This window comes from Malania oleifera, chromosome 6 (genome assembly GCF_029873635.1).
Source record: "Malania oleifera isolate guangnan ecotype guangnan chromosome 6, ASM2987363v1, whole genome shotgun sequence".
NCBI classification, from domain to species: Eukaryota; Viridiplantae; Streptophyta; class Magnoliopsida; order Santalales; family Ximeniaceae; genus Malania; species Malania oleifera.
The window spans coordinates 95,986,574-96,130,752 of NC_080422.1; the positions used below are offsets into that span (position 1 = coordinate 95,986,574).

Genomic DNA, 144,179 nt, shown 5'->3' on the forward strand with positions numbered 1-144,179 from the left:
TACATTCATTTACCATGATTGAGGTGTTTCGTACCGCCGTCCCTCAATCAACCATTCATACTATACCCTTGCTGAGTTTAAGGCATTTCGTACTGCCGTCCCCCAAACCGGCCATTCATACCATCACTCTAACAAACACCTATATGTTTCGGTGAACATTTTCGTCGTGTGGTTTTATTCACAAGTTTTGGTTATCCTAAGCGTACTTTGTGTGTTATCGTTATTATTAAATATATGTTTCATGGTTTAAGATTATATGTTTCATGTTTTATAATTTGTTTGATTTATGTTATACAATTTGCGTACAAGGTGAGGGAATCTAAATATATTCGTAAGTGGTAATGGTACAGTGTCAAATCATTCACATGAATACAACATATTATCATACTTCTAACTCTGTATAAACTATTGCCATTCCATAGTTCTGCATAGAATAATATCATGTCGTAACTCTTTCACACAACTACTCTATGTTAACCACTATTAAATCATCATTCTACATCCAAAACTATCATATCATTATGTTGTATTAGACACTATCAAATCATTATTCTACATTAAACATTGTCATATCATATCAAGCTACCATATATACCATACTCCCTGCGTTCCTTGAGTTCGATATAAAACATACTTTGCCCTGTATCATCATAAAATGACATAACAAGCTTACTTATGCAGTAACTCAATTATTTCTCATGCCACACAAAATAGATGATTATTCATATTATAATTTATGCACTACCATATTTATATTTTGTGTTAATCTCATTGCCATACAATATGGGTATTACTTCACAATATAATATTTTGTCTTGTAAAAACATATTTTATTTACTTATTAATTAAATTCCATTATATCCCAAAAAATTAATATAATCAATTCCCTATAGTTTAACTTAATTTCAAAATATTTCCAAAAGTCTAATTTAATCAAATCCTTGCAGTTTAACTTAATTCTAAAATATTCCCAAAAATCTAATTTAATCAAATATATGCAGTTTAACTTAATTATAAAATATTCCCAAAAATATAATTTAATCAAATACCTGCAGTTTAACTTAATTCAAAAATATTCCCAAAAATCTAATTTAATCAAATTCACAATTTAATAATCAAATACTACAATTTAATCAATTAATTTTTCTGAAAATAACTGATATAATCTATTTCTCTCATCTTATCCATGAAGTGGTGCCTATGATGTCTAAATGACGAATCCACTATGGTTGAAATGTCAATGGTCGAATTTGAAACCGACGGATATTTCCCGTTCTTCAATTGGTGGAGGATTCACCGAAAAAATTGAGGGGAGAAAAAGAGTTTGAGGAGAGAGAGAGAGAGAAAGAGAGAGAGAGAGAGAGAAACGTTAACCGGGGGGAAGTTCACAATTCCAATTTCAAATTGGAATCCTTGGTTCAATATATATATATATATATATATATATATTATAATATTATATTATTTAATTTTAATTTTAATTTTAATTTAATTTTTAATTTTTTTTAGGATCATAATTCTAATCAAGTATAACTATTTTTTGAATCGTTACAAATCCAACTAATCTCATTAATCATATTCTCTTATATGTGTCCACATTTTCCTTCTCCATCCTTATTAATGGATTTACATTTGAGATTTCCTTCCTTTCTAAGAGCATCTAACAACGAGACCCCTTCCCCTTGCCTTTTCTTCCTTTGTTTAGATTACCTCCGTATTACATGATCACTCCTATACATGAAATGGAGCCAAAGCCTCGAGAAAATGGTCTTTTCTCTCATTAATTATTTAGAATTACTAATGATCGTTTCCATTTTACTTGGGTATACACACAAATTGCATCATCATATCTAACATTTCTAATATATTTTGTCAACTCTTGGACCAAAAGGCGAATTAGAGTAAATTTGAGCTTTTTTTTTTTTTTTTTATAACACATAAAAAAAAAGTAACAAAATAGAATGGTTAAACACTGAGGCATTCCCATCACATGTGTAAATGGCGGATATTTAGGGCTAGTTTAGCTATGGAAATTGATTTTTTTATTTTTCATTTTAATTCTCCAAAAATATCACAAAAAAATTAACTAAACTTTTATTTTTACAATATTTGTATGAATAAATGAATAACAATAAACATTTTGGCACTATTTGCTTGTAGAAATAGTTTTAGTCTTTCATTTATAACTTTTTAAATAACTACAGAAATGCAAACTTTTTCCAATTTTCAAATTTATGTAGGAAAATTGGAAAAATATTTTCATTATTATTTTTTTAGATTTCTAACTCTTACTTTACATATGAAAGTATGAAATTTAAATGTTGAACTTTTAATTTGTATAGATTGTCTTCTAAATGCATACAAATTTAAATTCAAACCCTTACATAAAGTTTGGAAAATCAAAAACAAGTTGTTTTTGTGATTATATTTAAATATTAAAAATAAAATTGGAAAATATGTTTTGATTATTTATTTTATATATTTTTATTTTGAATCTTGAAATTTTAAAATAACTTCAAAATTTTTTTTTTATTTTGAAAAAATAAAAAATAAGAAAAATATTTCTGATAACTAAATAGACGTATCCAATCTATAAAAGATGCACCTTATAACTTTCAAACCAATTTCATACAAAATCAATAAAGTATTTGCTAGCCAGAAGTAGACTCCCTCCTACTTGTAACTTGTAAGATCGGAATTATTGTGCAGGCTGGGTCTACCACACAAGTTATAAGCTAAACTTATTGAAAACAATGCATTCTTAATTAAGAAAAAAGTTTTCAATGAACTCTATGAAATAGAGATTGAAAAAATATTGTACTTGAAAAAAAATCATTCTTCCACTTATCAAACTTCTTCATGGTGATCAACATGAAATAATCCTCATTTTGTAAAAACTTGCAAAATATTATGAATTTTTTTAAGGAAAACCACAAACCTAACTTGAAATTTCTATTAATGACTTGAAGAACACCTAAAAGTCAAATTATGGATCTATGATCTCAAGTTTTCATGAAAACCTTTAAGAAACCTATGAAAGCTTTGAAGAAAACATGAGTGTATGTTAATCTTATGAAAAATTGACTTTCTATTGAAAAAATCACAAAAAAATTATAGAATCTCATCATAAGACACATTAAATTACACATAGGAAAGCGTAAAAATAAAAAATAAGACAAAATCCCAAAGAAAAGTTTAAAAAAGGTGCAAAATTTGCACCTCTCTAGATTTTACGATTGACCGCCTACTAAAATTTTAAAGGGTCGGATGACCAAGTACAGCCTCAACAACTTTTCCAAACCAGCACAGGTCGATCGACCACCTGCACTAAAATTGCCCAATTCATGTCGTTTTTGACACTTTCTCCATTCATACCTATACACATCTTGAAAAATAGGAAAAAAATACTATAAAATTACATATAAAAGATCACAAATATCAGAGAGAAATGGAAGAGATTATATGCGAATCCTATAATATGATCATAAGGATCATAGCATATCATGCATGAAAAATGCAAGAAAATTACATTAGAAGAAGGGAAGGGTATTGACCTTTAAATGCTATATCCCTTTCATAGACAAGTAAAGGGCACTTAATGAAGAATCACTCTCCCAAATGCCCTTTTGAACAATAAATGATTGAAATTTCATTCTTTTCTCCCATTTACAATTTCCTTCTTGCAAACCCCTTTTTGTGTTACAAACAATTCTCACCTTGCCCTTACTTCAAGCTGTCCTAAACTCTAACCCAAGCAAACCCCTTTTTGTTTGTGTGTTGTAAAATGTAAAGAGACTCACCAGTGAAGAGTGAAGTGAGGGAAGTGAGCTTTTGGGTTAAGTTGGTGTTCACTCATGTGTATCAAGCCATCTATGGCCTCCACGGGGTTAACACATGCTGGGTTTGTAGAAATTTATTGTAGGGTTTATGGAAGTAATTTAGAAGGTGAATACATTGGGAGCAGATTTTGTGAAATGATTTAGGCTAAGATAAAGAAGCAGGTTGACTGAAAGATTGATTTTTAGACAAATAATGAAAGAGAGGGGTTTAAAGTATGTTCTTTGAGATACATTTGGAAGATAGAGAATGTCAAAAGAGGAAATAATAGTCTCAAATTCTTTATTAATTTTTTAAAACACAATTTAATAATATTTGGCCAATAAAGCTCAAGAACATTAAAAAAAATCAATATTTAATTTAAAATTTTAAAAATTTTTAAAAATCTTAAAATTGAGGATTGACATTTTGGCGCCTCCTCATACTTCCATCGTATTGTGTTTGTGTGTGTGTGTATTCCCTTCACCTTGTGCATCCCCTTTCTATAAGTTTGATCATTTAGGCGTAATAATGCCCCAACAAATAGGGGTTATTTTTTCTTTATAAGAAGATTATATCCCTTCACTCTTCTCCTTGATGTCTTAGGGAGTACACCCCTATTCCAAAAGATCTTCTTGGTAAATGATTAATAAGCGTTTGAAAAGTACAACTCATTTTGCTTTCATTACAATTAAAAAAAAAAAAAATCCATAATATCAAGTTTCATCCAAACAAATGGCATTTTGAAATGTGATGACACTTAAATGAAAATTGTGAGATAGATTCTCTTGTGCCACCAAAGCTCCTTCTAGTCAGACAACTAGCTCGAGATTAGTTTGATCAGGAGTCTCATCAAAGGATGCTTACCTTAAGTCACATTAAAAAATATAATTACTTCTTTACTCTAGATGAAATTTGGAATTTAAACTCTCTTATCAATCTAGTCTACTCCCAACAACTTGTTTTTTTTATGAATGTTGAGCACATTGTTTTTATTACAACTAAAATAGCTAAATTCTCAAAACCCTCTTACAAAATACATCAAAAATTCCTTAGAACAAACCTTTTTTTTTTTTTTCTTCTATTGCTCGAAATAAGAATTTGACTCCAATAATTAACATTTTTAGAAATCTAATTACAGAGAATGGAGCATACACAAACACACATAATTTGGAACTCCAAACAAGCCCTTCAGATGATGTGAGTAGCATAAGGTAAACATGTAAAGCAAAAACTACACAATTCAAACCTATGACCTCCATATTACTAGGAGATCCAACATTGTTGAGATATGTGCTCTCACCGCCTTGCCCAACCCTTGAGCGAATGAAATGCCTACCTTCTGATAATATTTTTATTTGGTTTGCTTGTAATATTTCGATAAGTGTATATAGGATTCTCACACCATGTTTGGCTAAAAAATTGAATTTTGGTTATAAAAGATGGTCATTAATCATTATATATTGACAAGCGTATAAACAATGCGTGAATAATAATTATACTTTCAACACAAAACCTACTAAGAATAAATACTTATTTTGATTTGTGTCCTAAATTTTTCAACAACCATAAATTTTAAAAATTCAACACTTAAGTATTCTAAGGCTTATATTGCTTCCCCTATAACTTTAAAAATGAACTTATGAAAAGGATTTGATTAAAATTGTTGTAAAAACTATTTGGTCCCCTTATCATAAAAGAATTGTAATAATGAAAAAATTTGCTTTTAATGTTTGGTAAAAAAAGTTGTAATGTATCTAAATTTTTTTACAATGATTAAATGAATATGTATTTATAGGAAATGTAATTAATACTTTAATAATTTTCTAACACCTGTAAAAGAAAAGTAAGGATAATAATGAAATATAATATTTTGTTGGAGAAAAGTTTCCTTTTAACTTTTAAAACATTCAAATCCGAAACTTTCAAAAGCACAAAAAAAAAAAAAAAAAAAACAAAAACAAAAATTTGACTTTTAAAAATTGGAAAATCTGTTTACCAAACATTATACCCATATTTTGTTTTTGAAAATGACAAGTTAAAGTAAAAAATGAGGGTTAAATTATAGGTAAATACACTAATGGAATCAGCGGAACCTGTGGATGGTGAGAGTTTACTCTATGAGCCAGCGGAGACCGTGAATGGTGAGAGTTCGCTCTGTGAGTCAGTAGAAACCGTGGATGGCGAGAGTTCTCTGTGAGTCAGTAAGGACCGTGGATGGTAATGGAGATATGTCCTGAGAGTTAGGTTGACCGAACATCCAACTGATGCATAGAAGCCATGTCTGCATCTGGACTTTATCCTGATCAGCGAAACCTGGGGGCGAAGGACGCTGATCCGTAGGTTTGATATCGCACCAAGACTTCAAAGGGCTCATTGGTGGCTAAAGTTCCTATGTAAATACAAAAAAAACACACACACACACACACACACACACAATAATAATACATTACTCTCATTTTATCGACTATTTTTAATATAATATAAGGACATTAACTGACCAATATAAAGAGGGTAATTAAGATTTCAATGAGAATAGGGTCTTACTTATGGGGGAGGGTAGGGATGAGATGCCCATATTTTGTAGATTATTTATTTATTTATTTACAAGAATGTTATGATGTTCTTTGTGTATAATTTTATCGTTAAAAAAAAAAAAACGTGGAAATGTGATGCCATTTTGAGAATGTTTAAAGATGCCACAATCCAAATGGTTCCTTGGGTGTTTTTATTACACTTTTTTTATATCTATTTTGATTAACATCTAAAGTATGTTAAAATGACTGCCTACGCTTTATATTAATGTTACTGTGTATTAAACTATAATTTTACTAATTCACTCCTCACTTTGTAAGTGAAAAGGCAAAAAGAGGATGCATTAATTACTTAATTTTGAAATCAAGAAATAACAATTGTCATTTAATATGCTGTTAATTAAAGGAATTTTAAAATAATTATCCATTATTTTTTTTTAAACTCAACATTGTTCTTAAAATGTCCTTAATTTACAAGTTATTTTTTAACTCAAATATTTAGAAATAATAGGTGAATAAATAATTTAATAAATTAAAATCTATTTTAAAATCTAAAAAAATATTTTTAACTTTTATGATTTTGTTATCTTCTTATTATTCCTAGATGATTTTTTTTTTTAAAAATTATCTTTTCGTCAATGCCCCACAAATATTATAAATTTTTATTTTTTAAAACAATACCTAATTTTATAATTTATTAAATAATTTTTTAAATTCAAACAATCAATCTCCCTAATTTTTAGGAGAATATTAAAATCTTATAATCTGTTAAATTTTAAATTTATTATTATTCAAATCAAGGTATTTCACCTGAAGGACAAACAAGAAAAAAAGAAAAAGAAAAAGAAAAAGGAAAAGAATTAAGCATCAAGTGCACTGTGCGCACCCTTCACATGGACAAGGGTTCCTGCTGACCCAGAAGAACACAGGAGAAGGGAGAAGTTGAAGAACATTGCACCGATCAATTCTCTCTCTCTCTCTCTCTCATGTCTGAACTTTCCCGCCAAATCATCAAATTCTCAAGAACGCCATTAGAGACTCTGCCATGATCACTTCTCGAAGCTCCCTCCTCATCGTCCTTATCTCCATAGCTCTCCTCCGCCTGACACCCTCCCCTCACCAACCCCAACCCCACTTACCCTTCAACCAAACCGAAACCGAAACCCTAACCCTAACCCTAACCCTAACAAAATCAAGATCCCAAGACCACGCAGTCACTCAACAGCAAACGCTACCGGCTCGCAGCAACTACATTGTGAGATTCGTTGACTACAAGAGGGCCGAAGATCACCGAACCTATCTCGAAGAGAATGTTCGATCGGGCGGCTGGGAATGGATGGAGCGGCGGAACCCGGCGGCCAAGTACCCGACGGACTTCGGTCTCGTGTCGATCGATGACTCGGTTGGGACGTCGTTGATCGAGGAGTTCAGGAAATTGAGGGTCGTTAAGGATGTTTATGCTGATACGAGATATTCGAGGAGTGTGCTCGCGGAGAAAACTGGTGCGTTTGTGGATGGGAAAAAGCGGCCAGGGAAAATGTTCACGTCGATGTCGTTTAACGAGGAGGAGCATCATGCAGCACCGACTAGTAATTCTACGGTTAGCTGGAGACGTCAACTCATGATGCAGGCAAGTTTCATCTTTGTATTTTTTTCTGGTTTATTGTTTTTATTCTGTTGGGTTGTTGAGAGAATGTTGGGAATGAACTAGTGTTTTGAATCTTATATGGATTTCATTACCCTGATGAAAACGAAAGCAACCACTCAACTGAGATCTTAATAACTCAACACAGAGCATAAGTTTAGCGTTGTACTTTCTTTTCCTTTCCTTTGTTTCCCCAGCTGTCAAATTGTGTTGAGTGAAATTTGGTTCATTATGTGGTTTGGATTTATTTATTTATTTGTTTTGGGAAATTCTTTTAATTGTTCATTTTCTAGGTTTATTCGAATGGTTTGATATATATTGCTCATTTGTAGAGATCCCAAATTACATCCTTGTTTGGTGCTGACGCCCTTTGGATCAAAGGTTATACTGGTGCAAAAGTTAAAATGGCCATATTCGACACTGGTATTCGAGCTAATCACCCACATTTTCGTAATATTAAGGTATTCCTTATTGCTCATTGATTGTTTTTATATTTAGGGCTTCATTCTCATGTTGGATGAATGGGTAACCCAACAAAGAGAAAAATAAGAGCATAGATATTATTCTTCTCCCAGTATGAGCCTTTTATCCGAGCTATCTTTCAGGAGCGAACAAATTGGACTAATGAAGACACACTGAATGACAATCTTGGACATGGTACATTTGTTGCTGGAGTTATTGCTGGTCAAGACGCAGAGTGTCTGGGTTTTGCACCAGACACTGAGATTTATGCTTTTCGTGTCTTCACAGATGCACAGGTAATGCCTATTGTATGGTAGGAATATTATTCATGTTTTTAGTGTAAGTGTGCAACTATTAATAGTTTCTACATTCTGCACTCCTTCCCCTATGCATGGTAAGGATACCTCTTTTCGTTATTTTCCAATCTGATGAAGAGTGTGTTAACCTATCGTTAGGCCTCTTTTTAGATATTTATTATTTGCAAATATTTATTCATCAGAATTCAAAACTGGCAGTTTCTTTTTTTCGTTGGATTTATTTATAGTACTCTCTCTCTCTCTCTCTCTCCTCTAGTGTGAATTTTATGTTTTCTGCGCTGTATTTACTATTATCAATTGAAAATTTCTGGTTAGCTGTCATCTGCAATTCAATGGTCTGAAATTTAAGGTGTAGAACCAGTTCTGTGCTCTTCTTGAATTTTGTTATTCTTTGGGAGATTAATAGTCAAACTTCCACAAGATAGAATAACCTTTAAATATAATTACATTATAATATCATTCCCTTATTATTTTTTGACCATAAATGGAAATTTTAAAAATATTTCCAAGGAAAAGCTTTGAATCTGAAATTTGGCAAAAACTAGTGAAAATCTGGGAAATTTCTCTAGTTCCAAGTAATATATGGAAAGACTCTGCTGTTTGATGCTAATATACGAATCCAGTGTTAATGATCCTCCCTATGTGAGCTAATGCCCATCCTTGAACATTTTCCCTTGCGTATGACAATTCAAACTCTCAAACCCTTAGCTACAATTTGCAAGGCCTGAAACAACCCTAATTACTACAATCTCCTTTTTCATTATAGGAACTAAAATCAATTGATTCAATTTGCTAGTGGTGGCTAGAAAATGAGAAAAAAGGAAGAGACAAAAGAGAAAAAAGTGTTGGACTCTTTATCCTGGGATAATTGAAAGCCTAAGTTTGTGTTTCTATATTTTTTTTTCTCCATTTCATGTGTAATTCATTATTTATTTAGTTTTTTTGTGTATACATGTGTATGAGCATATTTTATGCACTGAAGTATAATTTATTTATCTAAAAAATGCTAGTTAACCACCTGTTTTTAAAACTGAGATGTTCACTGGATGCCTGAGGCAGTGCCTTGTGTGGATTGCTGAAGGATCAACACGGCAACACCACTCTCTTGGTTGAACAATCTGTACAAGTCTGATGCAGAATGTGGTGTTATGTTTAAATTTTGTTTAAATGTATGTTCTAGTATAGATCTGGGCACAATTCTGCTTGGTGTTTAATCTGTCAAAATACCAAATATTCATTAATTCGTAGAAGTTGATTTTGACTTATGAAGATCCACAGCAGGGGTGGATCTTATGGAGACAAGGGTTTCTCAAAAATTTTGAAAATTTCATGTACCTTTATGGTGAAAATTCATATGAGCCAAAACTGTTTTGAGTGAATAATTTTTTTTTGGCCTAGACTTGATACCAGTATTCACTTTGGCCAGAGGGGTACCTAGCTGTAATCGCTACTTTTGGCTGCCCAGTATGATCACTTAATATGCATCTGTAACCCCCCCCCAAACGGCCTTTAAACTTTTAAGTGCCTGTAGCATGGCCTTTTAACTTTTTCTTTCCATGCGATAATATTGTTCTGAAATATTTATTTGAATAAAAATTGTTATGTTCACAACATGTTGCAATTAAGCTTATGTATGTCAAGCAAAGTCATTTTTTAACCATGTGAAGAAGAGTCATGTATTGAGAAGTTCAGATCTGTCTACTTTATATGTGTTAAGCCCGATTATTGAATGTATTTTGCCTTCCTTAATACTAAATATGGAAAAAATATATTTTTTGCAAGGTTATGAGAAGTTTGTATTCAGCCTAATGCAGGTATCATACACGTCATGGTTCCTTGATGCGTTCAACTATGCTATCGCAACCAATATGGATGTTCTAAATTTGAGCATAGGTGGACCAGATTACCTAGATCTCCCATTTGTAGAGAAGGTAACACTTTGATATTATTTCATTATTTCACACATTGGTTTTTTGTGGTTCTCTAGATTATAGAGATTAATGCAAAAAGACATTGGAGAATTCTTTGGAGCTGCCTGTTTGCTGCATTATCTTTTATCTAGTGTTTGGGTTACCTACTTCTATGACTTCAGCACACTTCTTCAGAATCCCGAAATCATTAACCTCATTTTCACTAATTCATTAAATTTTAGTTCATCTACTGATTATTCCATTTCACTTGGGCACTGTTTGGAACTTGGAAAATAATAGGAAAAAGAAAGGAAAATATGAAGGAATCAATAACTTTTAACTTTTTGGTTATCAAGGAATGTGCAAAGGAAAATAAAATATATAACAAATCAATAAACAAAAAATTAATTTTACACATGAAACATTTAATTTTTCTTAATTTTTAATTGCATTATAACAGTTTCTTTGATAATATTTAAAATATAGAGAAAATAAAATGGAAATTAATTTCCTTCTTATTTTCCTTTCCTTTGTTTTTGCCAAACAAAATCCTTGATCCTAACGGACGCTTAATGTTATCCTATGGGTTTACTTGCTTAACTGCACAATCAGGTCTAATTTCAAATTTCACATTATTGCTTCATGGTGGCTTTATACTGAATGATGGGACGTATACTATGAAATAAACAAATGGAGAGACTAAATATTATACCATGAGTTAACCTTTTAAAGAATAACTTCCAAATGAGTAAGGAATTAATTTGCTTTGTTGCATGGCTTGTACCGGAACATTCATCATTTCTATGCCATGCTTTAACATTTGTGAGCATTTCTCTGAAAATTTATTGCTGTGAGGCCAGGAAGTACTATTTAATTAATTTCCATCTGGATTTTGGATTAAATATTCACCAGGTTTGGGAACTGACAGCAAATAATATTATCATGGTTTCGGCAATTGGAAATGATGGACCATTATATGGAACTTTAAATAATCCGGCAGATCAAAGTGATGTTATTGGAGTTGGTGGTATTGACTATAGTGATCACATTGCATCATTCTCCTCCCGTGGCATGAGTACTTGGGAGATTCCTCATGGGTAGTGTATCATCATTTGTTTTTTATGCCCACCTTCATTCTCTATTGGTACAACTTACATATTTCTTCATACAAAACACACACTAACATATGCATACATATGTTTTCATTTTTCCTGTATTGTAGCCTACTTAAATTATATGATGAGGTGCTCCTTTTGGTAAAATCATGTGCTTTGTACCCATGCTAATATATAGAGTGCCTATGTTGGACGCAACAAATGTAAATATTTTGATGCTTTTTGCACATGAACTCTCTTGGGGTCCTTATAGTTTTTCTTTCAATTTCAATACAATACTTTTAATCCAAGAAAAGGTGAATAGTATGAGCACATAATATGATAATACGCGCCTTCGGTAAACAAGTATGTTAGATAGAGTGAAAGTAGAATAGGTTTCTTGTTTGACAAAAGTTCCCTATGCATTCCTAATATGATACATGCCCGCTCCCAAAGATTCTCAAATCAATAATAGCTCTTTTTGTGTTGAACTCGCATGAAGGTTATGTTGAGCTTATTGCACTCGTTTGGTTGAGAAGTGGAGAAAGAGAAGAAATTGATTTCTCTTAACTCTCTTGTTTGGATCACATAGAGCGGCAAGGAGAGAAGGGGTGAGTAAAGAAGTGCCAAGGAAAAAGGAAAGAAAGAAGCATTATTTTTGTGTCTAATCAAGAAGAAATGGAGAGAAACTACCTAGAAAAGGTGGAAGTATTATTGTATGATAGAGTAACTAATGCTAGGATTGAAGGAGGAGAGTAGAGAATTTCCAATCACAATAGGAGGTACATCAAATTTCTACTTTGAGTCCTTATCTTTTCACTTTAGTGATTGATGAACTCATTAAGAATATCCAAAACGAGATCCCATGGTGTATGTTTGTGGATGATATTGTTCTAATTGATGAAAGTAGGAGTGGAGGAGAAAATAAGTTAGAACTATGGAGAACAATTTTAGAGTCTAGAGGCTTTAGGATAAGTAGAAATAAGATAGAATATATAAAATGTAACTTCAGCCACGTAAGTGGGAATTTTGGAGATAACATTATACTTGATAATCAAGAAATTAATATCACTAGTGGATTTCAATACATTGTATCTATTATGCAAGCGGAGGGAGATGTTGAAGAGGTTGTAATGCATAGAGTTAAAGTAGGTTGGGTGAAATGTAGGAGTGCTTTTGATATGCTATGTGACCGTAGAATGTCCTTACATTTAAAAGCAAAGTTCTATAGAACGATTATTAGATCAATGATGCTATATGGATCAGAATCTTGAGTAACTAAGAAACAAAATATCCAAAAAGTAAAAGTTTCCAAATGTGAATGCTATGATGGGCGAGTGGTATAACTTTAAAGGATAAATTGAGGAACATATATATTCGCAACAAGTTAGGCATAACACCAGTAGAAGATAAGACAAGAGAGGAGTGACTTAGATGGTTTGGGCATTTGAAACATTGGCCAAGTAGTGCTACAGTGAGGAGTGAGTTCGTTATTATTACTGATAGTATAAAGGGTAGTGGTAGACCTAAAATAAAGTGGAATGAGATAGTGAGAAAGGATCGAATAGCTCTTCATTAGTTGGGAAAATGCCCTTGATCAAGTGAATTGGCGAAAAAGGATTTGTATAGCCGACCCCCACCTTGTGAAACCTAAAACTTGTTGTTGTCGTTGTATAGTGAACTTTTGTATTATTTTGTTAGGTCTTCTCCTATTTTTAAGAGTGGAGATAAACTATTTTCTCTTCTCGTCTCCTTTAGAACTTAGAAGTTTCTTTTTCTCTTCATTTCTCTCGAACGAAATGGAGTGTTAGGGTGAGGAATGTAGGAGGACATTTTAGGATTTTTTGGGCCTCCTCTAGGGTTCAAATTAACGGACAAAAGGGATTTTCATTTAGAATAGATGGATCCAAGATTTAAAATACAAAAGAATAAAAAAGAAGCTTTCTTTCTAATTGAGGGAGGGAAGTGGAAAAAGAACTTTCTTATCTATTTCATGTCTTTCTTCCCTATGGATTTGGTGGCTAGGAGTTTGGATGATGGGGATTGATGAGGGAAGTAAGACAAAGGGAAGATGGAAAGAGAAGTATAGGGAAAAAAAACACACTCAAGTCATATTCATTGATCCTACGTCTACCAAACCCTAGCATGTTACAAAAATTTATAGAAAATATAAAACATGATAAGTATGACTAGACCCTGACACTGAAATCCCTAAGACTAATTAAAATTAATACCAAAGATAAAATAATTAGTTCAATGCTATAAAAAAATTAGTTCTAGAATATAAGATAATTAGTACCAAAAGATAAAATAATTAAGCATCTAATTCTTGAAGTGAACTAGATTGTATTTCTTGCCCTTAGGATGGGGCCTGCAAATAGGCAACCTTTCTAACCAAGTTTTGGTCATCTTTTCTCGCTCATTGAGAAAAACTAGACCTTGTGGAGTTGGGAACGGGACAAGGAAAATTGTTGCTAGAATAAGAGCTAATATGCTTCACAAGGAAAGCACCGATGGTGGGTTTCAACTTCGCCATGGAAGATCTTGAGATGACATTAATTTGTATTTCTTCTCGTTGATGGAGGGAGAAAAAAAAGGAATTTCTTAAGCACTATAAGAGATGTGTCTATTTTACTACGATAGGCACTCTAAAAGAATGTGAAAAATCTTGAGAGAGAGGGAGAGAGAGATTGTCACACTGCACTATTTGCACCAAGAACCCTATCTTCAAGGTGAGCAAAGGAATGATGGTTGACCTTCAGATTGTTATTAATGACCTAAGTGATTTTGTAAGGGTGAGGACGGGTTACTCAATCTTCAAGTGCAATGCCATGAGGTAGCACCAAGGCCACAATGAACCACATTGCCTTAATCTGTCTTAGATTGATGGAGTCACGTGCTTGGGAGAACAAGACCGCCAAATCCTGTTGAACCATACTCATCCTCATACATGGAAATCCTCCTGTCTCCATTTGAGTGGTCAAGTCTCATGGCATGGCAACCCCTCTTCCGTATTGTCACTATGGATCCATGACTTGAATGGGGTGTTAAACTCACATTACATTAGCATTGAGGTAACTCCCATCCCCACAACACGATCCTCGTGTAATTGCTGCTTACCATCGACAAATTGGAGCTAAGCGAAGTGACGTCATATGCTACTTGAGATAGACATGCAAAAGATCAACATGATAATCTAGGATATAAGACGATTTCACCTAAGTGTATATCGAAGGGCCAACACAGGTGCACGTCCCAACTTCTGGATTAAGAGTGATGCACAACCTCAACCTTGTTCGTCATTGGGGCTCTCAATCCCACAAAGAAGCCCAAGACTCCTCGAGGAGTTTAAGTGCTTGCTCCCAAGTAGTCTTTGTGCGCTCACTCCCCATAGAAGAAGTAACTTTTTGTCACATTCTTGCTTTAGCATGAGTGACTACCCACGGTTTGAAGAAGCATATATCCTAGCTTGAGAATGCCACCTTAATAACAATTCATATGCACCACAAGATTATAGCAACATTCACAATTTGTCCCATGACACCACATAATCAAATCCATGTTGACAAAATATAGGAAAAAATTTAGTATATTTTTTCAATCTGCTTTGTACAAGAGTGAATGGGTATATATAACCGATAATCTTTAATCCGTAAATCAAGCCTTAATCAATGACTATCCCCATAATTGAGGCTTGACCTTCCCTCCTACAATCACGCCAACACTCTCTCTCAAGTTGGTGCATATATATCTCTAATGCCCAACTTGTCAAGTGAGTTGTAGAAGCTCTTGCTGCATACAACTTTTGTAAATATATCTGCCAACTGGTCTTTGGACTTAACGGATGGAAATCGAATTGTCTTGGCCTCAAGACTTTGTTTGATGAAGTGTCGATCTACTTCTACATGTTTGGTTCTTTTATGCTGGACTGGATTATAAGAAATGTCAATAGCAACCTTGTTATCATAGAATTACTCCATCTCGTAGCTTGGGGCAAAGTCAATTTTGGTTAATAGTTTTCATAGCCAGAGAAGCTCACACAGACCTTTAGCCATTCCACGAGACTCAGCTTTGGCACTCGATAATGCTACCACCTTTTGCTTCTTACTTTTCCATGTAACTAGGTTCCCCCCAACAAAAGGGAAATAGCCTGAGGTGGATTTTCTATCTGAAATATTCCATGCCCAGTCAACATCTGTATAACCTTTCACTCTTAAGTGGTTGTTTCTTGAGAACATAAGTCCTTTTTTAGGGGAGGACTTTAGGTATCAGAGAATCTGAATCAACGCATTCATATGATCTTCACTTGGACAATGCATGAATTGGCTTACTACACCCACTGCATAGGCGATGTCAAGTTGTGTGTGGGAGAGATAAATAAGTTTCCCAACCAATCTCTAGTACCTTACTTTGTCTGTTGGCACTTGATCTGGGTATTCTCCAAGCTCGTGGTTTTGGATTATTGGTGTATTTACAGGCTTAAAATCCAGTAATCCAACTTCTGATAATAAATCTAGGATATATTTTTGTTGGGAAAGGAATATGCCTTACTCAGACCTAGCAACTTCAATTCCCAAAAAATACTTGAGTCCTCCTAGATTTTTCATCTCAAATTCTGCCGCCAATTGCTCTTGAAGTCTTGCTATTTCTTCCAGATCATCCCCTGTAATGATCATATCGTCTACATAGATTATCAAAGCTGTTATCTTACCCTGTTGATGTTTTAAGAATAGTGTATGATCTGAATTGCTTTGTTGAAAACCATAATTCTTCATTGCCACGCTCAATCGCCCAAATCATGCTTTAGGAGATTGCTTCAAGCCATACAAAGTTCGCTATAGCTTGCGCGCAATTTTAGTTTCAGAGTTTGCCATATATCCTAGAGGAACATCCATGTATATTTCTTCTTCAAGATCTCCATGGGGAAAGGTGTTTTTAACATCAAACTGGTGCAATGGCCACTCAAAGTTTGCTGCAAGAGATAGCAAAACCCTGACAGTACTCAACTTTGCCACCAGTGAGAATGTCTCTTGATAGTCTATGGCATATGTCTACGTATAGCCCTTCGCTACTAGTCTTGCTTTGAACCGTTCAACTGATCCATCGAATTTTTACTTGATGGAGAATACCCATTTACACCCCACTTTTTTTTTTTTCCTTTAGGTAGGGGAACAAGAATCCACGTCTCATTTTTCAGTAATGCCTCCATTTCTTCCTTCATAGCTTGAACCCAACTAGGATCTTTAAGAGCCTCATCAACACTTGTGGGAATATGGTATGAGGAGAGTTTATTCACAAAGTTATTGAGGGGTTCAGATAGCTCCTTTGTAGAGACATAATTGGCAATCAGATATTTCGATCTTTGTTCCTCCACTTACGGAGAATATCTGTTCAGTGGTTTGCTCTGATTGTGCCTGAAAGGTAATTTGTAGCCAACAGGAGTATCCTCCTCAGTAGACATTTGAGGTGTGACAAGAGAGCTTACCTCGATGATATTCTCAGGAGATAGGTCGTTGGATACTGAGGAGTGGGGGGATATTGCTACTTCAGCTTTCGGAGATGTGGGCTCTAGATTAGGCTCCTCAATGATCGATTGAGGGGCATTAAGCGCCATATCAGTGTCCTTGAACCAATCGAATGTTAGCCAATTCAGCTCTTCTTCTCGTGTCTCCCCCTGAAGAAGAATTGGATGCAGCAGGAGAATAGAAAGTGTCAGATTCAAGGAACATGGCATCCATAGTCACATAGGTGCGCCGAGTAGTTGGATCGTAGCAGCGGTACCTTTTTTGATGTATAGTGTATCCCAAAAAGAGACATCAAATGGCACAAGGATCAAGTTTTGTGCGTTGGTTCTTGTGAGGGTGAACAAACGCAACACAGCCAAAGATCTGAGGTGGAAGTATTAACATTGTGGGCAATGAAACCTAGGTTGACAAGGCCTGTAGCGGAGTTTTAAACCCAAGGACTTTGGAGGGCATACAGTTAATAAGATAGACGGCTGTGGCAATAGCAACATCCCGGTGGTAGTTATGCACACGAGCTCCATGTAAAAGAGCTTGAGCAGTTTCAAGGATGTGGTGATTTTTGCGTTCCGCAATACCATTTTGCTGAGGGGTCTAGGGGCTTGAGGTCTCATGAATCAGGCCATGGTGTTGGAAATATTCACTGAACGATTGATTAACATATTCTCTACCATTATCAGAACGAAGGATTCGAATCGTAGCGCAGAACTGATTTTGAATCATTTAATGAAAGGATTGAAATGCATGAAGGACTTCGTCATTCGAGTGCAATCATCAACGAATATCATAAATCAGTGGAAAACAGACATAGTAGATTTCGGGGAAGGACCTCATACATCAGAGTGAATCAAAGCAAAAGGAATGCCATTCTTATTCATATTTAACGGATACGTAACTCGATGAATTTTAGTTAAAATGCAAGCCTCACATTTAAAGTCAAAAATTGACAAATCCGAAAATAGATCAGGAAATACATGCTGTAGATAACCAAACGAAGGATGGCCTAACTGACAGTGCCAGAGCCAACTCAGTTCTACTCTGAGGTTACTTGAGCGGTGCACATGATGTGTTCAGCCTACGCTGAAATTTATTATGTAATAGAGCCCCCCCTCTTAGTACCACGCCCAGTGATTTCCTTGGTGAGAATATCCTGGATAAGTCAATAATGTAGGATAAATGATACAACACAATTCAAGTCTTTAGTAACTTGACTCGTAGTCACAGATAGTAACTTGTGAGAAAGAGAAGACACGAGTAAAGTATTAGATAGTGATAGGGCCGGTGACAACATTACAATTCTAGCCTTGTTTATCGAAGAGATAAGTCCATTAGCATTGGCGATGCTAGTTCGCCAAGGAAGGGAGAGCTGTGACAAATCATTTGCATCAAATGCCATATGGTCTGTTGCTCTGGAATCAAGTATCCAAGTACTGCAATTAGCTTCTTTAGTAGAACCGAGGAGAGCATTACCTGGGTTAGAGTTTGATTTATCGACTGGAATGAGAGAAAGATGTGGTTCAGCTATAGTAACGCAACTTTGCCCGTGCCTTCATCATTCCCAATTGCATCATGACGCTTCCGAGCCTGGAGGTCGTGCCACCAATCAGGATACTCGTGTAGCTTGAAGCATGTCTCATAGGTTTGCTTTGTATTCCCACAGTGAGAGCACTTAGCTCCATTGAGGGTGGCCCGGGATTTGGAATCGGATTTGCCATCATGCAAAGAGAGAGACCTGGAGGGTGTTGGAGGATGCAAGCCATGTTTGAAGCTTTTGGACGCCAAAACCGCTCCTGGTGTATTATCGGGACTACCAGTCATCACTGCTTGACGAAGAGCTTCCCTACGGACGTGTGCTTAAGCTCGCTCCACTGTTGGGAACGGTTTTATTTGCAGGAAATCACTTCGAATATGGTCTAGGCGGTCATCGAGACGATCCAAGAACACATATACTCGATCTTCTTGAACTAGAGTATTGTAGTGTTGAACATCAGTTGGGCATTCCATCGGGTTTGGTCGACGAAAGTCTATTTCACGCCAGAGGCCTTGGAGATCATTGTAGAATTTTTCAAGAGAGCCTCCAGCTCGTTTGAGGCGAGTCACGCGTCGCCAGAGATCGTACACCTGGGAGGTGTCACTACCATCGAAATATGTAGCAGCAATTGCATCCCAGACCATTTTGGCTGTCGGAAATCGAATGAAGTTGCTAATAAGGGAGGAATCCATGGAATTAATCAACCAACCTTTAACAATAGCGTTGTTTGTGCGCCATCGTCTAAAGGTAGAGTCCGTCGGAGGAGGTTGAGGGAGATCGCCGTTTATATACTCCAGTTTGTATTTGCCTAAGAATCTGAGATATACATCTCGACAACTTAGGACCAAAGCGCATAGTTGGTGCCATCCAACTTGATACCAATCGTCGCAGTAGTAGTATCGATGGTTTGAGTCGGGACTAAAGCTTTGCTCAAAACTTCGGTCATTTTTGTTGTCAATTCGGTTAGGGTAAAGGAAGATGGAGATTCATCAATATGGTAGTCTGTATCAGCCATGGAGGGAGGGGGTGCGTTGTTGAAAAAATGTGGGTCAGGGAGTAGGAAAAAAAAAAAAAACAAGAGGGGTATAAATCTAGCTTTGTGGAAGGAGTGCTTTTCCTTTTTTCTTTTTTTTAGAATTAAATGATTGAGGCTATAAGTGGGCACCATCTGCATTTCTTAGTTCCTCACTCCCACTTCTCATAGAATTAAAAAAAAAAATTCTGCTGCCTAATTCAAAGATTTTGGTGAACGGCATGTGCTCTGGTCTTCTGAAGGTAGCCTACGACCCTAAGCTGCAATTGCAGCTGGAATGATTTTGAAAACTATCTTTGCCTTCTAGTCTGCGAGTTTGATTTTCGAAGAGAACGTAGTTCCAAAGGGATTTTGGTGGCTTATTGGTTTAGTGCGAGGATGATCGCAGCTGGTTCAATGAGGATGATTGCAGCTGGGGAAAGAGTCGTCGTTGCTATCGGCAGAGTACTCACTGCTGCTGCTGCTGCTGAAGGAAAATGATTACGGGACGTCTTTGCCATTGAGGTGAGCCTTGGCCTTGTCGTTGAGTGGGAAAGAATGGGTGCCTGGGCGTGTCGCCGCCGTCGTAGTCTGGGCGAGAGATGCCTGTAAAAAATTGTAATTAGCAGAGGTCCTACGACCTTACTCTGATACCATGACAAAATATAGGAAAAAATTCCGTATATTTTTTCAATCTGCTTTGTCCAAGAGTGAATGGGTATATATAACCGATAATCTTTCCTACAATTAATTTGTAAATCAAGCCTTAATCGACGGCTGTCCCTATAATTGAGGCTTGACTTTCCCTCCTATAATCACGCCATAATTGAGGCTTGACTTTCCCTCTTACGATCACGCCAACACTCCCCCTTAAGTTGGTGCATATATATCTCTAATGCCCAACTTGCCAAGTGAGTTGTAGAAGCTCTTCGTCAAGCAGTGAATCAGTGATGACTAGGAGTCCCGATGATACACTAGGAGCGGTTCTGGTGTCCAAAAGCTTCAAACATGGCTTGCATCCTCCAGCATCCTTCAGGTCTCTCTCTCTGCATGGTGGCAAATCCGGTTCCGAATCCCAAGTCACCCCCAATGGAGCTAAGTGTTCTCACTGTGGGAATACAAAGCATACCCGTGAGACATGCTTCAAGCTACACAGGTATCCTGATTGGTGTGATTATAGGAGGGAAAGTCAAGCCTCAATTATAAGGACACCCGTCGATTAAGGCTTGATTTACGGATTAATTGTAGGAAAGATTTACCCATTCACTCGTGTACAAAGCAGATTAAAATATATTGAATTTTTTCCTATATTTTGTCATGGTATCAGAGCAAGGTCGTAGGATCTCTGCTGATTAAAATTTTTTACGAGCATCTCTCGCCCAGAAGACGACGATAGTGACATGCCCAGACACCCATTCATTACCAACTTGCTCGACGATAAGGCCAAGGCTCACCTCATCGGCAAAGACATCCTGCAATCATTTTCGTCAGTTGCAGTAGCAGTGAGTACTCTGCCGACGGCGACGATGACGCTTTCCCCAGCTACAATCATCCTCATCGAACTAGTTGCGATCATTCACGATCAACTTCACGTCTGTTAGCTGCGATCATCCTTGCACTGAACCAATATGCCGTTGAAATCTCTCTAGAACTATGTTCTCTTTGAAAATCAAACTCGTAGACTTGAAGGCAGAGAGAGTTTTCAAAACCAATCAAACTGCAATTGCAGCTTAGGGGCATAGGCTACCTTCAGAAGGCCAGAGCACGTGCCGTTCACCAGCATTTTGAATTGGGCAGCAGAATTATTATTATTATTTAATTTTTTGAGAAGTGGGAGCGAGGAATTAAGCAATGGAGATGGTGCTCACTTATAGCCTCAATTATTCAATTCTAAAAAAGAAAAAAAGAAAAAAGAAAAGAAAAGGAAAAACACCCCATCCACAAAGTTAGATTTATACCCCTCTTGTTTTTTGTTTTTTTCCTGCTCCCTGACCCACATTTTTTCAACAACGCACCCCCTCCCTCCATGGCTGATACAGACTACCATATTGATGAATCTTCATCTTCCTTTATCCTAGCCGAATTGACAACAAAAATGACCGAAGTTTTGAGCAAAGCTTTAGTCCCGACTCAAACCATCGATACTACTACTGCGACGATTGATATCAAGTTGGATGGCACCAACTATGCGCTTTGGTCCTAGGTTGTCGAGATGTATATCTCAGATTCTTAGGCAAATACAAACTGGGGTATATAAACGGCGATCTCCCTCAACCTCCTCCGACGGACTCTACCTTTAGACGATGGCGCACAGACAACGCTATTGTTAAAGGTTGGTTGATTAATTCCATGGACTCCTCCCTTATTAGTAACTTCATTCGATTTTTGACAGCCAAAATGGTTTGGGATGCAATTGCTGCTATGTATTTCGATGGTAGTGACACCTCCTAGGTGTATGATCTCCGGCGACGCGTGACTTGCCTCAAACGGGCCGGAGGCTCTCTTGCATGTGTCACAGATATAAAAATGTAGGACATGACATCTCCCCATACACAATTTTATCTACGTCCTTGTTGGTTAAAATGCTAATTTGTCTAACTTCCAAAACGCCAACTAGGAACCCTTGGAATGATTGAGTTTTCCAACCAATCTATCCACAACACATTGGCTGGTCTCCATTTCTATGGTAGACTTGAACCCATTATGGCTGGAAGTTCCTTGCAGAACATGCATTCTTGAACACAAAGTCATCTCCAAAATGAGACCCAAACTTACACTTGGTTCTGTAATAACCCCATTTTGATTTCTAATTCCTCAATGAAGTTGCAACAACCAAAGAACAATCCACTCACTTATCTGCCGACAACAATCCTTAATACAACACGTTTGGATGATAGAAAACAGTCACCACAAAACTCTATCTCTCTAATCTTTGAGATGGATTCATATTTCGTCCTTGTTGCTCAGAAACACAAAATTGCCTCACAAAGTGAGCAGAAGAACAATCCTCTGTCTCATTAAGGCAAACTCCTTCCCAAATTCAATCTCAAATCTTGAAATTGAGACTTATACCAATTTTGACCCAAAGAAACTTCATTCCCGGAATTCCATTCTTGTTGTGACTCCTTTCTCAATATCTACCTCTAAGACCCTTATTTGATACCATTACTTGGGAGTTACTACCAATTCTCTTTAACTATGAAGATGTCATTTGGAATCTCCTCTTCCTAAAAGATCTTTATACGGAAAGCTTCCTTTTTTATTTTTCTACATTCTAATTCATGGTTGGTAGGGCTCCCTACCATGTACAATGACTAAGCTCATTTCCCCCAGTATTCCAAAGGTAAATCCACTTCCTGAAGTCTTTCGAGATATAACCGATCTTATAAATCTTGGGGTCCATGTCCCCAAATTTATCGAAGCACACCCGATGCTCTTATGAATCATGAGATTCAATCATTCAATCTCCATATCCACCAAATCCTTGCTCAAATTCTAGCTTTGAATCCCCAAGGCTCTTTTGTTCAATTCACACCTCAAGCACTAACATTCACTACTAATTCAAACCTTGTTTGTCCTTTGAGATTCAAGCCTTGAACTCAAGTAGTTTCTAAAGATTTGAATCTCGGTTGCCTTCTTACAATCTCCTAACCACAATGACCAACCACAATCCATTGTGGTTGACTTCCTAATCCCACTATCCTCTAGCTTCCCTAATCTCCAACTAGGTTCTCTTGACAACTTTGAAAGGCCCATTCTTTAGCCAAGTTCTTGCACAAAAAGATGCTACTTGCACAAGATCACAAAGGCCCTTTTGGCCAACATGATGCATGTGCCCTCTGGCAAACATTGCTTTAATGCTTGCCAGCTACCAAATCCCATGTCTCTGGTAGGGTAGGGTAAATATAAAGGCTTGTAGATGAATGGTTTGCGGTTCAATCCCACAAGTTTTGGTCACCAACAATGTCCCCATGGAAACTCAAATCTCAAGGACCTCTTAGTGTTCCAACAAAGTCCTCTGAGCAACATTCACGGTTTCCTTCATGTCTACACCTATCTACTTTTAGTCTTTGCTGTGGGCTTATGTTGGCATAGAGTCACACTTATGTTGCTTTGGGATTAACTGCACCAAGGCTATCACAACTCTTTACTTTACCATAAATCCAAGACTATCGCCTCCCTCTTTATGGAATTCAAACATTCTATGTTCAATGAAAAAAACCTTTGTCAAAACTATCACAAACATCCATTTCCATAGATCTAAGAATATCAACTTTGTCTATGGGCCTAGGACACCATAGAAATCTTTGCGAATCATCATTTGAACTCAAATACCAACCAAAATAGAAGAAATCCTATAGTTTGGCCTCAATACTTGCCTCAAGGGCACATAGTATTCTCAATCATCTTAGTTCCCACAAAACAAACCCTTTCCCTGCATCCATGGTAATTAATATAGGGTTCAATCAAGCATTCTGATTTTCACAAGATAGTCTACTAAGGCCAACCTCACCAATCCGCATAACGAGCCACTCAACAAGAGGAGAGAGAGTGACCAATACTCACTTGAGGGTAGATTAATCCTTCCCAATTCCCACAAGAGAGTTGATGCCCACATTATTAGATCTTGTTTCAGCTCTTAAAGAAGAGAATCACTTTGATACCAATTGTCATGGTGCGGTAGATTTCCAAGTCCTCATCCTTGCCTTAATTTGCCTTAGATGGGATGGAGTCGCACACTTGTGGCGACAAGACTACACTAAGTATTGTCCTACCGCCCTACTCATTCTTATGTATGGAAATACTCCTGTGTCCAATTTATTGATCAAGTCTCATGGCATAAGAGCCTTTGTCCTTGTTATAATTGTTAATTTTGTTGTTAATCAGTTAGTTAGTTTAGTTGTTAATTTGTTAGTTATTATTTCAGTTGTATTTTTCATTTCTTATACTAGTATAAATATCATTGTAAAGATAACATTTTGTAATTCAATTCCGGAATATACAATATTTTTTATTTTAACATGGTATCAAAAAATTCTTCTCCCTGCTCACGCTCTCCTCTGATTCTCCCTCGTTGAGATCTCCCCTTTGATGAACTCGCCCTCACCAGCGATCGGTAGCGGTCTCATTCTTCTAGTGAGGTGCGATCATTTCTCGCATGGATTCTCCGCTCGAATTGTCCCCAGTCTGAGATCACTCCTCTTCCTCCTCCTCAAAGATCTCTGCTCTATTAATCCCTCCTTCGGCCATCGCCGTTGCAAAGCCTTCTGTCGATTGATCTCGGCGCTATTCAGATGGCGCGGAAGAAGATCAGAGAGTATGATTCCAAGCGGCTTCTTAAGGAGCACCTTAAGAGACTCACCGCGATCGATCTTTGCATCTGCTCTGCTCAGATCTTTTTCGTTTCTGATGACACTCTTCAGCTCATCCTTGTCTTCATTTCCTTCGGTCATTGCTGTTCGGAGTTTCGACGGAGTTCTCATAGCCACCACCACTACCGGTTAGCCCCCTCGTGTTCAAATATGTTGCAATCACCAAGAACTGCGGACTTTATGGTGACCGGCTCGTCACTCCATTTCGGCGTTACTTGCGAGTCAGATCGGAATCGTACCCCTTGCGAGCTCGTCTCGGCTCACAATGCAGATCGAGATCTTTCTTTGCCTCGTCCGATCCTCTAGTGGCCTTGCCTCTCTGAGCACTGCTCACTGGGCTTTGTTGATTGTTCCAGTCTCTTTCAAAGATTTATCCTTCTTTTTCTTCTTTTTGGAAATTTTGCTCTCCCTAGGGCCATTCTCCTTCTTCTTTGCTCCTCCATTAGGATTCTCTGCATTTTTATCTTGTGCAGCACCACGAGATTGATCTTGACCACTAGCTTCCTTCTTAGCATATCCTAATTTAGCAAGAACAGCAGCAAGTTCTAGTCTCGCGATTCGCTTGCATATCCCTGCCGTTTTTCCGCGAAACAGGAAAAAAAAGAAAAAAGAAAAAATTTAAACAGGATGGATCTTTAAACCTCCCTAAGGTTTCTGCAACTGGAGCTCTGTTTACTCATCGTGTCAGTAGTTCAGAGTCTCCAGTGCGCATTTTCCGCTCTCTCTCTGTTTCAAGAAGTGTTTTTTTTAACTTGTTGAGGAAGCCAACTCATAGAGCCTTCAAGTATCTTTGCCTTCGCCACTCATCTTGGGTCTTCTCGCGACCTTGGGTTTTCCGGCCACTTCTCCAGCTCCGGTGTCCTTATTCCGGCACTCGTGTTAGAATGTGGCTTGGCATATCTGTTTTCTTTGATTTGTTTTTAGTTGCAGTGATTTTTGGTTAGGACCTTCACACTTCAGATAGTCCGTGTCGTCGTCTTCGTCTCGTCTTTGGCTCACTCGTATTGGGTCTGATCTGCTGGTTAGCCATTCTTGCTCTGGCTATGCCGTGTTTTGTCATTCTTTGTTAGAGACAGTTGATCTTTATAGGATTTACCTTCGTTTTTGGCCATATTTTTGGTCTTCACTTTGCAGGAATTTTTTTCTTCGTCGGCACGTCTCACTTGCTCTATGCATCGACATCGTCTCTTACGGATCATCTTCGTTGGCGTTGCCTTCTCTGCTGTTGTCATGCTTCACATTAATGAAATTTTTTTTTATATATTTTTTCATCACCTTTTTACCGCAAGATGGCGATGTGAAATCTTTATTCACCATCTCCATCTTGAGGGGGCGTATTAGAATTGTTAATTTTGTTGTTAATCTGTTAGTTAGTTTAGTTGTTAATTTGTTAGTTATTATTTCAGTTGTATTTTTCATTTCACATACTAGTATAAATATCACTGTAAAGATAACATTTTGTAATTCAATTCCGGAATATACAATATTATTTATTTTAACAGTCCTAACTGAGATTGTTATTGAACAACCGTGACTCAAATGGTAAGTGTTGAACTCACATTTCACAAGGTAACTCTCATTCCCACATCATACTTCCATTCTCACAGTATGATCCTAGTGTAGAAGCATATGCCACTTACCACTGATAAGCCAAAGCTAAGGAAAGGGACACCATATACTATTTAAAACAAACATCAACATCCCTCGATAGTCCAATTGGGTATAAGATGACATTGTCCAAGAGTATACCCAAGGGCCAACACGAATGCATGTCCCAACTTCCAGATCAAGAGTGACATGTCGCTTCATTTTCCATGGGGCTCCTAATTCCATATGGAAGCCCAAGACACCCCTCGAGGATGTCAAGAGCCCGCTCCGAATTCGTCCTTGGGGTGCTCACTTAGTGCCCAAAAGGACTCTGGAGGTGGTAGCAAGCTCGCCTTTTGTTCCCTTTAGAGATAATAGCTTTAGCATGAGCAAATATTTATGATATGAAAAATCATACACCCTAGCCCAAGAATGCCACCTTAATTACTGTCTGGATCCACCACAACATCATAGCAACATTCATTATTCATCCTATGCAATTCTATAATTGAATCCATATTTTACCATAGTTCCTTCAATAACCTATATGATATGACAAATGTGCTCTTCCATGGTTGCCCATCTAGCCATCGTGCATGTGTCACGCATACAAAAATGTAGGATAGGACACACAACATCCCAGCCACCTTTCTTTGAACTACATGAATGTAGCTATCGAGATCCGTAATTAAAGAACATAACTTCTTTTAACCAATGACTTGAGATCGGAAAATGTTGTGTGCTTCCAATTTTGTTGAATAATTGGGTAAAATGGAAGACTTAAACTCATTGATAGGTCTCTCTTTATTTATAATATATGTGAAGTACAATGGGAATGGCCATAATACACTTACTAACTCACACTTATTACTAACAAAACTAACACATGATAATAATGCCTATGACTAAATAACCATTAACACTCCCCCTCAAGTTGAAGTATCACACTTATTACTAACAAAAGTCTTAACACAAAATAATAATGCTAATGACTAAATAACCATTAACACTCCCCCTCAACTTGGAGGATATATATCATATGCTTCTAGCTTGTCACAAATGAATTTCACACGAGCACCTCCCAAGGCTTTAGTGAACAAATCATAAAGCTGAAACTTAGATTTCACATCAATGGTTGTAATGAGCTTCTCTTCAAGTTTTTCCTAAATAAAGTGGCACTCAACTTCAGTGTGCTTTGTCAGCTCATGGAAGATCGGGTTGGAGGCAATATGAATAGTAGCTTGATTATCACACATCAACTCCATAGGTTGAGAATGTGGAAAACCTAGTTCTTTCAACATATTTTTCAACCAAACAAGTTCACATGTAGTGTGTGCCATAGCCCTATACTCTTGACTCAGCACTTGGCCACCATAGTTTGTTCTTAGTTTTCCAAGACACCAAATTATCACCAACAAAGATACAATACACGGTTGTGGATATCCTTGAATATGAGTGTGACCTCGATCTTGATATAAGAGACCTCTCCCTAGTGCACCTTTGAGATATCTCATAATGCGAGTTACTGCATCCTTGTGACTTGTTCTCGGGGAATCGAGAAACTAACTCACAACAATTGTTGCGACGGATATATTTGGTCAAGTTATTGTGAGATAATCCAACTGTCTAACAAGTCTTCGATTCGACCTGGGTTGGGCAACAAATCACCTATATCTGGCCCTTACTTACCATTGGGATCCATGGGTGTATCAACAAGTTTGGATCCCAATAATCCCGTCTCGTCTAAGATTAAGAACATACTTCCTCTGTGACAAGACAGTTCTCGTACGAGATCTTGATACTTCTATACCCAAGAAGTACTTCAATGGTCCCAAGTCCTTGGTCTAAAACTCACTCCATAGGAAAAATTTAGGTCCTGTATGCCTCGATCATCATCACCAGTGATCACAATGTCATCTACATACACAATAAGCAAAACCCTGCCAGATGGAGTATGATGGTGAAATACAGAGTGATCTATTGCACACTGATTGAGCCCAAACTTAGGTACTACAACACTAAAACAACCAAACCATGTTCTTGGAGATTGTTTTAATCCATATAATGATTTTTTAAATCGACATATTGATCCTAACTCCCCCTGAGCAATTGCTCCATATATACCTCTTCATGAAGATCACCATGTAGAAAAGCATTCTTCGCACCCAACTGATGTAGAGACCAATGACAAGTGGTGACTAAAGAGATGAAATAAACACACTGAGACAAGTTTAGCCAACGGAGAGAATGTATCTGAATAATCCAAACCACACACCTGAATATACCCCTTAGCAACAAGGTGGACCTTCAAATGAGCCACAAAACCATTAGGATTGACTTTCACATTGTACACTAAGTGAAAACCAACCACATGTTTATCAGGAGGAAGAGATGCCAAATCCCAAGTATCATTATCATGCAGTGCACGCATCTCTTCAACCATTGCCATCGTCCCCCTAGAATGGGATAGGGCTTCATAAATATATTTTGGAAGAGCAACAGAAGATAGTGTACTAACAAAACAATTATAAGACGGTAACACGAAATCATAACAAAAAAAATTAGAGATCGTATGTTGAGTACAAGTGCGTTTACCTTTTCGATCAGCTATAGGAGGATCAACATCATGGGAAATAAGATAGGAGGATCAACATCATGGGAAATAAGATCATCCGGCGAGGGAACTAGAGGCACAGTAGTGGAAGCTAGAGGAGGCACTTCCTCCTTGAGTCACCGTGTGTATACCTGCAAATTACGATGATTTAGGCGAATGAGAAGGACTCAAACTGGATGAAGATGTAGGAGGATTAGGCATAGATAAAAGGTTTGGATTTGGAAGACAAGACAGAGGAAGGGACTCATGAAGGTCAACAAAACTCAAGGAATTAGAGTAGTATGGTGTAGACTCAAAAAAGGTGACACCAGAAGAGGCAAAGAGTTGATGTAAAGTAGGACTATAACATCAATATCCCTTTTGAGTATAGGAAGAGGCCAAAAAAATACATTTGGATAGCGTGAGGATCCAACTTCTCCATTCCTGAAGTTAATTGATAGGCAAAGGATACATAGATGAATATGAGAGGAGGAAAGGAGAACAAAGGGGCTGGAGGAATATAACTAAATATGGAATTCTACCACTAAGGACAAAGGATGACATTTTTATTGATGAGGGAGCAAGCTGCATCACTCCAAAAAAATTTTGGGGACATTCATTTGATACAATAGGGTACTAGTGACTTCAAGAATAAGTTTGTTTTTTCGCTTTGCAACTCTGTTTTGTTGTAGAGTGTGGGCACAAGAGGATTGATGGATCATACCAGAGTTAGTCATATAAGTACTGAATTGGGTACTGAAGTACTTCTTAGCATGATCACTACGAAGTATCTTGACTAGTATATCAAATTGAGTCTTTATTTGGGAATAATAAGGCACAAAAGATATCAAACAACTCGGAATGATCTTTCATTAGATATAACCAAGTCATCTTTGAGTAGTTATCAACAAATGAAACAAAGTACCGAACTTTGATGTGACACTATTAGGACCCCAAATATCGGAATGGATTGCATGAAAGGACTAATCAACCATTTGTTGACCCGGGAAGCAAAGGGAACAAAATGTTTGCCCAATTGACATGACTCGGTCAAGATTAGACACAGAACTCCGTGTAGGAACTAGCTATTTCAACTTGTCCATGGATGAATGACCAAGGTGACAATGGATTTGAAGTGGTGTAGCTGCGACTGTGTGGGCAATGGGTGGAGAAGGTGACTCAAAGTAGTAAAGTCCACAAGCCTCACGTCCTGTGCCAATTGTCTTTTTCGTCTTTAGATCCTAAATAGCCATAGAATTGGGAAAGAATGAGACAAAACAATTTAGCGAATTTGTAAGCTTACTAACTGACATGAGATTGAAAGGAAATTTAGGAATATATAAAGCAGAAGAAAAAGAGATGGAAGGAATAGGATTTACTGTTCCTATTCCCTTAACAGCAATAGTGGACCCATCAGCAAGGGTAACTTGAGGTAGATTTTTAGGATACTGGGGTTAGAAAATAAGTTGGTTGCACCTGTCATATGGTCAATGGCAGCAGAATCGATAACTCAAGGACTAGTTGGAAGGATACCAAATGACATACAGACTGAAGGATTATCTTCGTGGGCAAAAATGCAATATGATAAGATGCTTGTTGAGATGATTGATACCTTTGATATAGTCACAGTATGCCGTAGGGAACCATACTTTTGGGATTTGCATACTCCACCCCAACATTCACAAACTCAGACCAATGATCACAAAATTATTTGCTAGAACAATCAGAACAACCATGAACAAGGTGACCCACCATGAACAAGTCACAAATAAATCAGTACAAGGTTGCCACAGCACCAAGAAACTCAGATGCAGCCCCAAGAAAGCAACAAACAGCACTGGAACAAAATGGAGAGGTGAACCACCGAAACTATCATGGACAAATCACCAACAAACTTATATAACACTGCCACAGCCTCACAGAAAACAGCTTATGAGCACTGCCACTGCTCCAAGAGAGTCACCAATGACTGTTACTAACACCAAACAACAACTAACGAATTACCACGAGTGCATGGTCACAACAAAAATTGGATCTTTGGGCAGAATACATGCCCACCATCTTGATATTTTGGTATATGGAAGGAATTGGAACATTGAATCAAAAAACACAGCAAATCCCACTGTTTCAGACCCAATAAACTCAATAACCATTGATAAATAGTTTCATGAAGCATCAAACAACGATTTCTTGGGTGCCGCACATTGGTACATAAGCAATTAAAAAAGGTGATATCTTTGGACAAAAAACATCACAAAAAACTCCAATAACATGTTAATAGAGGGATTAGATTGCTGCTGGATGATTTCAGGTAAAAAACATGCCTGAAAGTAGCTTCATGCCCTGGCACATGGGGCTGGCCCTGGCAGACTTTGACTGGCACGTGAGGGTGTGTGGAACACTGCCTGGAGATGGAATTTCAGTGGGGCGCAGATTGGCAGTGTCTGTGGGTGACTATGGTGTTGTTTTTTTGCAAAATCTATAGTAGATTTGGTATTCTTGAACTGGCAGAGTCGCCCAGAAAATTTCCTGCGACTGGTCTGACATTCGGCTGCTGCTGGCTATTTTCTAGGGCTATAGCGTTGCTGGAAATTCTTCTATGATGGTAGAAATGCAGCATATTTTGGGTTTTAGGCTTCGGTTTTTTGATGGTGGTGGTAACAATTAGGGTTTAGGTTTCAGAATCATGCTCTGATACCATGTTGAATAATTGGGTAAATGGAAGACCTAAATTCAATGATAGGTCTCTCCTTCTATTTATAATATATGTCAAGTACAATTGGAATGACCATAATACCCTTACTAACTTGTACTTACTACTAACAAAACTCTAACACAATAATAATTAAATGACTAAATAACCATTAACACTAGTCAATATCAATTTAAAGGGAAGACAACACATGGTGAAGCACTATACATGTGGAATAGGTAGAACCGTAGAAATATCATTTTCATTACTAATGACATATGTTTCAGCTTCAATATTATAGTGTTTGTTCATCTGGCAAGTGCCATGACACGAGTGCAACAATGAATGGTGCGGTGACTGACTTGAAGTAATGAATTCAACCTTAGAAACCCGTATAATTAGGATTCTGGCGAAACAACCATACCTGATTGCTCAAAGTTGTTTTTCACGCACAGTGGCCTCTTAGACAGAGGTAGAGCTCTAGGAACATGATGCTGCATGCCCTCTTTCACCTGAGTCACAACCTTAATTGCATCCTCAACCTTAATGAATTGACATGCTGCAAATTTGAAGGCAGTTGCAAGCTTTAACCCTTTTTGACGTAAGACAGCCATAATGTCTTCTTTCCATTTCATATGTGCTCTGGTGGCTAAGTAATAAAATTTGTTGTCGTCAGAGACAGTCATGTGACCATCTTGCTTAACTCTAAAATGCTGTAAAAGTCATAGTAGTTAAAGGAGCAAGATGCAGGTGCAATTGGGCGCAAGGCTCTAGGTGCAATGGAAGGCAATAGGCATGCATCTCAAGAAGGTGAGACACACATTTATTAAAGTTATGTGTGTAATGGCCTTAAGTAACAGATACTTGATATATGAACACACTGGCAGTAATATTTGAATTGAAAAATACCAAGATATTCAATACCAAAACTTTTGCCTTGCAGCTCATGAAGGTGAGGTACATATATTAAAATTTGTATGTACAATGCCTGTGTAAATGGATACTTGATCTATTAACATACTAACAGTATTACTTAAATCTAAAAAATATTCAATGCCAAAACATAAATACATAGAAATTATGATTGCCAAGTACCAAGTACCAGTTAATTCCAGAAGTATGCAGTGTTCATCCAGATACCAGCCTCTAGAAATAACTAAATGTGCAGAAATGAGCATTGTCCATTATGTTCATGCTGTAAATTCCAGAAAATTACAGCAGAAATAAACAGCAGCCAGCAGGAAACCAGAAAAAACCTGGCATCCAGGAAAAATAAATGCATCAGCATTCAGCAGTTCTAGAAGTCAGGAAAATGTATTTCCAACAAACAGAAAAAAGAAAAAGAAAAAAAAAAAAGACTCAGACTTGGAGGCAGAGGTACATGGCTGCTCTAGTCTGGCTGAGAGCAGGCACTAGGCTGATTGGTCTGCATGTCTGATTCGGTGTAAATAGCAAACACTCCTCTGTACTCAATCACTCACCAGGTAGAAGAAGAAGAGAGGACAACAAGAATAAGAAAAAGCGAAAAAGAAGAAAGAGCCTGGTCTGAAATCTGAATGTCTGATTTGGTCAAGAACTGAAGAAGAAGAAAAGAAAGTCACAGGTCGAGAACTGTAGCTTCGAGTCTTCAACTATTCAACCTGGTCGAGACTGTAGAAGAAAGGAGGAGAAGAAGTATGAGGAGGAGGAGGAGGAGAATTGAAGAGTTAAGGAGAAAGCCAACAATATGACCTGGTTGAGACTAGAAGAAGAAGAAGAAGAAGAAGAAGAAGAAAAACAGAGCTCAGTAGCTCACTGTTGAATGATTATTTCTTGAAGCATTTCGAAAAGCAAATATGTTGTTGAGAGGGCTGAAGTGTTTGACAGAAAGAAGAGGACTGAGGAGTGGAATGACAACTGGTCTTTTGTTGAACACCAAAGAGCTATCGAGCTGCTCGAGCACTGAAGAGCCGCTGATCTAGTGGTGATTGAACATCAAAGGAAGGGTGCTGCTGATTGAACAGGAGTAGAGGACTGATTGAACACCAAAGGATGCTGCTGAGTGCTAATTGAACACCAAATGAAGGGTTGCTGCTGTTTGAACACCAAACTCCAAAAGGCTGTCTGGTTGTTGAACAAAAGTCAGCTGCTGGGAGCTATTTTGCCCTAGATTTGAAGATTTTGGGCCAAACTAAAACACTTTGGGCCCTTTGTGTCAGAAAAAAGACATATTGTGCCTTATCATTAAAGCCCAGAAAGGGGAAAAACCCAATCTAGACAGCAGTGCAGGATTGGTACAATCATACATGCAATTCTGATTCTATGATTCTCAAACGATTTTTTACTTGAGTTCAATTTTTCTTAAGAGTTTGTTGGGGTGAAACTGGATCGTGGAATTGTATGATTTTACGTTCCAGATTGCGATTTTAACAACCATGGTCAAGACGTGTTGGGAAGTGTCTCAGCCGTGTCCAAAAATTATTTAAAAAATAAAATTTTGACACTTGTCGGACATGTGCAGGGCAGGTGCCAGGGTCCGACATGTGTTGGAGATGAACACTTTAAGCTTCCAACAATGTTGATGTTTACTAGGTGGCACCATGGCAGCCTTTGAGGAGAAGTTTAAGTGTCATTGATGATGCTGTGATGGTGCAGTGGGAAGTGATGAAACAGCCCTCCGAAAGAAGGGTCTAGGAGTCGGAGCTGGTTTTTTTTGGATAGAAAAAGAAAATTTTATTTATAGAAGAAAGAATAAGCAAGAAGATAATAAATCCTTCAGGGAAAAAAGCACAAAAACCAAAGAAAACAAAATAGACACAATAAATCAAGCTGACATTGCCATTCTCAATCTTGCTGAAGATTGAGTAAACAAAGCACAAAACATTCAGAAAAGAATACTCATATTGATGCAGAAGAAGGGAACTTGTCCTACATCGAATCAGTAGTCATAATGATCATGGAAAATGTGAGTATTTCTCTCAAGCCAAATCACCCATAAGATAGCCCAAACTGCACAACACCATGATCTCTTTGCTTCCTTTTTCCTCATCAGACTTCTAAAAGCAGTCAACCAAAAAGTTTTTAGATAGTTAGGATTTACTCAGTGCACATAAAATAAATCAAAGAGCCTATTCCATAGACTTTGAGTGCTAGCACGGTGAAGAAACTTACAAACATGAGTCTCACCACTAGCAAAGCACGTTACATGGACACATGAGGCAAAGCTTAGTGGAGCTTTCTAGTCTGCAACAGATTGTTAGTGTTAACTCTATTAAGAATGGTGTCCACACACAAGGCCTAATCTTAACGGCAGCCTTAGCTTTCCACAAAAAATTAGTGAGTGGGAAGGAATTTGAAGACTGAAGCAAGAGCTAATCATAGTAGGGTTTTGTTGAGGAATTGAATTTGAAGATTCATAATGGGAAAGGAAGATGTTTTGAGGATGGTTTTTAATGGTGAAGTTCTGAATGTTACATAAAAGGGTGGATTACTAAAGAGAGGAGTCTACGTGGGGGATGTGGAAAAATTTAAGTAAAGATTTGGACTTCTCCTTTGACGGAGTTGGAGACAATTCTACTTTGGCATGACAGCTGGGGTGGTAATTCTCCTTTGAAGAGTTGGTTTCCCAAGCTGTTCAAGTTGGCTAGAAAAAGGGATTCTTTGATAAGCTTCTGCACGCATGTGGTGGGTTGGAGTGTTTCCTTTGTTGAGAGGGGCCCACACTGAGGAGCTGTGCCCACACTGATGAGCTGGTACTATTTTAGCGTCGCATTTGGAAAAGTGAATTTGGTATTATATGAATTTTAACAAATTTTAATACAATATTTATAACGCCTTATCCAAATTCACAAAATTTCAAATTCACTTCCCCAAATTCATGTTCCCGAACACAATATTTAAGTATTTTGAATGATTGCATGGGAAACTCTTTAACACTGTGGGGGAGGATCAGCTGATGGAGTGAAATGGAAAAACTCGAAAAAAGGCTGTTTTTCAAATTCTTTCAGATCATTTAAAGATGGAACCGGAATGAAGGATGGAGTGCTTTTCTTTAGGAGGCCATTGGGAAGACATAAACCCCCACTAAAATTGCTTCTCTTTTGCTAGAAAAGCCTCTTGGGAAAGGACTTAAGACACTTGATGGCTTGCAGAGGAGAGGTATAATAGTGGTGAAGAGACATTTTCTTTGAAAAACTGAGATTGGAACACTGCATCATCTTCTTGTTTGCTGCAAATAATCTGGAAACCTTTGGGATGGCGCTTTGTCAATTATGGGGATCGACTGGGTGGCAGCGGGTTCTGTTTGGGAGAATTGTTGGCCTGGAGGGCATGAAGACAGCCAGGAAAAGAAGATTTTAGAATTTATTCCCCTAGCTATTTTTTTGAATGGTTTGGAGGGTAAGAAATCATGGTGCTTTTCAGGAAATGGAAACATCTCTTATTGTTGTAGAGGATAGATGGCTTACAGCTATGTATTGTAAAGGATTGATCCCTCCAGCTGTTTTTATTTTTGTATCATACTGCACTCCTTTGGTGCCCATAGTGCGGTTTTTCCTTTCGCCTTTAAAAAAAAAAAATACTAGGATCAAAGAATTGGTTCCTAATGTTCCGTCTACACAAATGAACATAAAATGCTATGAATTTGTTGGATTATCTTGCTAGTATGGTTCTCTTGGTGATGTTTCCATGTAAGGAGCATTTTTGGCGGCACATAAATTCTGTCCTTGGTTGGTTATGAAAACTATGCATTGCATATGGTGTTTGCTTTGTTTATAACCTGAAAAATGATTACTTTTACTATATTTGACTTGCCACTCTGTCTGTGGTATATATCACAACAAGGCTTCCAAGTGTGCCCATTTTCTTGGGTGTTACTTCTAACTCCCCCCCCCCCCCCCCCAAAAAAAAAAATACAAGTGTTAATTTTTAATCATGAATATGTTGCCTCTGCAGTTATGGTCGTGTGAAGCCTGATGTTGTGGCATATGGACGGGAAATCATGGGGTCTAAAATCAGTACAGGTTGCAAAAGTTTATCAGGCACTAGTGTTGCAAGTCCTGTGGTTGCTGGTGTCGTATGCCTGCTTGTAAGTGTTATCTCTGAGCACAAACGAAAGGATGTGTTAAATCCAGCGAGTATGAAGCAAGCTCTGGTTGAGGGGGCTGCAAGGCTTTCTGGTCCCAATATGTATGAGCAAGGTGCAGGAAGGGTTGATCTGTGAGTTTTCATAGTTATCAAGCATCTTGCTTTTACAAAGATTTTATTCTGTCATTCTTGTGAATTTGGCGCTTGTTACATCTGTGCTAGTGCTCTTTGTTATAATTATCTTTGTTTGTTTGTTTTTTTTTTTTTAATTTTTAATTTTTTATTGTTGATTATAATCTTTGAATTGTATGTCAGATTAGAATCATATGAAATTTTGAAGAGCTACAAACCTCGGGCTAGCATCTTCCCCAGTGTTCTTGATTATACAGATTGCCCTTATTCCTGGCCTTTCTGTCGTCAACCACTATATGCTGGTGCCATGCCTGTTATCTTTAATGCTACCATTTTGAATGGGATGGGTGTAATTGGTTACCTTGATGGTCCGCCAACATGGCATCCTTTAAATGAGGAAGGTAATCTCCTCAGTATTCATTTTACTTACTCTGAGGTTGTCTGGCCTTGGACTGGTTATGTAGCCTTGCACATGCAAATTAAGGAAGAAGGTTCCCAGTTTTCTGGAAAGATTGAAGGAAACGTAACTGTTAAGGTATACAGCCCACCGGCTCGAGGAGAGAAGGCCATTCGAATTTGTACCTGTGTGCTTCATTTAAAATTAAAAGTGGTTCCAACTCCTCCACGATCACAACGGATTCTGTGGGATCAATTTCATAGTATCAAGTACCCACCTGGATATATTCCTAGGGATTCTTTGGATGTTCGCAATGACATTCTTGATTGGCATGGTGATCACCTGCATACAAATTTCCATATCATGTTCAACATGTTACGAGATGCTGGATACTATATTGAAACACTAGGTTCACCTCTTACATGCTTTGATGCTCATCAGTATGGGACCCTTATGCTGGTGGATCTCGAAGATGAGTTCTTCCAAGAAGAGATTGAGAAGCTTAGAGGTGATGTCATTAATACTGGATTGGGTCTGGCTGTGTTTGCTGAGTGGTACAATGTGGACACTATGGTGAAGATGAGATTTTTTGATGATAACACACGGAGCTGGTGGACCCCAGTGACTGGGGGTGCTAATATTCCGGCTTTAAATGATCTTTTGGCACCATTTGGAATTGCTTTTGGGGATAAGATTCTGAATGGTGATTTTTCTATTGATGGTGAGCAGAGTCGATATGCATCTGGAACGGATATTGTAAAGTTTCCACAAGGTGGGTATGTGCACAGCTTCCCTTTCCTGGATAGCTCTGAGAGTGGGGCTACTCAGAACATAATGTTGACTTCTGGCATGATCAAAGTGAGCAAAAATTTGGCTTTTTCTTTGTGCTCTTTTTTATCTCTTTTGTCCAGACCTCTTGTTAATGCTAAACCACAGAAGTGAGGGTGCATGTAACATTTTTGATGTTCTTAATTCTAGAGGTCAGGCGCCGTCTTAAGGAGTTCCAACTTACCACTGAACAATATGAACTTTATAAGTGGATATGATCTACTTAGTGGGTGATGGTTGGATTGTTAAAGTGATGAATTTTAAGAAAAGTGAAAGAATGCTTTGCACTTAGAACGCCGTGTTCCTGTCTTGCAAATCGGGAGCTGTTTTCAGATAGTTTATTTGACATTTTAGCCTCCCATCTTGATTTAAGTGGAAAGAATGGAGTTCTTGGGAACCAATCTCTTTCTCTCTCTCTCTCAAACGCGCGTGCACACACACATGCACGCGCGCACACACACACATACACACACACACACACCCATGCACGCATGTTGGCAGATTTTTTAGTTGATATTTCAGCCTCCCATCCTGATTTAAGTGGGAAGACTGGAGTTCTTGGGAACCGTCTCCCTCTCTGTTTCACTTGCGCACACACATGCATGCATGCACGCAAGGGTGTAAGACTATAGATGAGTTGTGTATGGTGTTCAAAGATTTTCTGTGTTTCTCTCACTTGTGTATTATAAATTTTGTTGTCTTGTCATGATTGCAGGCAGATTCCCCTATCCTTGGCCTTTTGGAGAAGGGTGGCGGTCGCATTGTAGTGTATGGGGACTCCAACTGTTTAGATAGCAGCCATATGGTCACCAACTGTTATTGGCTGCTGAGGAAGATATTAGATTTTACAAGCAGGGATATCAAAGATCCTGTGCTTCTCTCAGATTCTTTTAGACTGAATGAACCCCTGTATGAGGATGACAACCAACTACCATCTCGCAGAACTGATGTAAATTTTTCCACGTATTCTGCTGTTGTTGGAAAGGAATTGATCTGCAGGAGTGATTCCAGGTTTGAGGTATGGGGGACCAAGGGTTACACCTTACAGGTTAGGGGGAGAAACAGAAGGTTGCCTGGTTATCCTGTCATTGATTTGGGGAGAGGATTAAACTCCACTGTTGAATCTTCTCGTTTGAAGCGTCCCAAGTTGACCAAGAAGAAGAATGATCCTTTGGGAAACAAATACCTAGGGTTGCTTTACGGAGATGAGGTAAGAAACCGAAAATTTCTCTTTCCCTTTTTCCCTTTTCTTCTCATTTCTTTATTTCATCATGAATTGGTTAGAGCATTTCTCTATTAATTTTCTTCATTATTATATGTTAAAGACTGACATTTTATGGCGATCCTTGCTCACAGGTAGATATGCCTGTGCTAGTTGGTAGTCATTGGCTTGTACCAGCTGTTATTGCTCTTTCTGGTTAGTGACATCAAGATTTAGATTGTGTTTGGGAGCATTGAGTTTTGGGCTGCTGCTTTAGATTTATGTTGATTTGGAAATACAATATTTTGCCCTGTTCTTTGCAGCCAACATAAATCCAAAACCATGTTCCCAAATACAGCATTAATTTCTATACATGATTATTATATTATGTAGATTCTCATTATGGTTGGCTTAAATCTCATGTTTGTTAGGTATTGTGCTATTTCTAAGCCTTTGGAAAATTCGACAGAAACGGCGACGGCGGAGGAAAGGATCTGTATCTGGTCGTATGGCCAGTCTATAGTTGAGAATAAATTTTCAGATAGCTAGGATAGACTTTCTGGTCACATTCTTAACTGTAATATTGTTACACAACCCGTGATGTTTTTTCCCTGTTAAGTTGATTGCAGAGTCAAATGAGTTTGGGGGGCATCAGCATAGGAATTAGTTCGTGTCCATACTATAGATTTTAGCATGGTCTTGGTTTTGATATTTCACGGTGGTACAAATTTTTCAAAGTAATGAAATCTTGGATATAAGATCCCTTTCTTTTGAATTTGAGGGGAGAAAACAATGGTATGTACCAGTAATCAACTTTGAAATGAAGGGTTTGTACTTGCTTGGAACTTGTGGATCTACAATTATTTCTTTTTTGTTGTAGAATTTTCACCGTCTATTTTGTTAAATTAAATGCTATATAGGGCAAAAGACATTGATGTCTACTAAATTTGTAAAAAGGATATCAATCTTTTCTAAGATTTTTAAAATTTCAGGGTTATAAAGTTATAAAATTTTCACGAACTTTTCTTGAAATGTAATTTTTAGGATGCTTGCATCCATTGAAACTTTGATCTTTTAGGAAAAAAATTGTAAAAATATAAGGAGAAATTATGTTTTGTGACAAACTTTGGAGAGTTTTTGTTTTTGTAAAACGTTAGGAGGTCATAAAAAAAACTCATTATAGATCAATAATAACCTTGGGATTAAGGCCTTGTGGTATGGCGTTGCCTCCTATGCATACAGATACTGACAAACCGCAATTGATGGTGGGCATGGCATTGTGCAATATTTTGATCAATTGAGTAAAGGTCAAGTTGATAAATCAAGCTGTTTGTTGGCTCAATTGAAACCCCTTTAATGAATGAACTGAATTTAAATATAAAATTTAAAGCTCATAAATTTGAACTTAAATATCTTATAAATAAGCTGGACTCTTAAATAGGCTTCTCCTTTAAATGTCTGTGAACAGATTCTTGTTTGGCCTGAAATCACCCCATTTGAACAAATGTACGGTTCAAGCTTACGTAGAATCCAAGCTTGATGAAAATTTAATAAACTTGCTCACAATGAACACCAAAAACATTGCCTGTATACAGCTCTGGTAGTGTCAGCCCCTCCATTGGACAGCCCACTAGTATCGTCAACCACAATGGATTTGCACGCTTCTCCTAAAACCTAAGCCTTGCGCTTATGGCAATCTAGATTTAGTACAGCCCGTATCTTGGAGGATAACAAATGCTTTCTAAATCATTTAGAATGACCATATCAAGGTTATTGAAGCCCCATTAATTTAACCATAACATAATTGGGCATTCATAAAAGGGCCACATGATAGTTCCCTCACAGTAGACCCAACTCCAGTGAGATATTGTCTCAGTGGCCTCACAGATTTGTCTTATAAAAGGCACCTCATATAGTTGGAGTCTAAACCATCCTTATAAGTCTAAGATATCCTTAACACACGTTCAATTTGGGACTGCGATAGGCTCCCGTCCAATCTCTGATGCCCTCGTTAAAGTGGCATTCAGCATAAAATAATTTAACCATAACATAATTGGGCATTCATAAAAGGGTAATACAATATTCAGTGATTATTTGAATTTCCTTGTTCAAGCCATTTTGAAATATACAAACAAAATATTCAAATGACCTTTTCTAAATAATACTTGCGCGTAATTCTGGTGAGAAAAGTAACAGCTGCACTTCTTTCCATGAAACAAACCATCCCTACCAAAAGCTTTCCTTAACATTCACATCCTGAAGACCTTTGTTGTCGACCACCAACAACATCAATTGTGTCCGGAAGGTATCTTCATCGACAACAAACAAAATTTCAAATAAAAAAAGTTAGAATGAATGTTGCAACGAATACATAATGTCAAATGCAGGAAAGGGCTTGACAAGTTGACCCACTTTCAATAATTTCAAATTCAATAGAATTTAGAGGCGTGGGGGCAAAAAATACATCTTTTATCTAGCGGGGTAAAAAAGATGGCATTATGAGCAAAGCCCATAGAAACAGCTCTCCATCAAATCAAAAGACAACTTTACTGTGCAAAGAGAACATCAATTAAGAAAGTCAATTATGACCCAAAAATAAAAAAGCAACGAAGTAAATATTTAAGGAGCACCATAATTTAGAAGTCATAAGATCAATGTTGAAGGTGTAAAGCACATAAATTTATCCGGACAACTAGTTATTTGGATAGGGGGAATTTTCACCAGAGTCAAGCAGAGACCAAATAAGAAAATCAATCATAATCGTGCAACTTGGTGGAATTCTAATAAAGCACCGTATAACATAGTCTAATACTGACTTTAGACACAGACATGTGAATTTCAACACAACTAGTGTTAAAAAGGGTTTTTTTTTTTTTTCCAGTAATACTTACATTTCTTCTTCAGGTTCATTTTTGAGAGCATTTTTGGCTATGCACTGGAAAGCAGCTTCTACATTGAGACCTTCTTTTGCTGAGGTTTCAAAGTAAGGAATATTACCCTTAGATGCACACCATGCTTTTGCCTTCTTTTCAGACACCTGAAATTCGGAACAATAACTCGTAATTTACATTTGCAGGTAACAATTGAAAAGCAACAGAATAACATCTCCATACCCATAACCTTACTAATAGGAGAAAATATGGAGAGAACTTGACTAAATCTATACAAGAACTACTCCAATAATTCTACACCTTCAGATTTCACATAAATATAACCCATGAAACAAACAACCTATAATAATAACCTTTATTTCAAAACTTCCCTCTCCTATTGACTAGACAAAATAAATAAAACAGCAGATATTTCTAGTGACTGAAGGCGTATATCTCCAATAAAGGATAGAGCGATTTGAGGAGGAAATGAGCCATCTTACCACTCGACTATTGCCACCATCAACGTCTACCTTGTTCCCCAATACAACAAATGGAAAGTTTTCAGGGTCAGAAGGGCTGGCCTGCATAACAGAAGTGATAAGAAAAAAATTCAGTCCCTGACACACTGAAATTTGTGATTCACTCAAATGCAAACAAGTTCATAATTACCTGAATCAGAAATTCTTCCCGCCAGTTGTTGAGGTTGTCAAATGATTTCATAACATTCACATCATACACAAGAACGCAGCAATCTGCACCACGGTAGAAAGCCACCCCAAGGCTTTGAAATCTTTCTTGGCCAGCTGTATCCCATATCTGATGTTTGATCACAAACATGTTAACCCCCAATCAATAAAGAGGAGGTAGTAGGAAACTGAATTGAGTATTTTTTTCCCATCAAATTCAAACTTTCACATTAATTTCATTCAAACTTCTCTTCAGAAAAGCTGAACAGTTCCTTCAAGAACAAGCTTGCATTTTAGGGATAACAGAAAAGAAACTAAAAAAAATTCTCAATGCTTTTTATGCTGTTTCATTCCGGAAAAGACAATCATCAGAAACATTACCTTAAACTCATGAAAAATTTACTCCTAGTGGAGGATCAAGTATGAAAGATAGATACACCAGAGATTACTAGAAGAAGTTTCCACTCTATTCCACAAACACATCTGAGGGGAATTTTGTCTATGTTAGCATGGTATCTGAACTCTCAATCGTATACCCAAAAAGCTCATTGCCCAGATGAAGTAAAGGATGAAAAGAAATTACTTTGTACTACGCCTGGTTGTTAAATGTCAGTATTTGGAGCAGATTGAGCACATATTCACAGGGCTGAGTAAATCTGAAGCATTTTTAGATGTACTATCTTTTCAAGTTTGAAATTTCAAATGCAAGAAAATACTTTTGAAAGCTTTTCCTTGTGATAACATGGAAAAAAATCGCACTTAATGTTAAGCAACCTAAAAATCTACAGCCCATGGCATAGAGCATTCAAAGTTCTGCCTTCAAGTGAGATTTTACAGAAGCATCCTCTTAAGAGGAGAGTTTATGGGATACCCTTGTGGAAAGCATCAATATTGCAAATTCTTTTGGCAGGGGAAGGAGGGGTCGCTAGTTTCAGAGAGAGTTAGGGAGGAAGCTCCAATCTGAACATAATTCTTAAATACAAATAACATATTTACGCTGAATACCGGCACTAGTTATTAGACATAAGGAATACCAGAAACAGATCCAGCAACAATTTTTTAACAATCACAGCACTTTTATTATAAACTAAATTAATATGCAAATTTAGAAATTTTAACTCCACCTTTCTCAGAAACTCAAGGATAGCCAGTATATGAAGCAGATAGAAACATAGTAGAAAACCTTGGAGATTCACTACAAGCAACATTAGAATATATTTTCTTATAGAGGGCCAGATCATTTAATTTTCATTCACATTAAACTTGAAAAATAATTCATAACTTTAAGCCCTTTGTGCCGAGGGAACTATTGGCTTTTCCAAGGAAATATCTAACTGCACAGTGCACAGCAGTCATTCACAATTACAAACTAAATCTAGTACCAAAATTTCCCCATCTCAAGTAATGAGGATTTCTACTCAAGCACCATATGCCATTACACAAGTATGTAGTATGCTTCTGATTACCATCAATAATTGCATTTGCCTTCCAAAACACCCCCTAAGACGGCATATAAGCACGAAATGGACTTAGATTTAACAGCGCTGCGAAATTGTCGAACACTCAAGTTATTGATCCATAGATCTCTAATTCTATATTTTAAGCCCGTGATTCATGAATCACATAATCACTCTAACAAACAGCATTGTTGCAAATAGAATTCATCAACAGCTTGCCCAAAAAAGATAAAAAAATTTGTAAAAATGAATGCAAAACCACCCAATTGAAGAAATAGAGGCAGAGGGCACAAAAGATTTCACCTGCATTGTGAAAAGCCTGTCTTCAAACTGAACTTCTTTGGTCAAGAAATCCGCTCCAATGGTTGCTTTGTACTGATTGCTGAACTTACGATTTACATATCTAAATTACGCGGTTTAAGGCCAATCAAACCGCAAACCAAAACGACAAGTGATCCAAAAAAAGAAGAAAACAAAACGATTTGAAGATTCAGGATACTGATTCATCAGAGATGTCTTCCCAACCCTGCCCCAAAACGAAAAACACAAAAAATGGATCATCAAACCATGCAAAAAATAAAATAAAAATAATAATCATTGAAAAGCGGATGAGAAAGAGGGGCTGGCGATGTAGGTACCCGCTGTCACCAAGGATGATGACCTTGAGAAGCATGCGTCGACGAGAAGCCATGGATTCAGAGGTGGGATTAGGGTTTTTGAAAGAAAGGTGTTCTCTTTCTCTCCCCTGCGAAAGCAACCAAAAATGAAAGCAGAGAAAGCAGTTTTTGGGTGCTTTAAGAAACAGAAATAAGGAAGTGAAAAATAAGAATAATATTTATTATTATTATTATGAAACAACAGCTACCGGTCCAACACTCACAGGTCAGACCTACAACACAACGAACATATCAGAACAGAGCAGAACAGAACAGATCAGAACAGAACAGCTCTTCATGTGTCTGCCATAATAATAATAATAATAATAATAAGGGCAAAGAGAAATTAGTCCCGTCTGGATACATATGCTGTGACTGCCACTCGTTTTTGGTCAAAATGACAACCATTTCACGCCCCTCTCCCCTCAATTTTGACTAGTTGAAAATTACTAACTAAATTAGGGTTTCCCACTTGATTTTAGTAATCTTGATTAAGATTTTGTATTTTATGATGATTGCAAATGATTACGTTCTTTTAATCAAGGGATAGTTCGAAATCACTTAATAATTAAAAAAAATATTTTTTTTAGAAAAAATAATTTATTTAAAAGTATTTAACAAAAAGTAGTATGAAATTACTTATTATAAATAGTTTTTTAGAGAATTGCTCTTTTTTTTTAGAATATATTTCTAAAGAAAATGCTTATTTTCTTAAGAGAAGTAGTAGTTTGGAAAAGTATTATTTGAACTTATGTAAGTAGGGGGTGACAAAACGGATCGAAACTCGACAAGTGATCGGTGACCTGTTTGTAAGTAGCATTTTTAACCAACACTCTTATTAATTACTTAAAGTAGAATTGCTTGAGTTTTGATTCACTATTCTACATGGGGTATCCATAATGAATATGTAACAATTTTATGTGCTTGACATATTCATTGATTAACTTTTCATAGATATCCCCGAGATTACTTTAGTTTGGTTTCCTATTTAAAAAGGAATAAGTAGGAAACTTTTCGAGTTTGTTTTGATATTTATTGTATTTGTATTAAAATATAAAATGCAAACCTGTCGTTGAAAAGATAAAATGAGATATTCAATCTTGTTTTTACTCCATTTACTCTTATGTTTTAATTAGAGGCAACAACTCATGGTTAGGATTTCTACTACCTAATTTTCATTAAGTACTGTTAATGACCCATTTAAGATGAATTAAATGACTTCCTACTACTTAATTGTATATTTAAAAGTGGAAATGGGTTTAGGATTTTTAGGAATTAAAATTAAAAATGAATTATACATTGAGTCAAAATTTTCAAAATTAGTTTTCACAAAAGAAAAAATGTTAGAAAACAAGTACATTAGGGTACATGTTACTTACTACATAAATCTTTTTCAACTTTTATATTTTGATTCAACTTCAAAAATCAAGCACATTTAACCAATTTTTTTTATAGTCTAAGGTGACAAATTTCAAAATAGTCACAATATCCTGAGTGTTCTTTCTTTTAATTGTTAATCCTTATTGTAACGACCCTACCCTTTATACGGACCCAGGTATCATTCATTCATACTAAATACATGTACCTGTTCAAGATACGTAAACAACTCGCCCTAACCACGGACATATGAGTATAATTCATACATAATTTCGATGTAAATGTCGCGAAAAAACATAAACATCCACTGAGATTTCATTTAGTCTTATACTAGAGTTTACTAATACATCCACAAATACATTTATACAGACTTAGAATAAATCCTGTTATTACAACCCTCCAAAAAGGAACTTTATCTTAGTTTAATACAGGGTCAAATGCTTACGTAAGCTAAACCAACAATAATCTCCCCAATCCCTTTAGCTAATAGGACCGACGAACTAACGGACTTGAAAACAAAGGTTGTATAATAGGGTGAGACACCTCTCAGTAAGGAAGAAAGTGTTACAATAGTGTGTGACTACATATATGCACATTTTCATACAAATTCATACATTTGAAGCATTTGTTTATAATACCGTAACATATAACATTTATTTACACATCAAGTATTTAAATCATGCATATGATTATTAGAACAACGACTAGCTTGTCATACATATATTGCCTATTTATCCCGTGACACGAGTTGTGCACTGATATCTTCGACAATGCCCTGTTCATGCAGGCATATGTCGAGTATCTAATATAGTCCGATTGCCCCCATTTGGTTTATTATTTCACCAGTGGTTTCATTACACCTGCTAGCCGACTATCTATGTACCCACACTGATTTTAAACATGTGTGGTTGCACTGTACCCTTCCACCTGAGGAATTACCTGCCATTGGGAGTATCTTTCAACTCCATTAATGAAGTTTTTTCAACTTCTCACATTGGAGTATCTTTCAACCCCTATTACTGGAGTATCTTTCAACTCCTTTGGTAGCAAGCTGTGGTTCCATTCATCATATATACAATTTATAGAAAAATATAGTAACCTGTGCAATTCCAGTATTTTCACAAATTCAGATAATCACATCGGGTTCAAACCGGCGCCTATCCACTCGGTTTACCCTTTTTACATATATACAGCTCGGTGTATAACCGACCTTTGTTTTCCACATTATCAGTATAACAAATTGGATCTCCGTTTTCATAATCTATATCAATAGTATAGAAAATTTATACATTTTCATTTCAACATATATCACATGAGTTTAGTCCAAAAATCCGCTAAATGATATAAACCTAGTAACCATCACTTAAAAAGAAAAGTAAAGGATTTAAGCATCTCCTATTACAATATAAATGTAAATAAGTAATTTTCATAAGATTTGGAGATCATATGCCAAAATCTTTGTTTTTATCAAAAATCGTAAAATCGTAAAACCGGTATTTCTACTTGGTAGAATTTAGCAAATAAGCAGTTAAATCATACATATAATATAAACTAACTTTTTAGTGGTTTAATTTTCCGAAAATGCTATTGTAATCAATTTCCCCTTATCTTAAACTTGAAACGAAACTTCGTATGAAAATGATTCAAATCGACAACCTGGGATCTTGAAAACCTAAAACCATAGAACATAACCATACTATAATTTCGACTACTATCCAAATATCCAATTAAAATTAAGATCAGATTCTTACCTTAATTTTTGGGAAAACCCGAAATCCTCAAAATAACGATCCGATATGCTAAAGTAGTAGAGTTTCCTCTTCTGATCCACACAGTATCCTCCATTTTTGGAAACAGACAACAAATAGCGAAGAATCTTAGAGAGAGAAAGAGAAATTTCATGGGTAGAGAGAGAGAGAGAGATCTTTTGGGAGCAAACTTAGCTTCTAAGTAACCAAAATGAATATTTTAGGGCCTTTGACCATGTCCAACTCATCGACGAGGAGGCGTCTTCGTCGACGAATCCACAACACAGCTCGTTGACGAGGCCATCCCTTCATTGCCGAGTCCAAGTTCCGGATATTTCTCTGTTCCGCTCGGTATTTGCTCATCGACAAGGCTCTGAATTTCGTCGACGAGGATCTGAAGGACTTCGTCGACGAATGTGACCCTTCGTCGACGAACCCAACTTATACAAGTTTGGGTCTCTACACTTATTATATTCAAATAAATTATATACTATCTAAAATATCCTGATTGAACCTTTGCCATTCAATTCCAATGTCATCTATATCAAGGAAACTTGAATAGTCACATAACCTTCCATTTCCCTCCAACTTTCCAATTTCATAAAATAAATGTTGCAATTATGTGCAACACAATTTCAACCTTTGAGCATCCCGCCCTATTGGTATATTTGTTTCATCCAGTTATAAATTGAAAAAAAATCGATGTCTCCTTTGCAAGAGTGATGAGAAATTTTTAAATCATTTATTTATACATTACTTGTTTACTATCGAAATCTAAACTTATTTTTTGAAATCCTACAACTTCATTGGATTACTCCTCGTTCTATTTTTGATCTTTTGGTAGTTGACATTTGAAGAATATTAGAGCCTATAGATCTAATGTATAATTCCCTAAATCATTTTTTGAGAGGTTTAGAAATAGAGCAATTGACATTAGTTTAATAGAGAGGAGTTAGGCTCCAAAAAATCAATTTTTTTTTTCATTTTAAAAGATTTATTTTATTGGGCTCATTTGACCTAAGAGTTTGAATCTTTTTCCTTTTCCTTGTTTCATATTTTTTCTTTCTTTTGACTTTTATTAATTTATTGTTGATTTTTTTTTTAGCTAAAGGAGGGCGACACCTCCACTTATTTATTAATATACCCTCACTTTTGGAGGAAGAATACCGTAGTTACAAGACAAACATTGGGAAATTACAGATAAAAAAATTAAAGGCCTCCTAAAAACAATACCAACAACCAACCAAAATAGGACTACAAATCCAAATAAAGTTAAATAAGAAACAAATCTAAGTAGGCCTATCAAAGCAAAAATAAAAAATAAATAAAAATCTAAACCAACCAAACAAAAATCAAGAGGATAAACTAATGACGAAAGGAAGTGAGACCCAACCTATCCATTCAAAGGATATCTTTTAGAGAACGTGGTAAAAGATGTTGTTCTTCGTAAATGACATTATTTCCCATTTCTCCTTCTCTAGTGAGAAAATCAGCCGCACTATTACCTTCCCTATATTAATAGATCACCATGAAATTCTTTTCTTCTAGCTTCGCCATGAGGTCCTCCTAAAAATCCTAAAGATACCACAAGGTACATCTACCTTTTTGAAACCAATCAACAACAATTCGTGAGTCACTTTCAATAATCACATTAAAATAATGAAGTCATTTGCATAAATGAATTCCTTTCAGAAGTACTTATAATTCCGCACTATTGTTCGTACTATTGCCAAAATAGTTTGAAAAAGTCATTTTCACCATGCCATGACAATCCCGAATGATTCCTCCACCTCCCGAATTACCTGGATTGCCCCTACAACTCCCATCACAATTAAATTTTATCCACCCTGTTGAGGATTTAACCCACAAAATAATTTTCCTAGGCCTGGCGCAAACTCCCTGATACTGAATTTGAAACTCTTTCAAAATCGTAATGTCTGATATTTTCAATTTTCGAAAATAATTAGAGCTATTAGCTAAAGAACTAACCCAGTATTGAACACTTCTCCACATCTGATTCACACTTTGATAAACTCCTTCCATTCTCGCTTTGCATCTTCGATTCCAAAGGCACCACGTAATCAAACATGAAATCAGACCGATTAAAATACCTTTAATATATGATTTTCGAGCCTAGTGAAACCAGTTTGCAAGTTATCACTTTTGCTCCTCACTAGCTCCTATGTCATTTTGGTAGAGAAATTGCCATCAAGGGTAGACTTCCATATGAATATATCCTGACCACTTTTACCAGCTGACACATTATGCAAGATTTCCATTGTTCTGTCTGTCCCAACCAATTCTATTAATAAATCAGAGTTCTAGTTGTTATTCAGTCAGCAATCCTTAATACATAGCTTCTTGTTCAAAATAACCTTAATACACACCGCTAATGGTTTTGATGTAAGCCACCTATCAAACCAAAAAGAAGAGTTCCCACCTCTCACCAAAATTTTAACATTATCCATAACTTCCGGAATAGTGACCATCATTTATTTTCAGAACCGAGAGTCATTTGGTCTCCCATTCCTTATTAATAAATGATCATTTCTATAATATTTAGCACTGAAAAAACCTGACCATAAATTGTTAGAAGTGAGCAGTCTGAAGGCAAATTTCATGAAAAGCAAATTTTGAACTTCTTTAAGATCTCTCAAGCCCATACCCCACTCCGATGTGGGTTTACAAATTTTCGCCCAAGAGCACCAATGAATCTTCCTTTTACCATTCACCTCTCCTCATAAGAAATTGGCAATAAGAGAGTTGATGCGAAAAAATGTGACTTGTGAAACATTAATAACCGACATCAAATGTATCGGCATGTTAGACAATATATGTTTTAATAAAATCAACCTTCCACCTTACGAGAGCAACTTAAATTTCCACCTTGCAATTTTCTTCCTAATCTTCTCCACAAGAGGCTCCAAGATCCTGGAAGACAATTTTCCAGAAACCAAAGGCGCGCCCAAATATGTAACTGGGAATTTACCTTTCATGAAACCCGTGATTCTTAATAACCCACGTTTCGAGCAGGAGTAATGTATTTCGAAAGGAATAACGCAGAGTTTGTCTTGTTGATTTTTGGACCCGACCACTTCTCATACATTTCTAGAGTGTGAACTAAATTTCTAATAGACATTTTTCCACCATTTTCAAAAATAAGAATATCATCCGCATAAAGTAAATGCAAAACCAAAGGGGCCCCAATCATATGATTAAATTGTCCAATACGACTTGTCTCATAGTTTTTCTTTAGCAACCTTGTCAAAACGTCCTCCATAATGATGAATAAATAAGGAGAAAGTGGATCCCCTTGCCTTAAGCCTCTAGTTGATTGAAAAAACCCTTTAAAAGTTCCGTTTATCATAACGGAAAACCACAGGAACTCCACACAATTTTTTATAAGCTTACAAAACCTCTCAGAGAAACCAAAAGCCTTAAGAACTTTCAGAAGGAAATTCCAATTCACTCTGTCATAAGCCTTAGCCATATCCAGTTTTACCATCACATTGTCGCCAACCATTTTTTTGTGCAAAGAATGAACTATTTCCTGTGCAAGTGTAATATTCTCAAAAATACCGCGCCCGGGAATAAAAACACCTTGCTCATGTGAGAACAACTTATCAACAAACTTAGTTAGCCTAAAAACAATAATCTTGAAAAAAATTTTAAAAGCCATAGGGCACAAACTAATAGGCCGGAATTTATCAAAACTAGAAGGATTGTCCACCATTAGAATTAAAATAATAAACGAGGAGGAAAAGAACCTGGAAAGAGGAGTGCCTTGAAAAAAATTATTTGCCTCATCCAAGACATTTTTTTTAACAATGTCTCAGCAAGAAATATAAAATTCAGAGCTAAACTCATATGGTCCCAGACTACTTTCTTTGGGAATAAAGAATACCGCTCTTTTAACTTCTTCTTCTGTCGGATTTGTGCAGAGAAAATTATTATCACCATATGAAATCTGCCTTTGAATTATCTCGGAGAGATAACAAGGTTCAACCACTGAAGCCTCTGAGAGAAAATTTTGAAAAAAAGCAGCGACTTCATTATGTATTCCTTCTGCACCATCCAATATTCTCCTATCGTTCAGAACCATACGGTCTATACGGACCTTATTCCCCCTCTGATTAATAACTGAATGGAAGAATTTAGAGTTTTGATCCCCCTCAATCAACCATTTTTTTTTTTTTTTCGCAGTTTGTTCTAGGCGAAATGCTTCCCTATTCTCTCACACCTGAATCTCTAATTTAGTAGTCAAGTAATCGGCTTCGACCTCCTCAGAAAAACCTGATTGCAACTGATTTTCTAGAGATTCCATACTTTCCTCGAGAGCTTGTAAGTTTTCTCTCATTCTCCCAAAGACATTTTTATTCTATGCTCGTAAAGCAACTTTAGTTCTCTTAAGGCAAATAGCAACTTTCAAAAGACTTAAAGCCAAGTCATCCTGATCCAGACATCTTTAACGCATGACAAAAAAAAATCATGCGAACTCCATATATTAAGAAACCGAATGGGCTTTTCTGTCTTGTGTTTAGCCAACCGACCCTAACTTCGGGCACTCGAACCTTTAAAAACTAATTTTCTGACTGAGTCTATTCTGGCACTTGAACCTCAGATAGGGCACCCGAAACTCGCGGGTTAAATTAATTTTTTATTGAAATTAAAAGGGGTAAACTGGGTTAATTTTTCTAAATCTGTTTTAAACTTTTCTAATTATCCCCAGTGAGTCCCCAACAGTCAAAAATTCCCTCTTGCCTATATATATATATATATATATATATATATATATATATATATATATATATATTCATTTGCAATAATTAGTAAGGATTAGCAAATTAATTAGGGCCAAAATTCTCTCAAATTTAAAAATTTCTTTTTAGCCTATACTACTCCCAAACACTCCAAAACTTCATTTTCCTTGATCTTTTAAGTGTTGTGGGTATTTCAAAAGTGATTGTGCTTAATCTTCCTAGCTAGTACTCTCTTTTGCTATATTGTTTGGTTGATTTTATTTGAGAGTATAACATTAAGTTCTTCCACTAATTTTATTTGATAAATTTTGAGTGGGAAGACTTAGAAGGTTGCGGTTCTTGCATTGTTATTGCAAGACACCTAAGCCTATATTTTTGTATGCAAAAATCATTTTCAAAGCTTGCATTCAAACTCCTTGTGCTTAGTATATTGAGAACATATTGCTGAATTTGTTTGAATAAACTTGCTAACATATTTGAAACCTTGATCTGATATTGTGATATTTAAATATTGTGTTTCAAATCTTACTTAGGTTCACACTCTAGCATATTTGAAACCTTGATCTGACATTATGATATTCAAATATTGTGTTTCAAACCTTGCTTAGGTTCACACTTTAGATCTTGATTGATTATCATACTTGATTGAGTGTTTAGCACACATTAGAGCACTGAGCATATTTACATATCATACGTACTTACATTATTGCTTGAGCTATACTAATGTACGTATCTGCTTGTTGAGAAGCATATTTTCTTGTATAAAAAATTTATATTGATTGTTGTATTCCAGGCATGGGCCTGAAGAGGGAGACTAGCCCTGTTAAATAGTCCCGAATTGGCTTAGATTCGGTTAGGAAAGTTAGGTGCACCATCCTGGTAAGGTGTAGGTTGAGGTCAAATCCGTTAATTGACTTAGTTGTAAATGGTGTCGCTCGACCCGTTAAGTGAGCTTATAGTGCAATCCTTGTGCGGATGTGCCAAGGCGGGGACGTAGGCATTTTGGCCAAACCTCGATAACATTTCACGTGTATTATTTACTTTTCCACACTTTATTTTACTGCATGTGTATGTTTATTGATTCATTGCATAAACTGACCCTAAGTTGTGCAATACTGTTGTTAAACTGATTGACCTAGGCGATAATTTTTTAATACCCAATTCACCTCCCTCTTGGGGTTGCATCAAAGCTAACACATTTCAATTCCAACTTAACATTTTTAAGACTTCAAGTTCTATTAGCATACACATTATTATCTATGGTTTTCCAATTCAATCTCATTAGCCAACATGTCGGCCCGGGTGTGCGTCTAAAGGGGGGTGAATAGACGTATTTTGTGGATATAAAACTTTTTCTACAAAATAAAAATTGTCTTGGCAAGAAGTAAGAGTATTATATCACAATTTATGTTCAAAGCAAATGATAACAAGTAAGCAGTATAAATGAGATAGGGTGAGAAGAGCTTAACACGACGATATTTACGTGGTTCGACACCAAACCTACGTCCATCCCTTGAGACCAACTCAAGGATTCCCAAATCCACTAAACGATTTCCTTTCAAGCCGGAGAAACCTTTACAACAATGGTACACAACCCAGTTGCTCACCAAGAGCTTACAACTACAGTGTTCACCAAGAAGCACCCTCCAATGGCTCACAAAGAACCTCCCAATACAATGAAGCAAAAGATGTAGATACAATACAAGGTGGTCCTTCTTGAGATGATAATACAAAAAAACCTCACACTACTCTCTCTTTGCAAATGATGTGTAAACAATAGTAAAGAGCAAGAGAGCTTGAGAGCAAAGATGAAGCCTTAAAATGAATGCTCAATGAATGTTGTCAACAACCAAAGTGCTTGATTGATTTTCAATGAATGCTAAAGACATATATTTATGGCCAAAGAGACGAGCAGCATGCTGGAGAGCCGTTGGCCATTAATGGAGAAAAGACAAGCCCAAAGCTAGCCATTACTGTGCATTAAATGTTGTCTGCCGCCCGACACTTGTTGACGAGTCATACACATGCGTTAGTCGATGAATCCTCGATGAGTCTTCTCTGCAGGTTTCGCTTGTCTCTTGCAAGTTACTCTTGAACACGTCACACGCACAAGAGTTACAACGTTAATGCTACCTCTCACACAACCCAACAATTATAAAAACAATGTAAGATTTCATACACACTTCGGTTGGTTGTGCTTCAGATGTTCTATGTGTTGAACTTTGGTAATGATCATTTGCTCATTGCTTCTTCGAGATACGTCTGACCCTTATGCTTGCTTTGGAAATATCCTATATATTTGAACTGAACTTGAGGAAAAATATTAGCATACCTAAGAACCACTAATGAGTTGTTGTCATCAAAATAAGCTGGAATGTGAATGCTTAGCCACTAGGGCTAACACAACATATTTGTTGCATATTCGAGAACCATGATATGATATGAAATGATAGATGCCTTCAGATTTAGAAACTATGTAAACGTGTATGATTGCAATGTAGATACTTCCAAAGTATTCCACTTACAATTTCATTTAAAGTTATTAGTTCCATGATTTTTTTTCTTAAATGGTTCTTCTATATGTACAAATGTGCTTTAACTTCAACAAATACATGCTTTATATTCTAGATTTAGAAAAAAATACGCATGGTTGTTTCTTTGTTTACAATTATACATGTTGTGTTGAGCACACTGTATTTGTCAAAATTAAAAATGACATATGTATGCATGTGTATATTTCATTAACCATGGTAGAAAGCTTGCAACTTGTCTCCTGTAATAATTATGAAAGCAATTGAATATATTTTCTTATGTCAATTTTTTTAATATGGAACAAAGCTGTGTTTTCTAGTGAATAGGTTTGGGCGGTTTGACTAATATTTGGTTTGCCTTTTTGATAATGTGTTCAACTATACCTTAATTGTGTCGTATGTGGAACTTATTTCACATTGTAAAGGCACAATTGAGTTAAGTTTTCTAGTTTATAGACATATTTACCAACTCGACATGAGTACAAGAATTTGAGACTCACTCACATAATCACATTTAAGGGCTTGACAATTTTCCATACTTGTAGGAGGTAAAATTTCAAAAGTTGAAGCAAAATCCCAAATATTTCTCTGATGTCATTCATAGGATACAAAACCTAAAACAATTTAGTAAGATAGCATTGGAGGAAGAATTTCAGAGGTTTGAATTTGGATTTGTATGGATATATTTGAAAAAAAATTAATACAAATTTATACTAAATTTTGTCTAAATCAACACAAATCTGGGCTCAATTTTAAGCCCAAAACATAGATTAAACGTAGTCTAATAGAATTTAATATTATAAATAGGATGATTAAGCTCCTTGTAGGTTTACTAAATCTATATAGATAAATTTCCTAATTTTCATATCTTTTATGACCTTAGAGTTTACTTAAGTAGGCAAACCAAGTTTATTCTATATCCTTGTTATTTTTTTAAAAAAAGATTAATGTTACAACTATAGTCATTTGTTATATTGTTGATGAATGCATGTGAAATAAGGAAAAGAAACATGAAAGTCAAAGATCAAGGATGAATAAAAAGAGGGCATATTTTTTTTTTTCTTTTTTTCTAAAAGAATGATGAAGTGACATTGTGAGCATAATACTTTGGAATATATTATAATAGCTTATAGTTAATTTATGTGTATTATTGTGCAAATAAAACATAACTCCATGCGTAACACACATGCATTAGACTAGTACATATTAAAATAGCCCAAGCATGCCTATTGTTGCCCGAAAGCAATAAAAGCATGCATATTATTAGGGGTGGCAAAACGAGTTAACAGGCCTGGTTCGGGTGTGTCATAAATGGGTCGGGGTTAAATGGGTTTGGGTTGACCCGTTTATTAATGGGTGACTATGTAAACTCAAATTCGCCCGTTTAATAAACGGGTCACTTGTTTAAAAAATATAATTTATTTATTTTAAAAAATTTTAAACATTTCATATAAAATGACATATTTTTTTTATAAAAAAATTCTTTTTATTTTTAAATGGGTCATAAACCGAGTGACTCGACTTGAATCCGCCTAATTCGTTTAATAAGTGGGTCAGGTCCAGGTTAACTTGTATATAAACGGGTCACCTTGTATCAAATCCAAACTTGATTTAAACGGGCGAGTCACGTATCACCCGTCGGGTTTCGACCCGTTTTGCCACCCCCTATATATTATTACCTGAAAGCAACAAATCATGCGCATTGTTATTCTAGAGCGACAGAGCATACACACACACATACATACATACATACATACATACATACATACATACATACATACATATACATATATGTATTGAAATTCATCTTTTTTCTTCCAAAAGATTTTAAAATAGACAAATAGTTATTTTTGGCGAGACTAAAGGGCTCCATGTGCAACATGTTTACAAAACAAATAGAAGGACAACAACAATTAGGTTGATGTTTGTCCACTTGCATGCTGTATCACGTTTTGTCATTATGCATAACTTTAAATTTAAGATATTCTTAAGTACATGTGGTCAAATCTAATATTTAAAACTCAAATCATGAATTGTAACCGAAACATTTTAATATTTTTTATTACAAAATATTAAGGATTATTAGCTTCACGGTCGCAAACTTAAAACTTGAAACAAAACCTTATAACGGTAGTTTTTTTTTTTTTTCGAAAAAAAATTTGTAAAATTATTTTAAAGCTTCTGTTGATTATAAAATTAATGACCCATATTTTTGGGCATTTTTGAAAAATTATTTTACTGCAATCAAATTATTAGGGCCTAAAAATTGATAGAATCGCAGAAATAATTTTTTTTGGCATCTTCATTGAGGTCATCTATCTTTACTTAAAAATTGCGGTGGGCTTTGCCCATGCAAAAGCCCATCCCAGTTGGCCCATATTGCGTAGCCCAGTCATGTGGCCACTTCTTCTATGACTCTGGGCCTCTCAGGTTCTTAAAGTGCACTCATCGGCCCAAAACTTAATCTAGAATTGGCCCATTCGCATACTTGAACCGGTTAATGATCTGGATGGGCGACTGGATTAGTACAACCGGCAAACCACTGATTGAACCAGTGGTTAGACCGGTATATTAATCCATGTTTAACACGTATTTTTTTTTCTTATAATTTATTCATAAAAATTTTGAATTAAAATGGTAATTTATAGAGTTGTTCGTATAAAAATAGATGTATCGTGTTTCAATTATCCAGTGCAATAAAAACAAAGGACGCATCGGTTGAAGATTATATAATTCAAGAAAAGAACAGAAAAATAAATAGAGAAAGGCAATTGATACTAAAAGGTAGTATAAATTTATAGTTGCCAATGTCGAAGCATAAAAAAGATTACGATCCTTAAAATTGAGATAATACTAAGTTCATGTATTTAATTTGAATTTGTATGAATTTTAATACAAAATTAATATGATTTTGTGTTGAGTTTTGTTATAATTCAAATTTAAAATTTGAAATTTGTGCTCTCAAATATAACATAAAAGAAGAAACATATTTATCTTACCCTCAACTTCATTACTAGTTTTCCCCCCTTTGATTTGTTGGTCCTTTAATTTAGCATCGACACTTTGAAATATTATGTTATTTGAACTTCCAAACAAAAAGGTTTTTCTTTTCTTTTCTTTTCTTTTTCCCTTAAATAGTTAAGTAGTAAGTTCGTATGAAATAAATTAATATTACAAGTGTAGGAAACTTAATTATAAATTTATAATTATATTTTTAGTCAACATTTGATTTTTACTCAGAAAAAAAAATAATTTATATATAAGATATAATGCAAAAAGAGATATGTTCATTCACTCTCGACGTCCGCCGTACTATCCTCTTTTATTTTTTATTCCTTCATTATTCATTTAATAAACTTAGCATGAGTAAATATTTTAAAATATCTTTGAATCTCTAACCTAATATTAATTTCAACAAAGAAATTTGAGTTAGTGGTCTCAAATAAATAAATAAATAAATATATAATCCCAAAATACCTTTAAAAAAAAAAAAAAAAAAAAGGAACTCACTGATGTGAGGATTTGGTGATCTTGAGATGGGACCCACTTTATTTGTCTCACAGCCATACCCACGTGGCCACGTGGAAAGAACTCCTGGAACGATGGTTGCGCCACATTTTCAGTTGATCTATTAAAAAATGCATTTTTTTTTTTTTTTGGTCTAATGCTAATAGAGATATGGGTTTTTGATATTTAATTTTTTAGAATGGTGCAATATACATGTTTTATAACTTTCTCAATAGAACAGTTTTATAAATATTATAATTTTAAACATAGTAGAAATAAATTATTGATATAAATTTTGATTGCTATATTCTATTCTATGTTAAGAGCTAATTGCTCAATTTAATTGAACTAATAATTAATCTTTAAATATGTAATTAATTTATATGTCAGCTCATACACTTAATGGATGTGTTTTTATTTTGAAATGAGCATAGTAGATATAATATATATATATCTTAATTGTCTGGGACAATATAATAAATATATTAATATATTAATTAATTATCAATCAATTGTACAAAAAAAATATTTGATTGGTTCTTATAATTCTATTTTATTTTTTAAATCAAAATAATCAAAATTGACTTTCTATTTTTTATTTTTTTTATGTGCACCTATGCCGTGCCTCCAAAGGGGCAACTGCAAGAACCTACAATCCCTTGGACCCCCACCGCCTTGTACACTAATCTTGTGCGAGTGCCATAACAACACAAATTTCCTCCAAAATTTTGAGGAATTTCCCTGATAGGAATTTAATTACAGTCTCTCAAATGGGGGTTAGGAGGTGAACCATCTTAGCTAATGATCGAGCTTATTGTGTTGTAGTTGCATTTTGTTCAAAATTATATTTAATTAATTTGTTTATTCCAATAAACAATTTAAGAATAGTTCTTTCAACTCATGTGGTTCATTAGAGATAAGGGATCATGATCAAACTTTTTTTTAGTTATTCATTTGGAGATGGGTAATGATGATTATCCTTATACAAAAACTATGTGGCCTCCTACGTTAAAAATTCATTATAGAAAACTATAGATGAATTCATTAGTACTATTATTGTTGCCAAAAATTGGCTAGAAAATGCGAATCGAACTTGACCTTGACCACTTGCAAATAACCAAAAAAGAGAGGCTTGGAGGACCCATGATGTACTTTGGGGGATCACTTTGATGCCTAAGTTAGGAAATATGGAAGGATTGACTTATTGTAATAGTAAGAATGCATAAGAGTGAGATATCTTAACTCTTCTCAGAATGTCCCTTTTATAGTCGTGGGAGGCATGCCCTTATTGAACTCGGTATTTAATGGTCAACTATTTAGTTGGTGAGAAAGAGGGGGGGGGGGGGGGAGATGATATTTTGGTTTAAGGATATGTATTGTGAAAAATAATTGTGGAACCATTATCATTGCCCCTAATTAGTGTACCCTATCGATATTATTGCTATTGGGGTCAATAAATTTTTTTTTCATTTCATATTATATCGGTTGCCTTGCCCCTTTACTCTCAAGTCTATGAATTACATTTCCTTGACTCAAGAGTATCTCGAGATGACCAGAAATCTTGTATAATTGTGGAATTTAATTTAAGTTTTTTTTTCCTTTATCTTTACTTTTGATCACTCTTTGAGTCAGTTCGGTTCGATATGAGCTAGTTGATCCGCTTTTGGCTTAATTCAAGCCATTTATACAATCTTCGGCTCAATCTGAGTTGAGTAACCACTGTTTGGCTTTACCCGAGCCAGTTTAACTCAATTTGAGCTGTTAATACAATCTTTGGCTCAATCCAAGCTGTTTATGCAATTTATGGCTCAAACCAAGCTGGTTACCCAAATTTTGGCTCAATCTGAGCAATTTTTTTTTTTATCTGCTGAACAATTCTTTTATTTGCTGAGTAGATCTTTTATATACCAATCATTTTGTTTAATTTTTAAGTAGCTATTTTATCTGCAGAATAGCTTTTTTATTTGTTGAATAGTTCTTTTATCTATTGAGCAGCGTTTTTATCAATTAGACATTTTTTAGCCTTATGATTAGCATTGACTTTGGACAGCTTGTGCTTGTCTCTTGTTGCCTCATTAGTTGTGCTCATTAGGTAGGTCATATTTTGGTGAGTAGTGCTTGCCTCTGGTTGCCTCATAAGTGTGCTAATCAAATAGTCATTTTTGGGCCTCATGAGTTGCGTTGATCAGACAGACCATATTTTGGTGAGTTATGCTCATCAAATGGACATCTTCAGGTCTCATGAGCAGTGCTTATAAAATGAGTCATATTTTGATGAGTTGTTCTTTGGTCTTGTTGCCTCATGAGATTTGCTCATCAAGTGGGCGCATTCGGGCCCTATGAGCGGTGTTCATTAGATAGGTTGTGTTTTGGTGAGTTATGCTAATTTCTTACTGCCTCATACGTTGTGCTTATCAAGTGAGCGTCTTCAGGCCTCATAAGTAATGCTCATCAAATAGGTTGTATTTCGGTAAGTTGTGTTTACTTCTTGTTGCCTCGTGAGCAATCCTCATTAAGTGGACGTCTTAAAGCCTTATGAGCGATGCTCATCAGATGAGTCATATTTCTTTAAATATTAATTAAAGAGATGCACTATTTTCAACATTTTATGTTTTTTTGTTAAGATATTAATAAATTAAAAAAAGTGTTTCATTTTTTTAAAAAATTATGTCACTTTATATAAATTTTTTTTAAAAATTAAATATAAATAAATTATATTTTTGAACGGGTTCTTAACGAGTACCCGTTTATGACTCTTTTTATTAAACGATCGGATTTGAGTTTATATCATCTGATAATAAACAAGTTAACTCGGACCCAAACCCATTTAACCCCTAACTATCCGTTTATAACCCGTGCAAACCCCATCCGCTAACTTGTTTTGCCATCACAGTCACAAAATAAATTGTTCATCATATGGTAATATATATATATATATATATATATATATGTTACGAATTATGTCAATTAATTGAGTCGAATATAAATTTAAATATTCTCATAATCTGCTTAATCAATCACACGGTGGATCTGGTTCTATTTATCAAGTCTAGATAGAGAGAGGCAGAGGCATATATACCGATACTGCAGAGCTGAAAGCAGCAGATGGAAAGATTAATGATATACCATGTAACAGGCCAGGGTCCCTAACCCAGCATATATATAATATAAAGCATCTAGCATACAACGGCTAGTGCACATGCTACTAAATTAATTAATTAAAAGTCTCCACGTACCACGCAGCAGAGAAATTTTTATGAATGTGGGGATGGGACCCGCTGACTCCATGCTTCATGCAAAATATTTTGAGACAAAATTTAGACCAAAAAAAAAAAAACCAATTAATTAATGCATAAACCATAATTTTCATACCAACAAAAAACTCCATAAATCCATCAAATATCACATATATTTTTAGGAATCATTTACCATACGAATTTTCAGTTCGATTTTAGAAAATATTATGAATACAAACTTTCATACAAACCCATAACAAGATTGTAAGGGGTTAAAAGAAATGATTTTTATCATAAAAGAAAGACCATGATAATTTCAATTACAATTCTGATACCATATGTAAGAAAAACTTATATGCTGTAGGATTTTTAATTATCATGAAATTTCATATGAACATGATATCTTTGAACAATAAACAATAAAGATAACTATAATATAAACATATCGGGATCATTCATGTTGTATACAAATTGAGAAAAACGCCGCTAGGATCATTTCTCCCGCTTAACCCCCGATCTCTTTTCTATCTTTCACCAGATTTATGGGAGTGTATTGATAAACAGAGAGCAGAGGCAGAGAGAGGACAATTCCTATATTCTTTTTCTTTCCTTACTTCCAGGTTTTTTCTCTACTTTCCAACTTAAGAGTTTTTCTTTCCTTAGTTTAGCTTGATGTTTGCTTGCCCCTTCAGCTACTTCCCATAGCAGTAGCTAATATATATAGGAATATCCTTTAAACTTCTAGTCATTAAAATCTCATTTATTTCAAAGCTAATTTTTCAGTTAACTAATTAATAATCATTCAATATGGGACATGTACCTTTCATGTGGGACCCGATATGTGGGACATATCCTGTGAGATACATATCCTACGTGCATGAAGGGCATGTATACGTGAGTGTTGGTAATTTAATTTGCTTGAATTTGGAAAGCACATTAACAAATTTACTTCCTAATTTTGGTACGATTATGAAAATTATAAGATGGTCTAATATCTTTCTCTTTGCCAATAAGAAACATTTTCTAGCATCATGAGCTTTTAAGTTGTGGCTCATTTGGGGTTACGGGTGGGGTGGAAGGTATTTTTGGGGGAAGGGTTTATCCGTAAATATGTTCCAGTGGGGCCCACCAAAAAGATTTTCCTAACATCCTTTGTCCTCTTACTAGGCTGGGATTATTTCATTTGGGGTAGGGTTATCTCAGAAGAGGAGCTTTGTAGTGTTAGGTCTAGTCCTCCTAGCTCATGACCTGGCCCACCTCAGCTCAGCTTAGGAGATGGGCTTAGGGTCAGTCTTTCTGACAATCTAAGAAGGCCTATTTTCTTTCCAACCCATGATTTGAGATGATTGGGCCAGGCCAGGCCCGGCCCATGACATAGGCCCATGCATGGGCTGCTATTTTATACCCCATCATTTTTGCTCAAATACCCATGAGTTAGGAAATTAAGTACCCAAGATTTTTTTTTTCTCTTAAATGACAAACAAGGTTAATATGGTAAAATCCTAAAAAGGAGTTTCAACTTTAAACTTTCGATAAACTAGCTACCCGTGGGAGGGAGGGGGGGGGGGGGGGGGGGGGATGATGGGTGTGGCTAAAAGTTAAAAATAAATTATACTACGGGTCTACATGGTACTATCTAATAAGTGTGCAAACATACCACATATTTTATTGATATAAATATATTAAAATGTATAATTATTATAGCTATGGTTTCGAGTGGGCAGGGGGGACAGCTTGCAGAAGCACTTTTGACCTTTCCATACCCGCGTATAATGGTCTTTGGGGTGCGGCAGCTGTAATTCACCATTCTTCGTCAACCTATTTCACTGTCCTAGTATAATATATATATATATATATATATATATATATATATATATATATATATATATGTTAGCCATAGCCCCATGGGTCTGGTGAAATCAAATATGCCAAATTCCTCTTTCTCTCTCTCTCTTAAAAGGCAAAATAAGTTGAAGGCACGGTTCACATGCACCAAATGCCAGGGAAGATGTGCTGGACGGTGCATATATGCCCACAGCAAACGTGGATACCACTTCTGCATATATTTGCTTTACTGCATTTGACGAAAAGCTTCCTTGACTTTATTCGAAAGCGTCCAAAGCTTGTTTTCCTTTTCATATATATATATATATATATATATATATATATATATATATATATATTGGTTTAGGTTTGAGACTTCAGATTGTTATAGAATGCGAGTTGTTGCAGAAGCACAAATGGGTAGAGACCAATTATCACATGAGAATGCAAATTTGAGGAGTTCAGGGACGTCTCCGTACCTGTAGTTCGTGCTTTGTACACATCCAGTTGCTGAATAAAATTTGAACCCATCACCAATCCAATGACGGCTACTTAAACCCTGAACAAAACCCTAGCCCTCATAGTTATAACACTGCTAATGAATGAGGTGACCCGAGACCTTCAATGTTATGGTTGAACCACTCGCATATATAATAAACCAAACCCATTTCCCTATTTTTTAATTCTACCAACAGCAAAGAACCCATCATTGTGTGTAACCCACCATTATGGTTGAAAAATGGAGAAGGCTCACCTTGATGAGCACCACAGGATGATGGCGAAGTCCCACCTGTGACCTACCTTAACAATCTGCTTTCGACCTACCTTAACAATCTGCAAGAAAGCCCACATCATCTTCAACAGACAGACAGCCTATAGATTAATCACACACACACACACACACATCCACAAACAAGTCACTGTACTCTCTTAATTCAATAAAAGTGAATAGATACAAAGAATGAGGATGAAAAAACAGTCAGCGGAACATCTGAATGAACAAATTGAACACAACACTTAGAAGTACAACATAAAAGAATTGATGCAATATCTCCATTAACTTCTTGTATACGCAGAATTAAATACAATGCAAAAAAAAAAAGTTAGGAAAAAAAAAATCAGTGTATTCTCAAGCAAAACATGCCATTCTTTTAACGTAAAGCAACATACATCCTGCGGGCTGCAGGTATTAAGAAGAATAAGGTATGGGCTACAGAAAAAAATGGGGGATTCAGTTGTCAAGAGCCCCCACTGAAACCTCGACTGTCTTTCTTCATCTTTCCCATCTCCATTTCTCGTGTAGTTCGTTGGCCTTCGCTGCTTGAGCCTGATGGGTACAATCCATACTCACTGGTTGGTCCGCCGCTGTACTCACTGCTGCCATACTCCTGGCTTGCCAATGCCATCCTCCTGAACCTTTTCATGTCCTCATTATATTGGCTGGTGTCATAATCTGAGCTTCCATAGGAATTGTGGACTGCGCTGTGACCAGGTCGTATTCCTTCATTCAGATCTGACAAGGACACGTCCCCTTCAAGCGCTCGAACTATCTGCTCAAATCCAGTTGTGCCTATTGGTTAGCAGTCAGCTTACAAACAACAACCAAAAAAAAAATGGATATGCCTAAAAAAATAAAACCCAACTATGGTTCTTCAAGGATTAGAATAGGGCTTGTGGCCAGTAGCACAGGACTCGCCACTAGCTGAGCCTTCTTTTGGGACTTTAAAGCCAACCAAGTTCAGAAGATTCCAGGGGAGACAAGATAATCAATTTCCAATAAAAATTCCACTATCAGAATGGAAAGAACATCTAATTCCCACTCCTGACTTCTTTTACGAGCCATATGCTCAATATTATATGGGCTTATAAAATATTTATGACCAAAAGTATACTACTGCAAGAATTACATGAATACAGATGTGCTATGTGAGTGCTTCATATGTGAAGCCAATTGGATCCTGTCAAATCAAATTGATATGGAGTTGTGCAAGTAATTTTCCTGGCTATTGAGACTAAGCATCCAAGCTCCAGATTCTAAACAAGTTACCTGGCTCATTCGTGGTCGACGCCTTGCAGAATGACGCACACAAGCAGCAGCACAAGCAACCATGCAAGCCATTTCATTGGGGTCGTAATTATTTTGCAGCCGTTGATCGGCAAGAATATCAAAGTTTCCATCTTCCAAAGCTCGTCCAAGCAAAGGCCTTGCCTATAATATCAACACAGGCAATTTTGTCAAATTAATGATGCCTATAAATCCAATAACTCTCCATTACAGCAAAAAATGTGAGGAAGAAGGGGAAAAAGAGATAGATTCCTTTTGGGAAAAAAATCCTGCAGGAGAAGGCATTGCTCAAATCATTAGACAGCTAATAAATTCTCACACGTGGAAGAGTTTGCATTGTTGGAAATTTTTTTCTGATAGTCAAACTATTAATGCTACTGAAAAGAAAAGAAAAGAAAAAGAACAAAAGGTAATGTTGATGCAAGGGAGAACTCACCCAATCAACCAAACTATCTTCCATGAAAGTATGAGTTGTATCAACAGGTCGGCGACCAGTAAATAACTCCAGAAGCATGACTCCAAAGGAGAAAACATCTGATTTGTCTGTAAGTTTCCCACTTGAAGCATATTCAGGAGCCAGATACCTGCACATGGTGAGCACATAAGAACATAAACAAAACCTTCGAATTGATGATGAACATCACAGTGCCTGACTTGGCCAAAAAATCTTCGGGGTATAGACTCAAAAGTCAACCTTGAAACTAATAATATGCTAGATATGGCTATAAATATGACCCAGATTATGCCTTTACACAAACTTGACAATTGGGAATGAAAATAGAGCATCAGGAGCAGGCTGCATCAATACAAAATGCAAGACACTTGAAACTTTCAGGTTTCAACATGAACTCAGGAACAGAAGAAACATAGACTCGATCTTGACACAATAATGGTTGGAACTTGGGAACACGGTATTTAGTGGGAAACATACAAAGTGGAGAGAATCAAATCTTGTGATCCAGGAAAAAATGTTCAAAACAGACAGAACTAAAACAAAAGATTCAATTCATCTTGCAGTTTATTCTAAACCATCCAGAAACTATTAAAATTAGAATACATAGTGGAACAGTAAATGAAAGTAACTAGTCTTACCCAAAAGTTCCCATCACCCGGGTGGAGACATGAGTATTAACATCAGAAGAGAACTTTGCCAGTCCAAAATCAGCAACCTGAGCAATGCATTCACATTCGTTAATAATACAACACTAGCAGGAATTAGAGCATCATAAATTGAATCAGCAAGCTGAGTTTAATATGCAGCCAACTCCATGCACTTGAACACAGAGCAGCCACAGATAGATTAAATGTACATATTTTTCCTATTTCCTAGTGAGAAACCCCTGTACAAACAGAATCAACAACAATGTAAATTTTCCAGTATAAGTACACGTTAGGGTTGTATTAGACAAGAATTGAACCATCTCCATTCATAATTTAATGAATCAGAAGCTCAAGCACCACAGATGAACAACCTGAGAACAATAATAGGAATCTTACCTTTGCCTCAAATTTGAAATCCAGAAGTATATTAGCTGATTTGATATCACGATGAATGATCTTAGGATGACCTGCAAGCACATATAGTTTAAATATGAGGCATGGTAAAAAATATTGGACATTGCATTCTGAGAGGGGAAAAATGCATATAAGGGGGATGGCAACTTACAGTCCTCATGCAGATATGCCAATCCTTTTGCAGATCCAAGAGCAATTTTCATTCTTGTGGGCCAATCCATTGTTGGGCAGCCCTTTCCTGAAACAAGAAATTTTTATTAGAACTCCATCAAAGGCACATAACATCAACTTCAAATTCTTAACAAATGAAGCATCTAGAATTCATAGTCTCTTTGATCTGGAGCAGAACTCTAGCTATGAAACTAGGAAATTAGCAGTGCTTCATAATTCCTAATAACTAATAAGCAGCAATTTCAGTAGCACACTCCAGTCTAGTATAATATTAAAAATAGAAGGGATGCAAATACACTTACCATGTAAATGGAACTCTAAGGTGTTGTTTGGAACAAACTCATAAATAAGCAACCGCTGGGAGCCAGTGATGCAGTAACCAACCAATGACACAAGATATCTGTGATGTACTCTGCTAATAATCTCAACCTCTGCCTGAAATTCTCGCTCCCCCTGGCCACTCCCAGCTTTCAACTGCTTAACTGCAATTTCTTTTCCATTAGGAAGGACTCCTTTGTGTACATACCCAAAACCACCTTGCCCAAGGAGGTTGGCATCCGAGAAGCCATCTGTGGCCATTGCCAATTCTTCATAAGTGAATGTGCTCTTTGAAAAGCCCAAGGAAATGCCTGGCGATGGTGGCGGTAGTGGGACTTCAGAACCAGAATAATTGGATCCTGAGCCTCCGCTACTGTTCATGAAGGGTGGCGGAGGAGGCGGAGGCGTAGCAGGTGGCAGCGGGTGTTGTGGCCGTGATGCAACTGCTGGCGGAGGGGAGGGTTTTGGCATCATTGTCATGACCTGATTGGCTGGTGGGGGTGCATTTTGCTGCCACCGCACTGGTGGGCCACCATACGGGTCATCTGACAATTGGCAACAAAATCGATTGAAAATGAGTAGAAAATTTTAGGTTAATAAGCATAGGAAAGAAAGAAATGGTAGAAGTAGCACATGTAAATGAAATTGTTCCATTGCATTTTTCCAATCATATTTCTAAAGCATTGAACTTTTTCCCTCCGAACTCTTTAAATCAAGCCATCAGTGTGTCACAGGATTCAGTAAATGGCAACTTTCTTCCAATGCGGTTGTGAGCAAATCAGAATTTCCTCACTTTATTAATCATAGGCAGAGGCGGTGTTGTCAGGCATGGAATCCATTCAAGCAAGGGAACCCCAGTGAAATTTAGATTACTCCAGGTTGCAGAATCATCTAACTATGAAACGATTATTTAAAAAAAAAAAATGAAATAAAAATAGGCTCTTCCCTAACGTTGCAGATGATAAACCTTAAATAAAGTCAATTAGATCATCACAGTCAGCAGGTCTCCATTCCAACCCAGACACACCATAGTCCCCCGAGCAAACCAAAGCAATGACCAGATCCATACGCAGAACCCACAAATAATCACTTAACATACGAAAAGGAAAAAGGAAGAAAACAATGGTCCTGTATTCCAAGCTGTGGCGACAAATTTATTTTCAAATTGAACCAGAAATCAGTAAAATCCTACAAAACCCAGGAACGTGTGTTCTTGAACATGAAGATGAGCAAATAAAGAGTAGATCGACAAAATCACTCACCTTTGGGACCAGGTGGAGGTGGCACATAGTAATCCTGAGGTCCGTCATATCTTCTCCTCTTCTTCTTCCTGCAACAGCACACGAACATAAGGCTCAACAGAGCAAGTATCACAACCCCACCTAGAGCAATTCCGACTACAACTCCAGTAGATATGCTGGAGGAGTCTGACGACGTAGAGGACGGCGGCGGAGGCGAAGATTTCGAGGCCGTCGCAGGCGGCGGCGGACTCCGAGACGACGGCGTCGAGGGATTTGAGGGCGGAGGAGGGGAAGAAGACGGTGGCGATTTGGTCGTCGGCGGCGGAGGAGACGAAGCATGGGTCGAGGGAGGAGAAGCAGACGGCGTCGCCGGAGGCGGCGGAGAAGACGCCGGAGAGACGGGAGGCGGGGGAGAAGAAGCCGCTGATGGCGGGGGAGAGGAAGGAGTAGCGGGTGGCGGCGGAGAGGTCGCCGCTGGAGGTGGGGCTGAAGGAGTCGCGGGCGGCGGAGAAGATGGGGTGGCCGGCGGGGGCGCAGTGGAGTTGGGGGCCGGTGGGGAGGTAGGAGCCGGCGCGGCTCCCGGCGTCGGCGACGACATTGTCAAAAACTGAAGACGCGGAGTCCTTCCCGGAACGCCGGAAGTCTGTTGTCTTGTGCTTTGCTTCTCCTGTTTCCCTCCTAGTAGAGAGAGAGAGACAGAGAGAGAGAGATGCGCAGGCAGAGGTGGTGAGATGAGAGCAGTGGGTTGTTGATGGGGAAGACAAAGCGTTTTGGTTTCCGAATTTTGAAGAATTGCTTTTGGAAAGAGAGAGAGAGAGAGAGAGAGAGAGAAGACGATGAAGAAGTGTTTTCACATGATGATGATGAACGAGACGAAATAGGAATTATCCGGCTGTAGCCCCAACTCAGATTGACGGATGTGTTGGCCCCACACGACTTCCCTCCGCCCCCACCCCCACGCCCGGGCCCTCTCCTGACAATTTGGCCCTGTTTGGTCACACTTTTTATCTTCTCTGGGTTCTGTTTGGTTACACTCATTGCTTTGTTTTGATTCTCGAAATGTTACCGGTGGATGTGGGCCATGGTCGAGCCCAACCCGGACTCATCTTCTTAAACTAACTTCGGATTAAAACAATAGTAACTTGACCCGTTTATTTATTAGGTTAAATAAGTTCATGTAGGATGCTCCATTGAATCACTGATTTAGTATACTAATTTTAGCTCAAATTCATTTTTATGATCCATAATCATTCTTCATAAACTTATAATCCATACCCATGTTATTCTTTTTTTTTTTGAAAAAAAATGTAACTCATTTTTAAAAATATTTTAAAATAATGACAAATAGACACATTTTAAAATTTTATATTGTTGAATATAACCAATTAATTAATTTAGCGAATTTAAATTATATTTTAGTCACTTATTTATAGGTACGATAATCCGAATTTAACTTGTTTGAATTTATCCATTAATAAGTTAATATCCGTTGACCTATTTTACTGTCTTTATATATTTTTATATTAAAATTTTTAAAAAATAAAAAAAAAATGATGAAGGATTAAAGATAAGTTGTTTTCAATTGTGTATAATAAAGTTCAATTAATTTCTAATAAACCCAAAAAAAAAAAAAAATTCACCTATGGTTAAATTGAACGTTTTTAATGTAGTGAGAATGAAAATTTACCCTTCGTCACCATTCTTTCTTCTTTAAAAAAAAAAAAAAGAATTCAAAAGGTTAGTAAATGTTAAATAATATCTGCATTTATGAGATACCAAAAGAATTTTCCATATCATGGGCAGAACATTGGTGAGTGGTGCAGCTATGTGGCAGGGACTTTGGATTCCCCTTTCACCCGTTCACCTACTCATATTTTACTTCTTTGTTTTCTATTTTTGGGAAAGCTAGCTGGCAAAAAATTTTGCTTACACAGATTTTCCAAACTAACAGCTATTACTGGAGAATTTTCAATGCAATCAAGAATAATATATAATACAGGGGAAAACAGAGCTATACAGGGGAAAATGGAGCTGTATTAAGTGTATAACTTGCTGTGCTTAATTAACATATTAACTAATCCATTTAAGTTGGTTCGAAGTCCAATTTGATTGGGTCTCTTTCAGCTTCGCTTGTGGGTTAAACCCATCATTGTTTAACTTCCAAATCTCTGTTTCCCTTTCAAGCGTTTTTGAATATTTACTTTAGCAGAGAATTAACCTATTTAAACGACAAATTTGAAGAGTTCTTCAGGATTATTTCACATTTTACGACTAGTTTATCTTAGTTTTTTTTCACATTTCTTTTTTTGAGTAAAAAAATTTCTTTTTTTGTAATTAGTGATATTTAGAATCGTAAATTTACTATTCTTTTTCATGAATCTTTCTCTTAATAACTCAACATATAGCAAGTCTTTTTTTAATTTTAGTTCGTCCAAAAATAATTAGGATGGAGTTCAAACATCTGATGAACAACAAACACCGAACATATTTTTTGCTAATAAGACATCTAATGAGAATTCATCGAGTAAAAGTTGTTTTGTATCTATGCAAAGCTTTCCACACATTGATTTTAATTAGGGTTTTGGGGGTTTCACTTTTGGTGAGGGTTGGTAGGAAAACAGGGGAGGGGGAACACATGTTCTTTATTTGTGTACCAAACAATAAACATTCCCTTGAGGCATTGAAATGACTAAAGACCACTGTTGGAGACCCTTTTTGGTGGGTAACCTTTTGATTGTAGAACATTGCCATTATTTTCGGTCTACCTTTTTGTAATGTTTGATTGATTTATATACATAATTAAATATATGCTAAAGTAAGGAAAAGTGCATACTTATTAAATACTGAAATCTGTGAAGGAGAGTGGCTAGAAAGATGCATGTTATTTATTGGCAGAAGGGCAAAATTGATGATAGAGCAATTTGCATGTTGGCTTTGTGGGAGAGGCAGAGGCAATGTCTTTGTAGCTATCTTCTACAAATGATTATTTTCAGTGTGTTAGATTATTATTTTATCTAAAAACTTAAACTATTAGATTGTGGGTTAACAATACATACCAACCTTTAACATTTTCCTGCACACGCAGTTCGATAGCACGTGGAGAGATAAACACACCTGTAGCGAGCTCGAATATCACGTTAGATTACTATTTTACCTAAAAGCTTAAGATATTAGATTGTGGGTCAACAATGTATATCAAGTTTTAACACTGTATTTGCAAAATCTAGCTAGAATGAAGCAGTTAATTTATTGAAAGCTTAATACTCTATTTTCTTATGATATTGATTTGTTAGAAAGAAATTGATATTTCTTTCCATTTAATAATGATTTTGAAAGTTTTACATTTTTTTTAAAATTTAATAAAAGATAGAAGCTTTCTTATGGCTGTTTGGAACTTGGAAAATATTAGGAAGAAAAGAAACGAAAAATAAAAATAAAAATAAGAAGGAATTCTCAAAGAAAATGAGGAAAACATAAAATAAAAAATGTATCAAATCAATTAACAAAATGTTAACTTTACATGTCCTTAGCATTTGATTTTTCTTAATTTTTAATTATATTAGAATAATTTTTTATTTTTCACTATTTTTGATAAAGAGAGAAAATATAGTGAAAATAAAGAAGCAGTGAAGAATTTACAAGTAAAATATATGAAAATAAAGAAAACTTTATCACTTCCCCAAGGTCTTCAACTTGACTCACCTTGTCCAAGGATATTTCCCTTCATCTATAACAACAAACAATGAACAAAATCATTTATTTTATGCAAACAATTATAACCTCCCTCTTCTAACAAGTTCAAAAGAATTTTCCTAGAGGTTATGGCTATAGTTAAAACTTATGATTTAAGTTGGAGGTTTCAAATTCAAATTTTGAAAGGAGCAAGAGGTAATGAATATTGTTGGCCTAATAAGGCTTACGAATCTTATTTCAATGATAACAAATCAAGGAAACTTAACATGTTTGGTTAAGTGATAATATTTCGAGTAACTCAAGTATCAAAATCAAGTGACTCAAATAATCAATATCAAAGTGCTTGACAGAGTTTGTTAAAAGGTTGAACTTAATGTGACAATATTTCATGAAGTTAAAGATGAAACTTAAAGTCAGGCTCAAATATGAAGAATGGAAGCTATACATGAAGACTTAGTAATTAGAAAAGTCATAATATTTAAGAAGTCTCATGTAAGTACTTCAAACATTTCAATGTGAATAAATGAAGCTCTTAAGGAATCTTTTATTGACTTAAAGACCAATTTTTGAAAACTCTGGAAAATGTTCTTTAATTAAGTTACATTAAAGTTTTTCAAAAATTGAAGAATCAAAATCTTAAAAATAAAAAATCATGGAATTTTGCACGATCACACGACTAACCTGTTTTGGTCAGGCGACTGACCTTTTTATACTGAAATAAATTAGGAAACAAAATAGGCCTAGTCGACTAACCCTATGAGTCCAGGCGACTGACCTCATTCTGACTTTGAAATTTCATTGGTTTTTAAAAGATTAGGTGACTGACCTTGATAATCCAGTCGACTGACCTTCGTAAAATTCAAATTTAAACAGCGAAGAAAAGTTTCCAAAATAGATTGCTTGAATCCCAAACTTTATGAAAACTTAAAAAACACTTTAAGTAACTTGGGAAATACGAAAATTAAACTTTTTTCATCTATAAATACATGTTATATCAAAGGATTAAAAACACTAATACATGCAATCAACATTCAAGCATAATATTTTCTACTCCTTCAAAAGCTATCTTACTAAAACTCTTGCTGAATTTTCTACTGAGAATTTGTTGATTAAAGCTTTCGATTCCTTGCATTTCTACTGAGTTTCTCGATCTAAGAAAAAACCCTGGTGATAATTTCTTGAGCTTCATCTCTCTATATTGAATTTGATTGAAGTATATTTGTTTTAAATTACACTAATCTGCTCTTTTTGTGAGAGTTTCTTTGTACACAAGAGTTGTTCTTGTTTCTCTTGTTATTTTTGACAGTCTAGGATTGTTGAATTGTTGGACTACCGAGCGTGGGGTATCGCTTGGAGATGATGACTTCATCCTACTAGAAAGAGTGTGTAAACGGTTTGTTTCACACAGTTAAGGAAGTCGTATAGTGAAATTGTAGAGACTTGGAGAATTAATAGTAATTAAATAATAAGAAAAGGAAAGAAAGTAAGGGGGAATTTCTGCGTTCGTCGACGAATCATCTTCTTGGGCTCATTGACGTGGACTCATGTCTCGTCAATGAGAAATTACCGAAAGGCTGTTTTCAGAGCCTCAATTTCGTCGACGAGGGCACCGTCTTCGTCGACGAACTACCTTCATGGACTCGTTAACGAGGCGACGTGGCTCATCGATAAGGCCACGTGGCCAGCCACCTATAAATATGCAAGAAATGAGTTTTTAGTAAAAAAATTCTCTCTCTCATTTTCTCTCTCTAGAAAACGATTTCTCCCACTTCTCTCTAGATTTTTGGCTTCAATTCTCCTCGGTTCGACGATCAGAAGCTACTACGGTGATCTTGGGGAGATTCTCTATAACCTAACTGGAGCAGAAATTCAATTTAAGTAGTTTGGGAACCATCCCAAAATTTAGGTAAGTGAATTTTCAGGTATTTTCAGTATTATTTGGGGCCAGATTTTGTATTTTATAAGAATGTATTAGTATTTTATGGAATAAATTTGGGGTGTCATTTTTTAGGAATAGGGTGTTTTTGGCCCTTACAGTCATGGGTTGAGGATCCTAACAAGTACCTGTTCGGAAGTTCAGATAAATTATAGTTCAAGAAATTATAAATAGACAATCTCAGGAAATATGAGTGTATTGATTTACTGAAAAATTTGTATATGTAAATGCAAGTTTTTTGGCTTGGTACACTGAGGGTGCGAGAGTTGAGTGGAGGCCAACCTCCCAGTCAAATAGGTAAGGGAAATATGCTATGTTAGGAATTTTAGAAAGTTTACCTGAAATTATGTATATATCAGTTTATTATTCAGTTTTACTAGAATATTATTATTATATTAGGAGATGCAGATTTTAGAGCATGAGAATTTAATTACTTAGTTGTGTGGCATGAGTTCATAACAGTTTAGCATAGTATTTATACACTTTTACATATATTAATAGAAAATATCAATATGCAATTTTCAAAAAATATGATTTATAATATTTTTCAGAATGCCATGACTTCAGAACCATAACACTCAGTTATTCAGTTATATAGTCAGATATTCATATTATGCAGATCAGTTTAAAAATGTTATGGTTATTTCAAAATCATGGTAAAAATGGTAAGATAATTATAAGTATTAGTACTAAATAGTATAAGACCCTGAGGAAATATTCAGTTAGATTCAGACAACAGAGCACGATATCGTTGTTATTTTCATATCAGAGTGTAACCACATATCTTAGATAGTATGTGGATTCTGTCAATCGTGTCTATGGAGAGATTGCAGTCTCCCTAGTATTCTGGGTTGAGGAGGCGGGTTTGACAAGGTAGAGACTAGTTATTGTGCCCGGAGAGATTGCAGTGGGCCGGATTGATAATTGGTAGAGTTTCAAATTGACTTACTCGGTGGGCCAACCAGTGTTAAGTCCCGCCTACGGGCCGCACAACCCTATCATGAGGGGTTAAATCATGACATTCAGTTCCTAGGGTATTATCACAGTTGTTTATATATATACAAATTTACAGTACAACAGCAAATTTATTATAATATTAGAATTATGTGTAACTAGAAAACTCAGATATACGGTTGTATTTTATGTAATAACCCCAAAAAGGGATATAGAAGATTAGTGGAATGATTCTAAAAAAAATTAATTAATAATTAATTAATTGGATTTAAAAAAAAGAAAAAAATAATTAAAATTTATTTTTATTTTTATTAATAAAATATATTATTAATATTAATTAAATATATTATTATTATTATTATTATTATTATTATTATTATTATTATTATTCTCCTGAAGCTAGAAGCTTTAGGAGATTGGTTTTGTTTTCCTTTGGTTTTTCTTTTTTTTTTTTCTTCTTCTTCTTCTTTCCTTCTTCTTCTGGTTCCTATGCAGTCCCTGTGAACTCTCTCTCTCTCTCTCTCTCTCTCTCTCTCTCTCTCTCTCTCTCGTCTCATTCTCTCTACCTCTCTCCTCAATTTCGTGGCGGATTTTCGTTCGATTGAAAATCGGAAGATACTGCTAAACTCAATTCTCCGTTGCCGTCATTTCTACCGGAGCAGATCGGTGGTAGGAGCGGCGTAGAAGTATCTCCTGGGGTAAGCCAATTTCTATTTTTTCTTTAATTTATTGCAAATTATAAGCCTGATTGACGAACAGACACCATCATGAGAATCTAGGGATGATTCTCTACAAGTCTAGCGGGACGAAATTCTTGTGGGGTCGTCATGGGTAAAACCCCAAATTTGGGGTACGGGGTTATTAAGTTGCTTATTTTTAATTAATTAGGATTAATTTAGAAATGCTAAAATGTTGAGTACTTGGAATTGAAGTGGAATTTTTGAAATTTAGGGCCTGGGTGAGCGCCACGGGTGTAATTTTGGGACCCGTAGGCAAAATTTAGAAAATTAAGTGGAGGTGTCAAATATTGGTTTAAATGTTAATTTGGAGTACATGGGACCTAAGGAAGGCTAGATTGGTAGTATTTTGGGGAAATGAATTAATTAATCTGAGAAAAATGTAAATTGCAGGAGTTGAGTTTCAAGCGCCAAGGACGTATGATTTGGGGTTTTAGTGAGGCTCTCAGTAAGCCAGGTAAGGGGAATAAATTATAGTAGTGTTTTTAGAATTACTATTTGAATTAATATGTGAAAATGAGCATATGATATTTTGTCTGAAAATTATTATGATATAAATATCAGATAAATTGTGTGGCATTTGAGTAATTTTAAATTGTGATATTTTGGAGTGTGAAATTAATATTTTATGAAAAATAGATGAAAAATGTGTGGCATTTGATGTATGTTGAAAAATGTGAAATATAATGATGTGTATTTTCTGAGAAAATATTGAAATGAGAATGATGGATGTGATATTTATACGTGAGTAGAAATTATTTGATGAAAAATGAGTTTGTACAAATTACTGATATGAGTATTTTGGGAAATGTGGAAATATGTGAAATATGATATATATTATTATGAGATGATGAAATGTGCACAGAAAATGATGAGAATATTCATATTAAATTGAATTGAGATATACTGAAATATGATTGATGATATGCCAATACCGCACAATAATTGCATGTGCGTGCGAAGCTCCTACTGATGCCCTTGGGGAGGTATGCTCAGTATGGAGACTGTGCGTGTGTGTGAAGTTCCTACTGATGCCATTTGGGAGGTATGCTCAGTATGGAGACTGTGTGTGTGTGCGAAGTTCCTATTGATGCCGTTGGGGAGGTATGCTTAGTATGGAGACTGTGTGTGTGTGTGAAGTTCCTATTGATGCCGTTGAGGAGGTATGCTCAGTATGGAGACTGTGTGTGTGTGTGAAGTTCCTACTGATGCCGTTGGGGAGGTATGCTCAGTATGGAGACTGTGTGTGTGTGTGAAGTTCCTACTGATGCTGTTGGGGAGGTATGCTCAGTATGGAGACTGTGTGTGTGTGTGTGTGAAGTTCCTACTGATGCCGTTAGGGAGGTATGTTCAGTATGGAGATTGTGTGCTTATGTGAAGTTCCTACTAATGCCGTTGGGGAGGTATGCTCAGTATGGAAATTGTGTTGTGAAGTTTCTACTGATGTCGTTGGGGAGGTATGCTTAGTATAGAAATTGTGTTGTGAAGTTCCTACTGATGTCGTTGGGGAGGTATGCTTAGTATGGAAATTGTGTTATGAGATTCCTACTGATGCCGTTGGGGAGGTATGCTCAGTATGGAAATCGTGAATGTGTTGAGAATTGGAATTATGTGATCTAATGTATTATGTAAAGTACATAAATGTGAATTTATGTATACATAGATATGTAATGAGTTAAAATGAGAAATGATTATGAGAAATGAAAGAGTGTGTTTTATAAAATAAATAGTTGAGGCGAAGTGAAACTCTTCGCCTGAGGCATACTAAGTAAGGTGAGTGCCCTGATAGGTATCAGATGTGGCTATTCCTGGCTGCATAACGTGTTAGGGCAGAGGGAAGCTACCTGTATGGGCGGACAATCTTCCCTATTCTCAGGAACTTCGCGGGTAATTATGTGTGTTGGAAATGAATAAACTTGAAAAATGGTTTTAAAGCTTATAAAAGCTTGTGTTGTATATCTATATGATTATGAGAATGTGAATATCAGTGTATTTTTTCAGATGAAATGTTGTTTTGAAAAATAAAGCATGTTGTAATTGAACTCATATGGCCACACACTATGAATAATTTATTCCTTCTTACTGAAATGTGTCTCATCCAAATTATCTAAATTTTTCAAGAAACCGAGATAGACCGGGTGTTAGAGCTCCATGACCATTGGGAGCTAAGACCCTGACACACATGGTGAGTTTCTAGACTAGGGGAGGTGTAATTCCCCTAGTGTTGGGTAGTTTCTGAGTTGTGATAATGATGTATATGTGTGTATGTAGATACTCTGGGTATTGTATTTTGAATGATATAAATACACTGTTTTCCGCTGTTAGGTTTTATAAATTAAATGACTTTTTACCCGGTACCCAATGCGGGTCGGGTCGTACGAATGGTAGTAGGGTTGTTGACGTGGCCGATTTGTGAATGTTATGGATGACGTGTGAATATTTAATTAATTTATTTATTATTAAAAAAAATTGTACGAAAATCAGGGCGTCACATTTTAAACTATAATAAATGTAATCTGTACCGTATACTAGACTAATAGTTGTACAATTTTAGTGTTATATCAGTATATTAAATGTCTAACTTAGTTGCCACACATTAGAGATAACATATCTTCTCTTACTGAGCATTGTCTCATCCTAGTGATTTAACATTTTTCAGGTGATCCAACTAGGCAAGCAGATTAGGCTCACAGGTAGAGAGGTTCTTACGCTGCCCTTTTTGAAGGGTGAGTGTTTCCTGGGTATTGGTTGTTTAGATAGATCGTAGGGTTTTGATGGATATCATTGGGAGTTTTGTAATGTATATTTTGGGACTTTTTAGATTTCTGGTATTGTAAATACAGTTTACAGTTTTATATTTACTGCTGCTTAGGAATGTAATGTGAACAGAGTTACCTCAATGCTCCCTTGGGGCCTGAGATATTTTTAGCAAAAAATATAGGGAGATTTTCTACATATGTTTAAGTGGAAAAAAATGGCATGATAAATCAGGTCGTTACGGAAATCTTTGGCTGGTTTGTCTAAGGCGAGGACGTAGGCGGGTATAGTCGAACCTCGTAAAATCTCGGTGTCTTTCTCTTCTCTAAATCTCTTTAATTTTCTGCATATATAAATTGTGTGGACGATTACTTATTTGCTGGAAAATAAATAGTTATTGGGAATTACAGAAACCTTGATTAAAGAAAGTACGTTGATTGTAGAAATCTTGATTAAAGGAAGTATGTTGATAAATATCAAAGTTTATTAATATACATAAACTCAAGTAATTTGTTTGATATCAAAATATGAATTTTGGAAGCTTACTGAAATTTCTATTTTGTTTCATATTGTGAAATCAAGCTTACCTTATTGATTGAGTGTTAGTGATTGCAAATCAATTATACTTATGTGATTGTAATTAATTTAATCTGAAAAGGGTTATACTATATTAAAGTTTCCAAAGAAATATTAAAAACCCAATTCACCCCCCTCTTGGGAGTACATCTTACTTCTCAATTGGTATTAGAGCGTTAGGTTGTAGTAAATTTTAAACTAGAAGTTACATAAATATCCCTATGGCACACCTACGAGTATCTCCCTTTGCTGAGGGTCAATCCTCATCCAGACCACCTATTTTATGCGGTGTGAATTACACCTTTTGGAAACAAAGAATGAGAATTTATTTACAAGCTATGGATTGGAAAGCATGGAAAGTTGTCCTGCATGGTGACCTTATCCCCACTAAAATCGTGGATGGTAAAGAAATACCTAAAGAAGAAAAAGAGATGACTGACAATGACCATAAGATGTTACAAGTAAACTCAAGCGCCATGAATGCATTATATTGTGCTCTTGATGTAAATGAATTCAATAGGATTATAGAGAAAGAAATAAAGTGGCAGATGCTTTGGCTGGACAAGGTGTCATGAGGAGGAATAGTTTGTTTACAAAATAGTAGTCAACTTCCTAGAGTTATCAAATGTTTGTATAGATTGGATAAGATGTGTAAGGCTTATATGAGGTATATTTAGTTGGTTTCCTTTTTTTTTTTGGTATAGGTTTGTTTTCTTCTTTTGTTTGGTTTGAGGCATGGGGTGTTTTATTGGTTGTTATGTAAGCCTCAAGTGTCCTTTTGTTTCCATGTGTATTCCTCCACCATATGTGAGGGTTATTAATTGTTAGAAACGGTACAATCCCAAGAGAGGGGGGGGGGGGGAGGTGAATTGGGTATTTAAAAATTATAGCCTAGGTTGAACAAGATAAACGGTATTACTTAACTTAGGGTCTATCTATACAAATGTAAACTCAATCATTCACAATATAACATACACGTGCAGTAATTAAATTGCAGAAATGTAAATGAACATGCACGATATGTTGTCGAGGTTCAGCCAATAGTGCCTACGTCCCCGCCTTGGCCACACCAGCATAAGGATTACCACTATAATGCTCACTTAAACGGGTGGAGCGGCACCTAATACAACCAGGTCAATTAGCACAAGGCTAACCTCAACCTAAACTAGGTCAATTAGCGGGGCTGACCTCAACCTACACGCCTTAACAGGATGGCGCACCTAACTTTCCTAACCGGGTTTAAGCCAATCCGGGACTATTCCAAGGCTAGTCTCCCTCTTCAGGCCCCTGCTTGGAAATACAACAGATGTGTATATAATTTTGCGTACAAGGAAATGCTTCTTACACTAAGCTGATTATGTACCACTAAGCACAATGTAATTAATACACTACCAAGAAATAGGATTTGATAAGTTCGGTGTAGTCTAAGTGTCTACTCTCAAATAATTATGCAAATATTTCAATCAGTGCCTGAGAGTGCAAATAATGCTATCTTTGTATCACACTATATTTTCAATCACAATGCTCAAGCAAAGATGATAACAATACTTCAGATATCTCAAATGATATTTCTCAATATATAAGGCTTAAGAGATATTCAGATTTAGTTTATAAAATAATTTGATCTTTGTGTTCAAGAAGATAAAATCAATCAAAGGATATTTCAACAAAGATATTTTTGCGTATGCACAAATATCTCAACAAAATATTTCTCAAAGTAAATCACACGAAATATTTGAAATCGATTTGCAAAAAATTATTTCACAAACAAAAAGTAATACGAACTCTTGAGTATTGCAATGATGATGCAAAACTCACAAGCTCTACGAAGTTTTCCTATGGAAGACTTATTAATGAAGTCTCCTAGAAAAACTTCACTCTCTGATAAAAATATATATCAATCAACTAGAACAAACGAGAGTGTAAGCTTAACTCGATACTCACAATAGCACTCTTACTTAACAATATTTGCAATGAGGATGAGTAAGAATGAAGAAATAAGGCTTGAATGTGAGAAATAGAGTTTTTGAGAGTCAAAGGATTTTTGCTAATTGTTTTTCTAATCTTGTTGCTAATTATCCCAAATGAAGGGTATTTATAGACAACCCCTAAAATATAACCGTTAGGGACCTATTGAGAATAATTAGGAAAGTTTTAAATCAATTTAAAATAATTAACCCTATTTAAAATATTTAACCACGGTAAAAAATTCAGGGCAACCCCAGAAGTCCGGTCAACCAGAACAGTTTCGATCGACTAGAGTTCATATGGTTCAGTCGACTAGGAGGTTTTTGAACTGAAGGCTCGACCGACCGGATATATGTGTCAAGGACAATTTTCTGAGGTTCAGTCGACTAGGAGAAAAATTAACTATGGTCTTGGTCGACCGAGAAGGGTGATTTTTCCAAACATCGCGGTTTGGTCGACCGGGAAGAAATGAACTAGATGGTTCGGTTAACCAGACCGTTGGGGCATCTCCTGAGGACCCTCGGTCGACTAGGTAGTTGGTATTCATTTTTGTCTCGGTTGACCAGATGGTCAATTTGTTGACCTCAGGGAGTTTCGGTCGACCGGGGGTATTTGAACTGTAATGATTCGGTCGATCGGGACATGGTCAACCGTTGACTTGGACTTGGGTTCAGTCGACCGGGCTATAAATAAACTATCTAGTTCGGTCGTTCGGGCTGAACTCAAATTGTTGACCCAGGCCGGATTTGGTCGACCGGGGGAAAATGAACTACCTTGGCCGATCAACCGAAAGTGCAAAATGTGTGCATTTCGGTCCTTTTTCCCTATGTAATCACCTGAATCAAATAATCAATCATATGTATGCATGGGTGAGTGTCCTAGGATCTCTTCTAAGCCTTTTTCAAAACACCAAAAAAATTCGGTGTCAGTTGACCGAAGGGTGTTCCCTAAGGTCCATCTATGGTCTTGAATTTATCGATCTTATCATGTAGGCAAGACATTAATTATTACAGACCATATTGTCCTAGTTACTATTACAGACCCAAATAAAAATGAAATACAATAAACATGATCTTCAGGGTCTTCAGGTCTTCATTTCATATGCCATGTGTGTGCACCATATGATACGTTCAATTGGCCCTGCACACAAACTCATCAACCATTAAATATCAGAGTATTTGTTATAATAAAAAATAGGGATATGACCTATAAGGTCAACATTAATAAATTTGGGACGAAGCCACTATGTGGGTGGCTTTCGACTCTTTCCAAAAAAAAAAAAAAAAAAGAATTCAATAGGATTATGGCATGTAAATTAGCTAAAGAAATCTGGAAGAAACTTGAAGTAACTTATAAAGGTACTATTGATGTAAAAGATAATAGAATGGATATGCTCACTAGCGAGTATGAAGCTTTTAGGATGAATCCTGATGAGACCATTACTAGTATGTACACTAGGTTCACCCATATAATAAACTCTCTCAATTCCTTAGGAAAGAATTACTTAACTTATGAAATGATTCAGAAAATCCTTAGAGGACTTCCAAAAATTTGGGAACCTAAGGCAATTGCAATAACAGAAGGAAGAAACTTAAAAAAAATACTTCCCTAGATGAATTGATAGGATTGCTCCTCACTTATGAGATGGAGATAAAAGAAAGAAATTTTGAGAATAAAAACAAGAAATCAATAGCACTCAAAGTTGCTAAAGATAGCTCTAGTGAATAAGAAGAAAACGAATCTGACGATGATGATATAGCCGAATTTGACGATGATGATATAACCTTCATCACTAGAAGACTTGGGAAGTTTTTCAAAAAGAATAAGAAGTTCACTCAAAAGTTTAAAGGTTTAAAACCTGACAAAGGGGAGACAAGTAAAAAGGAAACAAAGAATGAACCCCTTACTTGTTATAATTGTAAGAAAGTTGGACATATTAAATCTGATTGTGCACAACTTAAGAAGGACGCTAAGAAGAAGAAAAAGAAGGCTATGAAAGCTACATGGGATAACTCAAGCTTAAGTGAATCAGAGGATGAACCAAGCGATCAAGAAATAGCGAACATCTGCTTCATGGCAAAAGATGATGAGGTAAACTCCTATACTAGCTCATCTAAAGAATCTAGTGATGAGTCATGCAATGATTTGTGTGATGGTATGCCTTCATATAGAGAAATGCAAGCTGAACTATTTGCCTTACATAATAGGTTCATAAAAGTAACTAAAAGAAACATAGTGCTAAAAGAACAAAATGAAATACTTAACAATCAACTAGAGACTTCAAAATCAGCTGAAAAAGAAAAGGACTCACACATTGATTGTAACACCCCAAACCCAAAACTGGGGTCCAAAGTGTTATTAAAAATAAATAAATCTTTGATACCAAATAATTATATAGCGGAAGACCTCAATACTTATATACTAGAGTACTAAAAATCTTTTATTACAAGATTATCTCCAATAACAAATTTAAATATATTCTTAGAAATTCTAAGATAAACCATAAATAACAAATTTAATTATTAATCTAAACTACTATTTCTAATCCTATTCACGCTTCCACTGCGCTACTCTGATTCTTGTCTCTCTTCACAGGGCATCTGAAAAATATTTGATAATGATGGGGTGAGACACTTCTTAGTAAGGATGAAATAAATTATTATCACTGTGTGACATATGAGTTTTAGTGTATATAAAATATAATCATTTGTTAAATGACAATAACTGTTAAAACACTAATAGACTATATTCATATATGCAACATTATTTTAAAAGTGAGAGTTCCCGACGATTGAGAAGATTACACGCCCATACATGTAACGTCCATTTGCTCTGATACCTTATGTAACTTTGCCCATTTAGTTTGGTTGTGGCTACAACTGATATCTATTAGTAAACTCACCTTACTTAGCAAGCCCTCGGGCAAAGAGTCTTACCTCGTCGTAATTTGTTTATGTATTTTAATTCACATACATATACTTATACACATTCATCATCAATCATATCACAGAATCCGCATACACGTACTTTTCATAATAACACAGCATATTCAAAATCATAATGTAATCAATTCACCTACACATACTCACATCCACCAAGGATAATGCACAAGTACTTCAATATTCATCATTCTCAGGGCGTACCGAGCAGATCTCAATATGTGGTCCACACAAGAACTTTCACAGATACAATACACACAACACCATTCATAGCACATCAACAAAAACAAACTCCTCATCCATCATGCCAACGTTTTTGCCCCATTTATATAAATGACAGTATAACGAACTTCTCATAATCTTGCCAATGTTATATCGCAACTTATATCATGGACAATATAACGAACTCCTCATTTGCCTGCCAACGTTATATTGCGATATGCATGAAGAACATTAAATCACACAAACATATAAGTACTCACACCACAACAATCACAACTGGTTTATTAAAATAAAATATTAATCTCACGCCACACGATTTATGTATTTAATCATACTTTACTAAAATGCCTGTAAATAATAAATCATACTTTAATAATCCAAGACCATTACTTTCATCTTTTTAATTTATTTAGAAAATCCGTTATAATCATCCAGAAATCAAATACTTTAATTCAATTGGTTTAACTTTAAAATAATTATTATTATAAAATCCCTAGGCTCACAAATACCAATTTAATCAATTCATAATAATAATAATAGTAATCCAAAATCCAATTTCCATATGCCAAAATATTCAGGAAAACGTATACATAATTCCTACAATCTCAGATTACAGTTTAATCGGTTAAATTATAAAAATTCTTGACATAATTTATTCCCCTTACCTTACCCCTTGAGTGGTGCCTACGATGCTCTTATGATAAATCCACTCTGGTTAAAATGTTGGTGGTGGAGATAGGAATCCAGTCGGCCAAGAACTCGCCGAGAAATCAAGGAGAGAGAGAGAGAGAGAGAGAGAGAGAGAGAGAGAGAGAGAGAGAGAGAGAGAGAGAGATGGCGGTGGAGAGAGAGATGGAGAGAGAAGAAGAGAGAGAGACGTTTTGGGAGGGCCTTTTGAAATCTCAATCTCATAGGAATTATATATATATATATATATATATATATACTTATTATATTATATCTTTATACTAAATAATATTATATTAATATATACCATTATACTATATTCTATTACTTACTTAATAATTATTCTTATTATGTTAATTAATCACCTAATTAATTAATTAATAATATTTCATTTATTTATTATATATATATATATATATATTTTTTTTTTCTTTTCTTTTCTTGACCCGGGTTACTACATTAATGATCTCACGAAGAAAATTAACAAAATGTCTCAAGATTTGGTAAAACTACAAGTAAATGGTGAAAGCAAGAAGGAACTTGAAATAAGTAATCTTAAAAGTAAAATTGAGGATAAAGAGAAGATAATCTACAATTCTACAAAAGGAAATGAAAACTTTGAAAAGCTTATTGATACCTAAAGAATGTCACTAGCAAAGAAGGAATTGGATTCAATGGAGTTGAAAACAGAAGGAAAAAGAATCTTTACATGGGGTACTTTGTAAAGGAATCAAAATACTATGCAAGCACATCCTCCACCAATGCTTATGAACACACTACTTGCTTCTTGTGCAAGGAAAAGGGACACATAAAGTTTGAATGTCCATTTAAAAGAAAAAATAAAATCAAGAAAGTATGGAGAGTAAAAACTGAAACTAAACCTGAAACTAAAAAGCCTAAAAAGGTTTGGATACCAAAGAGTAATACCTTGAAACCCTCTTGTAGGTATGCTTTAGGACCACTCCATCAAAAGACAAATGGTACTTGGATAGTGGGTGTTCAAGGCACATGACCGGAGACAAATCTAAGTTCACCACATTAATGCTTAAGGATGGTGGATATGTCACTTTTGGAGGCAATGTCAAAGATAAGATAATCGGTATCGAAAAAGTAGGTAAAGACTCATACTTGACTATTGATGAAATCTTACTAGTAGATGGATTAAAACATAATCTACTCAGCATTAGTCAATTAAGTGATAAAGGATTTGAAATAATCTTTAAACAAGACAAATGCATAGTTGAAAACAGAGATAAAAATAAAATCTTGATTCATTGCAAAAAAAGAGTTGATAATGTGTACTGTGCATAAACTTTGAAAACTTGATCTCTCAAGAAGTCACTTGCTTGATAGCTATGAATGAAGCAAGCTGGTTGTGGCATAGGAGACAAGGACATGTGAGTATGGATTTACTTTCTAAACTAGTTAAGAAAAACTTAGTCAAAGGTCTACCCAGTACTAAGTTTGTAAAAGACAAAATATGTGATGCATGCCAACTTGGAAAGCAAACTAAGACTAGCTTTAAAAGAGAGAAACATATTTCCACTAGTAGGCCCTTAAAGCTTATTCACTTAGATTTATTTGACCCTACTAGAACTCAGAGTCTAGGAGGAAAGTATTATACTTTTGTCATTGTTGACGACTACTCCAGGTTTACCTGGGGTACTCTTCTTAGCTTCCAAAGATGAAGCTTGCAAGATGCTAATTAACTTATGCAAGAAACTCCAAAACGAAAAATGATATAGAATTTTAAATATTAGAAGTGATCAAGGAAGGGAATTTAAAAATAATTAAGTTAATAATTTTTGTAATGAACATGGAATAAATCACAATTTTTTAGCACTAAGAATTCCCGAATAAAATGGAGTTGTTGAAAGGAAAAATAGGTCTCTTCAAGAAGTGGCTAAAACCATGTTAAATGAACATAACTTACTAAAGTACTTTTGGGCTGCAGCGATAGATACCACATGCTATGTAATAAATAGAGTTTCCATAAGATCAAATTTAGACAAGACACCCTATGAACTATGGAAAGGAAGAAGGCCTAATATATCTTATTTTCATGCATTTGGATGCAAATGTTTTGTGTTAAATAATAAAGATGACTTAGGAAAATTTGATGCAAAATTAGGTGAAGGAATATTCTTAGGATATGCATTAAATAGTAAGGCATTGAGAATCTACAACAAAAAAACACTAACAACTATAGAATCTGTTCATGTAGCATTTGATGAAGCAAATCCATTTACTAAATCAATTGACATTGAGGAAGTTGAAACAACACAAAAACAAGAAGGCTTAGAAATTAAAGAAGTCATAGATGAGAACAATGAATCAACCTCAAAAGACGAATCTACCGAAAAATCTGAACTACATAAAGAATGGAAATTTGCAAGAAATTATCCAAAAGATCAAATCATAGGAGAACCCTTACGAGGTGTATCTACTAGATCTTCTTTGAAAAATCTATGTAATTATTATGCATTTCTATCTCAAGAAGAACCCAAGAATATTGAAGAAGTTTTAAGTGATGATTCATGGATAGTTGCTATGTAAGAAGAGTTAAATCAATTTGAAAGAAATAAAGTATGGAAATTAGTTCCTAAACCCGATGATCATTCAATAATTGGAACAAAATGGGTATTTAGGAATAAAAAAGATGAAAATAGTATTGTAGTAAGAAATAAAGCTAGACTAGTGGCTCGAGGATATAATCAAGAAGAAGAAATAGACTATGATGAGACCTTTACTCCCGTAACTAGAATGGAAGCCATAAGAATGCTATTAGCATATGCATCTCACAAAGAATTTAAACTATACCAAATGGATGTAAAGAGTGCTTTCCTAAATGGATATATAAATGAAGAAGTCTATATGGAACAACCTCCAAGATTTGAGAATACCCATACCCCTGATCATGTGTTTAGGTTAAAAAATGCTTTATATGGATTGAAACAAATCTCTCGGGCTTGGTATGAGAGGTTGAGTAGATTTTTACTAGAAAAGGTATTTTCTAGAGGAAAATTAGATAGCATATTGTTTATTAAAACTAAAAATAAATATGTGCTTATCATTCAAATCTATGTGGATGATATTATTTTTGGTGCTACAAATGAAGAACTATGTAAAGACTTTGTCAAATGAATGCAAGAAGAATTTGAAATGAGTATAATGAGAGAATTAAATTACTTCTTAGGACTTCAAATTAAGCAAGTCAAGAATGGAACTTTCATAAATCAATCTAAGTATATAAGGGACATGCTTAAGAAGTTTGACATGGAAAGTAGCAAGCCTATTGGGACTCCAATGAGTACATCCATAAATCTTGAAAAAGATGAAAAGGGAAAACCAGTAGATATGAAGTATTACTGTGGCATGATAAGAAGACTAATATATTTGACAGCTAGTAGATCGGATATAATGTTTAGTGTATGCATGTGTGCTCGATTTTAGTCATCCCCTAAGAAATCTCACCGAATAGCTATAAAAAGAATTTTAAGATACTTGATAGGTACTATTGACTTAGGTCTATGGTATCTTAAGGCCACCAGCTTTGAGATGATCAGCTATTTGGATACTGATTATGCTAGATGTAAGATTGATAGAAAAAACACAAGTGAGACTTATCACTTTTTAGGATGGTCTCTTGTCTCTTGGTTCTCTAAGAAACAAAATAACTTTGTCTACCGCTGAGGTTGAGTATGTGGCAGCAGGTAGTTGTTGTGTACAAACACTTTATATGAAACAACAATTAAAAGATTTTAATTTAAAGTATTCACCAATTACTATAAAGTTTGACAATACAAGTGCTATAAACATCTCTAAAAATCCTATATCACACTCAAGAACCAAGCATATAGACATAAGACATTACTTTTTAAGAGATCATGTACAAAAAGAAGATATCATACTTGAATTTGTTAATACAAGTGACCAATGGGCAGATATTTTTACCAAATATTTTCTAGAAGATAGATTTGTATCTATAAGAAGACAACTTGGCTTATTACACAATAGGGAAGTTGCTTAGAAGGATACATGATGAGTGCTAAGAGAAATTTTGAAAGATAGGTGCGGTCAGGTAATTGAGCCTTAAGCCCCAGTCAATTGATCCTTTTTTGAATTTATCAACTTTTCAAGATGAACAAGGTCAGGCGACTGACCCTTAATCCTCAGTTGAATGACATGCTACTGTTTGGAGAAAATATTAAAATACACTAAATGTCAGGTGACTGGCCTCGATTTCAGTCGACCGACCGACGGGATTTTAAATACGAACAATACGCGAACCCTAAAATTTCAAGCCCCCAGTCAACTGACCCTGGTTTGCTCCTTCCTTCTCTTCATTCTCCTTTGATCTTCAGTGCACCTACACTTCAAAAACCACCAAAGCAATGGCTTGTCACTCCTCATTCTAAGCGTTTATACAAAGATCATCTCCGTTCTACGAATCTGATTCTCAGTAAAATTCTTGATACTTTATTTTTTGAAGAAGACTTTCCCGAAATCCTACCCATGTTTAGGAACCTTGGTTGGAAAAATTTAATTACTTACCAATCTAAAGGCCATTATCCTAAACTTGTAAAAAATTTCTACACCAATTTGGTTAAAGGGGAGTCGGTAACCACTACCGAAGTCTTGGGTAAATCCATCGCACTTACACCACAAAACCTAGCTACTATCTTCAATATACGCCAAGGAAAATTAGAATGTCATCCTTTAGGACAAACATGGATCATGGAGCAAGGATTTACTCCCGAATAATTTTTACCTCTGATTATGGTTGAAGCTCCTACTTACTTCGGACATCCTCCATTGTACAAACAATTGAATCTCCAAGCCTGGATCCTCCAAAAGATCATTACATACAACATCTTTCCTCTGGTTGGTTCTCGTGACTATATGACATACCTGGACTGTTTTGTTATGTGGTGTTTGTTGAAAGAAAATAAGTTGGACTTATCGAGTTTAGTCCTTAAATGGATGATATCCCGTATTGAAGCTCGTTGGGTAACTCTTCCTTATGGAGGAATTCTGAATCTCCTCTTTGCTCATCTTCATGTTGCCTTTCCTACTGACCTATTCATCAAACGTACTCATTACGATATTTTTTCCTCAACCACACTCAAGCAAATGGGGTATGAAAACCACAAGCAAGGTTGGTTTCCCAAAGCAGGTAGAAGGCAAAGACAAGCTCCTGAGCCGCAACCACCAGTTCAGCACCTTGCTCCTCAAGATGATACAACTCCTTCTTGGTTCCTTCCCTTTCATCATCAATTTACCACCTTCAATAGTGACATGAGATCCGGACTTCAATCTCTTCAAGAGAATTTTGCATCTGAAGAGGAAGAAGGTAATGATGAAAGTATTGGAGAAGATGAAGGTGATGCAGCTAATGATGATGAAGCTGCAAATGATTGATATTTTTTTTTGTTGCTCTTTGTGCTTTGTAACTCAGTTCTATATTTTTGTATCTTCCGATGTTTTTGCATTGTGTATACATCTGGATAAATATAATTCTCTATTTTTTTCTTCATTTGACTTTTCTTTCATCCTCTTCTCTTTTTGATTGATGTCAAAATGGGGATAACACTTTGAAAGCAAAATTTAGATATAACTCTCAAAATGATGAAAAGAAAAATATGAGATATGACTATGAAATGATGACATTGAATTGGTTTTGAATTCAACTAAGAAATATATAACTGAGTATTACATCTAAAATTGACAAAGTATGATTCTAAGATTCAAACTAAGATATGTAAATTGCTGACATTCATGAATATTTATACATGGCTGATATATTGATCTTGAAATATGAATGTTGGATTTGGTGTATTCCTAAGAGGGGGGGGGGTGAATTGGGTATTTAAAATTCTTTCCTAGGTTAACCAGTTTAACAATCAGTATTACACAAACCTAGGGTCTTTCTATGTAAGCATACACCCAATCAAGTATTCAGACAATAAACATACAGGTGCAGAAAGTAAATTGCGGAAAATAGAATTAACACCAGATATGTTATCAGAGTTCGGTCAATACTGCCTATGTCCCCCCCTCTAACTCGCAAGCCTGAGAATTTCACTAATGCTCACTTAACAGGTGGAGCGGCACCGGTTACAATCAGGTCAATTAGCGGGGCTGACCTCAACCTACACCTTACCAGGATGGTGCACCTAACTTTCCTAATCGAGTTTAAGCCAATCCGGGACTATTTACTTAGGCTAATCTCCCTCTTCAGGCCCTTGCCTGGAATACAATAATGAAATACAAATTTTTGTGTACAACCAAATATGCTTATAATACAAGCAGATTTGTACCGTTATGCACAAGCAATAATCAATGCACCTTAAACACAATAAGAACTATAAGCTCAGTGCAGATATGTGAATCTACTCTCAATATTATGTCAATATACAATCAAAGTGTGACAGTGTATGTGTTGGCAATCTATCTTTGAAACACTATACATATAATAATTTTAACCACAAATATAGTTTCAAAGATTTCAATGGCTCAATCAAATATCTCAAACAAGATTTTCAAAAATTCAACCACAAGAGATATTTTTGAAAAACAAGTTTTGTCAAAAATATTTTTCTTCATACACAAGACAAGCTTTGGAGTCTTGCAATGAGAATGCAAAGACTCACAAGCTTAAGAAGGTTTCCCACAAATAAATTTATGAATTAAATCGCTAGGAAGACCTCTAGGTTTACTCTCACTAAAATAAAAAATCAATACACTTATATGAGTGTATAAGCACGTTGGAACTATATGGATTAACTCAAGATACTCTTTCTCAAAAGGATTTTACAATAGAATGATCAATGGAAGAGTATATGACTTTGAGTATGAAAAATATGGAAGTAGGGAAGATTTTGACCAATAAAATTTTCAGAGAATTTTTTGCTAATCTAAAACCCTAATGACTCCTTAATTTTGCAAATGAAAGGCTATACATAGAAATGAGAAGAATTATAGCCATTGGGGACATGTTAGTCCTTTTAGAAAAAGTTTAACTGAGGTTAATAATTTTTTTAAAGGTGTTTTAACCTCGGTAAAATTTGCCAACCCGAGAGCACCGGTCGACCGTACTTAAGGTTCGATTGACCGAGTGTCTGGGTTCAGTCGACTGGAAGTATTTTGAACTAAGAAGATGGTCGACCGTACTTAAGGGGTTTAAAGGCGATTTTCCAATTTCGTGCGGTTCGATTGACTGGGTCAATTTGAACTAGGTAGTTCGGTTGACCGGGCGGTTGGTAATTCCCACGTGGGGGTTCAGTCGACTAGGGCATTACCTATATAAACTTGATCGGTCGACTGAGTCATCAACTTGTTGACCCGGTGGGAGTTTGATCGACCAAGATGTTGGAGAACATTCCTAGTCGGTCGAGTGATTGGTCAAAATTTTGACCTTTGGAAACTTTGGTCGATCGAAGTTCTTTGTGTGTTGGGGTTCAGTTGACCGAACACACCAAACTTGTGCAATTCAACCCTATTCTTCTTATGAAATCACCCCTATTCACATAATAATTGATTCTAAGATTATGGGGGGACTTTTCATGTGATAATTTGGGACCTAAAGTTAGTATATGGTCTTTTAGCTTTTTAATTTGTCCCAAAAATCTGGCGTCGGTCGACCGAAGGGTGCCCTAAGGTCATTCAGATTCCTATGGTCATTTGAGCTTATCAGTCCTATTATGCATGTAATGCATTAATTATTATAGACCATTTTCTTATGTTACTATTATAGACCTAATAATAGGAATTACAATAAACAAATATGCCGGGGTCTTCATTCTTGTTCAAGTTATCACATGCCATCAATATAATCCAGTTAGTATGATCCCGCACACAAACTTGAAAGCCATCAAATACAAAGAGTATTTGTCAATATCAAAACCAGGTATGACCCATAGGGTCAACAATGAACTTAAATTAATTTTGATAACATCTAATATTTCATTTTTCAAATATTGTTAAGAGTATGCTTATTGTAAGGGGGATTCTTATTAAGGTTCACTCACTTTTACTCTTTATTTGTCATCATTAAAGGAGGAGATTGTTGGCTTAACAAAGCTTATGAATCTTATTTTGATGATAAAAAATCAAGGAAACTTAACATGTTTGGTTAAGTGATGATATTTCAGGTAACTCAAGTATCAAGATCAAGTGACTCAAGTAATGAATATCAAAGTACTTGACAAAGTTTGTTAAAAGCTTGAACTTAATGTGACAAGATTTTATGAAGTTAAAATGAAGCTTAAAGCCAAGCTCAAATATGAAGCTCAAATATGAAGAACGAAAGCTATAAATGAAGACTTAGTGATTAGAAAAGTCATAGTATTTAAGAAGTCTCATGTAAGTATTTCAAACATTTCAATATGAATGAATCTTTTAAGGAATCCTTTATTGACTTAGATACCAATTTTTGAAAACCCCAGAAAATGTTCTTTAATTAAGTTACATTGAAGTTTTTCAAAAATTGAAGAATCAAAATCTTGAAAATAAAAAATTATGGAATTTTGCATGATCATGTGACTGACCGGTTCTGGTCGGGCGACTGACCTTTTTATGCTGAAATAAATTGAGAAACTGAATAGGCCTAGTCGACTAATCCTATGAGTCCAGGCGACTGACCCCATTCTAACATTGAAATTTCGTTGGTTTTTTAAAGATCAGGTGACTGACCTCGATAGTACATTCGACTGACTTTCGTAAAATTCCAATTTAAACAGTGAAGAAAAGTTTCCAAAATAGATTGCTTGAACTCCAAACTTTATGAAAACTTAGGAAACACTCCAAGTAACTTAGGGAATACAAAAAATTAAACTTTTTTTTTATCTATAAATACATGTTATATCAAAGGATTAAAGACACCAACACAATCAGCATTTAAGCATAATACTTTCTACTCTTTCAAAAGCTATCTCGCTAAAACTCTTGCTGAAGTTTCTACTGAGAATTCGCTGATTAAAGCCTTCCGTTCTTTGCGTTTCTACTGAGTTTCTCAATCTAAGAAAGAACCCTAGTGATAAATTCTTGAGCTTCATATTTCTATATTGAATTTGATTGAAGTATATTTGTTTTAAATTGTACTAATCTGCTCTTGCTGTGAGAGTTTCTTTGTATACAGGAATTGTTCTTGTTTCTCTTGTTGTTTTTTACGGTTTAGGATTGTTGAATCGTTGGACTATCGAGTGTGGGGTATCGCTTGGAGAGGAGGACTCCATCCCACTGGAAGGAGTGTGTAAACGGTTTGCTCCGCTCAGTTAAAGGAGTGGTATATTGAAATCCTTGGGTGGTTTGCCTAAAGCGAGGACATAGGCGAGTATAGCTGAACCTCGTAAAATCTCGGTGCCTTTCTTTTCCCTAAATCTCTTTAATTTTCTTTATATATAAATTGCGTGGATGATTACTTAATTGCTAGAAAATAAATAGTTATTGGGAATTGCGGAAACCTTGATTAAAGAAAGTACGTTGATTGCGGAAATCTTGATTAAAGGAAGTACGTTGATAAATATCAAAGTTTATTAATATACATAAACTCAAGTAATTTGTTTGATATCAAAATATGAATTTTGTAAGTTTGCTGAAATATCTATTTTGTTTCATATTGTTAAATCAAGCTTACCTTATTGATTGAATGTTTGTCATTGCAAATCAATTATACTTGTGTGATTGTAATTAATTTAATCTGAAAAGGGCTATACCATATTAAAGTTTTCAAAGAAATTTTAAAAACCCAATTCATCCCCCTCTTGGGAGTACACCTTACTTCTTAGATATGACATGATTTATGTCATGTTGCTTGTTCATATATAGTGTGGACTTTCAACAGACCAAAAAAATCTAAGAGAGAATTTGAAAATTCTTCAATTTAAGCTAAAAATAAATTGGGCTAATCTATAAGCAACAAGATTATAATCTTATCTAGGCTTACAAAATTAAACTCACGAGTCAAATACAATTATAATTAGTGAAAAAATTTCTTCCAAAATTCAACTTCTTTCAATTGAATTGATATGAAGATGAATGTCAATGATGGTTTTCTCATTTCTAAAGCAAATGACATTACTCCGCTAATTGCCATAACTTTTACCATGTACAAACACAAAGCACAGGTAGTTCTCTTAAAATAAATTTTTAGATAAATCCTTTCTTTATTTTTTATTACTATCCCACGCAGCCATAACCCATATTTGAAATTATAATTTCATCAAAATTATTATTATTATTATTATTTTGGTGATAAAGGTGGGACTAAACCCAAAAGAAAACAACAAGCAACATTAAAGACCCACACCAACTAGATCATCAAGGAAAGCCTAAAGAATTGGCTTCTTGTTTTGAATTAACTTTATCCACACAATGAAAGGGATCTTCCCAATTTTCCACTCTTTTGTATCATACTAGAAGTAGACAATAATCGTCTAGCGATTCACTAGGAGTCCATTAGCTCAATTTAATATGTGAATAGTATCCCAATCTTCACTTTCCAAACTCCCAAATCGTTTCAGTATTAATATCCCAATCTTATTTCTCGTTCTTACATTTTTATCATGTTAAATTGAGCTAATAGACAGGTAAATTTGTGTGCAGGTGTGAAGAAAAATATAAAAATATAAAATGAAAATTCTAATTTTTTTTTCCTAAAGTTTGCATTTAAAATTTTCAATGTGAGTTTTATTTGTCAAATTATTAGAGTCAATTTTTAAAATATAACTTTTTTTTTTATTACATAGGAACTCTAGCCACCAACGAGCCTTTCAGACCCCTTGGTGCAGTACCAAACGTACGGATCAGCGTCCTCCGCCCCCATGTCTCGCTGATCAGGGTAAAGTCCGGAATGCGGACACGACTTCTATGCAACAGTTGGATGTTCGGCCAACCCTACTCCCGAGACACGTCTTCATTACTATCCACAATTCCCGCTGGCTCACAAAGAACTCTCACCATCCACGGTCTTCGTTGGCTCATAGGGCGAACTCTCACCATCCACGGTCCCCGCTAGCTCACAGAGTAAGGACATAATCGTGTTTTTAAGCATTTGGGTTCGTACTTCCTTCAATTCACTGAAAATAATGAATATATATAATCATTATTAAGTGGGGAAAATTAATTTAATTGAACATTTAATACATAGAAATTGAGCGTAAGTGGGTGGAATAGTACCAAATTTATCACTTTATTTTTTTCATTTTTTTTCCATTCAACTTTTCATTTCATTTTGCAAGTCAAATGCAACGTAAAGATGAATCGACATAAATTCCAATGATCTTTATAAGCATATGCTTGTGTCATAACTAATAAGGTACCTCAAATCACCTTTAATTACTTAGCATTTACTTGACCCAAAATTTGTGTTGGACTCAATTAAAGAAGAAGTTTTTAATAATCTAAACTTTAATGGCATCTATTATTTCTTTTATAAAGAAAAACTTTTTAATGAGTCAGACTATAAATTCAATGAGAAAAATCTCTTTTTAAACTCACCATTGCTTTTAAGAATTTCAAAATTTTTTCACTAATTACATATTAAAGATTGTTTTAAAGAAAAAAAAAAGTTAGAGAGGGACAAATAAATAATCACGACATACATGTTCTTATAAGTTATTCCCAATAAATAAATATTCAAGTACTAAGGATGAATTGTGACTTTAGTGACCCTAATGTCATGGGTTCAATTTCTCCTTAAGGCATTACGCGGTTGAATTATCAGGAGTGTCAATAGGTGGACGACTTTCACCCTCAGATTTGGTATCATATCATAGTGTCCAAAGTGACGCGATGGTGGTGGGTATATATATAAAATAACAGTGAGAAGGAAATCCAACTAATGTAGGTGGCCAAGTCACCTTCACCTACAAGATTAGGCCATTGGTCCCTATTCTCTCTCTTTTTCTTTTTAAAAAAAATTAAAGAAAATATTTAAGCATAAGTTAAGGGAAGCAAACTTCCAATCAGCTATGTGGTAAAATGAGAGTAAAATTCCATTATTATTATTATTATTAATATTATTTATGGCAGAAAAACCTTCATATTTATGAATTAGTTTTTAAATGAGATAAATTATGCATAAGTCAAGGGTTAGTAACTCTCTTTCTCTCTCTCTCTCTCTCTCTCTCTCTCTAAAAATATATATATATATATATATATATAATTTTGTATGTTTTTTTTTTATAAAAAAAATATGTAGCTGGAACCTTTACCCTTTATTTAAGTAAAAGGAAAACCAGCTGGATACCAACAGCCTGCTAGTCTTGCACAAGGAGAGGAAGATATGGACGTGCTTCCTACAAATTAAATTTGAAATATTGGAAACCCACTTGAAATATTTAAAATCAAGTTTTATTAGTTTGGGTAATTTGAACTTTAATTAGTGCAATAAAATAGAATCCCTCTTTTGACTTCATTTGGTGTTTATTTTTTGCATTCTCTTATGGTGGCTGAAAGTTTTAATTACTATTTTTTAAAAACAATTTGATTTTTAAATCTGAACAGGTCGTTGAGGAGGAATAATTTGACCAATTTGACTGATTCAATTAATCTAAATTAATGCATCATTAATTATACCTCATGTCTAATTATGTTATATATTTGTATAATATAGAATACGTAATTTCACCATTATCTTTAATTATAAATGTCGCAACGTCCCAGAGAGCTGACCCCACGTGATGGGCCGGATAGAGATTCTAAAATGCTTCGACTGAGTGACGGACTCGATACTAAGGGATATGATGTCTAGTGTAATATAATGTCTGAGAAATGGGTTACTTTTGAAAATAATAGAGTCGCCACTAACCTACTTATTCTATCTGCGGTTAGAATACTTATTTAATAAAACCCATAGTTTATTGGTTACTTAGGTCCAAGGAAGTTAGCAGTCAATGGTCTGTGCTACTAAGTTTGGATTCAAGAGTATGGTTATGCAGAAGGAATCCAGCAGATGGTACCTGATTAGCCTAAAAATTATCTTCGAAATTGATCAATCAAGACTTCTATTCTCCAACTTACTCAATTGTCTAACCTTTTGTTGTATTTGTGTGGCTCTTATATTAGGTGGGACTCATAAACATAAAAAGAAAAAGCATATGTGTTGAAGTCTTTGTGTTGTGCAGTAGTGACTCGTCGACTAGTGGGTCTCACTCGTCGACGAGGAGATACCAAGAGTCAGGAAATCTCAGATATCTGAGATACCGAGAGCAGCAAATCTTAGAAATTTAAAGACTCATCAATGAGTGGGCCAAACTAGTTGACGAGTGGACCCCGATCGTCGACGAGTGCTCTCGGGATTGCGAGAAAGAATTCAAATTTTGAATTGGAACAGTTGGACGGTTGGGTATTTGAAGAGAAGCCTGCGAGGGATAAATATGTCTTTCTGGGCATGTTTTGATAGAAGAGAGATAATTGTATCTTTGTATTGTGTAACTTTCATTTTCATAGTGAAACTTTCGCTGGATTGCTCCTGTGGATATAGGCATTGTTGAACCACGTATATTTTCGTGTTGTTTTCTTATTGCTGTCAGATATACTGCGTGTGTGAATTTTATTTAGTGCTTCATTGTTTGCTGCGTTCATAATTTCCGCTGTGCAATCCCATACTTGTTTGCACAATAATTGGTATCAGAGTGTTGTTGTCATTACATCGGGTTCTTCTTTTGCAAGGTTTGGTGTTGTCAAATTCGATGGAATCGGAAATTTCAGTTTATGGTAGAGGAGAGTGAAGGATGTACTTGTGCAGCAAGGGATGGTGAGGGATTTGTGTGGTGTTCAACCGGTCGGTATTGATGAAGCAACCTGGAGAGAATTTTAAAAGGCAAGCAACAATTCATCGATGAATTTCTTCCTTTTGTCGATGAATGTCCTTTTGTGGTTCATCGATGAAATTTAGGCGTCGTCGATGAAGAGATACTGAGAGGAATTTTAGGCATACGGTTCGTTGATGAACCCTTTCTTTTGTCGACGAACATCCTTCTGCAGTTCGTCGATGAAAGCTCCATTTCATCAACGAATTGTGCCGGGTCAACGGTCTATAAATGGATTTTAAATTGCTTCTTCATTAAGAAGCTTAATTATTTTTCCCTCTCTCTCTTTAACCCACGCCCTCACCCCTTCCCACTTCGATTTCTTGCCGTCTGTCGCCCAAATTGACGATCAAAAGTCATCACGAGGATCTAGGAGCATTTCTCCATAAGTTTAGTGGAGCGGATTTTTGAACTGGGCTTTCCAGACACAACTCCAAAACCAGGGTAAGTAGAGTATTTTAGGGCTTTATTGTTAATTTGGAGTATATGGAGCCTAGGAAATGCTAAATGAGAAATATTTCGTGGGTTGAGTTGATTAGTTTTTGGAAAATGTAATTTCAGGGTTTTGAGTTTTGAACACCGCAGGGCGTGGATTTAGGGTTCCCAGTAAGTTAGGTAAGGGGATTTTATTATGTCAGTTAATTTTGAAATATGGACCGATTAAATTGCAATATATGATTTTCTGAATGAATCGGGTATATAAAAGGGTGGTTTTAACTGTTATACGTCTTTGGGGAAATTAACGTGAATGGGTTGAACGTCTCTTATTTTATATAAAATACATAGTTTGAGTCAAATAAAACCCTGGAGATGGTTATACTCCTATTTTCAGCAACTTATGTCTTTCCTCGTCAGTTTATTTTTTTTTTATGATCTATCGGATAAAAAATTGTGTGGCATGAGAATAGTTTTTAAATGGTATAAATGAGCATAATATTTTTACTGATAACACATAGTATGACATGACGGTCGGGGGCCAAGATTTGATATAACGACCGGGTGCCGACATTTAATATGACAGCCGGGGGCCGAGAGTTAATAAATGATAGATTTTATATGAAATGAGATATAATATAGTTTTATTATGTAAATTGTCATATATGATTCTAAAACCCTGTGGATATGAGATGTGATATATTGAGCACGGTACTATAACTATATGTTGGCAGGGAGTGCAATCACACTGGGATGATAGTGTGATGATGGATAAATGATTGGTGACCTAGGCACAGTACTCCCCCAAGGCAAGTGCCGGGGGGCCCTATCTGATGCAGTTCTGGAAGATTGTAGGCACAATTGTACTTACTACCTTTTCTGACTCAACTATGGTCGATCGGCCATATGCTGAGTCCAACCTTCGGGCTGCACAACTCGTCATGGGATAAAGAGTAGTGTGCCCCCCTGGTAGTCTGGACTAGGCTGGGCAGGCCAATCGTACTTACAGACGAGTTAGTTTTGGCTTAGCATGACAGGCCGACCATTGTTAAGTCCTGTCTACGGGCCGTACAACCCAATCATGTGGGGGTAATACATGATATTAACTAGTTATCCATCTAGGGGAAAAATTTCAGTATTATACAGCTATAGCAGATGATTTACATGTTTATGGAAATTTTATTATGATATAGTATGCTTATATTGAAAATAATGATTTCACCAGATTTATGTAAGTATGAGTACATATCTCCATGATTTATTAGTCATAGATAAATATATTACAGTTAAAATTATTTGCAGTATATGTTTATAACACCTTTGAACTCATGTAGCCACACATTGATGATAATCTATCCCACTTACTGAGAAGTGTCTCACCCTAGAATTCAAAGATTTCAGTAGATCCAGATAGGCGAGGGGAGCGAGCTCCAAGGTAGAGGAGGTGTTGGTACAGTCCTAGATTCAGGGTAAGTGTTGAGCTGAGAGATGTGTTTTGTATAATCCCTAGGACAATTTATGGTTTTTGGGAATTTATATGTACATTTATGGAGATAGTAGGACTCTGGTATTGTATATAAAGTTCAGGTATATTATGTTTTCCGCTACATAAATAGTATGTATTTATGGACAAGTATCCCTGGATTGAGTTTTATTACCACTCGATCCGCTCCAGGACTTGCCTCTCCCACGATCCTAATTACCTTTCACTATGAGCCCTTCACTATGTGAACCCTCACCATTGGCATTCTTCCTTTGATGGAACTCCAGCAATGCACTCGTGATGTCCTCCAACTCCAGAGTTTATTTCCCTTAAGTCAACGTCATAACCAGATTCTCGTACGTAGGCAATCTAGGTAGGCAATTCAGCAGCATCAACGCTTTGTCCTCTTCCTTGAACTTCACATCAACTCGGTCCAGATCACTAATGATCTAATTAAATGTGTTGATGTGCTAATTCAAGTTCGAACCCTCTACCATCTTAAGCTAATATAATTTTTACTTAAGATATAGCTTGTTCGTCAATGACTTGGACATGTACCACCTCTTTAGTTTTAGCTAAACCGATGCTGGTGAGTCCTCATCCATGACGTGATACAACACGTAATCAACCAGAAATAACCTGATAGTGGACACAGTTTTCGCTTCTAGCTCCTTCCAACTTACGTCGTTTATGCTTTCCGGCTTCTTTTCATATAGACTCGTCATCATCCCTTGCTGCACCGGTAAATCCTTCACCCTCCTCTACCATAACTTGAAGTTCCCTGTTTCATCAAACTTACCAAACTCGAACCTCGCAGAAGAAATCCCTGCTATTGAGAACCAATAGCTTTGATACCACTTGTTGTTCATGACACCAACAATCACCCAGGTCTAATACCAATTGTTGTTCTCAATCAGCCCTCAAAAACCAATTTTTGGTGTCGAGTGTGCATAGCGGAAGACCTCACACAAACTCTCACGAACAATCAATAGAACAAGTAAGCAAGCACTCGATGATGAAGTACATAAACCTAACAATCACTTAACAATGAGAATCAATGAAAGCAATAACCAAAACAAAAGAATTTACGTGGTTCAGAAATTTGCCTACGTCCACGAGAGCAATGATTGTTTTCACTATCTCAATGAAGCTTACAAGCCTAATCTCATCTAGGGTTACATATTAATCATTATATAATAATCTAATGTATATAGAAGACCTATAGTTGATCTAAAACACTTTTGTAGCAATCCCCCGGAGGAAATCCCTCCGATTAGCCCAATCTACTGATCTCGGATTCGAAAATTCATAAGTCTGGGACTGAAACTGTCGATGGTTTGTCCTCATGGCTGCACCCTTTATCTCTCTTTTAGTCTCTTGCTTTTAGTCTCTTGCTTCACGGTGCTTTTCCCGGTACATGCATTCCACTCAAAATATGAGTCACATTCCTAACAAAACATAACTATTGTCAAATTTAATTTAAATTCAAAAATTATAAGATTGATCACCAAACACGTTTTGAGTTAATTTTTGAATTTAAACTTTTTTCTAATTAAATTGAATGCAAATACCCCATTACTTGGTATATCAAATACCCTTTAAGTATGTTGTCATCTCCTTCCATGTAGATTTGCATTCATATACTCACTTCCAAGGGTTTGGAGGAGTTAGACCCTATCACTTCGAGGGTGTCGCATCATCTTAAAATCCAACAACTATCTTATTATTATACAAATTACTTAGTTTATTTAGTTATGAAAAAAAATTAGTTTTATTTTAAATTTTCAAAAAATTAGAAAAAAAAATCTCATTAGACTAAAAATATATAATAAAATTATTTTCCATAATAACACACTTTGAAAATTGTTTAATCTAACCCATCAGACAGCAGCCCTTTTGAAGGTTCCTAAGGGACCGATTCACTTTGCATAGTTCCACCAAACCCCCCATGCTTAGCTACACGGTTTGCATCTTTAATTTGTAAAATACATTATTGTAGTCGAATGAATTAAAATCGAGAACTAGTCTCCATCCTCCCTAATCAATATTAAACATGGTTTTGCTCCTCGAAATGGATAGAAAAAAGGAGCAAAATCAAACTTGGGGCCAATATTGGAAAATATTTAAATTTTTTATTTTATTAAATTTTGAGAAAAAAACACAATAAAGCCCCCAAAGTTCTGTAGGAATTTACCGTCACTTGGGGGGAATAAAAAAAAAAAAAAAGGAAAAGGGAAAGCAATTATAATCAATTTTTTAAAGGACCGTTGTAAAGTTTCTTTCTACAACTAATTCCTCAAAAGCCTAGGGTTTGTTAACATTCCATTGTAAGCAAATTAAAGGTTGACAAGTCAAAACTGTTTCATGGGGTAAATTAAAATTGGAGTATATATAAAAATAACTGTGTGCTCCACACTTTACTCAAGTATTGATAAGAATTTTTTCCTACGTTACCCGATTTCAAATTTTGTTGTGTTGTATATGATTAATAATTTCTTCCTTGCAAGTATAAGTTTCGGGTTTTAGATTTAAATTTATAATCTAATAAAATATTTATATTTTATTTATACATAAATTTAAATTTTATATTTTATTTATAACATCTCATTTTTATGTTTTTTTCAGAGTAAAAAAACTACATATATAGTCATATTGTCACGTTCTAAAAAAAATCTTATAATTTGAATCATAAAATAATAAAAAAATAAATTTCTTTATAAAATAGACATCTCATTGTCGAAAGTAAAATTTTAAAAGCTTATCATTTTAGAGAACATCAAAATTTTGAAATTTCATCATTAATTATAGATTTAATTCACTTTGCACAACAAGCTAGTGGAGAGAGAGAGAGAGAGAGAGGCATGAAGGCAGCTCAAAAGTGTTATGGTTGAGATGTACATTCAAACTTGACCTCCTACCGAGCTAGCCAGCTTATACTCTCCAAGGGTTGGCCAAGAGAGTATGGAAAATTGGAGATGGAATAATTTAAATATTAATTTTAAGCTAGTACAACTTTTTTTTTTTTATATTAAAAATAACACGAATAAATGGTGCATTGGATTTGTATGAATCAAAGATTTTTGACCCTCTTATTTTTCATACAAATTCTTAATTGGGCAGGCTTGGTTTGCTCTGTCACCTATAGACAAAGCTTATACCACCTTGGTATATACTTATTATTGGTAAAAAATTTTAATTTTCAAGAGTTTGTCACCAAAGTAGCTAGCAAGCTACCTTTTTTTTTTTTTTTTCAAATTGTTAGCCTTAATTATAGAAGTGATTATGAGAATTTGATTAGATTGTATAGTGATTCTTTCTTTCTTCCTTATGTATAAATACCCCTTCTACAGTGATAATAGATTATCAAATTTTCTCCCATTTTTCTTGATCTAACATGGTATTAAAGCCCTAGTAATTTTATTTTGAGAGAAAAAATAAATAAATAAATAAAGTAAAGGGCTACTTTTTTTCCTTTTTGGGTTCGCTTGTATATGTTTCTTTGTGTTATTGGTGTATCTAGTCTCATATTTATCATTCTTCTACTCAACTTGCCATCATGGAAAAAGTAGAGTTTTCTCAACCTATTCACACAATTCTTAATGGATCTAACTATAATCTTTGGGCTCAAAGCATGTGTAGTTTTCTTGTTGGACAGAAACTTTGGCGCATCACTGCTGGTGAACTTGGTACACCAATACGAAAGGAATGGGAGTCTAAGGATAAATTTCTTGAACAAATGGATGATTGGGAGAGTAAGAACTATCAAGTCATTACTTGGCTTCAGAACACTTCAGTCCCATCGATTCATATTCAATTTGAGCAGTTTGATACAACCAAGGAGATTTGAGATTTTATTGCTCATCGATATACTATTACTAGTCTTGCTCATAAATATCAACTTTGGACTCTTCTACACAATTTGAAGCAAGAATCTGGACAATCAATCAATGATTTCTTGGCCCAAGTTCAACCTCTTTGGAATTGCTCAATCCCAGATAACCACTAATCAAATGCATCTCATTCAATTTCTTATGGTCTTGCGTCCTAAATATGAGCCAATTCGTGCTTCCTTGCTTCATCGGCATCCTCTCCCCACTTTAGATAGTGTCATATATGAGATCATTTTTTAGGAAACCCATCTTGGCATAACGAAGTCTTCTACCCCTGATGTTGTTTTGGCCACTACTCCTCAACCTCAGTACGGTGGTCAGTCTCCTATCGCATCCAGTTAGCAGTTTTGTAGGAACTCCTCTAAAAAGGGCCATGTACTTTCTAAATGTCCTATGGTCGAATGTTGATATTGCCATCGTCTTGATCATATTATTGACAATTGCCCTACCCAACCTCCTAAACCTAGGGGAGATCAACCTCGACCACAAAATAACACTAGGTTTTCAGTTTCACCTGTTGCGGCTACTGCTGAATCTTTAGAATCCTCAGCCTCCCAGTCCTTTTTTTCTCTAAAAGATTTAGAAAGTATTCTCAAACAAGTTAGGCTATCTAATAATTCTTCTGCTTTGGCTACCGTCTCAGGTACATCTTGGTTCTCTGATTCAACTTGCTATAATCACATAACTTTTGATTCCTATTTACTCTTATCTCTGATCTCTCCCACCTATGCACGTATCATTCACATAGAAAATGGTTCTTCTATGAAAATTAATCATATCGGTCATGTTTCCTCTTCCACACTTGCATTGCCTAATACATATTATGTGCCTAACCTAACCTTGAATCTCATTTCTGTTGGTCAAATTTTTGAATTTGATCTTGAAATCATCTTTTCTATTGATGGTTGTCGTGTGCAGGATCCGCAAACAGGACAAATTCCTAGGACCAACCGAAAATTTGGAAGGTTGTTTGAGCATAATTATCTTCGTGTTCCATTTTCCCGATTGTTTCCATTTGTTTCATCTACAATTTCTTCTAAGTCTCCTTTTCATCTTTGGCATCTTTGGTTAGGTCATGTGTCAGTTAATAAACTTTGTTTTCTTGTTTCTTCTAGGTTATTTGGCTCAGTGAAAACTGAAGCTTTGCATTGTTCCCATTGTAACCTAGCTAAACAATCATCTTTTTCATTTAATAAAAGTGATTCTATTTCTCCTAATCCTTTTAATTTGGTGCATTATGATATTTGGGGCCCGTCTCCTACTCCTACTATAGGAGGTTCTCACTACTATGTTTTGTTTGTTGGTTACTATTTTAGGTTTACCTAAATGTATATATATATATATATCTATCTTGAAAAATTGATTTGAGTTGCCCCAAGTTTATATTACTAGTTTTGCCTCTATGATTCAAACTCAATTTTCCCGACCCATTAAATTTTTGTATGTGGATAATGCCACGGAATATAAGGATTCTCTTTCTTTCAATTTTCTTCAAAAACAAGGCACTATTGTCCAATGCTCTTACCTGGGCACATCTCAACAAAATGGACGTGCAAAATGTAAACATAGGCTTATTCTTGATTTTGTTAGGGCAATGAATTTTATCTGCATCTTGTCCTAAACGTTTCTGAGGTGAAGTAGCTCTTACCACTATTTTAACCATAAACTGTGTTCCTTCCTTCATTCTTCACAATAAGTCACCATTTGAAAAATTTTATGCTTATCCACTAGATTATAAAACCTTGAAAGTTTTTGGTCGTGTCTGCTTTGTTCTATTGCAACCTTATGAGTATACCAAACTTGAACTCCGAGCACGTCTTTGTTGCTTCTTAGGTTATGGTATTGAACATAAGGGATATCATTGTTGGGATCCAATTTCGAATCAACTTCGAATATCTCGACATGTTACCTTTTGGGAGCAAACAATGTTTTCTTCTCTCTAAAAAATTCAGGGTTACGCCTCATCTTCTTCTCTATTCTTTACTAATTCATCCATTGACTTGTTTCTTGATAGTTCTCCTACAGACTCTACTACTAAGCTCAGCACCCTTGTCCTATCTTCTATGATTTGTCCTTAAAATCTGCACCATCTGCTGAACCTGTAACCACTCAATATAATTCTTCTTCATCTATTCCTCCTCTCCTTCGTCGTTTTGATAGAGTAAGTCATTTGCCTACTAAATTTCGTGGCTATCATTGTTATTCTGCCATTGCATCTCTACATGAACCTTGTTATTGCAAGGAAGCCAGCTCTAATCCTATGTGGTAGCAAGCAATGACGGATGAAATTAAGGCTTTGGAAATACACATACTTGGGACTTGGTTGATCTTCCTCTTGGTAAAACTTTAGAGGGTTGTAAGTGGGTCTACAAAGTTAAGACTCACTCAGATGGTTTTGTGGAGCATTACATGGCTCGATTAGTTGCCAAAAGTTTCACATAAGAGTATGGAATTGATTACGAAGAGACCTTTGCACCTGTGACTCGAATTACATCTGTTAGAAGTCTTTTAGCTATCGTCACTATTAAAAAATGGAAATTATATTAGATGGATGTAAAAAATGCCTTCCTTAATGGTGATTTTCAGGAAGAGGGTTATATGTGGCCACCAGTTCTATGCTTATGCTTCTTCAAAAGTTTGTCATCTTTTTCGAACCCTTTATAGTCTGAAACAAGGCCCTCGTGCTTGCTTTTCAAAGTTTAGTTCACCATTGATCAACTCGGGTTCTCCTCCAGTTCTCATGACTTTGCTCTCTTTATTAAAACTAACAATGGCATGGATCTTATTTTATTATATGTTGATGACATGATTATTACAGGCGATGATACTGAAGGCATATCTAGCCTTAAACGTTATTTGCGCCAGCATTTTAAAATGAAGGATTTAGGAGCTTTGACGTACTTTCTTGGGCTAGAAGTATCTTCGTCCTCTAATGGCCTTTATCTTTCGTAGTCTAAATATGCTCCTGACCCTATTTCCCATGCTGGTTTGACTAATAACAAGATAGTGTCTACTCCTCTTGAGCAAAATGTTTGGTTCACTCCAATGGATGAAATGCCATTTGAAGATCGTACTCTATATCGACAATTGGTTGGACCTCATTGTCACACACCCTGATATTTCATATATTGTTCATTTATTAAGCTAGTTTATGGCTGCTCCCCGTACTGCCCATTATGTTGCCGTTCTCCGAATTTTTCGCTATGTTAAGAGTACTCTTTTTCATAGACTTCACTTTTCCTCTACTTCATCGCTTGATCTTATGGGGTATTATATATGATTCTGATTGGGCTAGAGATCCTATTGATCGTCGATCTACTACTGGTTTTTGTTTCTTCCTTGGCACTTCTCTAATTTCTTAGTGAAGCAAGAAACAAATGGTTGTAGCTTGGTCTAGTACAGAAGCTGAGTATCAATCTCTTGCGGATGCCGCTTTGGAGCTTTTATGGCTTCGATGGTTGTTCAAAGATATGGGTCTTGTTCACAATTCTTCCTTCCCTCTTTATTGTGATAATAGTAGTGTCATTCAGATTACTCACAATGATGTTTTCCATGAGTGAACTAAGCATATTGAGATTGACTGCCATTTTGTTCGTCAACATCTTGTTTACAGTATGTTGAAGCTTATCTCTATTCGTTCTATTGATTAGACTACTAACATTTTTACCAAGTCTCACCTTCCTGGACGTTTTCATGACCTACTATCCATGTAGAGACCCGAACCAGGAAAATAAGGAAATTAAATAAGAAAGGAAAATTTTTAAAAGGGGAATAGCAAGCTTCGTCAACAAGGTCCATGTTCTCATCGATGAAGGCCCTTATATGGTTCATCGCCGAAATTCAGAGTCTCATCAACAAAGAGATTCAGAACAGCCGAAAATATCAGGTTTAGGGTTCGTCGACAAAGGCCTTATTTCATCAATGAAGGCCTTATTTCATTGACGAACGACCTTCTGTAACTCGATGAAGGTGCCACTTCGTCGACGAATTTGACCGGGTCAAGAGTCTATATATAAGATTTTTGTTTGCTTCTTCATTAAAAAATCTAATCTCTCTTTCTCTCTCTCTCTCTCTCTCTAGCCTACGCTCGTACTCCCTATCTTTTCGGTTTCTTCGTTGTTCGTTACCCGAACCGACGATCAAAAGTTACCATGAGGATCAGGGAGCGAATATCTACAATCCTAGTAGAGTAGATTCTTGATCTCAGGAAAGAAGTTAGGGTTTGGTTTTCGAGTGTTTCAGATTCATTTTCAGAAAAGGTAAGGGAATTAAGTTAATTCAGCATTTTTAATGAAATTGAACCTTTTGAAATGTTTATGAAGTAAGTATATTCAGGTTTTCAGTAGAAGTTTCTAAAACCAACCATTCAAAAGATCTATTTTCAAACCTAGGATATATGTTATGGTATTTTCAGTAAAACGAACGGTGGAAAGCTTGGTTTTATGTTTTAAACTATATATGCTACATTTTCTTGGTTGCCTACAAGCTATATTCAAAGTCTAGGATATTGTGCGGCGGGTAAATGATGAATGTTTGTGAAATACTGGAATTGTTTATGAAAATGCAAGAAGACTTATATGATGGCCGCGAGGGCTAACTTTATATGTATGATGGCCACAAGGGCCGAGTTTTGTATTTTGTCAGGTTTTGTATGAAATGATTATGAAATATGATTTTATTACTTAAATTGCACAATATGCTTTAGGAACCCTGATGGACCATTATGTTATGAGCACGGTACTGTTGCCAGGAATTATGTATTTGAACATGTGTGCCCACACTGTATTGCAAAAGTGTTGTGGGTGGTTCTATGCCGATTAGCCTCGGTGGAGGGTGTACCATACCTGGAAGCCCGGACTTTCAAGGCACAGTAGGGCAATCGGGTCACGCAAGTAAAATTGTGAATGCCTGTGTAGTCGGAGTTATGACGTGGATGTATGTTGACTTTTTCTGGGTGGATCACCCTAGGCTTAGTCCAACCTTCGGGAAGCACAACCCTGACCATGGGGGTTATACGTGATGTTAGTCCCAAGAGGCGTCTTTTATGCATATCTATATATTTATGTAAATGATGTTATGAAATGACTAAACTGGTTATGTCAGGAGAATGAAACAAGTATTTCCAACTGTATAAGTACGTATGATGTAAAGACAGCTATTTTCGATTACATGAAAAATGGATGTTTTCTGTAAACACTAATGAATGTTGCCCACACACTGATATTAACTTGATCACCCTTACTGAGAAGTGTCACACCCCAATATACAAATCATATTTTCAGGTGATAATAGGTATCGTGCTTAGCAGCGTCAGGGGTTGGGAGTTAGAATAGTCTTTTTGTGAATATCTATATGATCTCAAGTGTATGTAAGTTAATGGATATGTATTATGGTTGTATAGACCGAACTAGTTGTTTAGTTTTGGGTCGGATTGTAATATGGATGTTTAAGAACTTATATGTATGAAAGGACTTAGAACTCTAGTAGTGTATGTTTGGTGAATGTTTCTTTACTTCCGCTGCATCTATGTTTAATGATTATGGTATCAGGTACACAGAAGTCACTAAAGTAGCACCCCGGACCCACACGGCGGGACAGGGCGTTACAATCCAAACTTAAGTTGGTTTCCTTATTACCATCTTGAGTTTGAGGGGGGATGTTAATCTTAATTATAGGAATGATTATGGGGATTTGATTAGTTGTGGAGATATGATTAGCCTTAATTATAGGAGTGATTGTGGGGATTTGATTAGATTGTACAGTGATTCTTTCTTTCTTCCTTATGTATAAATACACCTTCTACAGTGATAATATATCATCAAATTATCTCCCATTCTTCTTGATCTAACACAAATTATACTTTTGAAATTAATTCAAATATCATATTTCCCATTGTAATTATGTTAGTTGATATTTCCTTTCTATTGTGTTGGTTAATTGTAAAGATATTCCAATGCTAACAAAAATTAGAGTAGCTATCGAAGAGCACCTAGCAAAACATTACTGGAGCTATACTAATCTTTTCAAACTCTTAGAGTTGGACAATTGAAATGTCCTAAAAATTTTGTCAATTGTCTATTTGTATTATTTATCTTCAATGTAATGTTATGTGTACTAAAAATTGATAGGAATATCATTCTAAGGCACAATAAGAAAATGATTAGGGCTACTTTGCTTAGACAAGTCAATTGCCCTTGAGGATCGGTCGGTCGGTCTTGGTAAGTTGCCTAGTGGACCAGCCCTCAAAACTGATCAACTATACCCTAGGAATTATGTGTCTACAACTAGGTCAACCAACCCAAGGCATAGCTTGACCATTCGAGTTATTTGAGACATTTTAATGAGTAAAAACAGTTAGTTTGACTCCAAACTCTATATATATGTCTTCTAAGTTTAAGAAAACAAAACAAAGAGTACTGTCATCTTATTTGTCAATCCTAACCCTCTCAATCTCTCAAATTTGTCTGCATCGAAGAGATAAACTTCCAAAAGTCCTTGTATCATAATTTGATACTTCTCTTAAAGTTTTTATTTTCCACATTTGATCTTTGAATTGTAAATTTCCCTTGTAAATAATTTCTTTGGATGTACTTTGTGATGTCCTTGCCTCCATAAAAAGAAAGGGCATAATTGGTGACTTTGTATCCATATAAAGCAAGGGATTGTAAAGTTTTTCTAGGAAATAATGAAATCCAAAATCAATTGAAGCCTTTAAAAGAATGAACACAAACTAGCGATTATCAAATTACTATAAAAGAGTTTGCATCTTGTTGTGCCTAGCACCCCGCTTGTGCCAAACACCAATACTACAACTGATGCTATTGAATACATGAAAACTAAGGCAATGCAGAAATTAATAATAAAGACGACAATAAAGAACAACACAAGAATTTAATAAGGTTCGGTACATAATTATCTACATCCTCGGGTGTCAACGATCAGTCCACTACTTTCAAACAAATTACAACTTTGAGGTGTATTTACAAATGGAGCTGGGAGCTCTTTATATAGCTTCAACCTCAAGTTCAAAAAACATTTCACGCCAATGTGGGACAAACAAAAAACTTTAAAACAACTTTCCCACCAATGTGGGATAAACAAAAACCAACAAATCTCCACCTTGACGATAAATTCAACAAATTTTTTCAGTCACCAACATTCTCTGGATTTCCATATCATCAGTGCCTTTCAAGAAATATTCAAACTTGTAAGATATTGATCAAGTCCAAACAATGTTTGAACTTGATTGTTGTCACAACTTGGTCAACATATTTGCGGGATTTTCATTTGTAGCAATCTTTTGGAGTTATTTTACCTTCATTAATTATATCTCATATAAAGTGAAACCAAACTTCGATGTGCTTTGTTCGTGCATGGTAGACTTGGTTCTTTGCCAAGTGAATAGCACTCTGACTATCACAGAACACAGCGACATGCTTCTGAACAACTCCCAAATTTTCAAGTAAACCCTGCAATCAAATAGCTTCCTTAATAGCCTCTGAAGCTGTCATGTACTCTGCTTCTGTTGTAGACAAAGCAATGGGAAGAGATCAGACATGTACAAGCTTTTGGGTTCTCAAGTACTCGACAAAGACACATTTAACAGCACGAGGAGAGATCTTGTCCAGACTAGCACGTGGAACATGGACAAAACATGTGCACCCAAAAACACGAGGCACAATAGAGAACATGGATGTTTCTGGGTAAACAATGGTGAAGGGAATTTGTCCAAGAACACTGGAGGGCATCCTTTTGAGTAGAAAATAGGTTGTTAGAAGAGCATCAATCCAAAAGCTTTTAGAAACATGCATATGAAGGAGTAGAGGCCATGCTATGTCAAGTAAACATCATTTTTTTTATTTTATCCACTCCATTCTATTGAGGCATGATGTTTGATGAATAATTCCTTTGGACAAACAAAGAGATTGAAGCTCATTTTGAACAAATTCAAGTGCACTATTAAATCGAAAAATCTGAATACCAATACAAAATTGAGTTTTTATTTCTTGGTAGAATTGAGTAAATACATTAAAAAATTCAGACCTATCCTTTAACAAATAGATCTAGGTCATACGCGAAAAATCATCCACAAAAGACACAATATTGATGACTAGTCAAATTTTTTACTCTACATGGACCCCAAATATCTAAATGAATTCAAGAAAACAATGATTTACTATGAGACTCGATCTTAGATGGAAAAGATCTCCTAACATGCTTCCCAACTAACACGAAGAATATTCAAAATGAGAAACAAACTTGAACATTGGAAAAACTTCTTGTAGCTTTTAAAGAGATGGATGGCCCAACCATTGATCAAGGGAAACACCATGAGTACAAATTGAGGAAGTTGTATGACAAGAATTGGATCTACTACCACCACCATAAAATAGCACAAGACATCCTTCTTAAGCCCTCCAGCAATCCTCTTCTTTGTATGGAGATCTTGAATAACACAATTAGGAGGAAAGAAGGTCATAGTACAATTATGACATTTAGATAATTGACTAATTGATAATAGGTTCAAGGGAAATTTTGGCACATATAACATAGAGGAAAGAGGCATAGAAGGAAACGAAAAAATATTAACACAACCATAAACTAGAATAGCTAAACCATCAACAAGAAGTAACTTTAGAGTGTAAAGTAGTTGGTTTCAAAGACCCAAATAATTTAGGACTGCCTATCATATGGAGGATGCACCAAAATCAATAACCTAAGGTAAAGAGGATGAAGAGGCAAGAAGCCAAGTTGTACTTGAATACATGGTTATCAAAATCCCAATATGGATCGTGTGATCCTATGATCCTAAAATCCAAACTTGCCTAACTGATCTAAAACTAAGAAGAAGCTTAATCATGTAGGATCCATAGAAGATCCTATCTGAATCATTACGATCTTAGGATCATGATCCCACTTGCAATCCTGCATATCCTAATTTTTTGGCCCAAACACTTTACTTTTTGCAATAGACACAAATTTTGGTCTAGTTGGTACAATTGCATGAAAAAATTAGGCAAAATAATGAGCAAGTTACGAGATTTGTTCGACCCAAGTCAAGAGAGCAGCTTAGCATCTCTTGAAAGTTCTCTTCCTTCAAAATCATAAGCTCTCCAAGAGCTTAGAGTTCTTTATTGGCAGATCTCAAGTTGTCTATCAACAGGTTTAGATTGTTCCTTCTTCCAACAACAGTAGAAGCCAACTGAGAGCGATGAGATCAACAGAGAGCTTCAACAAATAGAAAGTTGCATAGTAAGATTGAAAGCATAAAATTGCAGCATTGTAGCAGTTATGCATTATCCTTTTCTCTCTCCTTTTTCTCTTATTATCAACAAGACAAATACCTAACAGTTTTTTTTACCCCAAAGCAAAGAGCATATAGCTTTCTTTTTCCCCTTCTTTCCTTTCGACTAACCAAAAATTCTTCTTCATTCAACAAAAGCTTTTCTTTTTTTCCTCTTTTCATCCTTTTCCATATCTTTTTTATGGTTTGATGACAAAACCGTAGAAACTAAGAAGTTCACATCAGTTCATTGAATTAAGATTAGCAGTGTCTTGTTCCTTTTCTCTTCATTATTTTTGCTTTTCCTTTTAATTTACAATTATTGAATAAACAAGCAGCAACAGTTTGTCCTTTGTAGTACTATTCAAAATTTTTTAGGGTCAAAACTGTTGAAAGAAAAACTTGCCAGGTTCTAGCTAGCAAGCTAGCTACATTCTTGAAATTTGTTTTAATTTCTTAAACTTACTACAATTCCTTTAAGTTTATTGAGAGTTTTCATAAAATTCCAAATACATACATTTTTAATTTATTTTACATTGCAAGTGGAATATTATGATTCACAATCCAATCCAATCCAATGATCTAATACTGCAGACCTAGCGCCCACCACCCCACACCCCACCCCCACCAACGATCTTATGTGGGATTCTGATTCTAACAACCTTGCTTAAATGGGCTGCAGTAGCATTAGATGTAGAAGGCTGAATTTGGAGTTGTTGAACCACGGACAATATTGGTATACTCCTCTCCGAACACAGCAGATGATGTACTCAACTCCCTAGTGGAGTGGATAGGTGCAAGTGAAGTTTCAATGGTGGGATCACCCTTGGCAAGAGACTGATTGGACTAAGTCGGTTTTCCATGGAGATCCCAACAACAATCCAGAGCATTTTTTTCCTTACCACAATGCGTGCAACTGCGGGAAATGCCATGCTGAACACCTTGTCCTAATACACTACCTCTGCCACGATTGCTTTCCAAACCCCATCCTCCTCCTCCAATACTTCCCTTACCACAGTTGAAGGTAGTACTAACCATGGTTAAACTGTCACGAGATGAAGCTTGAGAAGAACATTGAGAGCTGTCTTTGGTGAAACATTGGATTCTAGCATATGTTTCATTCATGGACAATATGGATTCACTAGCAAGAATCAGATCACGAATGGATTGAAGCTCTGGCTCAACCTAGACAAAACTTAGCAACCAAAAACTCTGCCCTTTGCCCCCTTAATCATCTCAATGTCGGAGCTAACTAATGGGCCTGCCTTCTTGGTCATATTTGAAGAACTTATCATCAAAAACACGAGCTTGATTTGTATCTGGTGAGAAGCTTTCACGAAGATCATCCTATATGGCCTTGGCTGATCTATGAAAATCACATTCGCAGCACTTTGTAGTTCCATGCTGTTCCACAACCCACACCAGCAATATGTCATTATACTTCATCCAATCTTCGCAATCCTTGGAGTATGGAGATGGAGGAGAATGCAACAAATACTTGGGACTTCCTTCGCTTTAGTATACACACACCCTGCCTGAGACCTCAACAGGTAGTTGGAGGATCCAGCCAGTTTGATGGCTTTGATCTGTACATTAACAGTATCAGCTGAGGCTCTCTCTATAAAGGCCAACAAAAAAACCTCCTATACACTACAATCAGCACACATCAGTAAGGGGAATGCAGAACACAGCAAATCTACAAAATCAGGCACAGAACAGCACAGGCACAGAACAGCACTCCAAATCTTAGAGAAGTTCCAGAACTTGAGCAGGAAGTCTACGACGACAAAACAAAATTTACAATATCCCAGGAAGAAACAAAGACATAAATAGTCTCTCACTAATCCCGTCAAAGTTGGCTTTGAGCATACAGATGAAAGAAGACAACAATTTTGACCTCACAGAAGAGAGCAGACCACAACGAAGCACACCAGGCACTTAAAACAGCAATGTGGACACTCCAAAACCAACCTGGCAGCAGCTAGAAGCATGGGCAGGCACAAAAACAAAAGCTAGAATATCATGACAGTATCATCACTGCACCAGCAGTCGGCGAAAACATCAGGGCAGCAACAGCAATCTGCAAGAAACAGTAGGGGGCTGTCTTTGCATGAGTGAACTACCACGAGCCACACAACACCCACAAGAGTGACTCACAGCAGAGAGGAGGAGAGAGGAAAAAAAAACCCTAAACAACTCCCAAACCAGGAAAAAAAAAATCTCAAGGGTTGACAAAGGAGAGAAAAGAAAAAGGAGAGGAAGAGAAGGCTGTACTAGGTCAGAATAATCATGTTCAACACACTCAGATAGCATGCTGTAAATCTGAAATAAATTGAAGAACCAAATAGAAAATGCAGGCCTCGTGGTTAGATATGAAAAAAAAAAAAAAAGAAAGGGGGAGGGGAAAGGAATTTCATTTTCCTTAGACTTGAACTCATGATGAACCAGTAACAAAGGGCAACCTTACCTTTGATCCAATGTCTATCTCTTATACATTAATAATAATAAAAAGATTTAAGGATAAAAATTCCCCCACCCACACAACCTAATTACTAAAAATAACATATTTCCTTCTAACACAACCAATGAGGCCCAAGCTATCCAACAAATTCAGAGTTTGAATGTCTTTTTTTTTTTTTTTGGGGGGGTAAAAGAGGGCGGCACCTCCTAAACTTTATTAGAAAACCCCTCACTTATGGCAGAGGAAAACTGTGGTTATAATTTTGAGACTTTGGGACAATAAAAACAAATTTTCAAGACCTTAAAACTAACTTAATCAACATAAATCAAACCAAAAAATCAAACACCAACAACCAAAAAACTAAGAAACTAAACCACTAAAAGTGTAATAACACAAAACATCATGAGCGCAGAGAAGGAAAATCCAACAAGTCCAATCGAATCATTCCCCTGACTTGCTGAGGAAGATCATCTTAACAACTATATGATCGTGAAATACCAGATTCACCCTGTTTGACAAAGAAATCTGCACTTTTATTCGCCTCCCTGTAAACATGTTTCATTTTGAACTGTATGCCTCTTAATGCTAGCATAAGTTCTTCCCACAATTCCCATAAGTTCCAAACCGAGCACTTCTCAGAATTTATCCATTGAACCAACAAAGCAGAGTCACATACAATCTCCACTTGATCAAATCCGAGATCTTTGTACAGATTAATCCCTAAAATAATCGCCTTCAATTCAGCAATGTTATTTGTTCCATAACCCAATAATGAGGAAAAAGTTGAATAAACCTTTTTCATCTCTCATCACGCCTCCACCACCACAATTCCCTGGGTTACCTCTACATCTCCCATCCACATTCAACTCAACCCAACCTATCCCAGGTTTACTCCATCTGACTACACGAGGAAGACGAACCCCCACATTTTTTACTTGAATATCCAAAGCACAAAGGACTGCAATATCTGTGCAAAAAGCAGGTGTACATTTATTTTAACTTGTCTAAAATGGATCTCAGCCAATATTTAATATCAAGCCACACAGTTCTCACCGAATCATGAATTGATTCCATCCTTGCTCTACATCGACGAGTCCAGAGTCTCCAAATGATGAGACTAGGTATAAGACCTACCAAAATGCCTAACTGTGAGGCCCGTCTTGCACAACTAAACCAAACATTAACTCTGCCTTTCCAAGTACTCATTGCCATACAACTAACACCCAACGCCACTGCTGCTTTTTTCCATACCTCCTGAGCAAAAGATCCGGTGCAAAACACATGGTATAGAGATTCAATTTTGGCATTTGAACAACAATCACATCGAGAGGCCATCTGGACACCTACTTCTTTAATACAAGTATCAACCGGAAGACAAGCGAACCAAGACTTCCACATACAAATTGACACCCTTTTTGGCAACATAGGATGCCAGATCCAATTTGCAACTGAGAATTCCTCTTTATGGTCCCTTATAATTTCCCAAGTACTCGCCGTGGTGAATTTCCCATCTATTGAAGGTTCCCAAATTACTGTATCTGGACCCTCCTTACAAGAAATAGTAGAGTTCATTACTTCCTCAGCTTGATATTCACCCAAAAGATCCACTAATAAATCAACATTTCACCCATCTCTATCCTAACAATCTCGAGTTTGAAGCTTATGGTTACAGATTTCCTGAACCTTAGCACAGAGGGGTCCGGAGGCTAACCAACGATCAAACCAGAAAGAAGCCGACCCTTCTTTAATTCGAACACGGACATGCTCTAAAACTTCAGGAATCACATGAACAATTGATCTCCAGAATCTGGTTCCTTTCTCTAGTTTCATTTCTCTCAAGTGGTATTTCTTATACAAATACTTGGCTTTAAAGAATTGAGTCCACAGATTATCCATAGTTAACAATCTACACACAAACTTCATATGCAATGATTTTTTTACCTCCTCCAAATCCTTAATAGCCAAACCACCCTCACAAACAGGTTTACATATATTAGACCAGGAACACCAATTCCTTTTCCTTTTGTCATTTATTCCACTCCAAAAAAATTTTGATAACATAGAATTTATCTTTTTGAAGAGAGTAGTAGGAATGTCCAATACCGCCAATTGATGAACCGCCATTGATGATAATACATGCTTAATTAAAATTAGGCGGCCCCCTTGAGATAAAAGCTTAAATTTCCAACCTGCTATCTTTTTCCTTAATTTATCAACTAGGAGCTTTAAAATACGGGCCGTAAACCGACCCGATACCAAAGGAACACCCAAATATGTAGTAGGAAAACCTCTTTCCGCAAAGCTAGTCATCCTTAACAGAGATCTCTTCCGAGCAAAAGCAATTCTTTTTGACAAAAAAAATACTTGATTTTTATTTATTTATCAATTGACCAAACCAATCCTCATACTTCTTCAAAGTCTTAATAAGCATTCAAATGAAACTTCTCTTGCCATTGGCAAAAATAAGAATGTCATTCGCATAAAGAAGGTGAGATACCAAAGGCGCCCCACAAGGATGATAGTAAGCCCCTATCTTATTCTCCAAAAAAATTTTCTTTAGAAGTCGAGAGAGAACTTCCTATAAAATAATAAATAGATAAGGAGATAAAGGATCTCCTTGGCGAAGTCCTCGAGAAGGTTTAAAGAACCCTTTATAAGTGTCATTCATCATAATGGAGAACCAAGGAGAGGAAACACATTCAGCCACTAAACCACAGAATCTTCGTGAGAAACCAAAGCTTTCCAGAACCAAGTGAGTTTGAATGTCTTTATCAATAGATACTTGAATTGGAGTGGGCAGAATTCGTCTATAGAAGCATCATCTTCAAAAATATTAATTCCATCTAAAACTTCTAGAGTTGGAGGTGGCACATAAGTTAAATCCCCGAGACTATCATAAGAAGAGTAAAAACTAATCCTTGCTGCTTCCAAAATTTGATCCAAAAGTAAACCCTCGTCGCATTCAAAATCATTACTACCACGCTATCATCATCCGATACATCCCCCCATCTCTTACTATCTTTACTTGTATTAACCTTCTCAATAATTGGCTCCTCCACTATACTTAAAGCATCTTTATAATCTCTCTTTTTTGTTGTCACCAATCCTGAATATTTTCAGAATAATTCCTCCCCGAATTGCACAACAAGGCAACATAATCATATTATCGTATGGCTACTTTTTTAAATGATTTCAATTTATTAGAAGTTATGGTATGCATTATTGTGAAGATCAATGTATTCATAATATATGCCTTGCTTGTTTCAGAAACTCAAAAGTCCAAAATATTCAACATCTTAAGAAATGTTTCAAGCAGATGCTCAAAACTTGATACTAAGAACAGGTTTAGAGGCACATTTTGCCTGGCTTTGCCTCTTCAACCATCACCAAGTAGCCTTTCAAAGCAAAATTAGACATAAAAGTATTCAGTCTGCTAAGGTGGTCTGAAATGATAAATGGTGCCTTTGGTGGGAGCAAAGTAGCCACAACATTTTCAATTAGGGTATCCTTAGGAAGAATAGGAAAAGGGAGCTTGAGAGGTAGAGGAGATTTCTTCAAAGCAATAGATGATTTCCATGATGTATACACTGCATGAAGAGAGAGAATGTCAATTTGAATTTTCAAAAAAGGTAAGTGATTATTGTCAATAAGTTCCTTGGAAGAATGTGTTAGTCCCGAGGTTTCATTTAACCTATTTTTGATGATAACAAACTATTGTATACTAATAACTTTGTTCTCGAGTTTTTGTTTTAACAAGATTTAACCATTTAAGTTGACGAATTGAGAAAATTTTGAAGAGGTAAAACCCTATTTATTTGTACTTTTATCCTCTCAATTGTAATTTGTTTTATCCTGTAAAACTATAAAAATATTAAAAACGGCAAACAAAGAAGATTGAACCAGGATTTGTAGCTTAGGGCGATCAATTGGCCCACAGGGGGCGACCAACCAGTCCAAGTAGAAGTTAGAGGCAGTCGACCAATTCCTCATGGTAGTCGACAACGTCACCCAATTTTTGCCTACAACAATCTAATTATTTTCTCTAACGGCTAGTAATCGGTCAATCGATCTCTATAAGCGGTCGACCAGTCTAATAAAAAAAAATTCATGATAGACAAAAAATGGCTAGTTTTTCATATATGTGCCCTCTAAAGCGTAAGGAATATTAAAGAACGCATCCATATTGAATTTCCAAGTGTCCAAAATCTTTATTCTCTCTTAATCTCTCATATGCCTTAAATTTGTCATCTTTTGAATATTCTTTGAGAGTTTGTTTTGAACTTTAATTTGTAAATCATTCTATGTGAGGAAATTTTTTTTCTAAACTTCCTTGTATTTGGTTTACCTGCCTCCATTAAAGTGAAGGGTGAAATTGGTTGCCTTGTCTCTATAAAAAAAACAAGGAATTGTACTTAGTTTCCTTGGTCTCCGAAAAACAAGGGAAATAGTGGAACCTCAAGTTGGTTTGGCTTAGAGATTGGACGTAGGCCAGTTGCCGAACCATTATAAAAATAGTTTGCATTTCTCTATCCCTACTCTCCCTTACTTTAATTGCTTCAATCCTTGTGCATCTACTTATTTTTTTTAATTTACTTAAAATTTTGTATTTGGAACTTTAATTTTTATTAAACCCAATTCAACCCCTCGCTTGGATTGCCACTTGGGCCAACAGAATGGATTTAAATAGCAGCAACAAATAGCAGTATATAGCATACTGAAACAATAGTGTCCAATGAGTATAGCAGAAAGTGGGAGTAGGAATAAACTTCTGTTTTCATCATAAGTTTTGAGGGTCTCAATTTACAGAAATTTCAACAGAAATTCCGGTTTCAACTTAACAGAACATCATAAACTTATAACAAAATATGGGAATAATAAATGAAACTTTGGAAAATATTGAAAATTCTAGAAATTTCAAGAGTTGCAGCCAAATTTTCAAGAATTTCAAAAATTCAGCCAAAATATTACAAAAAACAAAAAAGAGGTAGAATTCATTTCAATCCCTTCAAAATATGAAATTTTCCAAAATTTAAGCCCATGGCAATGAAGCAAGTATAACAGCTATGAATTTTGTCATGTTAGAAACCTGTGAGCATCCAAATCAAAGTGACAACAAAGATTTAACGTGGTTCAGTCAATAACGACCTATGTCCACGGAGCACACACCAAGTATTCACTATCGCCGGAAAATATTACAATTCTCTCTCTCTCTCTCTCTCTCTCTCTCTCTCTCTCTCTCTCTCTCTCTTCCTCCCTTAGTCCTCTCTGCTCTCTCTAAGCTTCTCACACTTCTGCACACACATCTTCCACAGCCCTCTATTTATAGGCTTGGAATTTAAATCATATTTAAGATAAAATTAAAGATAAATGGAAGTTACAATAGAGAGGTTTAATGGTGGATAAATACACCTCGTGAAATTAATTTCACAGCATTTTCCAACTCAGCTCCTCCTGGCTGTCTTCTGGCTCTAGCTCTAACAATCTCCCACTTGGAGACAAAGACACCTCCTCAACCAGTATCATGAATAAATGATGTGCTCAAAATATGTCTTCAGGCATGAAGACCAACTGAAATTGAACACAACTTCAGTTTCTCTGTAGTCACCATCTTCCTATCTGCTCGATTCCTGCGGACTAATATGATGGTTGTCATCTTCACAACTGGTGTAAAAATGCTGTCAATCCCTTCCTTCTTCTCAAAGCCTTTGACTACCAACCGAGGCTTGTACCTTCTAGAGTTGTCATGTTCCTCTTTGATTTCGTACACCTACTTGTTGTGAAGGCCTTTGGGCAACTTCCACATTCTGTTGGAGGTGAGGGACTTCATCTCATCCTTCATCGCAAGCTCCCACTTACTCGTATCTGCCACCTGATATGCTTCATCATAGCATTCGGCCTCTCCTCCATCTGTAGGAAGTAAGTAATCAATATACCTTCTATTTGGTATATGGGACCAAGTACATCTCCTAAGCTCCAGAGCTATAGTAGGATACGGTGGTGCGATGATCTGCTCCACTGGTTCCTCCACCTGAGGATTTTCGGTATTCTTCTGTTGTGTCCCGACACATTCTGAGCGGACCAGTTCTAGTCCCTTCTTCTTTGGGGCACGGGTGTTTATTTGGAAACTAACCCTCTTTTGTTTCCCGACTATACAATTCTCACACATGTCAATATGTACTGAAATAGACATGGAGGCATTTGAGGTTAGAAAAAGTTTTCTGATTTTCTTACCTCACGTAATCGTTAGTCCACCCTTTGAAACTTTCCATTCATTGCTAATGAATTTCGTCTTGTATCCCTCATTTGCCAGATGAACTGAGATCAAATTCTTTCTCAGGTCTGGAATATATCTAACATCCTTTAGATTCCATACTGACCCGTTTATATTGATCTTCAAAACTCCCCTGCCGATTATGTCTCAAGGTTGATCGTTGCCAAGGTACACCTTACCAAAATTACCTGGTGTGTACTCCTCTGGACAATGTCTGCAGTATGTGGCATGAAATGAGGCTCCAAAGTCTAAGACCCAAGAATCCTGCTTGCTCTCCATCAACATCTCATCATTCTCAGAAGCAATATTTGCTTCTGTCTTTGCCCTCGTCTCGAATTCTTTCTTCTGACTCCTGCACTGGTTCTTGTAATGACCAGTCTTTTCACAGTTCTAGCACTCAATAACTTTTGTGCTCTGAGAACCTGTGTCCAGAGTACCTCTGGGATTTTTGGATTTAAACTGCCTAGGCCTAGATCTGCAGTGGTTGTTTGATTGTCCATGCCTGTTTCCTCTGCCTCGACTCTCCATGTTCAAGGCTGAACTCGAAGTGGAGCCATGGTTCGACTGCATTCTTATTTCTTCTGTCAAAATCATGCTGACGACTTCATCGTATACAAGCTTCGATTTTCCTGCGGAGGTACTAATGGCAGTAATGACACCATTCCAACTTTCAAACAACTAACTAAGAATCAGTAGGGCCCGAATCTCATTATCAAACGTTATCACGACTGAGGCGAGTTGATCAAACAACTCATTGACGTTATTCAAATGTCTGCTGAAACTCTCACCTGCAAACATGTTCATTGTAAATAGTATTTTCATGAGATGTACCTTGTTTGCGGCTGAAGGCTGCTTGTACATATTAGAGAGCACATCCATCAGAGACTTGGTGGATGTTATATGCTTGATATTGAACGCCACAAATTTCGACAATGTCATTCTGATGGCTCCAAGGGCTTTTCAATCAAGTAACTCCCACTCATCCTCGTTCATGGATGTTGGCTTATCCTTCAATGGTAAGTGCAATTACTTCCCAAATAAATAATCTTCTATCTGCATCTTCTAGAAACCGAAATTGTTTTCATTGAACATTTCAATTTTTGAGCTCTTTTCATTTGAAATCTCGATTCACTGATCTAGAGATGGAATTAGCTCAAATGGATAGCACGGTTGGATCCGGAACGATCTAAAACCCTAGAAATGGTTCAAGTCGTTTGAAAAACAGACCCAAAACGACTCCGAAAAGTTTAGTCAAAGTTTGGTCAAACTTGTTGACATGGCACTGCTGACGTGGCACCTATTGACGTGGCAGAGTGGGGTCCACCTGCTGAAGTGGCACTCACCCGCTAACGTGGCGGAGGGTCAGACCTAGGTCAGGAACCGGATCTTGGGTTTATTTGGCATGAGTCAGGTTTCGGGTAGGGTCGAGGCGGATCGGGTGAAGAAGACGCGTGCAACGCGTGCAGCGTGTGAGGGCACGTAAGCCTTTGTCTGAGCTCCGTTCAAGCTCCGGCTTGCACCTTTCTCTTCGTCTCGGCGAGCTGAATGCGATGGTGGCCTCAAAACTTGGTTTCAATCAACTGGACAGAGCTCTGATTTCAGGATCACTTCCGATCTGGCTTTTCTGCTCCAACCTGGCTCTAATACCACTTGTTAGGAACCTGTGAGCATCCAGATCAAAGTGACACCAAAGATTTAACATGGTTCGATCAATAACGACCTACGTCCATGGAGCAAACACCAAGTATTCACTATCGCTAGAAAATATTACAATTCTCTCTCTCTCTCTCTCTCTCTCTCTCTCTCTCTCTCTCTCTCTCTCTCTTCCTCCCTTCTTCCTCTTTGCTCTCTTTGAGCTTCTCACACTTCTACACACACATTTTCCACAACCCTCTATTTAGAGGCTTGGAATTTAAATATTTAAGATAAAATTAAACATGAATGGAAGTTACAATGGAGAGGTTTCATGGTGGATAAATACACCGCGTGAAATTAATTTCACCGCATTTTCCAACTCAGCTCCTTCTGGCTCCAGCTCTAACATGTCAAGCATACAAAACCTTGTATTTATGTTTGTATACTTCGATGTTTAAGTACTCAATCCTTCTCCAAAATAGTTTTATTAGATTTCATATTCTTCTATTTATTTTGAAAATATATACATACATATGATAGAAGAATGTCCATGGAGGATGAGAAATCCTCAAAAAAGAAAATAGAAACAAAAAGAAAAACAATTTTTTTTATAAAACCAAAGACATTAAGAAAGGGAAATTACAACCTAGGTAGGGGGATGAAATCCTCAAAACATGAAAAAAAAAAAAATTAAAAATTTAATAGAAATTAAAAAAAAAAATTAACCTTCTGTAAACCCTTCACATCAAAATGCACTAACATTTCAAATTAGCTAATTCCCTTTTATCCTTTTTCGCATTAGTTTTACCAGCATCTAGCCAAATTTCATTTCCTCCAGAGAAATAAGAAAACCCAAATTAGTCAAGAGCTTGAAGATCCTTCCCAAGAATCTCAGCTACAGGGTAATCAAAAATCCATCATCAACCATTTTCTTTTTCTCTATGCTATCACTTGTAGAAATGCTAATCCTCTCCAATCCTCCTATTGAAGGTGGCAGCATGATGTTGGACTAGAAGTAAGACCTAAGAAAATAATTAAGAAGAGTTAGGTTAAGGGATTGTGGGTTTAATTTGATAGTTATTATGTGTGTGTAGTATTAATCAGTTTAGGATTATGTGTATTTGGAAGTTGTTTGTAATATTTGTGTAAAGTAGGGGTACATTTGTAATGTAATGTAGTTTCAGGAGTTTATGTATATTTTCATGCAAAGAGGCTTTCTTATAAATAGTGTATGAAAGTCATACTGTAGGCAGTTATTGATGAGCGTGAATTAGAATTAAACGTGGGTTCCCCTGGTATCTCTTGTCTCCTCCCTTCCCTTTCCTGCCTCTCTTCTATTTCTTCTAAATTCTTCCATGGCTGCAGAACCTTGATTCACATAACATACACTAAATTGGCAAGGAAATAAGAAGCATGACCATACTATTCCCAAATTTCATCCAAAATTGAAGCTCCATCACATTCAAAATCACTAAGGCCATCACTATCACTATTCGAAACATCCCCCTAATTCTTTTTTTCCCTGCAAATGTTAACCCTCTTGTTGGTACCACCCTTTCAAACAACTAGTTCTTTAACCTACACTTGAACTTCCTCCAAAATCTCTTAGAATTTTTTTGTTATCTCACCTAAAGTATCTCGTTTTCTTCAGACTTCTTCCTCATTTCTATGCCCATTATCATAATTTTCTTCCTTACAAGTAGAATTTTCCCCCAAGACAACAATATTCCCCTGAACCTCATCCTCAAAACAAATTTGTTTCTTAAAAAACCAACCCTCCACCGCAAAACTTTCATTCACTGCAGACAGCCCATTAGAAGTCCTATCCTCAAACAAGAAAATTCTCTCCCTCTAAAACAACAAAATCATTTGAGTAACCTTTCTTTACTTGTCTCTACAATGTTTTAAAAGGTTTAATCAAGGCTCTCCTTAAAGCAAGGCATGCCTAAAATGCCTTGAGACTCAATCTAAAATACCAAATCCCAAAAAGAATAATGCATTATATACTGAACTGAGGCTTGCACATTTGCACAAAAGGCAAGCCTTTTGCACTTTTTTACGTGAGGCTAATGCATTTTTGGTGTGTGATTCTCAAGTAAGATTTGGTTAGAAAATATTAACTCCATGTAATGTCATAATATGAGTTGATTTCTAAAACTCTTGAACCTTAATCAATCCAAACAATTGAGTTGTATCTTAGATCTTGAAAAATAATTTGAACATTGTAATGTTATAGCTATTTCATGTCATGATTTATATAATGAATTTAAGTCAGCAATTTTTTGAATGACCAACAAGTAGTTGGCAAATTATATTTTATCTTTTTTACATTATATTTGCAATTTTTATTTTTAAAATATGTAATTTATTTACATATTTTTATCTAAAAATAAAATCTCAAAAGGCTTACACCCCAACGCCTTAGGGCTTATGCCTCGCCTCTCACGGATTAGAGCGCCTCACCTGACACTTTTTCCTTTTAAACAATTGCATTTCTATCCCTCTAATCTTTACAAAACTCTTCCTACTTTCTAGAGAAGAAATAACACCCTCTTCGCCACCATCATTCTGCTTCAAAGAAGAGCACTACATTTTCATTTGGTTGCACAAGTTTATACGCAAGAAGAAGGAATAGACTTTGATGAAACTTTTGGACATGTAGGTAGATTAGAAGCAATTCAAATTTTACCTGCATTCTCTTGTTACGTGAAATTTTAACTTTTTTTCAAATAGATGTAAAAAGTGCCTTTTTGAATGATTTCATGAAGAAGCTTTTGTAAAAGATCCTCCTAGTTTTGAAAGTGACACTAGTCCCAACCATGTTTTGAAATTAAACGAAGCACTTAATGGTTTGAAAAGAATCCTCTCATAGATGGTATGAAAGATCAAGTAAATTTTTAATAGGTAACAACTTTTCAAGAGAAAATGCAGGCGAAACTGTTTATAAAGTCTAAACTTTAAAGAAAAAGATTTCTCGTTGTTTAAACTCACGTAGATGTTGGTAGCATCTACTGACAATCATTTTTGACCGAACAATAAAAAACCCAATTTCTAAACCCTTCACCGACTAAAAAAACTCGTTCTTCCTTTTTCTCTACCTATCTAGGGCATTTCTAGTCCTTTTTGCCCAATGGTGATCATCCTAGGTGATCCAAAATGGTTTGCAATGTTTAAAAGCAACTTCGAAAAGTTTCAAGCTTTTGCACGAAAATCGAGAAAACCCTTATATTTTGGATTTTTATCCTCTTTTTTTTTTTGGTAATTTTCTACCTTTTCAAGAATTCTTAGGTATTTTTCCTAGGCCTCACTTGTGTTTTTCTTTATTTTGGTAAATTTTTTTTTTAAAAAAAAAAACCTCAACCAAAAAAAAAATAATAAATAAATAAACTAAAATAATAAAAAAATAGTCAAGAACGTGGCCGCACCCGCTTGCATATGGCCGGTCACATGCGTACGCATACATGCACGTTGCAAGTCAACTATCAATAGGGGTGGGCGTGTGCATGCACTTGCCTAGTTTTAGTTGAGCAGTGTCATTTTAAATGTATTAAAATTCAGAAAAGCAACATAACAAGGGCCAAAACAACGTCATTTTGGCCCATGTTCATCCCCAATGTTCTTTCCTATAAGAAATGGCTGGAATATCGCCATTTTCTCCCATTTTTCTCGGCCAACTCCTCCCCAGCTACCTCCCCACTTCCTATTTCAACCCCCGCGACCCCATTCCACCACCCCATGCCCCTCCCAACCTCCCTCAACCCTCTAAAAAGCCCAAAAACCACCCAAAACCACCCAAAAACCACATCATAACATCCCTTGACTCCTCCCTCTCTTTTCCTCTATAAAAGGTCACAAGGTGCAAGTGTTTTCCCATGTTGCTCCTAATCATTTTGGACCATTCCAATTTCCAAATCACCCAAGATGATCAAAATTGGTCAAAAAGGAGCAAAAATGCTGCAAATAAGCAGAGAGAAAAGGAGAACTAGGGTTTTAGCTGCCCCGATCTTCAATGAAGGGTTTGAAAATTGGGTTTTGGTTGTTCGCTCAAAAATGACTATAGACAATATTATATATGGCTCTACTAACTATTTTGTAAAGAATGTTCTCAGCTAATTCAAACAGAATTCAAAATGAGCCTAGTAGAAAAGCTTAATTATTTTCTAGAATTACATATCAAACAATGTAAAAATGGCATTTTCATAAGCCAAACCAAGTACACCCATGAGTTGTTAGGAAAATATGGGATGGAAAACTCAAAAGTAATTGGTACTCCAATGAGAATATTAAAATTGGATTTAGATGAGGAAGGTAAACCAGTTCACAATAATCTATATCGTGGTATGGTTGTATCCTTTTTATATTTTACATGCTAGTAGGCATTATATTGCAATACGAAGGGATCTTATTTAATAGTCATAAAATGAATTTTTAGATATTTACTTGAAACATAAGATTTAGGTTTTTGATACCCTGAATTCACTAAATTTAATTGTTTGGATACTCTAATGCTGACTTTGCAATTTGCAAAATAGATAGATAGACGTACTTGTCAATTCCTTAGATTGTGTTTTAATTCTTGGTTTAGTAGAAAGCAAAATTATCTTGTCCTAAGCACCTTTGAAGCAGAATATGTGATTCCTAGAAGTTGTACTCAAATATATGGACAATGAATCTGTTGCATTATTATGGTTTGAAATTTTAACATGTCCCTATCCTATGTGAAATATTAGTGCTATTTGCTTATCTAAAAGCCCTACCAACCACTCATGTACAACACATTGAAATTAGATATCACTTTTTGCATGAACATATTGTGCCTGATTACATACATACTACAAAGCAACTTGTTGGTCACATAGTACGCCAATGAGGAAGAGTGAGTGAGTTACTGTGAGGGGCAAAAGAAGGGGTAGGGGTATACCTAAAATAACTTGGAATGAGATAGTGAGTAAGAATTTAATAGTGCTGAATTTTTCAAAAGAAATGGTCCATGATTGCATAAAATGGCGAAAAGGAATCATATAGCCGACTCCACCTATTGGGACTTGAGGCTTGGTTTTGTTGTTGTTGTTGTTGTTATGTTCCCATAAACAATTCTAATACATAAGAGGTGAGCTTGGTATGTTTAATGATTAACTATTATTTACTTTGAATGTATATAAACTTTTCTTGTAATCTAGATGATTGAAGTGATTTCTATACTATGAAGAAAATTAAAATTCCCTTAAAATATTGGTAAGCATGCCTAAAATCCCACAATATTCCAAGTTCCAACAATATCAAGTGTCACAACAAGCTTCTCTTCCCATTGCATCTCTTCCCCAAATAGGTAATCCCACAGTATGCCTGTCATCCAGTACTTCTCATCCTAGTCCTTGGGTCATAGACTCCTTTACCACTAATCATATCACAAGTATATCTAGCTTCTTCTCCACTCTTCAATGTCCTACAAATTTACCTTGTGTTACTATTGCTGATGGATCCACCACTGTAGTCAAGGAAATTGGGACTATAAATCCCACTTTTTTCTATTTCTCTTCCTTGGATTTGATATATTCCTAAAGTCCCTTTCAATCTTATGTCTGTTAGCAAAATTACTAAATCCATGAATTGTTCAGTGACATTCTCCCTTGATTTTTTTGGTTATTCAAGATTTGAAGACGAGGAAGACGATTGGTGGAGGGCATGAAGCTGGTGGACTCTATCACTTTGAGCCGCTTTCTTCTTCTATCACCTGAACTACTGCTGCCACACCTTTCCAAATTCATTGTCACCTTGGTCATCCTTCATTGGAAAAGGTAAAATGTCTTGTTCCTAGTTTGAGTTCTATGTCTAGTCTCAATTGTGAGTCATGTCAGTTGGGAAAGCACCATTGTGTTCCTTTTGCTTCCTAAGTCAATAAACGTGTTGCAAGCCCTTTTATGTTAGTTCATTCTAATGTTTGGGGTCCTAGTATAACTATGTCCAAGTTGGGTTTTTGGTACTTGTATGTGGATGATTATTCACAAATGACTTGGTTATATTTAATAAAAGATCATTTAGAGTTATTTCATGTATTTCGCCTTTTTTTCCTGAAATAATTTGGTTTTCCAGTCTGAATACTTCAAAGTGATAATGCTAAAGAGTATTTTAGTGCACAATTCACTACTAATATGACTTCATTTGGTATTGTTCATCAATCATCCTATGCTCACACCTCAATAAAATGGGGTTGCAAAGAGGAAAATAGACATCTTCTTGAAATTACTCACACCTTACTTTATCAAATGCATGTACATAAAGTGTTTTGGAGTGAATGTTGTACTTACTACTTGTTATCTGGTCAACAGAATGCCATAATCCATTCTTAGTGGTAAAATTCCCTACTCCATTATCTTTCCCTATTCAGCTTTATTTTCTCCCCTTCCTCGTATATTTGGGTGTGTGTCCTTTGTTCAGCAACTAACTCTTGGAGTGGATAAGTTGGATCCTCATGCTATAAAATATGTCTTTTTGGGCTACTCATATACTCAAAAGGGATATTGTTGTTATAGTCATATGTTGCATCGCTTTTTTTTTTTTCTGCCAATGTTGCCTTCTTTGAGTGTAGCCTTACTACAACCAATCACTGAGTGCTTCTAAGCTCAATGAGTGTCTACCTAATCTTCTAGATTTTACTTTGCAGTCCTTGCCCAACCAACCATTTGAGTCTCCATGTAGTTCGAGTCCGTCTCATAGTCATGATCATCCTAATTTGCAAGTGTAGTCACGATGGCAGCTCCAAGGAAGAGAATCCTCCCTAGCTTCTACTATCATGCCTTTGGTTTCCTTGTTTAATGATCATACTCCCCATGATGTTGATCCTCCTATTGTTGTTTGGAAAGGTAAACGCATATGCGCTCAACATCCCATTTTCAATTATGTTTGTTATGACTCCTTATCACCCTATTATTGTTTTATTACTGCTCTATCATCTACTATCCTTCCTAAATCTGTTTTGGAAGCCTTAGCCCATTATGGGTGGAGGGATGCTATGGTTGAAGAGATGAATATTTTACATGACAATGGTACATTGGACTTACACTATAAAAGTCGAACGTGATAGTTCTGTGGCTTGTCTAAAGGTTCATCTTGTTGCTAAGAGATACACTCAGGTGTATGGTCTGGATTATTTTGATACTTTTCTCCAGTTGACAAACTTACATCAGTACATCTACTCATCTCCTTAGCTACTACTTGTCACCAGCCTCTACATCAGTTAGATGTGAAAACTTTCTTATTGCATGGTGACTTAAAGGAGGAGGTTTATATGGAGCAACCACCTAGGTTTGTTGCTCAAGGGGAGTCAGGCTTAGTGTGTCGAACCAAGAAGGCTATATATGGTTTAAAATAGTCTCACAAAGCATGGTTTGGTCATTTTAGTGTTGTAGTACTTGAGTTTGGCCTTCAACGATGCGTTGAATGTTGTGGATCTTTCTGTGTTTTATCGTCATAATTCATCGACTAGGATCTTATTATTTATGTGGCTGATATTGTTATTATAGGTAATAATGATAAAGTTTATTCAGAGTCTCAAACTTTTTCTATAGACTAAGTTTCAGACCAAAGATTTGGGACCGTTGAAATACTTCTTGGGTATAGAAGTATTTAGATCTCATATAGGAATTGTTTTGTCACAGAAGAAGTATGCTCTTGATCTATTGGATGGGATTGTTAGGATCAAAATCGGATACACCCATGGATCCTAAGAGCAAGATAGTGTTGGATATGGGTGATTTGCTACCTAATCCTCGACAATACTGGAGACTTGATGGAAAGTTGAATTATCTCACAGTCACTCGGCTGGAAATATCTTTTGCAACAAGCGTTGTGAGTCAATTTCTAAATTCTACGAGAGCAAGTCATTGGGAGGCAGTAATTCCCATCTTGAGATATCTCGAAGGTGCACCTGGGAAAGGTCTTTTATATCATGATCAAGGTCACACTTATATCCACGGATATACAAATGCAAATTGGGTCAGGTCGCCTTTCGACCAAAGATCCACAACCAGGTACTGCATCTTGGTTGGTGGTAATTTGGTTTCTTCGAAAAGTAAGAAACAAACTATACTGGCAAGGTCAAGTGTTGAATCAGAATATAGAACTATGGCTCACACTACTTGTGTACTTGTTTGGTTGAAGAACGTGTTAGAAGAATTCAATATTTCTCATTCTCAGCCTATGAAGTTGATGTGCAACAATCAAGCTACTCTTCATATTGCCTCTAACCCGGTCTCATGAGCAGACGAAGCACATTGAAGTTAGTTGCCACTTTGTTTGGGAGAAACTTGTGCAAAAGCTCATTACTATCGTTTATGTAAATACGGATATGCATCTTGCTGATTTGTTTACCAAAGCCTTGGGGTGCTCATGTTAAATTCATTTGTAACAAGCTTGGAGCATATGACATTAATGCTCCAGCTTGAGGGGAAGTGTTAAAGGTTATTTATGTCTTTTAGTATTATTATTATTATTAAGTGTGTTAGTATATTAACCAATGAGAGTTAGTAAGAGTATTATTGTCATTAGAATGTATTTAATTTGTATTATGAATATAGGGAGAGACCTATCTTCAAGTTAAGTCACTCATTTTAATCAAATCTTAATACAATGTATTATAACTGTGTCAGATGAGTATTCAAGGTTCTTGCATATCAAGCATCTCATCACATTGCATCTTTTGCTAAAAAAAGTAACCATACCATCTATATTTCATATTGTATCTCTCCCACTAGTCCATGGGTTATTGGCTCTGCTGCTATTGACCATGTGACAAGTGTCACCAACTTCTATTCTATTCACCAATATTCTAAAAACCTACCTTAAGTTACCCTTACTGATGGGTCCACTACTGTTGTTTGAGGAATAGGAACAATTTTTTTATAATAAAAGAAAATATATTAAGGATAAGAATGTACAATCATAGCGAGGATACTAATCCTAAAAAAATAAAAAATAAAAAACTACAATAATCAGCCAAGAAATCCCCTTCTCAAACCCTTCCCACCATAGTTCACCCATCTCTCTTTCTTCTGTACTCTACATTCCTAAATCCCCCTCTAATTTCATCCCTATTAGTAAAATTACAAAGTCACATAATCGTTTTGTAACCTTCTTTCCTGATTCTATTTTTATTTAGGATCTAAAAACAAGGATGATGATTGGCATGGTAAGTGAGGCTAGTGGACTTTATTACTTAAGAGTTGCTCTCTTCTCCTATTGCTTGTAGTGCTGCAACCACACCAGATCAAATCCATTATTGCCTTAGTCAACCATTAATGACAGGTTAAAACAGCTAGTTCCTACTTTGAGTTCCACATCTAACTTTGACTATAAGTCTTCTCAATTAGGAAAGCATCATCATGTTCCCTTTGCCTCCTAAGTAAATAAAATATTTGTTAGCCCTTTTAGTCCATTACGATGCTTGAGGTCCTAGTTGTGTCACATCAAAGTTAGGGTTTTGATACTTTGTTACATTTGTCAATGACTACTCCAAAATAAATTGATTGTATTTAATGAAAGATCATTATGAGTTGTTTAATATTTTTTACACCTTCTATTTTCAACTTCTCTTTTCAAATGAGGATTCAGTTTGATATGCCAATCCGGATACTTTGTAGTGATAATGCTAAGGAGTACCCTAGTACTCAATTCACTACCTATATGACTAACTCTAGTATGATCCGTCAGTTATCTTGTGCTCACATTCCATAACAAAATGGAGTTACGGAGCAAAAAAGCAAACATATTCTTGAAGTCACTCTAACCCTATTGTATCAAATGAATGTCCTCAAAGTTTCTAGAGTAATGTTGTGCTCACCACTTGCTCTCTCATCAATAAAATGACATCTTCTATCTTTGGTGGTAAAATCCCATATTCAATTATCTTCCCTAAGGCTCGTTTGTTCTCCCTTCCTCCTTGTATATTTGGTTGTGTCATTTGTTCATCAATTAAATCAAGGAAGAAATAAATTGGATCCTTGCAATATCAAATGTATTTTTTTAGATCATTCCTATACTCAAAAAGGATATCGATGTTGTAGCCCCACTTTAAATTGATTTTTGCCTCTATTGATGTCACCATTTTCTAATTCCTTGAGTTTTATTGACCTTGATGAGTCCCTTCCTTTACCTAGCCTTCCCGATCCTAACTTATATCTTATATTCAATGTTCCTACATCTTCACCTAGTTTGAGTCCTTCTCGTCACTTCGATCGTCCCAATCTGAAAGTATGCACACGGCGACTCAAAGGAGGAGAGCCTCCTGCTGCTTCCACTTTTACACCTCCAAATCCCTCAAAAATGATCCTCTTCCCCAAGTGGTTGATCCTCTTATTGTTGTAAAGGTAAACGCACTTGTACCCAACATCCAACATCCAATCTCTAATTTTGTTTCTTATGATTTCTTGTCACCCTCATGGGCAAACCCTGGATCAATGGTAAGATTGCTCCTTTGTGACCGATTAGTCACGGGTTTGAGTCCAAGGAAATAGCCTCTCTAGATAAAAGCAAGGGTAAGGGGTTGCATAAACTGTGATGACCCTCCACCTACCCTCGCAAAGTAGAGACCCTTATGACCTAGGGACACCCCTTTTATGATTTCTTGTCACCCTCATGCTATTGTTTTGTTTGTGCTCTATCTTCAATTTCTTTTCCAAAGTCTATTTCTGAAGCTCTATCCCATTTTGCGTGGAAGAATGCAATGATAGAAGAGATGTATGCACTACAAGATAATGAACTTAGGAGTTGGTACCTCCTCCTTCTAATAAGTCTATGGTTGGTTGTCATTGAGTGTACACTGTGAAGGTCAATCCAGATTGTTCCATGGCTTGACTAAAGGCCCATCTTGTTGCTAATGGAGATGTTCATCATTCTAATCATTTCCTCCACTTTGTGAAGCTTGAAGTAGTGATCTTTGTAAGCTTTAACTTCTTGAATGTAGTGGGATCCCCCAACAATGGAAACTTTGCTTTAGGCAACCTCAAACTTAGCTTTTGCCTCAACAACTTTTTAGTACTGAGTCCTGCATAATGCAAAGGGTGGAATTTTATCAAAAAAAAATTTTAGTTTCCTCAAGCTTAGTCACCAGCTTGAACATAGGAGTACCAAATATGAAGACTAAGGCGTAGGCTTTGACTATAGTGTCCTTGAAGTCAAGGTGTAGGGTACAACAGTTAAGGAATTTAAAGGGAATGTTGTAGTGGACTGGGTGGGAATCTTTGCAAGAAGGACTAATGACGGTAAGTGATCAAAGACATTTAGGGGCAAGAAATATGCCTGTATACAAGGGAGATCTGCCAAATGAAGACCAAGGACCCTATCAAGCTTTCTGGCAATGTGGCCCTCTTCCCTTTTGTTTGACCAGGGCTCTAGATAAGGCAAGGTCTTGAAGGCCAATAGTAGAAAGGCAGGAGAAAAATCCTTAATGGCAAAGATCATGTAAAGGATGAAGGGCCAAAATATTTAGAGATGTTTTTGACTCTGTTAAGACTACCTATGACTATCCATAGCGTATTTGTAACTAATATGAATGAGTCCATAGGGTAATTCACTAATTCCAAAGATGCTTTCTCTCTGCAAAAGAATTAGAAGCATAAATGTAGGTCACCCAAAGGTAGTGCAGAGTTTGAGAGCAAACCCTACTAGTGATATATTGGGTCTGGTGGTGCATGGCAAGGATGTTGAATTCATTGGGATAAAGGTTAACTCAAATTCCGCCAAAGGAAGATTTCTTGTTATGGAAGAAAGATTCATTCAGGATTGATGAGGTTTGAATTCTTATGAAATTCTTTGGTTTTGCTATTGTTTCACATATGCCAAGCATTTTTAAATTATCCTTTTTTATAAAGTGATAGCAGTCTATTTCAGGGGTTCATTCATGCCCCTTATGTCCCAATGCCCAATAGGAAGAGCCATTGAAAAAACTCATTTAGTTGTTAGGATTGCTTCTAGGTTTACCTTGCGATCTTGTGTACATGCCCTTTCTATTCTTGATTTTTCCTTTAATTTCAACCAATGTTTGCTCCCCAGGAGTTGAATTTGAGGTGGGTTTGAGGGGAGCATCTTCTTTGTAATGGGAGGACCCAAAAGTTCCCTCAGTTGTTGAGCTGATGGTGGGGTTATGGGATGGGCATAAAGGCTGCTCTGTGGGCTTTGAATACTCAAGAGGTTTATCAATCTCAAGGGGGTGGTGTGGGGAAGGAGAATTAATAGGGTTGCACATCCAAAAATGGGTAGCAAGGCTTCTTGCGAGTTGGGTAGAAGGGCTCGCTGAGTCCTATTCAATTGGGGGCATTTCAAAGTTTGGGTTTGGGAGAAGGGGGTTTGTGGGTCCTGTACCAAATCACCCAGAATATTGAAGGGGTTGGAACTGTTATCAAAGGTGGGTATTGGGTAAGATATTTGATGCTATTACACGCCTTAGCTGGTGCTTTTTCTTGTCAAATGCACTTGGCATTGCAGCTTTTGGTACAATGCCCAAATTTTGAGCAAATGCTACACTTAATGGATTTCCAAGAGAATTCCACATCAACCACCTTATAATCTCCCTCAGGAGTTGGGGGGGCTCAATTTGCACTAGTAATTCATAGGATGCATCAACTTCAATGCAAATTCTTGCACAGCTCAACTTTTCATACTCTTTGTGAAAGAGTCGAGATAAAATGGGTTTCCAACTACACTGGCTACATGGCTAATGCCTACTTCAGTCTAGTAGACTGAAGGAATACCATAAGATTTGACAGAAATTGGGATAGTGTTAATGTTGATTTTTTTTATTTTCAGCGTGGGATGACCAAGGTGAAAGGATGATAAGGTGACCACTGATGAACCAGGTGGCTTGGTTGAGTATCCAAGCCTTATCTTCCTCCTTCCCAAACTAAAAGAGGTGAAATCCATTCAAAAGGGTTGTGATTTCAACATAGAAGGCTTTCTTCTAGAATTTTTTTCACACTGTTTTTCACAAAAGAGAATGGGGAAGCTTTCCCAATGAAGCAATCAAGAAAGGCATCTTTCCACCTCTCCTCACCCACCTTGAAAACTTCTTGTGAGGGTTTATCAGGATTCTATTAGCATTCGTGTTGGCTTGACTGCTTCAATTACTGGTGTTTGTAGGGACCGGATGATGATTTTCCTTTATGACATGGAACCAACCAACAAGGATTGAAGCCAAAGAGAGCTTAGTATATGGTCCATAGCACCAAAAACCAAAAGCAGAAAGCTTTTGGTACCAGCTGAGAAGCAGGATTCAAGGGGAGAGGGGATCCAAGGAGCAAAGCATGATAGCTGTGAGAAATTAACACTCGTTGTTGTGCAATGAAATGTGCAAAAACGATCATGTAGTGCAACAATCATGTTGAATAATAGGGAAACACACACAAATAATGAAAGCAATAAAAAAGACACACAAGGATTTAACGTGGTTCGGTAGAATGCCTACATCCACGGGAGCAAGGGGTGGCTGAAATTTACTATCTATCAAAACCAGGGTTACAACATTATATTTATACTAACACCTTGATGCACAGAGGAATTAAAGAATCCCTCAAATACCCTTGTATCAATCTACGGAGGATTTGCCTCTGTATCCCCAACCTATTGATTTTTCCAATTCAAATTTCAAAAACAACACCGAACAAAACTATCGACAATTTGATAGTTTTCTTCCTAATTAGCTTCTTCCTGAAACCATCAATGTAACCATCGATAGACTATGCAAACCGTTGACAATTTTCTCTCTAATTTGGTTTCTGCCTGAAACCGTCGATGTAGCCATCAAACTACCGATGGTGCTTCTTCATACTAGCTTCCTTGTTTTCTTCAACATATTTTCTCTGCGCATGTGTTCCACTTGGTATGAGCCACATACTATAACAATCTCCACCTTGGCGAATATTCACCCCTTAAGAGAAAAGAAAACATAGCCTCTCATCTATCATTTGGAGACATTAATCAAGTCCAAGCAATGCTTGAACTTGTCTATGGTAACAGGCTTTGTCAACATGTCTGCTGCATTCTTATAAGTATGAACTTTCACAAGCAATAGTTCACCATAATAAACCAATTCCTCAATCATATGGAACCTCACATCTATGTGCTTGTTCCTCGCATGATACACCTGGTTCTTTGCCAAATAAATGGCACTCTAACTATCATAATGCAGCTAAACTCTACCTAATTGAATACCTAGCTCCTTGACCAATCATGTAAGCTACAAATCTTCCTTGGCAGCCTCAACCACTGTCATATACTCTGACTCAGTAGTAGATAGAACAACTAGAGACTGAACCATGAATCTCCAAAAAATAGGTTCCCCCACAAGAGTGAATATATACCCTGTAGTAGCCCTCCTGTCATCCAAACCCCCTACATAGTCTGCATCCATATATTCATCAACTAAAGGGTCACCTCGTTGTCTGTCAAACATGATGCCATAGTCTGTAGTACCCTCAAGTATCAAAAAATCCACTTGATTACATCCCAATGTTTTCATCCCGGATTTGATAGAAACTTGCTCACCACACTAACAACTTGTACCAGACTCAGCCTCGTACAATTTATAACATACATCAAGAACCCCACTGTACTAGCATATGGAACCTCTGACATGACTTGAACTTCATCATTTTTCTTCGAGCACTAGGCGATATACAATCTAAAATGATTCTCCAATGGTGTACTCACTATTTTTGCATTATCTATGCTGAAACTCTCCAACACCCTCTCAACATAGCTACGTTAAGATAACCACAATCTCCTGGAAGCTCTATCCCTCTGAATCTCCATCCCAAGAATCTTCTTGACTGCACCCAAATCCTTCACGTCAATAAAGTTTTTAAATAGCTGACCTCGCTCATACTCTTCACAGCAATTAACATGTCATCCACATAAAGCAACAGAAAAATAAATGAACCATCATCAAGGCTCTTCACATAAACATGACAATCATACTCACATCTATTGTAGCCAACCCGAATCATGTAGGAGTCAAATCGCTTGTACCACTGCCTCGGAGACTGCTTCAACCCATAAAGTGATTTCCTCAATTTACAGACCAAGTGTTCCTATCCAGGTTGACTGAACCCTTCTGATTGTACCATGTAAATCAGCTCCTCCAAATCACCACGGAGAAACGATATCTTTACATCCATCTGCTCCAAATGCGTATCAAAATGCGCTACCAATCCCAACACTGCCCTAATGGAAGTGTGTCTGACCACAGGGGAGAAGAACTCATCCTAGTCAACCCCTTTCCTCTGTGAGTAATCCTTTTCTACTAGACGAGCCTTGAATCTTTCTCCTCCCTTTTCTAATACTACTTCTTTCTTCCTATACACCCATTTGCATCCTATCACTCTCTTCCCCTCTGGAAGCTCCACCAACTCTCATGTCTGGTTCTTATGAAGAGACTTCATCTCCTCCACCATATATAGTAGTCAGAGGTGCGAGGATAGCTGAGGCGTGAGGCGAAGGCGGGTGCCTCACAAAGGTGAGGCACACAACTATTAAAGTGTTGTAAAATGCATATTTGGGGTAATTGATATATGAACATATGAATATCTAGTAATATTAGAATTTAAAATGCCAAAACATTCAATAGAAAATTTGGAAATTTAATGAAATTGCCAAGGCCAAAAGCATCAACAATTCAACATAGTTCAACATCAAAATAAAAGAGTACAATAGAAGATTTCAAAGTCTAAAATCTAAATATCAGCTTAAGTTTAATTTAGTACTAGAGAATTCTTGTGTTATGTTGGTCAAACAACCTTCTCTAGCTTAATACTTGTTTATTATTACATTAATTATTATGAATCTTCAAGTTGCATTTTTTTCTCATTTTGTAAAATATCTTTTTTAGAAGTTTAAGATTAAAATAAAATTATCAACTAATATCATAAGAAGAAGTAGCAGACAACAGATACATATAATATTATAAGAAGAAACAACAGGAAGAAGAAGAAGAAGAACTCACGAAGGGTCATGGGGCTTTGAAGGGTCGAAGAAGGCTAGGGCTCTGTTGGTTCAAATTGAATGAGGGCTAGGGCTCTGGCCTTTCTTTATTTAAATAGGCTACAAAATTTCAAGGCGTGCCTCACGTCATCTGGCGCCCCTCTGCGCCTCATCGCACCTTTTACAGGTCACCTCACCTCACCTCACATGGTATGAGGCGCTGGCCTCCAGGTTTTTCTGCACCTTGCACCTCAGGCACGCTTTTAACAACTGTGCCACCATAGCACCCATCCATCTACCTTTTTTTTTTTGGTAGTGCACCGCCTCTTGAAAAGTAGTAAGATCGTTGCTACTAGTAATGAGTGTATAAGAAACCAAATCATCAAATTCATACCTGGGGGGTGGCCTGATAGTACGTCTAGGTCTGTCTATAGATATACTGTGATGTTGTTCGTCTCTTGAGCTAGAACTCCCTGCATTCTGAACATTGTCATCTCTACCTTCAGTCTCTAGCTCCACCTGCACCACATGCTTATTGCAGCTGCAGTTTTCTGGCACCTGTTTCTCTTCTTCCTGAGTACACTACAACATGACTTTCTCATCAAAAACCACATCTCTACTAATCACTACTTTGTTTGCCTTCAGATCCCACAACTTAAAACTTTTCACCCATTTTTGATATCCCAGAAAGATACACTGTCTAAACTTTGCATCAAGCTTCGATCTCTCCTCACTAAAAACATGCACGTAGGCAGGACATCTAAACACTCTCATCCATTCCTTATTTTTGAAAATCAATTTTTGAGAGTTGCTTATAGTTTTTCCCATACATTTTTATTGATAAATATTTTTGGGAAAAACCATGTTCTTGCTTGTGAATCTTCTGCACTTCCATTGCAAGATTCATAAGATCATATTGTTTTATTACACAAATCCTTTTTTGAGCTAAAACTCTAAAATATCCTACATTTTATTTTGAAAATATTTTTTGGAGATTTCATTTGAGGATTTGAAGATCTTTGAGGTACTCATTGTATACTTCATTTTTAATCAAAGATCATATGTTTTTATTTGTGCAAAAACTCTTGAAAGCAAAACCTTAGGTTCTCCTAATTTTATTGAAATATATTTTTGGAGATATACTTATTAGGGTTAAATCTTTGAAGTATTTATCATATACATCATTTTTCAAAGATTGCAAATTATTTTGAGAAAAACACCTTTACTCTCTTGAGCTTTAGTTCATATCATCTGAGAGTGCATTGTGTTTCATTGTTGTACACATCTGCTTTTTAGAAGTAATTTGGTTGCATGTAAATTTTTATATATGTTGTATTCCAGGTGTGGCCTGAAGAGGGAGACTCACCCTGTTAAGAGTCCCGGATTGGCTCAAACCTGGTTAGGAAAGTTAGGAGGTGCACCTTCCTATTAAAGGGTGTGCGGCTTGGTTCCGCCCAGAAAGTCAACTGAGGCCTCTCCGCCTCGTAAGGAGAAGTGGTTATGGCTCAGCCCCATAATATGAGCTGGGGAGTCTCCACCCCAGAAGGAGAGTGTAAGTGACATCGCTCCGCCCGGTTAAAGTGAGCATATAGTGGAATCCTTGAACTGTTGGCTTAAGGCGGGGGCATAGGCAGGATTGGCTGAACCCTGATAACATATCTAGTGTCTCTCTGTCTCTATCTCATTTAATTTCTGCACTTTAAATTCAGTATGTGTATGCTTGTTCATTTATGACTATAACTATTTAGCATGCACACATTTAAGTTAAATGAGATATGCTCCACACGTGTATGTCTGCACTCATAACTTAATCACTTTACATATAGGCTATAATATTGAATGGGATATGATCCGTGGTGAATCGGTAAAAGTTTAAATTAGCGAAATATTTTTAGAACCCAATTCACCCCCTTCTCTTGGGATCACACCATTCCTTACACTTGAATACTAAATTACTAAATATTGGAGCTTATTGAGATCCTAATTTTACTTGATATTTGAATCAAGTAATTGATTGGTTGTATGATTGGAAATATTATGAATATTGATGTTCTAAGAACACAGTTAAGACAAACCTTGTGAATCTGAATATCTCATTGAAGATATATTACAGGGTATTTGAGATCAATCTTTTGAAATTATATCTTGATATTTTTCATTGAAATTTATAGTTGATCTTAAATATTTTTTATTTATAGAAGATTGAATTTGGATTGTGATAATATACAAAGGATTGTTGATTATGATTGTTGCTAATTAGTGTTATTGTGTTTGAACGACTATTGAAAGTTAATTTGAAAAGGGTAATACTTAACTAAGGTATTTATAAACTAAGGTTATTAAGAAAATTTTAAAAACCCAATTCACCCCCCTCTTGGGATTACATCTTAATTCTCAATTGGTATCAGAGCACTAGGTTGTTGTAAATCTTAAACTAGAAGCTACATAAAATCCCTAGGGCACACGTAGGTGTATCCCTGTTTGGCAAATGGCAATCTTCATCTAAACCACCTATCTTCTACGATGTTAATTACACCTTTTGGAAACAGTGAATGAGAATATTTTTACAAACCATGGATTGGAAGGTCTGGAAAGTAATCACACATGAGGACCTCATTCCCACTAAAACTATAGACAACAAAGAAATACCTAAGGAAGAAAAAGAACTAACTGACAATGATATGAAGATGCTGCAAATAAACTCAAGTGCAATGAATGCACTATATTGTGTCTTAGATGCCAATGAATTCAATAGGATCATAGGATGTAAATCAGCTAAGGAAATCTGGATAAGC

General features: G+C 36.1%; 3 protein-coding genes across 3 annotated transcripts; 1 reads left to right on the forward strand and 2 right to left on the reverse strand.

Moving 5' to 3' along the window:
- The first annotated feature begins 7,230 nt into the window (after window positions 1-7,230).
- Window positions 7,231-40,554, forward strand: LOC131158850 (subtilisin-like protease SBT6.1). Its single transcript, XM_058113761.1, has 10 exons — window positions 7,231-7,980; window positions 8,328-8,456; window positions 8,601-8,753; window positions 10,589-10,705; window positions 11,597-11,781; window positions 37,020-37,283; window positions 37,467-38,538; window positions 39,224-39,718; window positions 39,865-39,925; window positions 40,141-40,554. The coding sequence occupies exons 1-10, from the start codon at window positions 7,396-7,398 to the stop codon at window positions 40,230-40,232; spliced, it is 3,153 nt and encodes a 1,050-aa protein (XP_057969744.1). The 5' UTR covers window positions 7,231-7,395; the 3' UTR covers window positions 40,233-40,554.
- Window positions 40,555-41,746: 1,192 nt separating this feature from the next.
- LOC131158851 (ras-related protein Rab7) lies at window positions 41,747-45,783 on the reverse strand. The gene is made up of 8 exons (XM_058113762.1): window positions 45,606-45,783; window positions 45,364-45,470; window positions 45,225-45,251; window positions 45,029-45,128; window positions 43,252-43,398; window positions 43,083-43,163; window positions 42,601-42,746; window positions 41,747-42,018 (listed from the first exon to the last, which is right to left on the reverse strand). Exons 2-8 carry the CDS (start codon window positions 45,414-45,416, stop codon window positions 41,952-41,954), a joined length of 621 nt encoding a protein of 206 aa, XP_057969745.1. The 5' UTR covers window positions 45,417-45,470; window positions 45,606-45,783; the 3' UTR covers window positions 41,747-41,951.
- Window positions 45,784-65,388: 19,605 nt separating this feature from the next.
- LOC131158852 (proline-rich receptor-like protein kinase PERK1) lies at window positions 65,389-70,555 on the reverse strand. Its single transcript, XM_058113763.1, has 8 exons — window positions 69,696-70,555; window positions 68,418-68,978; window positions 68,096-68,182; window positions 67,927-67,997; window positions 67,522-67,598; window positions 66,866-67,013; window positions 66,412-66,573; window positions 65,389-65,914 (listed from the first exon to the last, which is right to left on the reverse strand). Exons 1-8 carry the CDS (start codon window positions 70,270-70,272, stop codon window positions 65,603-65,605), a joined length of 1,995 nt encoding a protein of 664 aa, XP_057969746.1. The 5' UTR covers window positions 70,273-70,555; the 3' UTR covers window positions 65,389-65,602.
- Window positions 70,556-144,179: the final 73,624 nt, after the last annotated feature.

What these genes read in the sequence shown, in the direction of transcription:
- LOC131158850 (XM_058113761.1), top strand. Translation starts at nt 7,396, where the DNA reads ATGATCACTTCTCGAAGCTCCCTCCTCATCGTCCTTATCTCCATAGCT. An exon ending in GTGTCTTCACAGATGCACAG is followed by an intron (nt 8,754 to 10,588) that starts GTAATGCCTATT and finishes AGCCTAATGCAG; the next exon opens with GTATCATACACGTCATGGTT. An exon ending in GGTGCAGGAAGGGTTGATCT is followed by an intron (nt 37,284 to 37,466) that starts GTGAGTTTTCAT and finishes ATTGTATGTCAG; the next exon opens with ATTAGAATCATATGAAATTT.
- LOC131158852 (XM_058113763.1), bottom strand. Translation starts at nt 70,272, where the DNA reads ATGTCGTCGCCGACGCCGGGAGCCGCGCCGGCTCCTACCTCCCCACCG. An exon ending in ACCTCCACCTGGTCCCAAAG is followed by an intron (nt 68,979 to 69,695) that starts GTGAGTGATTTT and finishes GCCAATTGTCAG; the next exon opens with ATGACCCGTATGGTGGCCCA. An exon ending in CTTAGAGTTCCATTTACATG is followed by an intron (nt 68,183 to 68,417) that starts GTAAGTGTATTT and finishes TTCTTGTTTCAG; the next exon opens with GAAAGGGCTGCCCAACAATG.
- LOC131158851 (XM_058113762.1), bottom strand. Translation starts at nt 45,416, where the DNA reads ATGGCTTCTCGTCGACGCATGCTTCTCAAGGTCATCATCCTTGGTGAC. An exon ending in AAGACATCTCTGATGAATCA is followed by an intron (nt 45,129 to 45,224) that starts GTATCCTGAATC and finishes CGCGTAATTTAG; the next exon opens with ATATGTAAATCGTAAGTTCA. An exon ending in ACAGGCTTTTCACAATGCAG is followed by an intron (nt 43,399 to 45,028) that starts GTGAAATCTTTT and finishes ATCAAACATCAG; the next exon opens with ATATGGGATACAGCTGGCCA.